Source organism: Protomyctophum parallelum (genome assembly GCF_964188405.1).
Source record: "Protomyctophum parallelum genome assembly, chromosome: 17".
Classification (NCBI taxonomy): Eukaryota; Metazoa; Chordata; class Actinopteri; order Myctophiformes; family Myctophidae; genus Protomyctophum; species Protomyctophum parallelum.
This window is the reverse complement of record NC_139719.1, coordinates 22173705-22317883: the sequence shown is the minus strand read 5'-3', so window position 1 is coordinate 22317883 and position 144179 is coordinate 22173705. Positions and strand designations below refer to the sequence as shown.

At 42.4% G+C, this 144179-nt stretch overlaps 6 protein-coding genes across 10 annotated transcripts in view; all 6 read left to right on the top strand.

Annotated features, from left to right (window-relative positions):
- Positions 1-6953, top strand: part of mettl9 (methyltransferase 9, His-X-His N1-histidine) — a 7892-nt gene extending 939 nt beyond the window's left edge. Inside the window, exons 1-6 of one of the 4 annotated variants that reach the window (XM_083787369.1) lie at positions 4013-4142; positions 4396-4557; positions 5002-5192; positions 5292-5501; positions 5931-6115; positions 6418-6953. In XM_083787369.1, coding sequence (XP_083643495.1) covers positions 4453-4557; positions 5002-5192; positions 5292-5501; positions 5931-6115; positions 6418-6632 — 906 coding nt within the window. In that variant the 5' untranslated portion in view covers positions 4013-4142; positions 4396-4452 and the 3' untranslated portion in view covers positions 6633-6953. Of the gene's footprint in view, positions 1-4012; positions 4558-5001; positions 5193-5291; positions 5502-5930; positions 6116-6417 lie in introns of those variants that run through there. The other 3 variants (XM_083787367.1, XM_083787366.1, XM_083787368.1) reach the window with 3 other exon arrangements.
- Positions 6954-7493: 540 nt separating this feature from the next.
- Positions 7494-12876, top strand: kdelr2b (KDEL endoplasmic reticulum protein retention receptor 2b). Its single transcript, XM_083787370.1, has 5 exons — positions 7494-7854; positions 9184-9284; positions 9709-9867; positions 10084-10336; positions 11395-12876. Exons 1-5 carry the CDS (start codon positions 7764-7766, stop codon positions 11427-11429), a joined length of 639 nt encoding a protein of 212 aa, XP_083643496.1. The 5' UTR covers positions 7494-7763; the 3' UTR covers positions 11430-12876.
- A 1937-nt stretch (positions 12877-14813) lies between these two features.
- Positions 14814-19350, top strand: LOC310874390 (uncharacterized protein). Its single transcript, XM_083787168.1, has 7 exons — positions 14814-14884; positions 15151-15353; positions 15892-15993; positions 16134-16229; positions 16337-16447; positions 16607-16730; positions 16851-19350. Exons 1-7 carry the CDS (start codon positions 14860-14862, stop codon positions 18893-18895), a joined length of 2706 nt encoding a protein of 901 aa, XP_083643294.1. The 5' UTR covers positions 14814-14859; the 3' UTR covers positions 18896-19350.
- A 513-nt stretch (positions 19351-19863) lies between these two features.
- Positions 19864-28202, top strand: LOC310874435 (uncharacterized protein). Its single transcript, XM_083787245.1, has 7 exons — positions 19864-19990; positions 21396-21592; positions 22807-22908; positions 23508-23603; positions 23782-23892; positions 24028-24151; positions 24734-28202. Exons 1-7 carry the CDS (start codon positions 19954-19956, stop codon positions 26836-26838), a joined length of 2772 nt encoding a protein of 923 aa, XP_083643371.1. The 5' UTR covers positions 19864-19953; the 3' UTR covers positions 26839-28202.
- Positions 28203-28894: 692 nt separating this feature from the next.
- On the top strand, positions 28895-43601 carry daglb (diacylglycerol lipase, beta). Its single transcript, XM_083787250.1, has 15 exons — positions 28895-29366; positions 30807-30958; positions 31493-31667; positions 31851-32118; positions 32523-32645; positions 32794-32921; positions 34293-34419; positions 35110-35193; positions 35884-35961; positions 38616-38696; positions 39424-39551; positions 39907-39975; positions 40184-40256; positions 40649-40902; positions 42365-43601. The coding sequence occupies exons 1-15, from the start codon at positions 29272-29274 to the stop codon at positions 42558-42560; spliced, it is 2031 nt and encodes a 676-aa protein (XP_083643376.1). The 5' UTR covers positions 28895-29271; the 3' UTR covers positions 42561-43601.
- A 34531-nt stretch (positions 43602-78132) lies between these two features.
- Positions 78133-141953, top strand: spag9b (sperm associated antigen 9b). 2 transcript variants are annotated; one of them, XM_083787199.1, is made up of 30 exons: positions 78133-78748; positions 93118-93238; positions 99303-99373; positions 101010-101104; positions 109896-110043; positions 115199-115285; positions 116378-116681; positions 117332-117425; positions 119309-119433; positions 120026-120083; positions 120782-120934; positions 121396-121453; positions 121711-121841; positions 123150-123206; positions 125125-125316; positions 127349-127475; positions 127824-127913; positions 128603-128764; positions 129141-129312; positions 130034-130273; positions 132588-132747; positions 132845-132973; positions 133377-133457; positions 134127-134194; positions 134717-134865; positions 135789-135960; positions 136381-136494; positions 136979-137161; positions 138173-138307; positions 138434-141953. In XM_083787199.1, exons 1-30 carry the CDS (start codon positions 78449-78451, stop codon positions 138550-138552), a joined length of 4095 nt encoding a protein of 1364 aa, XP_083643325.1. In that variant the 5' UTR covers positions 78133-78448; the 3' UTR covers positions 138553-141953. The 2 variants fall into 2 exon arrangements, with proteins under 2 accessions (XP_083643325.1, XP_083643326.1); XM_083787200.1 differs by lacking the exon at positions 115199-115285.
- The last annotated feature ends 2226 nt before the right edge of the window (positions 141954-144179 follow it).

The following is a 144179-nucleotide window of genomic DNA, read 5'->3' as shown; positions in this document are numbered from 1 at the left end:
CACCGTGCGGAACCGTGCGTCACGCACTTGTATAAGCAAGGTTCCTATCCAAACAATAAAGGTTCCTATTTCATCAAGAAATAATACACCTATTATAACAATTAGTATTATTATTACATTACAGTTATTGTAAAGACACACATTATGTTTCTGTGTAAAAATAAGTAATTAAATTACTAATAAGTAATTAAATAATAATAAAAGTTATCTAAATGGATAAATGCTATTCACTGGAGTGCATGGACTTTATAAAGTGGACACTGGACAAAAGAGGCCTCCGCGAGGCAACTATCTGGACATACCCACACGTTCGGGGAGATGTCCTCTACCACACTCCACTCTCCGCTAAGCGGGAGAGGTGTAAAATTCACAGCAGCAGACCGTCTACTGTGGTCAATGCTGAAAAAAGTACCGTTTCCGGACCCAGAATGGACACTGGACAAAAGACGGCTCCGCGAGGCAACTATCTGGACATACCCACGCGTTCGGGGAGATGTCCTCTACCACACCACACTCTCCGCTAAGCGGGAGAGGTGTAAAATTCACAGCAGCAGCCCTTCTACTGTGGTCAAGGCTGACAAAAAGTACCGTTTCCGGACCCAGAATGGACACTGGACAAAGAGGCCTCCGCGAGGCAACTATCTGGACATACCCACACGTTCGGGGAGATGTCCTCTACCACACCACACTCTCCGCTAAGCGGGAGAGGTGTAAAATTCACAGCAGCAGACCGTCTACTGTGGTCAATGCTGAAAAAAGTACCGTTTCCGGACCCAGAATGGACACTGGACAAAGAGGCCTCCGCGAGGCAACTATCTGGACATACCCACACGTTCGGGGAGATGTCCTCTACCACACCACACTCTCCGCTAAGCGGGAGAGGTGTAAAATTCACAGCAGCAGACCTTTTACTGTGGTCAAGGCTGACAAAAAGTACCGTTTCCGGACCCAGAATGGACACTGGACAAAAGACGGCTCCGCGAGGCAACTATCTGGACATACCCGCACGTTCGGGGAGATGTCCTCTACCACACTCCACTCTCCGCTAAGCGGGAGAGGTGTAAAATTCACAGCAGCAGACCTTTTACTGTGGTCAAGGCTGACAAAAAGTACCGTTTCCGGACCCAGAATGGACACTGGACAAAGAGGCCTCCGCGAGGCAACTATCTGGACATACCCACACGTTCGGGGAGATGTCCTCTACCACACCCCACTCTCCGCTAAGCGGGAGAGGTGTAAAATTCACAGCAGCAGCCCTTCTACTGTGGTCAAGGCTGACAAAAAGTACCGTTTCCGGACCCAGAATGGACACTGGACAAAGAGGCCTCCGCGAGGCAACTATCTGGACATACCCACACGTTCGGGGAGATGTCCTCTACCACACCCCACTCTCCGCTAAGCGGGAGAGGTGTAAAATTCACAGCAGCAGCCCTTCTACTGTGGTCAATGCTGAAAAAAGTACCGTTTCCGGACCCAGAATGGACACTGGACAAAGAGGCCTCCGCGAGGCAACTATCTGGACATACCCACACGTTCGGGGAGATGTCCTCTACCACACCACACTCTCCGCTAAGCGGGAGAGGTGTAAAATTCACAGCAGCAGACCTTCTACTGTGGTCAATGCTGAAAAAAGTACCGTTTCCGGACCCAGAATGGACACTGGACAAAGAGGCCTCCGCGAGGCAACTATCTGGACATACCCACACGTTCGGGGAGATGTCCTCTACCACACTCCACTCTCCGCTAAGCGGGAGAGGTGTAAAATTCACAGCAGCAGACCGTCTACTGTGGTCAATGCTGAAAAAAGTACCGTTTCCGGACCCAGAATGGACACTGGACAAAGAGGCCTCCGCGAGGCAACTATCTGGACATACCCACACGTTCGGGGAGATGTCCTCTACCACACTCCACTCTCCGCTAAGCGGGAGAGGTGTAAAATTCACAGCAGCAGACCGTCTACTGAGGTCAATGCTCAAAAAAGTGCTGTGCCTTGGGGCATTGACATGAATGGTAATTACTGGTGTTTGAACACTAATGTCTGCATCAATGACAATGGTAATGTCATTCACTATGTAGATGGGCCATTAACAGTAATAGTTTATTTTTACAGTGCTGTGTTTATACATTCCTCCAAACCCTCTTTCTGGCTGGGCGGTGCCCAGGTATAGATGAGGTGACAACGATCTTATTGATGTACACACACACACACACACACACACACACACACACACACACACACACACAACACACACAGTGCTAATTACTGGTGTTGGAACACTAATGGCTCTGCATGCGATTGTACAGTAATACTAATTACTTTGGTAATTACTGGTGTTTGAACACTAATGTCTGCATGAATGACAATGGTAATGTTATTCACTATGTAGATCGGCCATTAACAGTAATAGTTAAGTATTCTATTTTTACAGTGCTCTGTTTATACATTCCTGTGTCCTGTACTCCTAGTTTAGTTTAGTTAGAAAAGAAACCCAGGGAGGGCTTATATGTGGTTCTTAATATACAATTTAACAAATAGTAATATACAAATAGTAAGACAAAGTAATGAAACATATAGGTATGGAAAATAAAAACAAAAACAACAAGAAATACATTATTTACACTTGTGAAGTGTGTGTGTTTGTGTGTGTGACTGTGTGTGTGCATTACAGAGTGAAGAACCTCTGACTTTTATGGAGAACTGGCTAAGAGTGGTACGGCTCACATAAAAACATTTATCAAGAAACATGCGTAAGCTAGGAAAGTAACAGTGGAATATCTATATAATGAAGCTATACATATAAACCAGGGGTCTGCAACCTTTTCGACATGAAGTGCCGTGTCTTTATTTTCTCAATAGTGAGCGTGCCATATCGACATTACGTTTAATTATGACACCACATTCAAATTATATATTTCCATCCCATGATTGTTCATACACACATAGCAACCTTAAATGTTTCTCCTTCTTTAATTTTTTTTCTTTCACATCAGCATGTATGAGTTTTAGACTAAATGTGTATCTGTACCACTGTCTCCCCAGTCAGAGTTCAATGAATGTGAGTTTAAATGAATGTAGAATTATGTGCAGGATGTAATTTGTATACAGATGTGAGTGGACTTAATTTAACTTTAAACCTTTTTATATACTGTACATTTAAATTTAAAAGAAAAATCATCTCTCTCACACTTGTGCCAGCTAGTGTGCCAGTGACCACCCTCTGCTGTGCCAATGTTGGCACCCGTGCCTAAGGTTGCCTACCCCATAAACTATACATCTATACTACTATGCTATACATATGTACTATGACGTGTGGGTATGTCCAGATAGTTGCCTCGCGGAGGCCTCTTTGTCCAGTGTCCATTCTGGGTCCGGAAACGGTACTTTTTGTCAGCCTTGACCACAGTAGACGGTCTGCTGCTGTGAATTTTACACCTCTCCCGCTTAGCGGAGAGTGGGGTGTGGTAGAGGACATCTCCCCGAACGTGCGGGTATGTCCAGATAGTTGCCTCGCGGAGCCGTCTTTTGTCCAGTGTCCATTCTGGGTCCGGAAACGGTACTTTTTGTCAGCCTTGACCACAGTAAAAGGTCTGCTGCTGTGAATTTTACACCTCTCCCGCTTAGCGGAGAGTGTGGTGTGGTAGAGGACATCTCCCCGAACGCGTGGGTATGTCCAGATAGTTGCCTCGCGGAGCCGTCTTTTGTCCAGTGTCCACTTTATAAAGTCCATGCACTCCAGTGAATAGCATTTATCCATTTAGATAACTTTATTATTATTATTATAATGATTTAATTACTTATTTTTACACAGAAACATAATGTGTGTCTTATAGCATCATATAGCATCATTTAAATGCTTAATTTGTAGTTTTAATGTGCAAATTAAACTTTTTTTCAATACTCTAGAGGGTACTCTTATTTTGAAGAGATCGTCCACCGGAAGCCTTAAATCTGTTCATTAGATCTGTTCACTAGACGCTGCCTAAATATGCTTAGTGGGCAATGGGCGCTGTGTACTAGCATACACAGTGGTTTACACAGACCACCTGGGCAGCAGCAAAAAAATCCATTAACTCAGTTTACTCAGCAAATTAAGATGCAGAGTAAATAGCATGATGACTCCTAAAGCCCACCACACCCTCAGGTTTGTTTATTTGTCGCATTTGAAGCCGATGAAGGCATGCATTTCTTCGCGTGTTCTTTTACAATTGGATACCATTACCCGAATCATCTAAGCTTACATCTCCCCTCTCCTGGTATATCTCCACTCACTGCTGTGGTCAGTCTGTCATTCAATCAGTCTCACGGCCAACCGTCTCCACACACACCAGCTGTCTAGCTGTTCTGCTGCTGAGTTGTTGTCCATTATTATTATTATTATTATGTGTCATCTACAGCTGAGGACGTTGCTTTTTGCAGCGTGGGTGGCGTTCTACGTCTTCTTTATCTTCTCCATGAGAAAAATGTGGACGGGCAAGTATGTTCGCAGTCCCCTGGCTAGGTCACTCTTCCTGAACATGGTGACTGAAAGCGAAGATGCAGCACTGGAAACACAAGAGGTAACATTAGTATTCTTCAATAAATAAGCAGTCAGACTCTTGAGAGTGTACACATGTAACCAAATGGACCGGCAAGTGTTCATTAATTTGGTTAACATTTGTACACACTTTTGAACACTGAGAATTTTAACTGTGTAATGAAAGATTTGAGAATGCATTTATGGTGGAAACTATGTCTCTGAGTATGCTCTAAATGTCATCATTCTTCCTTGAAGTTTTTACTTTAAACTTTACCTAGATTAATAATTTAATATTTTTGTGTTGGCAAAATATACAATCCAACAATCCATCAATTCTAAGTGTAACAACACTTACACTGTTGCCCTCGAGTGCTGCGATGTAACATTACCCTTTACTGTATATTGTCTAGCATGGCTTAGCACAATTACACTAGATGTGAAGCATAAACATGTAATGCTATATTTTCCTCTCCTCTCTTCCTAGTGGTACCGATGTACTCCTGATCTGCTGGGGGAATCGGTACAGCCACTGTTCGTTCAGTGTCACCTGGATTCTGATACCAAGGTATTTCTCCAGCGGAGTGTAGAGAAGTCCAGCTGGTTGTTTACTCAGCTCTATCACTCTTTTGTATCGACCGTCCTTGGCTCTGTGGTCTCACGCACGTCCATCAATGGGTATAGTAACTTACACACGTTACTTTGTACTTTCCCGTTCCAAATTATGCCTCCCCCCACAATATAACCCAAGGTAACACGGTCTTCTATTTATGTCAGGTTTCTAGGCCGTGGCTCTATGTTCGTATTCTCTGGGGATCAGTTCCAGCGACTTCTTAGAATCACACCAGACTGGAAGTCAGAGAGACTTCTGGACCTGGGGGCTGGGGACGGAGGTGTCACAGATGTGATGGGAGCCCATTTTAGAGAGGTCTATGCTACTGAGGTGTCGCCACCCATGAAATGGCATCTCCAGAGAAGGAATTTCAAGTGAGTACTCCGTTTGGTTCTCAGAGAATAACTGAACTTTTGGACAATGATGAATAGCAGAATTGTAGGCAAACCCTAACCACCAGAGTATTTGGGGCCACAATGAAAAGGACTCACTGTTGTGATGTCAACACCACTACTTACTGTACTTACTGTAAATTCTTTTTTATTAGACACACACAGAAATATATACTATATATTGACTATGAACAGCGGATATATGATGGCACTAGCAGATATGGAAACAAGGATAAGAACAGAATTAACGGGAACAAAGCATGTGTCTCATTACTCTCATATTCTTGCAAACATACAGTCAGTCTCTCTGATACAGTAGTGGCTGGTCATCATATCTTACGCCACTGAGTGAAACAGATAAGGTCATAAACATAAATCATGACACTCACTAGTCTCTCCTCACCATTTCAGACTGCTGGCTATTGATGAGTGGCAGCACATGGGCTTCCAGTATGATCTGATCAGTTGTCTGAATCTGTTGGACCGCTGTGAGGATCCATTGGCCCTCCTTAGGAGCATGCGAAGTTCCCTTGTTCCTGGCACAGGACGAGTCATCCTGGCTGCTGTACTGCCCTTCCAGCCTTACGTGGAAATAGGTCAGTCAACACTCATTCAGTCATCTTGACCATAATTGTCATAATTTATTCTCTACATTTATTTTGCAATCAGATTATTGTGTATAATATGGATGGTTTAGAATGTGGACTACAGTATATTCACATCTGCAAAGTAAATTTAACTCTTGAAAGTGAACAAATGAAACCAAATGGACCCCTATTGGTTAAATTACCTTTCTTTTGTACAATGTTTTTACAGTGTAGGGACACAAAATATGTCACGAAAATAATAAAATATGTAATGAATCTAAACCAAAATATGCCATTTGTGTGTTTGATAGCAGGTGGTAAATGGGAGCGTCCGAAAGAGCGCCTGCCAGTGAAGGGGAAGACATGGGAGGAGCAGGTGGCCAGTCTGACCAATGAGGTGTTCCGAGGGGCTGGGTTTGAAGTGGAGGCTGTGACCCGGTTGCCATACCTCTGTGAAGGGGACATGTATAAAGATTACTATGTTCTTGATGATGCAGTATTTGTTCTCAAAGCTTTAGAGGACTGACATGGCTGGTTTGTTTACGACAAGAGCACATCTGTGAGCTGAGCACAGGCCAGGGTAACACAAATGTTTGTGTTTGGTCGCTGCTCCTGAAAGGCTCTGTGCAATTTTAAGTAATTCCACTCTCCATTGAACATTTTTACTGATGTAAAATGTACTGGTGAATCAGGTCTGAACTTAGCTCAGGTAGCGCCTACATTTACCAGCCACCATTATATGACAGTGATACCTCTTGTTTTCTAAAGCAAAAGAAGATTTTGAATGACGGTTGGCCATGAAATGGCACAAATGCAAAACCGTAAGGATCATATCTTCTTAGACATATCACTGGGATCATATCTTCTTAGACATATCACTGTGGAGTGATTCATTGTCTGTTCTGTATTCTCTGTAGTGTTTTTTGACAAGTGTTAAAATTTTGTTGGTTTAGTTCATTCCTTCAGCTTCGATACTGTACTAAAGAAGCTCATTTGTACAAGTTTGCATCATTTGTGTCTATGCCACTTTAATTCATGTCAATTATGTGACCAACTCTTAATACTTTATCAATGAGGATATGATAAATTAGTTATTTTAAGTGATCATTCATCTTGGGTGTTATTGTACAAAGGTTTTATTTAAAAAAAAAATGTATACAAAAGTGCCACATTTAATGTCATGTTTTTATTGAAAGGTAGGCCTACAATAATAAAAAAAGAGAAAAAACGTTTGCGCGGTTGTTTCATGTTAAAAAAAAAAAAGATGACGTGTAACCAGTTGAAAGGATCTAAGGATGCTTAACTATGAATCCCCATCATCAGCTGGAGGAGTAAGGAGTTGCCTGGAGTTATAGTTTTGATCATGACGGCCCCGCCTGTGACGGGCGGCTCTCATTCGCCAGACGGGGAGCGTTTCCCGGCTTGCATTGGGTGCCGCTATCGTTGTTGGCCACGTCCCCGGGCCACGTCGCGCAGCATTTCGCCATTTTCCCCATCATCTATACATAGAACTGGTGTCTGTTGACAGTCACCGTAGCACTATTATCACAAACTGGTACATCGGCGGCAGGGAGCCGAACATCTGGCGGCTTTTTGACGGAGTGAAATCGGTTTGCATTTGCAGTAGGTTTTGCGTTTGCATCCTGCAAGCAGCAACATGAACGTCTTCAGGCTAACCGGTGATCTGTCCCATCTAGCAGCCATCATCATCCTGCTGCTCAAGATATGGAAGACCAGATCCTGTGCTGGTAAGGTTCCACGAGATATTAAATTGGTATCTTGTTCACAGATACTGTTGTATATCATGAAACGGTATGGCTTGCCCTGATCCACTGTCTATCTATAGTCTCACTGGACCAGGGGTTATGATGCGGTACATACATGAGCACTGCTAACCAGTAGCTCTGCAGCTAGCTTCTCGGCTAGCAAGGCAAGCTAATAATGCTTGCCGGCAAGAGCCGATCTTCAAATTGGCAACGCATCGCGGTGCCACGCGTTGTGAGCTTGTAGATCGACCGACTCTTGTCGGCCTTACGAGAGTCTAATGTTGACTGTGACCCCAGCCCTAAGCCCCAGCCCCGGTTACCCATCCCGTTCGTCCCGGCGTGACCTTTGACGTGGCGCGTCCCCGGCCCATGTTCAACTATCTATTGAGGGGCTGTTGTTGCAATTGCATTAGCAAGTCTCTGGTTTCCCCTTTCGCCCTTCATTTATCATCCATGTGCCTTGTTTCATAAGGATGAAAGTTTTTGTGCACTGGAGTGTTAAAAGATGTAGGTGCAGTCTGGTCCATAGCCTTACGCCCTTACTGCTCTTGCTTCCGTTGAAGGCATTAGAGCTATGGACCAGAGCTAGGTTTAAGGTTACATTTTCTGTGAACTTGTGCAATGGGCACCTCCTTTTTATTTCTGGGTGTGTGAGGATTATTGTTTTCACTTGTCAGTGGTTGCAGATATAGTAATAAATGTGCCGTGTGTCTTATCGGCTCGAAATTGTATTAAACATTTGGAAGACAAAGTAACCACTATAGCTGCTGCAAATCTTACCATAGATCGCACGGCTATAATAATAATGATGTTGCGTTGGACTCACTCAGTCTCTGGCTTTGCCCTGATAATGGTATTTGGGGTGTGGGAACTGAATCAGGTGCTGTAGAATTAATACATGATGATGCAATCTGCCATTGAAATACTCATTTATCTAAAGCAGCGATACCCAACCTGTGGGCTGGGGCTGTGAGAATATTACAAGTGGGCCCTCAAAGAATACAAGAACACTCGCCCCCAAACACGTTTGTCCCGGGTCAAATTCTGCGACTTCAGAATGCTTGCACCAGGTATTCCTAAACGTAACCTCAGAAAAACTATGCCTAAACCTAACCTTATTCCTAAACTTAACCTCTGTAAAATGATGCCTAACCCTAAACATATTCCTAACCTTAACCTCAGTAAAACATGAGTTTTAAAACAAGGTTTAAAACTAGGTTTTACAGAGCATCGGGCCACCTATCTGACCACTTAACACATTAAGTGGGCAAAAGGACGCAAACGTAAACAGCCTTTCTATCTGTCGGACAGGTATTTCCGGGAAGAGTCAGATCCTGTTTGCTCTGGTGTTTACTACTCGCTACCTGGACCTGCTCACTTCCTTCATTTCCCTCTACAACACCAGCATGAAGGTGAGGGACACGTGCAGTCTTCTTCAGTCTCATCATCATATCCAGAAGTACCTGATTTTAAGAGCCCATGGCTCTTGTTTGCATTTGTACTACGCACACAATTTTAAGACAATGGAGGTGTGCCAGCTAAACACGCCTTTGTTTATCAAGGTGTAACGGGAGTAGTTAAAGGTACACTTCCCAGTTCACACATTTCAACTTTATCTTCCTATACCTGTTATTGGTCCTCACTAATGCTCATTTATGGCACCATTTCTGTGCACTCGCTCTGTGTGTCAGAGGTGGGTTGTGGACGTTCAGAAACCTTCCTACCAATGAAATCGGATCTTAACCAACAGAGCTGCTTTCTTGATATTTAGTTTGTCAGACCAGTAGAACATACACAGCATGAGCAGTTTTATGATATAACTTCTGTGTTACACAGATCATCTACATTGGATGTGCGTACGCCACCGTTTACCTGATTTATGCGAAGTTCAAGGCAACGTATGATGGCAACCATGACACATTCAGAGTGGAGTTCCTGGTTGTCCCAGTTGGAGGCCTGGCTTTCCTTGTTAACCATGACTTTTCTCCCCTTGAGGTAAGAAATCTAGCAGTGATTCAGGTGTCTTATCTCATAATATATTTTGCGAATGATGATGTTTGTATTAGTGTCCAACTCTGTTTCCATTTGCAGCTGCTTAAGCACTTAAGCTATTTTTAATAATACTTTTCAAAGATGTAACGACGTCTGAAACGGACTTGTCTCTTCCACCAAACAACTCCATCATTCCCTCTGTTTTCGTCGTCCCCTCAGATCCTGTGGACCTTCTCCATCTACCTTGAGTCGGTGGCCATCTTACCTCAGCTCTTCATGATCAGCAAGACCGGTGAGGCTGAGACCATCACCACCCACTACCTGTTCTTCCTTGGACTCTACAGAGCCCTTTACCTCATCAACTGGATATGGCGCTTCTACTTTGAGGGATTCTTCGACATGATTGCTATTGTTGCTGGGGTAGTGCAGACTATTCTCTACTGCGATTTCTTCTATTTGTATGTAACAAAAGGTGAGTCATTTCCTTTCCATTACAAGCACAAAGTAATGTTGTCTCTTGCCAATGGCAATCGCATTGTTCTGAGGTGAGGAGATCATAGTGTAAAAAATACCCTATAATTTCTATGTATTTATACAAATAGCCTGCATCTTGCATCCTTAATAGACTCACTACAATGAGAAAGGACGCAATCATGTCACCCTCCGGGGGTCCTGGGATGCAATGCTGTACTCAGTTCTATACGCATAGTCGTTGTACCGTAGTTAGTAGGACTAACTCAAATGTGTAGGACTCATAAAATGTCCCTGAGACCTATCTAAAAGACCACCCCTGGGTCCCGGGGCCCATTACATTGAAAACTTATTTTCATAAGTGAGGGTATATTTATCTCCTAACATTCAGAACAATGGGATTTTCAGGCAAATCTGAGACGTCTTCCTCTACCTGTATTTTTAAAGTATAAAGTATTTAATTCTAGGGCTACAATATCAACGGCCTATCATGTTTTTTTATTAGAACTGGGTACTTCCAAGAAGTTTTCATTTGTTCTTGAGCATTGTCTTTGAGTATCTTGAAAGGAGGTTTGATAAACTGTAGGGAAAATGTGTTTGTTCTGAGAGAGCATGGGAACTGAAGCTGTTGCTTCAGTTCACTGTCAGAGTGCCTTGCCTGTTTCTTCATACTTTCTTTCACCTTTTTAATAAGACCCACTTATTATATAGGCATCAGGGATGATTATTTATCAAAACTGTAAATATTGTGAAAGGACCAATGGTCTTCCCCCAATATTCCCTGACAATATTGATACTGAGGTAGCTGTTGTATATAGCTTTGACCTCTGACATAGCATACCAAAGTGCAGCTCCCAGCATACAGTTTAATGTTATCTCCAGATTATACCTACGGTATATTATTAGCCTGAAGCCTCACCAGGAACTTAACCCCTCCTCTGGGTTCATTATGTCTGTAAATCCTTAGGGCCTGTGTGCGTATTATTTGGTTGTTATTGTTATGAATATGATAGTGTTACTTTGGAAAGAGGTGTTAAACATGAGCGTCTTCATTTTCAGTACTGAAAGGAAAGAAGCTGAGCCTGCCAGCCTAAGTGCCAAAGAGAAGCGATTTGGCAGACTCGAAGAGGGGGGACCGGGGTTAGCACAGGACACTGTTGCCTCCCCGCGCCCCTACTCCACCAACCCCCCCTGCCAGTGTAAGATGCCTGAGACAGATAGCGAAAGGGAGCTGCTAGCAGTAGGTCCTAGACCTTCTTCTGATCAAACGTGTTGGAATCAGGACACAACTCCAGAGGCTACCCCATGGCTTTTGGATTTCTGTTTGATGCATCTTGCCTTAACTTTTTTTATTACTCTGTATAAAGGAAGAAAAAGTGAGAGGTTTTCTACGTTGAAAAGTGTGATTTGACACTCATTAGTGATTAAGAGCTGAAAATATAAAACAATTGCCTATGATTTGGCATTGTATGATATTGGAGCGGACTTCTTGTGGTGGGATATTACTGATTCAACTGTTTGTAATGGTATTTGCAATCTCAATAAATGCATTGTTTTCCTGAATCAAATAGAAGGGGATATGTTGATCCTCCCAGCATTGGCAGGCAAACTTATCATGTTTTGTCCCAGCCCATTCCCTGTATTCTGAAGTTATCTGAACCTGTGTACATTCCTGTGTAAAAGAGGCTATCTCCAGGATCTAGGATACTCTTGTCGGATAAATACATTTGACAAATCATGCCATTACTTCACTCTTTTTCTGTATATGGAAAAAAAGTTAAATGTTTTTGTGCTGTTGCCTCCAAAGAAATGCATTCATTCATTCATTAGTAACTATGAATTGGTTACAATTAACCAGATTTATACTTAGTAGTTGCACACCGGTGTCACTCACCACAAATAGCTCTTTTACAACCTTGATGCATTATTAACATAAATGTACAACTGTTTTGTTCAGTGCATGACATGACACGCATCTTAAGTATACAGGCATTAGGGTTTAAAAACACTTCATTTGAGAGGTGGTAAAAGTGAAATCAAAGGATTGAAAAGGTGGTCCATTCATCTTCAGTGCTGTAAAAAGAATGCTTTAATTTGAATACCCTGTGACTTTCATACTTCACACAGTGGAATTATCGTATTGCCATGGTTTGAAAGTGTACCATCGTGAGCAGTTATACTTTTCAAAAACCGACTCGTAATGTTTGGACTTTTCACTTACAGAATTGAAAGGAGGCATTAGTTTTGTTTTTTTCCTACAGAGTTGCAGATGTGATTTCTTTTGAATAAACAATGTCTATGAATTGTCTAAATGATGTTCATACTTTTTAAGCTAAAAATATACCCATGTTGGAACGAGAGTTGAGAAGGACCCTATGGACTTTGTTGTATTGGATTCAAGAATTGTTATCCAGACATATCTGCCTTTATTTGTTTTCATGCAGACCATTCCAGAATCCCCCCCCCCCCACACACACACACACTTTTTTTAAGCCAAGCTATTGCATGATATTGCCACCACAAATAAAGATTTTATGGAAATACTTGTCTCTAATTCAGTTGTTGCAATTAAGTTATGAAATCCTTCCAGCTTACAATAATGTGCAAAGTTAAGATAACATATTACTGACAACTGTTCATTAAACACTTTTATTCACAATGTCACATTCCTCTTTGTGACAAGTTGAACAACTCATCTGATCAAAGGTCCCAATTCTCTAACTTGCGTTTTGTGTCAGTGCATGCAGACATTATGGTCCATTGAACTGATGGCGGGTGTCATGGTAGTGTCTGAGGAAACATCATATTGAAAGTCTTGCTTCACATTGTGCATGTGACAAGCTTGTGTATGATGTGCATAGCTAACGTCCGAGTGTGGACATATTTTCCTGCACTATGCACAGTAGAGTGGGTTGTGGGTGAGTTTGTGTGCTAAAGAGTTGACCTTCGCCCAAATTCTTTGGCACATTCCATGCATTTGTGGCTTTGCGTCGGTTGCATGCCAGGCTTTGTGCTTTGCACCATGCAGGTTTGTGTTATGTGACACTTCAAGGCCTGTCTATCCTTAAATGCTGCACCACAGGGACAAGTGTAGTGTAACCCTGTAGTGTAGATGACATTACTTCAGCTTGTTCCTGTCCGCGGATGAGTCAGCACTGCTGGTCTCAGACAAACAAACTGCAGGTTGAAAAGGCCCTCAGCTCTGAACTCTGTAAAATCTGCACCTGGCTCGCTGATAAACTTATCATTACACCTGGGAAAAACTGACTCCATAGGCTGAACGGTCCAGGCACCTAGGCCGGTAATCGAGCCTGACGGGGTGCTTGCGGATTCGAATCCTGAGCCTGTCTGCCTTTGCCGCATGTCTTCCCCCCCATCTCTCTTCCCCTTTCCTGTCACATTACTGTACCCTATATATCCCTATATATATCCCTTAATATCTTTAAAAAAAAGAAAAACTGACTATTCTCCTTGGATCAAATAGTAATCCCAGCAAGGCCGACGGCTTCTCTGTTAAAGTGGGTGACAATATATTATCACACAGATTACTACCTAGGTTCCATCCTGGAGGTAAATCTTTCCTGTGATAAAATGGCCACCAATGTAATCAAAAAGGTCAACCAAAGAACAAGATTCCTTTACACCCATGTATGTACCTGTCAAAATGCTTTCTTTAATGTCAATTAAGTCCACAACCACATCAAAGGGAGTTCAACAAACCACGTGCAACCCAGATTCGGCTCAAACAAGGGTTTAAATTAATTTTGCTCCTATGCCACTAAAATGTGGAGACTAGACTCGACTAGACTCCTTCAAAACAGCGCTTGACCTACGGACGGCTATAATTTGAAACTGGCCCCTGTAAAAAATATGTTAAAGTCCCCCCCCACCTGCCCTTTTTTTAACTGTAGGCTATAGTGTAGGGCAGGCCTATATGATGATTTCCTTTTTTTCTGTACGTCATTAAATGTTCTGATACATTGAAAATGGAGGACTGTTATGAAAGAAAGATAGCCTATATACTTTACTAATCCTGAAGGAAATTTGCTTTGTCCAACAGAATACAGAATAAAAACAGAAGCATGATGAACATAAAAAATTAACATAAAAAATACATTACCGGTAGGCCTACAGTAGAAATAGAATGCAGTAAAAAAAAGACAATAGCTAGTTAAAAAGGCTTATAAAGTTAAACAACATAACTAAAACAAAACAAGTGAATTAATAAAAAATGAACTGACCAACCCCCTCCCTACAAGCTTTTCTTTGCAGTCAATATTTGGGAAATTGAGACAGAAGAACAAACATAACTTGTATGCTGAAAAATACCTTGTTAAAATATAAGAGCTATCGTCGGCCTGTGGAGGGCAGCATTACGCTTTAGCGTACAGCCCATACCAATAGAAACCAAAAGAAGAAATCTGTAGAACACCACGCCCACCACCATACAAGTAAACATTCACTCCAAATCTATTCATTTTTGACCAGTGAGTATGACCATATTGTAGCGCGTGGATTTACAGGATGGAGCCTATTTCAAATGCAAATTGTGAGTGAAAGTTGGTATTTCAATATATTGAATTCTCCTGTATTCTCCCAGTGGAAAAAACAGTAGGCCTATTTCAGGGCTAATATGATCGTAGCATAGAGTTTAAAATCAGAGAGATTGTAGATTGCGTGGTGGTGTAATTTACCATGACTAATCTGATACTACAATGACCTCTGATACTACATTTACCTGTAAAACAAGCTCACATCATTGAGACATCATGCTAACGTTGCCTTTTACTATTATGAAAATGATTTTGCCTGCAGGTTCCCCCCTTCCTCTCTCCTGTCTGCGTCTCTTGGTGTCTCCTCTGCGGCTGGTCTCGGCAGCCATCTGGCAGACTGTCCAGCACAAAGTGGTGTCTGATTATGGTGTCCTGGAAGAGTTTGTGTCCACGGTGACAGATATTGTCCCTGAACTGCTCTCCAGAAGACATAAGGCTCAACTTATTATGTGTCTCAGAGCACGGGTGAGTATTAAGAATCACAGAAAACAGTTGCATCATGCCATGATTGTTTGTTTTTTGTTGTTCTATTTTTGTCTATGATCTTAATAAGCCATGTTAAAAAACAACAGCAGAGCAATGCTCTGGCCTGCTTATATTAGGGTTCAAATAGATGGCAGTAGAGGAATCTCCCATTTCTGTAGCCCTGGGCATGACACTAGTATTTTTACAGGGCTTTTTATGTCTCTTTCCCTTCCATCTCTTTGCTATTCTTATTTTCTCTTTTATCGCTTCAATACATTTGTGTGCAGAGCAGAGACTCATTGAGTACACTTTCTTATAGTCTTCTTTACTAAGCATTAAACCAGCATTAAACCCCCAACCTCCAAATCTCAAGGCTGGCATTATAATCACAAGGCCACTGAGCAGGTTAAATAGGTGGCAGACCTGTTGTTATTATTTTATATATATTTTGAGAACTGAACTGAATGTCATGGTTACATTTTTACCTCATTGATAATGTTTTTTTAAGACGTATTAAAGAGCATTGTTCTGGTTTCAGGTTACCGTGGAGTTATGCCGGTCTGAGGCTACTGCTGACTTTGATATTATTCAGCCACACCTGGACAGAATGCACACCCTCACAGCAACATGGTTGTTAGATGTATGGGAAACACCACATATACCTATTAATTAGGGCTGCAATTATTTTCTTAGTGGGTATTCTATTTTCGTAGCGATTTTCTATTACGTTTTCCTTGCATTGATGGAAAACGTGTTAATGTTTTTGTTTTCTTCTTACAGCCAGGAGCTACAACTATGGAACAGGCACGCTCAAAATTCTCAGATCTCATTAAAACTTTGTTGGACAATCCAGAACAGAGAGAGCACTTTTTCCAGGTTAGAGTTGATTTGGTACTTTATATTTGTGGTTGTTTTAAACTGCATTTGCACTGAGCAATATACATAAAAGTGCACTGATGTCTTCTCATATTACTTTCCATCAGAATGTTTTCCCTGAGGAATTTGGTCCCAAGTTTGACAAGGAGCTGAATACCTTGATATGGCTGTTTCTATCCAGATTTGAGCATGTTCTTCCTCTTCAAACCCTCCAACAGGTTGACCAGCATGAAATAAAATCCTACCAACATAACTTATTTTAATATATTATTATTTTTTTAGCCACACAACTTATGAATCTAATATTTATTGTTATTGGTAACCTACTAACCTGAAGTTCATAATTATTCAGAGTCCCACTTTTCACCTTTCCTCAGATTGCATCCATGCTCGGCAATGTTCCATTTGTTCTGGAGGAATGCATGGAGACCATATCCCACTCTCAAGATCTTACAACTCTACTGGACTATCAGAAAGACCTCAGACAGCTAGAACACAGTAGTAAGCTAATAGATAATTAAATCCTTAGGAATTCATAGATTCATATTTAAATTGTGATCCCTTAATTTCAGATAATTCTTCCCATATATTTTTGCTAAAAAGTATGTTTTTTGTTTTTAGATTGTTCATATGATGGCTCCTGCGTCTTTTCAGCGCTTGATCTCTTCTCTGTGGAAAAAGGACCGATAGACGAAAAGGAAGAATCGGAACCCCATACTTTGTGTGATATGGGATCAGGGACAGAGAGGAAATCTCAAACCTCAAGTGTAGAGTGTACTGAAAACGATACCACTGTGGAGAGAAACCAAGAGGAAATAGTTGACGATCCTGGTGTTATTAATGGAAGTGATGAAAGAATGAGACCCCTGTATAATGAAGAAACGACACCAAATGAAGAAAGTGCTGACATTGTTGATACAGAAGCAAGGAAGAAGGTTCAACCTCCAAATAACTGCAGTGTCTTGCTGAAAGAAATTAAGAGAAACCAAGGGGAAATAGTTGACGATCCTGGTGTTATTAATGGAAGTGATGAAATAATGAGACCCCTGTATGATGAAGAAACAACACCAAATGGAAGGAAGAAGGTTCAACTGCCAAATAACTGCAGTGTCTTGCTGAAAGAACTTGACACATCACTGGCTTTTCATTCTAGAGCATTAAGACGGAACAGAGGTCTCAAGATGAAACTGATTTTGCTGCAAGAGAAAAGAGGACTTCATGGGGAGGAAAGTCCTGCTTGTAGTTCTTTATCTACATTCCAACCAGCTGCCTCAGAGTCATCAGTTAATGAAATCGTACCAAACAGCACGACTCCCTCTGAGGTATCTGATGATGAGGCTTCTGTCAGCTCTGACATAGACCCATCTTATTTTGCTCCTACTGAATGCTATGATGATGAGTCATCATCCAGGAGCTCAGATGAAGAACCTTCCACCATGGCAAATGTTGATGAGTCAGTTACGTGCAAAACGCAGGATGATCGACACCACAAACCTGCCACAAAAGCGTCCCACTTCCGAAGGTCAAGAGGCCGGTGTTTCATCTGCAGTGAGCATGTGAAGACTACCATAACGGCACACCTGAAAGTCCACTTCCCAAATAGTGATTACGCCTGTCCGCGTTGCAACACAAAGTTCAAGATTGTGTCGTCCTTTATGTTGCATATGAAAAGAACATGCTATGATCAGCAGCAGGTGAGCCCAGAGGAGGGCGAGGATGGCCGTTGTCTTTTCAAATGTGTCGACTGCGAGAAGGTATTTAGGTACAAACAATCCCTGGAGGAGCACAAGCGGACACATAATAAACTCTACTGCGAGGTGTGCAGGAAAGTGTTGCGGAACGAGGATGCATTGGCAAGGCACAAGGCTTCGCACACTCCATTTCAGTGTACACTGTGCAAGGAGAACTTCCGTCTTTATAAACCCTTGGCTCGGCATTATGAAAATGTACATCACATTAGCAGACCATTCAAATGTAACCACTGCCCCAAAAGTTTTTCCAAGTTAAGTTACTTCATCAGGCACGAGTGGAAACATACAGGTCAGCTGCCATTCCAGTGTGCTCAGTGCACAATGCGATTCAGAAATGATTCAGACCTTGTATCTCATTTGAGAGTGCACACACGAGAGAAACCATTCCTTTGTGCGGAATGTGGTAAGGCATTCTCCGTTAGGGCAAATCTGAAAAGGCACTTTGATTTCATTCATGGCCACCTACGAAATGAAAGACGATATTCTTGCTCGCAGTGTGAGCTGTCATTTAAAGAGAAAGGGTCCCTGAGGAAACATGAGAAGACTAAACATTTACACCAGTTATTCCGTTTTCCATGCCCAGACTGCGGGAAATTGTTTTCCTCTTCAGCATTAGTAAGACATAAACTTATCCATACAGGGGAGAAGCCTTTCAAGTGCAATATGCCTGACTGTGATAGATATTATAGGTCCAGAGGTGAAGTGAAGAGGCATATCATGCAGTCTCATACTGAAGAACGACCATTTAAATGTGATGTCTGTAAGAAGGGCTTCATCAGGGACTGTATACTCAATCGACATATGCGTCTACACTCAGGAGAAAAGCCTTATATTTGTTGCATCTGTGGTAAAGGGTTTCCACAGATTTATAGCATGAAGAGACACAAAAAACTTGTACATACATTCTCAACATAGTCCTTCAAATATGACCTTGTGAGCTTTGAAAGGATTAACACTAAATTGACCACTGGGTCATCATATTGTAGGAGATGTGGGCTTCAATCTGTCTTTTTAAACAAAAAACAATGCTGTGCCTGTAGACTTTAACAAGTAAATAACCTTAAGCTGTGGACATAACCATGATGACTTCGGATCTATGGGCAGTTCCTGTTTGGCCAGGGCTAGGCTAGAATAAAAGTAACATTTCTGTACTTTTAACTGCCTTTTTCCTGTGTGTCTGAGAGCTGGGCCTGGGGTGGTATCTTACCTATCATTCTCTATTCCTTACTCTGAATTATTGCTGATGGACAGTTATCTCTAGACTCATTAATTGGCCATATATGTGTTAATTTAATTATTCATTTTATAGATACATTTTTGTTGGTACATTGTCAGAACACAGTACTGACGGATCATGTTACAATAAAGAAACAGTGTTACACAACCCCTTCTTTTCTCAGTCAACATTACCGTACTTTGTTCAAGGTTATTATTCCATCCATGTCTGACTGCCCAAAATGTGGTTCTTTGGTGACATGACATGACATTATTATATTTTTAATACAGTATTAGATTTTGTTTATGGGCAGAGAGAAGACCATTAGCAGAGATCAAACTGCTTGTGACATTAATGTCTAGATATGATAGTGACTTGTCCAGCTTTTTTTCTTGGGTTTTCCCAGAGCCTTAGATATCCACACTTTTCCTGGGCTGTGTGTGCTCCAGTTCCTGTTGATTTCATTGTATATCATTGGTCATCTGACCAGTTTCATTGGCTTTCATTGGATCAAATCGACAGGAACTGGAGCACACACAGCCCAGGAAAAGTGTGGATAGACTATTCTATTACACGGCTCTGGAGTTTCCATGCCCGGAACTGATTGTAGATGAACTGTTTCGTAGGAGCATTAAACTGAACGGAACAGTCAACAAATGCCCTATCGATGAGAAGTACAGCTGCTATCCTATGGCAATATTTGCATGTAGTGTACTATTCTTATATATAACCATACCGGTAATTACAAATTTACTGAATGCAAAGGATGGAGGAATGTGTTTCGTATGTGAATGGTGAGTAAAAGTAACACATTGAACTTGGTGCTAAAGAAGGAGTTGATCAACTAGAATGACGCCATTATACCTCCGGATTCCGGAATGTGTTTTTCTTTTTGAGAACATTATTCGGCGGCGTTGTCTTTTTTTAACTCCTATTTTATATGAGAAATACTTGGACTGATTCTAATTTAGTTCATATAGACAGGCATACCACGTTACGTCTATTGGTTTGTACTCTATGCACAACACACTTAAGCCCGATTTCCACTGCCATGGCCTAACCTAACCTAATACCACTTAGCCCTGATCAGGGATAAACACCACTGGTAGTCTGGTACTAAATGAGTGCCTAAAAGTATCCAGTCCAGGGTGGGTCTGAGCTATAGCTCTAGACCTAGAATAGCTGTGATCATTTAATTAAATGATCACAGGCATTCTAGGTCTAGACTAGAGCTAGCCCCGCTCGGAACCCTACGTACAGTTTGTTTACACTACAATTTAGTGTAAACAAACTGTAAGTAGGGTTCCGAGCGGGGCTAGGGTCTGAGCTAGCCCTCCAAGCAGAACCCAAATGCTACTGAAGTTTCTGACATTTTGTTGACACAGATAGCAAAGCTTTATGTAGGGTCCCGAGAGGGGCTAGGTCTGAGCTAGGTTAAAGCGGGGCCAAACACTTCATAATGAGTCTGTCTGAGCTTTTTATTTAGACCAGTATTGTAATTGTAATTGATACTACAAGTATCATAGTTGTAATAATACTTTATATTGTATTTATAATCACGGTTATAATCCATTATAGGGTTTTATCATAGTTTTAATACATTATAATAATTTATATTGTATTATTATCACAGTTGCAATATATTATATTTTTTATTGTATTATAATTCTCACAGTTTTAATATATAATACTAATTTATATTGTATTACAATCACAGTTATAAGGGTACATTTGGTTCTCACCAATAGCTGGAGTACTTAACAACTCCTGCACTCGTCTACATTACATTGCTAGGCAAGAGGCAATGATCTCCACCTCCTTACATTACAAAGAGGGCTACCCATGTCTTATGGGAGCGCCCCAGGGTACAAGACTTTTGTATAGCAGTACATGATTGCATTGAGAGAATCATTGGTCAAGATATCCCTCTTGATATCTGCTTTTTCATACTAGGAGATCCCTCCATTCTTAAAGATATAACTCCTTCCACATACGTGGAATGGATCGAATTCAAAACAGCCATAATGTTGGGTAGGAGACTAGTCCAATTATGGAAATCAGCCCATACTGTGAGTGTAATGGTAGATATTTTGAGGCAGTGTGTTGTAGTGTCGTGTGCTGTGGTGCTAAAGCTGCAGTCGAAATCCAGCTATAGTGATGTGATTAGACATTCAAGATGTGTGTTTTCGATGTGTTCAGGTCTTCCTCTCTCCTGGCTGCGTCTCTTGGTGTCTCCACTGCGGCTGGTCTCGGCAGCCATCTGGCAGACTGTCCAGCACAAAGTGGTGTCCGATTATGGCGTCCTGGAAGAATTTGTGTCCACTGTGACGGATATTGTCCCTGAGCTGCTCTCCAGAAGACAGAGGGGACAACTCATCCTGGGTCTCAGAGCACGGGTGAGTTGTGACCTGAAAGTGAGGATGATTTGCACAGTTCCTTTTTTCAAAAGCATCAGAATGCTTGGTTCAGCGGCCATCGCCATGCTGGCTTGTGGTGGATAATTTAGCTAAAATTAAAAATTTGCCATGGACAAAACACATAAAGAGATAGACCTAAATAACCATTTCAGGTCTGTAACTCTGAGACTGAGTGTCTAAATGGACCCGTATGTTATGGGAGTCCTTGAAAATAAAATGTTTGAGAACGACTGCACCAGTGGACTCCTGATGTGCCATACATAGACATAGTAAACCTATGTGTAACGTCATACATATTCTGAGGAAAACCTGGAGTCTGACATTCAGTAATTTCGTATTATGATCAATATAAGAACATTATAAGAGTGTGTACAAAATCAAACCTTTGCCACGTACACATTGATGAGGTGACCTAGCCGCAATTTGCAACACTAGATTTTTGTTGAATCTAGAGTTGCAACCAACCAACCAATGGCAGCCCAACATCCAAACAGAAAGATCTGATTGTATTAAAGAACGTCAACCCATTTTGACCTGAGATCATATTCTAAAAATGTCTCCTAAATCCTGACAGTTTTCTGAAAAAGCTATGTTTCTATGTCAGTCGTTATTAGATTTTTTTTAAATAGCAGACCTACATAGCACGCCTCTCTGTGGCGCGCTATGAGCTTGTAGATCTGCTATTTTTCAATAAAGCATAACATAATGCTAACACCAAAAGTGGTTCCCGCCCCCAAAATGGGTTAAACTTACCGACATTGCAGCTGTACGGAAAGCTTGAATCATCCTCTTTCTATCTGCAAAGTTGATTTCATAAACGTCCACAGTAGACATGTTATGACTTATGAGCTACTCTCTGTCAAGTGGAGGAGTTTTGAAGCACAAACACAACCTCCTCCACATTATGTGCTGCAATGTGTTGAGTGATTTCCAACGAGCGATTCCAAACTCGAACAGAAAATGATCACCTGCACGGAATTTGACACAATGTAGCTCATAATAACTATGGTGGATTTTTAGGAAACAAAAGACTTTGCAGATAGAAAGGGGATAATTCAATCTGTCCGTACAGCTGCAATGTTGGTGAGTATTATATTGGTATTATATTGCAGAAGTTGCAGACTTGTAGTCACCAGTGCATTTCTGTTTCTAATACTTCATCCCTCATTAATTCCATTAACCTCTGGTTGTAGTTGATCCTGGAGTTGTGTAGCTCTGAGGCCAGTGCTGACCCTCAGATTATTCAACCACACCTGGACAGGCTGCACACCCTGAGATCACTGTGGAATATGGAGGTGAGTCTAATCCCAATTTCTAGTGATGTTCTTTTAAAAGTGTCTGCCCTTAAATTGGGAGGTTGTGAACTTGTGTTCAATACCAAAGACTATAACAACGTGACCCAATGCCACCCTGCTTGGCACTCGGCACCAAGGGTCCCTGCAACGTACTAGCGTCATGTACAGGGGGTGTACTACTTGTGGCTGGGAGGTACTTGTACGTAGCCGGCTAGCCGCCTTACGCTACAGAAACAGGAGATGGGCTCCTGCCTATGGGTCACATGGCTCGAGGCTACTTGCTTACTATTTGTTGACATCATACCGGGGGAATAGTGTTTTCTCATTTATTTTGCCTTTTCGTGTTGCAGTGAATCACATGTAGTTTAGTGTACCTATTTTTGCCATGTTGTAGCCAAACATTTGACCAAAATAGCTGAACATTTGGCTTGTAGATCGCTATTTTCAGCAAACAGATTTGGTGTAGAGGGAAAAAAGGAGGCGGGCGAGTATAGACCCCTGGGAGACCCTGGAGTTTCAAAGACATGCCATGTGACAAGGATGCTGTTATTACACAATCTTTGACATGGAATTGACCCTTTTGAACATGTTTTCTACAGGCTGATGATGTTGATCTAGAAATGTCGGATTCACATTTTCTGAGTCTTGTACAAAGTCTGCTGAAAGATCCTGAGGACAGAGAGAACTTCTTCCGGGTCAGTGGTTGTGGGTGGCTTCCAAATAATATGCATTGCATGAAATACAAAACATCGAATTTGCAGCTTATGTTGCTCATTGTTGCATTCAGATATGTTGTAAAAATTGTACATATGTTGTTTGCTTAATTTAAAATAAAATAAATTATTTGTGTGCGCATTTGTCTGTGCGTTTCAGGATGTTTTCCATGAAGACTTTGGCCCCATGTTTGATAAGTCAATACAGAAGCTGATGTGGCATTTTCTGTCCAGACTTGAACAGCTGCTTCCTTCCCAAAACTTTGAACAGGTAGAGGCAGGCAAAGATGTAAAACACCTGTACAGCATTTATCACTTGCTGCATCTACATATATCCATACAAAAGTGCTATTTAATTTTACATACTGTATGTATATCTAATTTATATCTTATTTATTTACTTTAGGTTGCTTCCCTGCTTAGAAATGCCTCGTCTCTTTTGAAAGACAACATGGCAACATTATTTCAACCTCAGGAGCTCAAATCCTTGCTGGAATATCAAAACAACCTCAGCCAGCTGGAAGAAGATGGTAGGGTTTTTTATTATCCTCACGAGTGGCAGGGCTCGACGTCCTTCCAGAACTTTGTTTTCAAACAAGATATCTTAAAACCTACTGACTGGACTGATAGGGAATTTGTTGACCATCTTTATGCACTGTCCTGTAATAGACTGCAATCCTTAGGCCAAGATTTCCACCTTGCACACAAGATATCTCCAAATCCACATGTAAACATCCCATTCATTTTCTCCATAGAGAATTATATTATGAATTATGTCATAACGACCTAATGTGAAATTTCAAATTACCACTAGGCTCCTGTTTGAAAAATGATTCTATACTGTATGTGCCTGTAGAAGCCACATGTTTTTCATTTTTCATTTTGATAATTTACAGTAGCTCCACTAGTGAGAGTGTGAAAACTTAAAACACTGAAAAGATTGCCATCCTTGTCATTTGATTCAATTCCACGTTTCTCCGGTTGGGATCTCTAGAGGTTATTTTTCTGTGCTTTTACATTCTTAATGTGTGATTCTAGTGTTTTTATATATTAATATGCAGCTTTAATTGCCATTTTAAGTACTTCTTGTAATTTCTTGTCCCTTTCCACAGACTCTTTCATTGAGGACAACTGCATTATGACGGCTCTATGTCTCCCCCCAGTGGAGAGGGTGGTGATTGTCAAACAGCAAGAAGATATGGATGGATTTGTGTATACAGGCTGCACAGCCACAGAGATTGTGGGATCTGAAGGAAATGAGATAAAACTTGGGGAAAGTGAGGCAGAAGACGAATGTGAGGATGATCAGCAGTGGTTCTGTGTTGAAGTGAAATCGGGTGATACAGAGTTTGTTTCAGATCAAATTAACATTGAGCCTGTTGAATGTCAAAACCAAGTGGCACAAAATGACAACAATTCTGAAATCATAGCGGTAACGGTGGAAGATGGGCCAGTGGACATGCTTGATGTGGCAACACAAAGCTCAAAAGATGGCATGGGGAAGAAAAATAAATCTATATGTGAAAACACAAATCATTCAAATGCTGTCTTTCCAATCCCAGACCAACAAAGGAGTCGGCTACAGGAAATGGACTGCCTTGTCAAGCTGGAAAGAGTTGAGAATGAGATCACCGTTCCTTCGAAATCCCGACCTGTCCGACAGAACCGGGGGCTCAAGATGAAGACTTTTCTATCCCAAATGGTCAAGTCAAGGGACAGTAGCAGCCCCGACAAGTTTTCCAACGACGCACATTCCTCCAAAAAGGATAACCTGGATCAGAGAACATGTACAATTTGTGGGAAGGTTTTGAGTCAAGCCAAATTCTTACAGCGACACATGAATCAGCACTCAACACAGCAGTCCCATTCGTGCTCTGAATGCAAAAGAAAGTATAAGAGCTTGCGATATTTGCAGGAGCACAAATGTCCAATTCAGAGTCTTAAAGATCTGTCAAAATGTAATGAAAGCGTTCAGGTGGATGAAAACGAGACGACTGCGAGTGTTCCAGAAACGGCTGGAGAACGATCAGAAGAGTTGTCGTCCTCAGAGAGTAATACCCAGGGCCGCTCTCACTCAACCTCCGTGGAAAGGAAGACCCACAAAAAGGTACGCCGTTGCAGCCCTGAACAGGACATTAGCACATCCAATGGTCCTTTCATCTGTCCTCATTGTAGTGTGGAGTTTAAGTGCCAGCAGACTTTAAGGTACCACCTAAGAAACATTTGCTATAATGAGCAGCAGGTCGATCCAGAAAGAGTTGATCACCCCAAGCAATGTTTCAAATGTGATGAATGCGACAAGGCGTTCAAGTACAAATCAACATTGGATTCCCACAAACACACACACAACCCGCTCTACTGTCAGGTGTGCATGAAATTGGTGCGTGACTCGGAAGCGCTGGCATTGCACAAGATATCTCACACACCGTTTCAGTGTAACCTGTGTGAAGGGAACTTCCCAGTTTTTAAGGCACTTTACAAGCATTACAATGATGCTCACAGTCCCAGTGCACCGTTTGTGTGTGCACACTGCCAGACAACTTTTGTCAGTTTAAAGCGCTTCATCAGACATGAGTGGAAACACACCGGTCACCAGCCATTCCAGTGCCCACATTGCCCCAAACGATTTAGATCATACTCTGACCTGTTGGAGCATCAGAAGAAACACACTAAAGAATACCCATTCCTTTGCTGGGAATGTGGGAAGAAATTCAGACACAGTATAACACTTACTAGGCATGTGCAGCGCGAACACAAACCGGGCCAGGCTGACCAGCCTGTCCCGGAGAAATCCACATCATCTTACTCCTGTGTTCCTTGTGGAAAGTCCTTCACTTCCAGGTGGTGCTATCTGAAACATGACAACTTTTATCACAAAGGAGTGCGTTACCCGTGTACACACTGTGGTAAGGGGTTTGTTGGCAAAGATGCCCTGGTGAGACACAATTTGATTCATACTGGAGAGAGGCCTTTTAAGTGTGACGACTGTGACAAGTCCTTCAGATCCGCCTCTGAACTTAAGGTTCACAGGCGATATCATACCGGTGAGCGACCGTTCAAGTGCAGTGTGTGTGAGAAGGGATTTGTACAGTCCTGTTTTCTCACCTTACACATGCGTACTCACACAGGGGAAAGACCATACATTTGTACTGTGTGTGGAAGGGGGTTTGCAAGCTTGCATGGCTTGAAGAGACACACAAAACTTGTACATGCATAGCTTTGTGTGGTGTTATTGTATATAGTGATTTATTAACCCATTAAGACCTGTGGCCGATTCTAAAAATGCTGTTGCTATATATCGTGACGTCTGTCGGGTGAAAACCTTGTATGTCCAAAATTAACTAAAATTCTAAAATAGCAGATCAACAAGCTTGAAGTGCGTCTGCGTCGCTTTGCACTGCGATTCGAACTGCACTTACAGCTTGTAGATCTGGTACTTTTAAAAATGTTTTCAATGCCTAACTTCAAGGCCATAAAGAAATCGAGCTGACATCACATCGCTTTTCCGATTGCTTAGCCTAAGGATCCATTTCTGCTAAGCCATCTCCGTGCATAGTTACTACAATATTACAATATACCGGTAGTCCTGTTCCTGAATGAATTCATGAATATCGTCCTGGCATTGGCATACATGAACAAAGTCACTCCCATCCATGGAGCTTCATCCATACCATAACATAACTGATAAGACTTTTGCCATTTCAATGTACACGCTGTTTGTACTGACAAGCATCTGCTACTGGCAGAATCAACCGTACTTCCATTTTCCCAAGCTCTGTCACATATCCTTTCCGCTTCTCCTGTTGCCAGAGCTACAGCCAAGGCTTTTGATGCTTTTGTATGATGATGCAGCGGCTGTAGTGTGATCACATACGTAGGGCATTCATTTACGAGAAAAACAAAGTTAGAATAAGCAGATAAGAGGTAACGTGATATATAGCAACAACTAAAATGACAGACTCATTGCCAGCTTGAAAGGTAGTCTAAATTGATTAATTTGTTCTGTGCTAAATGTAAGAGTGGGTTTTGAATCCTGTCCTATGATGTAACATTTAACTGCCACATCTCTGTCAGAAATTAGTTAGTTACATTTCGTAGGGATAAATCCATGGGGCTTTCACCTTAAAATGTTTGTGGTGTACTATGAATCATATAGCATATTCATAACTACTTGGTTGTACATAATTGATAATTGTACATAACTTCTTAACTTGCAAGCCATTTCTCCCTTCATCCCACTAAACTGAAATCTATTTGCATATCAATTGTTCCACAGGCAGGAAGCCTTGTAGGCTTCACCCTTTGACTTCTCAAGATAATTCATGGGGAGTGATCTTTGATCTGATATTATCTTTAGAGTCTCAAATCGACCACCTGGGGTTTTGACCTTCCTGTTTTAGCTGATAAGTGCCATTATTTAGGGTTACAGGAGGCTACTAACTGGCTCTCTGCATTTTATGACACCCACACACACGTTTTGGGGGACTTGGGAGTTACCTGATGTAACATGGAAGATGCCTTATTGATTGAATAAAAGAAGGACTTTGCCTGGGAATCGGAGCTCATTTCTTGATACATTAGGAAAATATGGTTCATACTGTTCATAATGTTCATACTCGCCAAGAATAACTTCAAAATTACCCACTATTTTATTTCACAATAGACCAGTTTCCATAGGCTAACACTATGCTATATGCTGGTCAAATGGGGGTATTGCAGTCAAATATATGTGAATACTTTAGCTTGAATTTCTGTGTGAACTGAAAATCTGAAATAGTCCTCTGATCTCCTTAATGTGTTCTACAAATAAAGACTGATTAGCTGACTTTGGTTGTTTTATTGACTGATTTGTTGACAGCTTCTGTTATCTGTTGCAAATTCAGTTTGAAGATAGTTATTTATCGTGAGGGTGAGGCAGAGGTTTAGATCTCGACGTAGATGGATTAGATCTCTAGATGGATTATCGATTTTGACATCTACGAGAGTAATCTAAGACTAGGGTGAGGCAAATGTGAGTGACTGTTTTAAACAAACTTATTTTATTATTAGGCGAAAAACACAAGAACAAAGAAGTAATTAGTGTGTCATCATTCACGTGGTAATTTGCAAGCAACAAATGCAAACTCGTTGTGTTGCTTCGTTTTCGGTTCACATAACATGCTAGGGTCAAATAAGGTTACTCAACAGCACTCGCTCTGATTTCTTTTCTATTCTTTTCTATTCTTGGCCGAAGCGGAACTAATCTCCATCTTGTTTCCCACGTGCATGTTGACTGCCCGGACAACACTGCGAGCAAAACAAAACAACAGCTGGGGTTTTGTTTATGTTTGTATAATTTCCGATGTAGTAGTAGACGGATAATAATAGCAGAATAACCAGCCGTCAGACTCGGCAGCCCGAATCATACCATGTATTTCTTAATAATGATGTAATTTACTTTAGTGTTAGACAGTAGCTATTAGTTTAGATTAGCCGATGAAGCTACACGAGGCAACCAGACAACGCCTGAAGATGTAAATGTTGTCTTGTCAAGTCATGCGTGTTGTTAGCTGGCTTGCTGTGTGGTCTAATTTGCTCAAGACATTTTGACGGCCTGTAGCCGCTAACGGTCAAGTTTGGACCATAGAGTGTTGGACAGTTCAATCTCAACATGCCTGGGATGGTGGCGTTCGGTCGGCGATGGGGAATCGCCAGTGACGATCTTGTGTTCCCCGGTGCATTTGAACTGTTTTTCCGTATACTTTGGTGGGTATTCTTTTATTATTTAACCCAAGATTTAATATACGTGTTAATGTAATGAATCAAGGCCTGAGGCTCAATAATAACACTATGTATTATATCATTATTTATGGTTTATAAGCCTTCCGGAGGGAGAGGTTCCATATGGAGCTATCAAAATACCCGTAACCCCCTGGAAGTCCCTTGTGAAGATATTAAGAGATTGATTGATAATTGTATTCATTTAACAGTTTGTAGAATGCGTACAGTTCAAGGAAAGTCAAAGTACAGGTCAATACAATATCTGCTAGGAGGATAAAACCAGAAAAAGCACTATGACTTGTTTACATAAGGGTCCTCCATTTTCAATTCATCAGAACATAAACACATACAAATATACACTTCTAAGCAAAAAATAAATAATAAAACACTGAAGGATGCAAGGAAGGAATTGATCTTAGCATGTTTACAAAAAAGGTATACACTATACACCCTGTATACCCCATGCATACACTGAGACCCCTTTTCCACCGGTTGGTTACCAATGGGAACCGGTTCAGTTCTTTTTGGTTTTTAGTCCATGAGCCAGAGCTCCAAAATTGGTGGGCAAACTATACCCTATATTAAATTGTTTATAGGATCAATACAAGTAAATTAATACATGATCCTTCCACAGTAGTAGCTTTTTCATGTTTTTGATTATTTTGCATATTTTCCTACATACTGCCTCATTTGCATATTTAAAAATGTAAAATTTGTAATACAATAAATCATTGTCTTCGTGTAAGTACTCAATTGGGGGAGTTTAATGGTGATAACAATCTAATATAGGTATGGTTTTGCACACTCAATTCATAATTCACGTTTCAATTTTGGAGCTCTGGCTCATGGACTAAAAACCAAAAAGAACTGAACCGGTTCCCACTGGGAACCAACCGGTGGAAAAGGGGCCTCAGGGTTCCGGGGCTAGTGGTTATTAAACATTAATAAGCCCTGTTCCTTTCGGAACCAGGCATGTATACCTTTTTTGTGAATAGATATAGATACTCTTGGAACAGGAACATCAAAGAAAACCTGTGTACAATGTCTCAGTTGATGCCTTTTTTTTAATCCACTTTTCACTTAAAGGGACAGCAAAAACCACTACAAAAAATGATCAGAACACATAAAACAAAAGACAAAAACTTTCAGTTGATGTTTAGAATGATTCGTATAGTGTTTTAGATACTGTGGATAATAAATGAATAGATTTAAAATTGTAAAAAAAAAAAAAAAAAAGTAACCAGTGCTGCAGCGCTGCTGTCGTCACGGTCTTGCTCTGTGGGAGATGGAAAGTCAAGACTTTCATGTAATGTTGGGTCATATATCGGATAGCCAAGATGTCAAGAAAGATACAATAAAGAATACAACATAATCAAAGTCAATGATCAGCACAGACTTGATTGTTCTTTCTCTGCCCTTCTTCAGGTGGATTGGAACCTTCATCCTGTACACTATTCATAAGGGCAAATTTGGTTGTCCTGGTGGGGGAGTTCTTCACAGCTATCTGGTTGTCCTGTTGGTCTTGTTGGCGCTCATCATCCTGTCATTATGTGCTATTATGTATGTCAGTGCTCAAGGTACGCGTTTTGATATTGATATTTAAATTTAAGTTATCAATCGTTGACAATTTATTCAAATAATTACAATCAGAATATATGAGCTGAGAAATAAATATGAGCTCTATGCCAGTGGTTCTCAATGTGGGTACCGTTCAGGGTTCCAGCCAGGGTCTCCAGCAAAATGGGTTAATGCAGCATCACAATCATTTTAAACTTTATCCATATTTTATAGGTTGGCTAGTCAAAAATAGCAGATATACAAGCTCACAACACTTCATCGCTGCAACACTTCGCGCTGCAAGCTTGTACATCTGCTTTATTTTTTTTTGTGTTTGTAATTTAGCCTTTTTTTCCTTCCTTTTTTTTGTTAGTCCATTCAGGACGGAACCCCTGTTGGGGTTCTTGTTGCTATGTACAATATATTAGCAGCATAACATTTTTGTAATTTTTTTAATTAATATTTGAAACATTTCAGAAAAGTTAGTTCAGTATTTAGAAGTTTTAGAATTGGCCTCAGTCCTTAACTCAAATATTCTCTTCTGGGTTTCCCAGGTACCATAACGAACCCTGGCCCACGGCGCTCCATCCCTGCACTGGTGTATGTTCGAGCTCTGCTGTATGTCCCTGAGCTGGTGTGGGCCTGTCTGGGGGCCATCTGGGTGTCTGATGACAGCCAGGGCTGTGAGCCTGCTGCAGTGGGTGCCATCATTGCAGCAGTGGTTGCTAGGTGGGCTGATGATCTGTGTGATATTCCTATGTTTTATAAATGAAAATATAATAATAATGTGTCATTATTTCCTGCTTTGTGTTCTCTGTGATATGGACAATAATGTATAGTGTGTTGTAGTTTTTTTCTTTCGTGGTACATTTTGCATTGATCATGTGCTTTTATTTTTGCGCCACCCTCCAGCTGGATCCTGCTGCTCTTCACAGGTCTGGGCGTGGTGTTTGTGTTCGACCCGATGGGGAGTCCCCGTCGGCAGCCTGCTGCCGCGGAGCAGCTTGGCGTGCGAGACCTGGAGAGCAGCGAAGGCTCCCAGTTCCTGTCGACAGCCCGTTCATTGGCGATCAAAGTGTGGGAGAGCAGACTGCGCTTGCTGTGCTGCTGCCTGCCGCAAGACGAAAGTCACAGAGCTGCATTTAACAGCATCGCGCAGCTTGTCAGCGGGTTTTTCTCTGTGAGGGCGTATTTCTTTGTATTTTACCTGCCTTTTACATGATTAAAGTCGAATAACCCATTAACTGGTCTGTTAAGAACACTGTTAAGAACTTAGTTACTTAACTCATTTACTGCTGACCGGCGATTAAGTCAAATGTCCCTCATTGCCGGCCATAGAAAAGGTGCAAAAAGACGGCAAAGACGTCATCGGCAGTATCATGAACCTGAAAAGGCTGCCCGAGTTGTTGGTTAATTGCTAGGACTATTAGTCGACTATGAATGTATTTAGTTGAGGAGAGTCCCACTAATCAGTCATTATGCTTTGTTAGTTACTGCGGCACTACGGCAGGGTTTACTGGTGAAATATCAAGACTCATTCTAAAGTGTGTGTGCGTGTGTGCGACGTGCATGCGCGTTTTGCAGGACACAGACCTGGTTCCCAGTGACATAGCAGCTGGGTTGGCTCTACTCCACCAGGAGCAGGATAAGGTGGAGCAGTGCAGAGATCCAGACAACCTTCTTGCTCACAGCCCTTCCTCTCCCATCGTGAGTATTCGAGCCAGTGTTTAGGCAGGCAGACAGATATTCAAGGCAAGCATGGACAATAAGAGACTAGGGACCAAGATGAGCAAAAGGATTTAAATAATTGATGCATCTTTCTATTTGACTAATGCCTAACTTTAACTGTTTATAGGAGGAAGATTTGGAGATGGAGTTAGAGAAGGCAGCCCACTGTATGAAGTTTGCTGTAGCAGCCTACGGTTGGCCCATGTACATCTACTCCAACCCTCTCACTGGACCCTGCAAACTCACTAGAGACTGGTATGCTTCCCCTGAAGACATTCTGTTGAGGATCTCACAAATTACACAGGACTGGATTATTTTGTACTTTCAAACAGTTGGATGGATAATATGCAGGGGTCCACAACCTGCGAACCATTCGCTTGTGGTCCACGATGCCGGTCTGGTCTGCAATGAAAAAAATAATACGTTTTATTTGTTTATTATATACAATGTTCACAATCATGTAGGCCAGTGGTTCCCAAATCTTTTAACCCGTGACCCAAAACAGAAATTAGATATTCGCCTGGGACCCAAACTAGTGAAAATAGTGATCTACAAGCTCACAACACGTCGCTTCGTGCCACGTTGTGAGCTTGTAGATCAGCTATTTTCACTACTTTTTAAATATTTGTTCTAATTTATGGAATTTCTTAGATTATTATTATTTTTCCTTCATTAAATGTAAACATAATGTAAACATAATATAGGAATCATAATATAGGAAACCCATACCCAAACAGTGATGTATGCCCTCCTACTGTAGGACTGCCAAACCCTTACAGAACTCACTGCTATCTTCCAGCTACTGCTTTGATTGTAGGTACCTAAGAAAACAATACACAACACTTTGTCTAGCATGGACAGAACAATGTCCTAGGTCTCGCATTCAACAAACATGAAAGAAACCCTTGCTGGATAGAGCTTCGTGGACTGCCTTGACAATGACACCGTGTGATGAGTGCCAAATGTCTTGTGCACGCCTACTGGCAGCAGACTACTGAATATTTTGTGGATTTTGTGTGTGACTATTTCTCACATTTCTTTTAATTCATAATCTCAGATCCACCATCCTATTTATTATATCCTTATTTGGGCGAGACAGGGCAACATTATTAAACACCTTTCTTTATATGCAAACTAAGTGAATGCCATGCATTTACCTCAACTCCCACCCCAAGTTATTCATTGTCAATAGCCTATTTGGGGCGGCTCGTGGGTCCGACCGACTCGACACCGGGCACTAACTAACTAACATTTATAGTTAGATTGTGCAGCCCCAGCCCACAACCAAAAGAGTAGACTATTTTTCATTACAAAAACAAAAAAAGTTTTTTTTGTGCTTAAATTGATTTAATCTAGGAAAACACATTCATAGCAACTGACTAGCTTCTTTATTTGTTTCAGTACTAGGAAATCACTACATACTGCATAGTTATTTTTTATTTTTTTTATTTTATTTTTAATTGTTTTTGCTGGTTAATTTTGTGAAAGTGTACATGCATGCAGACTCAAAGTAAATACTCTGAGCCTTGGTCTTGATCCACCCCATTGTGTGTGTGTGTGTGTGTGTGTGTGCGTGTGTGCGTGTGTGCGTGTGTGTGTGTGTGCGTGCGTGCGTGCGCATGCCAGCTGTAGGACTCGAGCAGCCGAGTATGATATTGTAGGCGGGGACCACCTTGGCTGCCACTTCTCTTCCATGCTGCACAGCACTGGTCTGCAATACAGAGACTTCATCTATGTCAGCTTTCACAACCAGGTAGGTAGTAGAGGTCTCCCTGCTTCCCCCAACAGCCAGCAGCATCTTCTTTCTTTCCACTACTTACACTAATTACACTAATTCCAGGCCAACGGCCTGGAATAAACTACCATTTAATACAGCTCAGACACGCACCCTCTGTAGATATTTTTAAAGCTCAACTCAAGACTCTTCACTCTTGCTTTTAGTTGAGTCTTAATCTGTGTTCCTACTCTGTCCTGACTGATTTGCTGCATGTTATGTTTTATTTTCTTCTTTATTTTTTATGTTCTTTGTCATTGTTTTATCATTTTAACTATTTGCTTGTGTTTTATTGCTATTTTTATGTTCTGCCCTGTGAAGCACTTTGAGGCTGCATTTATGTATGAAAGGTGCTATATAAATAAAGTTTATTATTATTATTACTGATCAAGTTTATTATTATTATTATTATTATTATTATTATTACTGGCAACAGCCTGATTGAGACTAAATGGACAGACTGTCAAATCGCTGAGATTGAAGATTGAGATTGACAGTTTATTTCGTTTAACATTCTGTGTGTTGTTTGTCATGGTCCGCCACAAGTCTGTACTTCTATTTTCACAGAATGTTCGGCTATTATGACATTACATACCCATACACTGACTAGGATTCATATGGTTGATGCTGATTTACTGAATGAAAAAATAAAAAGAACATTTGTCGTAGATCTACGAGATCCCGTTCTTTGTGGCCCTGGATCATAAGAGAGAAGCCATACTGGTTGCTGTTAGAGGAACGCTGTCACTCAGGGTGAGTTACACAGCAAGGTTAATATAGTTTGGCCTTTTTCATAGTTTTTTAAATATTTGTTTCATTGTCGGGGACAGACACTCAGGGATAAAATTGTGTTTAATAGTCTTTCAAAAAGCACATTTATGTGGAACGGTTGTGAAAAATAAACTATTTAAATATTACCGGTATATGAAAAATAGCTTAAGTAACAAAGTATGACTTAAACTCATGTTACTGTCTCTCATTACAAACACAGTGAACTCTGGTCCAGTGGATCCTAACCTTTTTAGCCTGTGACCCAAAAGAGAAACTAGATGTCTCCCTGGTACCCAAACTAGTGGAAATAGCCGATCTACAAGCGCACAACGCGTCGCGCCACGTTGTGAGCTTGTACATCAGTTATTTTCACTACTTAAACATAAGATACACATAAATGATATAATTATTATTTATTTTTGATTTCTTCATGAAATTACAAAAAAAAGAAAATCATTGAATTTGTTTTTAATTTAATTCATGAAAAAGTTATCTTTTTCTGGGAACACTTTTTGAAAATGTTTGAAATAATAATAATTAAAAACAAAACAAAAACAAACAAAGGAACCCATGAAAATGTGTTCGCGACCCACAAAGGGTGTCCCCGACTCCCGACCCTGTGTTTGGGGGAACCAGTGCTCTCTGGTCAACGTATTGCTGTGTGTGATGCAGGACGTCCTGACGGACCTGTCTGCTGAATGTGAGAACCTGCCGGTGGACGGCGTGTCGGGAACCTGCTACGCTCACAAGGTGAGCCGACGGACCTGCTGCCATCTGTGTGTTTACTGACATGCTGCTGCCTTTTATTTTGTATTCTGTGTTTCGTAAGACTCGTTACTTAGTTTGTAGATTTAGATCTGCTATTTTCTAACGATTTGTATACATTTGAAAACGTGCAAAATGGGACATTCTGCACATTGAGTCCTTTTGGTGCTTTAAAAGGAGTAGTTCGCCCCCAAAATGACACAATTACACACCCCATGGAGAGGTTTTTGTTTTTGTCGCATTCCGAAGCCAATAATTTGATGACTTATTGATATAAAATTAGTATTTCTTTGATTGAAGTATCCCTTTTACCAGCTCATTGGCCTTGTGGCCCTGAGACTGGGAGGTTGTAGTTCGATCCCTGGCCGGGTCATAACAAAGACTCACCCAGTGCCTCCCTGCTTGGCATTTAGCATCAAGGATTGCATCATGTCCAGAGGTAGCCCCATATGTGCCCTCAGTCCCTACGCTCATTCTGTAGCTCCCAGATGAGGTCACACACTGTTACCATTCCACTGCTTTTCAGAACCGGCGCATGGTTTCCATTAGGAACGTTGCTTGCCCTTTTCTGCACATCGTATCCAAAAAGTAAAGGTCCGATAATGAGCTAAACAAACTTTCCTTTTTCTTTTTTTTTTACTTAGTTTTTATTTGCAGTTAGACATAAAAATAAAAAAACATAAAATGAAAGTTACCGTGCAAGGGTTCAGATACATCACCAGTATACAACACATAACATACAACATACAGTACATTTATGAATGTCCATCATTATTAACATTGGTATCGTTTTGTTGTCTCCACCAGGCCGAAGGCATGGGGGGAGAGTATGTTTTGCACTCCGTCCGTCCGTCCGTGTGTGTGTGTGTGTCCGTCCGTCCGTCCGTCCGTCCGTGTGTGTGTGTGTGTGTGTGTGTGTGTCCGTGAGCAGCTAATCTCGGCCACCGTTAACCCGGTCGATGCCAAATTTTGCACACACACTCCCTGGATGCCAACGATGAACCTCTGCCCCAAACTTTCCAGAACGGCCTGTTATAGCGCCACCAGGAGGCCGCTTTGTGTACACAGTCTCTCTAGAGCCATTCAACGAAACGGGTCTTTCAGATTTCACTCCATCCTGATTGGTTAAGATTGGCTTCCAAAGTTCACAGGAGTGCTCAGTTTCAAACAAAATGCTGCAAATCATGAACACATCGCGTGATTTCCGTGAAATTGTGCACCCACATTCCCACTAGGCCGAGGACGAAATGCCACATGAACAATTTCAACTCAGCCTCAAGGTGGCGCTATAACTGGCCGAAAAGTGTTTTTACCTCTAACTGCACGGATCTGTGGATAACTTTGTATGCCAACTCCCTAGTTTACTTTTGTTGCCCTTTTATCCAACCACCAGATGAAGGCAAGCTGCAATGTCCTACATTCCTATCCTGGTGGAGACCTGTGCCCAGAAGGGCACTTTTTCTAGTTGATCTCTATAATCAGTCCATTTCTCCAATTTTTCAATGAACAGTTCCTCTTGTAGCCTCAATACATGTGTTAGTTTCTCCATTACAAATATCTCCTCCACAATGCTCAGCCACATCTCACAAGCTGGGGGTTCTGTTTTGTACCATAGTCTTGTAATTGCTTTTTTACTAGCCGCCAATAACACTTTGACCAGGTAAATATCTTCTCCCTGTGTATTATCCTGTGACAAATTACCCAGATACAGCACAACCCCAGTCTTAGGTATCTCATAGCCTAGTATCTTCTTTATCTCTGACCATACATTGTCCCAATATGTACTTATTTTAGGACAATTCCAAAATATGTGTTCGTGGTCAACGTTTATACTTCCACATAACCTCCAGCATGATTGTTAGACTGCATTCTTGCTGTAATCTTTGGAGTTATGAAATATCTGGTAATATTCTTCCACAGAATTCCCTCCATGTTCTAGAGCTTGTGGCCGTGCACTGTGTTATTACATATATTACATATATTGTACCAGTCCTCATCAGCAATCTGCACCTCCAACCCTGCCTCCCATTTCTCCTTAATATATAGGGTAGATGTTCCTTTACTTGCCATCAAACCTTGATACAGAGCCGAGATTACTCTTCCCTTTTTCTTTTTATATGCCTGAATCAAAACAAATTTTACTTTAGTTCGCTTGTTTAGTCTGCTACTTCCATGTTTTTCAAGGAAGTTGTGCGCACATATGGGGCTAGTCCAGGGGGTGTACTTGTACATCAAGCTGCCTCACGCTCCAGAAACAGGAGATAAGCTCTTGCCCTATGGGCTACTATTCCTTTAAGTATGTTGTGATGCCAATACCTTTGTACTTTTACTTTTGAATTCCGTACTTTTACTTGTTTATTATTTTATTTCTGCATTGTAGTATTGATACTTTTACTTAAGTAAAAAATGTGAGTACTTTTTCCACCACCTGTCATATCGTTGCTGTCGGGCAGAAACCTCATATCTGTGTCACGCAAACTATTTGTAGGCTATTCTCAAATGTTTTTAAAATAATGACATTACATTTCAAACACAGTTAAAAGGAAGTTGTTTTTGGACATACAATGTTTCCATCCGACAGCAACAATATGAAACAGCAGATCCCCAGGCAGAGAGTAATGTTGTCTCTACTCTCTCAGGGCATGTCTCAGGCAGCGACGTATATCTACAAAAAGCTGGTCAATGATGGCATCCTGAACCAAGCTTTCTCCATTGCACCGGTAAGCCTTGACTACACCATGAAATCCTCTGTGTTGATTTATTCATTTGCAACTCTGAGAGTGTACAAAGATTAGTGGTTGATGGTTAGATTTTTTAACAAACTCAGAAATAACCACTTTAATCGTGGCATCACTTTAACCGTGGCAGCATTTTGGCCATGTTATAGGCTTAAATGCCATAAGGGCATGGTCATACCAAAGTTTAATTCAACCTATGAGGGTGGGTTCCTCAACTTTTTCCAATGTAACGGAGCGTTTTCTTTTGTAGAAATTGGCAAAAAGAAACCACTCCATTCCCATTGAAAAGCATTGGCAGAATCACCCTCATAGGTAGAATTAAACGGTGCCCTAAGATCTGCTAATTTCAGCAAAGAGATTTGGTGTAGAGAGAAAATAGGAGGGGACCAACAGAAGTGTTTAAGTGGTTAACAAACTGACAGTGAAACAGTTGAGTCTGTCTCTATGGACGTTTTGTTTATCTTCTGTGTAGTTGTAGTCTCATGTTTTTATTTTTATTTGTTTTTTGGGAGGGGGGGGATTTTATAACAATATAATAAAATCAGACCAAAATATGATGCTATTCAGCCTTCATCATTGTTGTAGCCTAAAATCATCATCACGATTATTGAACAAGGAAATATAAACAAAAGCTAAGAAACAATTGGTCAGAAATTGATTGATATGGATTGCATGAGTGTGTGTTGATATTGTGTACCCGTGTTTCTAGGAATATAAGCTGGTCATCACTGGCCACAGTCTGGGCGGAGGTACAGCTTCCCTGCTGGCCATCCTGTTGCGCAATTCTTTCCCCATGCTGCGGTGCTACTCCTTCTCTCCACCAGGTGGCCTTATGAGGTAAAATGGGGAATAAGCATTCATACATTCATACATAGACCAGTTTTCAGTGAAGAGGTTGACCACTGAAAACTACAACATGACGTCACGCCGCAGTGGTCACCGTTCACACAACATCTCTCTGTTTTTACTAACCTTTCGGTGGTCACCTCTTCACCGAAAACTGGATTATGAATTGGCCTTTAAAGGGACATTTCAATTACACACCCCATGAAGGGGTGGTATAACAATAATGCTTTTGCAGGAGAATATTACTGTGAAGTGTACATTTGTTAAGTCTCAAAATGGATACATTAAAGTTGGACTGCACTGAAATGCATGGCGTTTCTTTTCTTTCTTTTTGATCTGTCTTCAGTAAAGCCCTCGCTGACTACTCCAAGGACTTTGTGATCTCTGTCGTGCTAGGAAAAGACCTGGTGCCGAGGTACGATATGCTTCTGTTCCTAAAATGTATATGCCTCCCTGTGTGTGTGTGTGTGTGTGTGTGTGTGTGTGTGTGTGTGTGTGTGTGTGTGTGTGTGTGTGTGTGTGCGTGTGCGTGTGCGTGCGTGCATGCATGCATGCTCATAGTTGTACCTTGGCTTTTTTTTTGTTGTTGCAACATTCTCTCCCATTGTACTCACTTTAACCAGGCTGAGCATTCCCAATGTGGAGGACTTGAAGAGAAGGATACTTAAAATGGTTTCTAATTGCAATAAGCCAAAGGTAAGGTTGAATAGCTATTCAACACTTTAACTGATAATAAAAATAACAAGCATCAGTAATGTAACAACTGCAGTGTCATACTTTGTCACTCGACAGAAATGATGTATTTTCAACTGAAAAAAGTGTCAACGTGACTCTTGTCAACAAGTTTCTGTTGAAAATGCATAATCTTTGTCAAACGACAAAGTAAATTCAGCCTTAATGGCAGTGATCCTAGAAGATAAAGGCTAGAGTCAATTCCACTTGTTTATGTCCTATCCATGGCATATAGTACGCTACTAAATATAGTACTGCACATTGTCCAAAAGTTGACCTAACAGTGTTCCATTGAACGAATCTAATCTCTTAATTCTGTTGCTGTCGTCTCGACTTTGCCCTCTTCTGCGTCCCAGTATCGCATCCTACTGCAAGGCTGCTGGTACGAGCTGTTTGGCGGAGACCCAGATGACTTCCCCACTGAGATGGACAATAGAAGGGAGGATGAGCTTAGTCAACCACTGCTGGGGGAAGAGTCACTGATGATACGCCGCTCAACCTCCTATCAGAGCCTGGGTTCAGAAGATTCGCCTGTGCACACGGCTGCTCACCTACCGCTCTACCTGCCTGGTCGCATTTTGCACATCACAGAGGACGGACCGCCACGGAGGTTTGTCTGCCACTAAATTGCCCCCTTCTCTCTCTCTCTCTCTCTCTCCCTCTCTCTAGCCAAATTCCAATACCTAACTTTCACACTCGCTCACTCTCCTCGCGGCCTCCACTCGCACCTTAGCCCCGGCCACAGGGAGGAGGAGAGGATTCGATGCGAGGACAGAGTGGTGGAGTGAATTTGCCTCTAGAATCGGAATGTACTACGCTGTCATTTCAAAGCGATTCCTGAAATAGTGAATTAGCGCCAGGATGCGCAAACGTATAGTTATTTATATGATTATGAAGGAAAATTCCTGACCTGTCCGCGTTCCTTTTTGTTCATATAAATCCTCGTATAAATCCCCCCCGTCACCGTCATAACATTCATAGCAGTCAGGCATGCACAGAGAAATTAACTATCTTTTGAGGCAGATGAAGTGTGCACAATATCTTTATATTATCTATTTTATTATTGTTAATGTCACACGCAATAAAGCCAGTGGTTTGTTGTGTAGCTTTCAATTTCACATATTATGTAGGCTATAGATAGGCTAATTTATCATTCTGAAGCTCTATTAATTCAGCAAAAGTGTGTCTCTTCAACAAACAGTAACGCATTTTACAGCCTGCAAGGTGTACTTGCCTGTGAGGGTGTGGTATTAACCAATTAATTAAGACCTGAGAGCCTAATAAACAAGCTCCAGGTGTTTGTTAACAAATGCCTGTGTTACATCTTCAAGCTATGGTGGCCCATCAAAACCACAAATGAGGAGTTATGGAGGATCACAAAACAGGACAGTATAGCTAGTACCATCAAAAGGAGAAAGTGGAACTGGATAGGCCACACCCTTAGAAAGGACACAGATAACACCACCAGACAGGCCCTGGACTACAACCCACAGGGGAAGAAGAAACGGGGTAGGCAGAGAAACACCTGGAGACGTTCCACTCTCCAGGACCTAAAGAACCTTGGAATGAGCTGGCAGGAAGCAAAAGCGCACCCCTCGACGGGGTAAAGAGGATTAAGTCAAGTAAGACCTGAGACCAGATTCTACAAAATGTCTTCTAAATCCTGACAGTTTTCTGAAAAACTTATCAGTGGTGCTCAAACCTTTTCATGTCAAGGACCCCCAGAATTATCTGTATTTGGACGCCAACCCCCATCTGAAAATATATAGTTCCAGGGACCCCCGGGAAGCAAATATTTGAGTTAAAAATGTTCGCTGTGAAAGTATACATTCAAATATTTGCAAACATTGTCACGATTTTCTAAAAAATAGCAGACCTACAAGCTCGCAGTGCGGTACTCTGTGACGTGCTATGAGCTTGTATATATCTGCTATTTTTCAATAGCTAATGTTTAAAATAATAGTTAAAGTGGTTAAAAGCTGAGGTGACACAGACACATTCCAGGTCTTAATGGGTTAACGAGCAGGACATTCTTTTCCATTCTACTGTTCCTCTTTTCTCCTTCCTGCCAGATCCTGTTTTTCCCAGGTGAGGTACCGTGCCGAGTGGTCCAGTGAGATGGCGTTCCGGAGTGTTTTGATAAGTCCCAGGATGCTTGCGGACCACATGCCCGATGCTGTGCTCCATGCACTCAGCAGTCTGACCAGCGACAGGCCCTTTTCCCTCTGCCCGTCATCATTAAGCAGCAGCCACCCTAATACAACATAGGCCACCCTAATGTCATCTAAAGACATACAACATAGGCCACCCTAATGTCATCTAAAGACATACAGCATAGGCCAACTCCTCATGGCCTCTCCTCTGTTTCCTATGGTACCCCCTTTCCTATTTCAAGCCTCTCTCTCTCTCTGTGACTGAGACAATCTGCTGAATTATTCTTCCATGCCTGGGTCAAGATTTTATTAAGGAGGCACAATAAACCAGGCCTCTATTCCAAGCACCTGATCTTTACATTTGGCTTTGGTCTATCAGCTGTCTTTCACCATACACATTCACAAATGATGATTGTCAGTGGAAATTTATGATGACAGAGTTGCGTTCATCTGTGAATGAATCTGTGTCAACAAAAGATGATATTCAAGGACTCTAAAGTTGAGTTGCACTAATAGTTTTATTTAATTTATATATTATAATCTATTGTCATTTGTATTGCTTATTGTTTTTAAAGTGATTGCATAAACCATCCTCAATGCCCCCATGATTGTACTCTGTGTTAGAGTGAGAGTTAGATTGTGAAGAGTGTGAAGTTCAGTGTTCTACGTGTTCTACGTGCTGGATTGCTGGTAGAAGCTTCCCTCGGTCACTGATAACAGTGGCCATTCTTTGTTCCTCATCTGTGCAAAGGACTTTAGATACGTCTGCTCCAACATCTGAGGATAAGGGTATCTTCTACCTCATAATATTGTCTTTGTCTCATGTTGAATGTAAGAGACGCCAAGAGAAATCAGGGTGAATAGTGCCTATGCATCACAAAAGGAGGAAGAAATTGTTTCAAATGTGCTCTGTATAAAGACATTGTTTTGCAGTTTTTGTAATGCCAATTACAAATGCATGATATTTTTTTATTATTTGTTTTGCATGAAGACATTGGGTCAAAGATTACTTAAATATTACAAGGTGATTTGTGAGAAAATGTTTACCTGTAATATAATTTTATCAAGTTTGAGTGGTATACAAATGTCTGTATAATTTTCACATCCTGAAATGAGTATGAGACCTCTTAATGTAAATAATACATGGTGGATTGCATGCTTCCTCTTTGCTTTGGTTTAAATGATAGTAACAGAATATTTGAGATATTCCATGTATGTAACCTACTGAGTTGAACACCAACACAGAGCGACAGTGGATCAGGCGGCAGAGTGGTCACTTCCTGTTTGACCCCCTCTGACACAGAGCAAGACATTTTGACCCAGTGGTTCCCAAACTGTGGTGCGTGCACCCCTTGTGGTGCGCGGGCGACTTCTAGGGGTTGCGCGACATGAAAAGGCTAATGGTGGTGCTATGGTTTTATTTTAAATATATTAACATTTTATGCCAATATATGGCAAGTATATGCCGAATATAGCCTAGCTATGCTGCATACATATGCCATATTCAGGTTCATTTATGTGCATATGTGGATAAATGGGAAATGTATGTCTATATGGCTTATGCGATTTATATTTCCATGTGGGCGGGTGTGTCAGCTAGGTCAGGAAGTAATGGGGTGCATGGCCAAAAAGGTTTGGGAACTGCTGCGTCTAACTGCTCCAATGAGCAAGTCGGTGCGTTGCATGGTTTCCTCTGCCACACAATGTAAAGGGCTTTGGATAAAAGTGCTATACTGTATAAAGAATGTATATAACACTAATTTGGGGAGTAAAATATTGGAAAATATGTTTCAACTTACCGTAATCTGAGTTCCCAGAACTTCTCGCCAGCTTTTGCATACTTTCAAACTAAACGCTTTCAACCTGCATTACTTTGCAATGTTATGCGTGAGCTTGTAGATCAGCTATTTTTGAATAAGTATATGGCTTATGGGCCAGTCAATCTAAGATTTGACCCAAAAGAAATTACAATAGTAATCATTCAAGGTTTTTTATGATCCTTAGGGTCACCAAATAACATAAAAAATTTATTATGTAAATGTTGGATCATGGTAAATTCAGGGTTTGAATGTTGGGGTACCATTTGTAGCCGGTCAGATCTGAGCCTCAAGGGCCACCATAGGGATGGCTGCACTATCCTCTTCCTGGTTTTCAATCAGTGTTACTATTTAAAGGCCTTGTAGTCTACCAAACAATAGTCTGCTTGGTGGTTACATGGCTGTGGGTCCTGAGACCTGAGTCGTACACTTATGCTGGTTTAATGCTGTTGCCAGGGTGAGTAAGGTGTTTCATGCCTATTGGTTTAATGATGTTTATACTATCTGATAATTGTAAATAACTCTGCTGTTATAATTCAGGTTGATCATACCAAACCATTGCTGTGGCGAGAGGGAGTGTTAAGTACAGACAACTGAAGGTACGCAAACAGACATTGTTGTTTAAGCCTACTTTGTGTTTGTTGGTGTAACTTAAAGTGTTTGTTTTGATTTCATCCTGTAGATTGCCACTGCTGCTTTGTTTAGTTGGAGTTCATACATTGATTTTATTGCTTTTAGTGTTTTGAGCCATTTCTGTTTTCTGTTTTCTTTGAGCTGTTTCATTTGTTTGACTTGTTGTTTCCCCCCCCACATGGTGGCGAGTGTTTCATCTGGATGCCGAGGAGAGCTAAATTGGTGAATTAGCTGACTGGCCGTATGGGTTGCTACCAGTAGGATCTCACGTTTAGCCCACGACTAAGGTTTGGCTGTGACTGCACCTCTTTTCACGGTGTCGTTTCGTGTTTTTTCATGCATGCTGTGTGCTGTGCTGTGCTATGCGTGTGGTTAGTTAATTTATTAGTTTCTTAGTCTTTAATCGGTTATTGTGTTTTCTAGCTGTTTAGCTCCCACTTATTAGCTTTTTAACTATTTTGCCTATTGGCCCCACTGGCTCCAAATGTGACATCGTTTCCCCTTTTTACCAATAGTGTTGGACCTGTTTATTGGTTTTAGTATGCCTGGTTTTAAAAGATTGTTCGCCTTATATTTCTGATATGATAATAAATGTTTTGTATTCATCTTCTTAAATGTTTAATAAATTTCCGTTTTGTGGAACAAGTCTCAAGTCCTTATAAACAAACTTGCATTTTGTGGGGAACCCAGTTTACTGGTCTAGTTTAGTGCTGAGGAATAACCTGCCTGTATTGACTGTCTTTTGCAATGGCTAGTGAGCTCCAGGACTTGGCGCAGCAGCTACTGGTCGAAAAGGAGCAACTACGGAGCGAACAGGCTCGCCCTTCCCAGCCAGCTCTTTGTCCAACGTGTAATGGCAACGATATGGACTCATTACCTCCTGCATATCACTTGTATGTACCTAGAGAGAGGAAGTGTCCTGTCTTTAGAGGGACCTCTGGGATCCCAGTAGAGGATTGGGTGGAGGAAGTAAGGGCTACGATTAGGGCTAGGCATCTGGGGCCCATTGATCAGGCATATGTCGTCTATGATCATTTGGCTGGACAGGCACAAGATGAGATCCGGTATAGGCCCAGAGCAGACCGAGAAGACCCAGAACGTATAATTGCAATTCTCCAGGATTTGTATGGCTGTGATAAAACTTATGTCTCTCTTCAACATAGTTTCCTTTCCAGGAGGCAGCTGGAGGGAGAGTCATTGCATCAGTTTTCCCATGCCCTGTGTGCTTTAATGGAGCGAGTTGAACGTTCTGCCCCAGAGATGCCTACTTATGCCACCCTGCTGCGTGACCAGTTTGTGGAGAGTGTCCGTGACTCTAACTTACACAGGGAACTGAAGCGAGTGATACGGGAACATCCTAACTACTCTCTCCTACAGGTCAGGGCTGAGGCTATCCGTTGGGAGCGGGAGGGGTGGACAGATGAACATAGGGGTAAGAGTTACCCTGTCCCTGCTTTATGTGCCACCCAGCGTGTGGCTAATGTGCCACTTAGTAGCCCAGCCACTGCAGAGCTTGTGGAACTTAAACAATTGTTGCAGCAGCAGCAAGAACAGATTAACAAACTTTTGCAGGCCTGTACCAGAACCCCGCTACCGGTGGCTGTCCAGCGAACTGCACATGTGAGGCAGTTGGCAGCCACTTCTGCCATTCCAGAATGTTCAAATTCTGAACTGGCTGCACTACAGGCTACTGATCTCTCTATAGGGGCCTTAATTCCATTTTGGAAAGAACAACGGATGCCAGGGCGCATGGAGAAGCAGGGCCTCCCTTCCGAAACCCTGGGGCTACTGAAACAGTGGCATCGTCTCACCCTGCATGACGGGATTCTGCACAGGGTGTATAGACGGTCAGATGGAGGCGGTAAAGTCTATCAACTGCTACTGCCAGAGTGTCTGAGGGAGGAGGTCTTCAACCGGTTACACCACCACAACCATGGACGCAAGGGTGCCGAGCGAACAACTGAGCTGATACGGCAGAGGTGTTACTGGCCAGGTATGGGGCAGACGATCCAGCACTGGTGCCAGCTGTGCCAACGATGTACCTTCTTGAGAGACACTCAGCCATCGGAAAGGACACCTACACTCCATCAGGTCACCCGGACCCCTAGGTTAGGAGGCGGTATCTACAAGGCTGTGGCACAGGAAGACTCGTCTCATCTATGCCATGTACGACGTCCCATGCCAAAGCCAGTACCATGTGGCTATGCAGTTTCACCACCAAAAGGTTCTAACAGTCCGGGAGATACAGATGTGGAGGAAGAGAGCGGTGAGCTCTACATCTTGGTGGACCCTAGGCACCCTGCTGCCTCCACAAGGTCCCATCCAGATGCCCTGGTAGCCTCAGTCATTTACACACCCTCCGCTGACCCATCAGGGTCGATGAGCCCTCCACCAGCCCCTCCCTGTGAAGTGGTAAGAAGGTCTGCCCGTGAGACAGCTGGCAGACATTCAAATCCCCATCATCTACCAGTGAAGATGGGGGGAGGGGTGTCAAGTGTCGGCAGCTCCACATCAGCACGATTTAGGCGTTGGTGGTAGGCTAGGTTATTGTCGGGACGCCAATAAAAAAGAAAATGGGGGTAGATGTAGCCGGTCAGATCTGAGCCTCAAGGGCCACCATAGGGATGGCTGCACTATCCTCTTCCTGGTTTTCAATCAGTGTTACTATTTAAAGGCCTTGTAGTCTACCAAACAATAGTCTGCTTGGTGGTTACATGGCTGTGGGTCCTGAGACCTGAGTCGTACACTTATGCTGGTTTAATGCTGTTGCCAGGGTGAGTAAGGTGTTTCATGCCTATTGGTTTAATGATGTTTATACTATCTGATAATTGTAAATAACTCTGCTGTTATAATTCAGGTTGATCATACCAAACCATTGCTGTGGCGAGAGGGAGTGTTAAGTACAGACAACTGAAGGTACGCAAACAGACATTGTTGTTTAAGCCTACTTTGTGTTTGTTGGTGTAACTTAAAGTGTTTGTTTTGATTTCATCCTGTAGATTGCCACTGCTGCTTTGTTTAGTTGGAGTTCATACATTGATTTTATTGCTTTTAGTGTTTTGAGCCATTTCTGTTTTCTGTTTTCTTTGAGCTGTTTCATTTGTTTGACTTGTTGTTTCCCCCCCCACATGGTGGCGAGTGTTTCATCTGGATGCCGAGGAGAGCTAAATTGGTGAATTAGCTGACTGGCCGTATGGGTTGCTACCAGTAGGATCTCACGTTTAGCCCACGACTAAGGTTTGGCTGTGACTGCACCTCTTTTCACGGTGTCGTTTCGTGTTTTTTCATGCATGCTGTGTGCTGTGCTGTGCTATGCGTGTGGTTAGTTAATTTATTAGTTTCTTAGTCTTTAATCGGTTATTGTGTTTTCTAGCTGTTTAGCTCCCACTTATTAGCTTTTTAACTATTTTGCCTATTGGCCCCACTGGCTCCAAATGTGACATCGTTTCCCCTTTTTACCAATAGTGTTGGACCTGTTTATTGGTTTTAGTATGCCTGGTTTTAAAAGATTGTTCGCCTTATATTTCTGATATGATAATAAATGTTTTGTATTCATCTTCTTAAATGTTTAATAAATTTCCGTTTTGTGGAACAAGTCTCAAGTCCTTATAAACAAACTTGCATTTTGTGGGGAACCCAGTTTACTGGTCTAGTTTAAGTCCTTGAACTATTTCAAGGTGGCGTAGTCATACAAAGTAAATCCTTTGGTACACTTGGTTACACATTGAAAACCTATAGGCTATAAGGCAAACATTTCAAATTTGAATTATGCTTAAAGTAGCATGTGACATGTCAAACTAGGGGTTATTCATGATTCTGAACCCCTTCCAATCATTCGTTTTGCACAAAAAACACTCCTTGGTCAAAAAACAGACATAGCCGTCTTCACACATGTCAGAATCATGTATTTTCAATAAAGTTGTACTTTATTTTTGGAGGAGGTACCATTAATATTTAGGGCAGTTAGTGACTTCCTCTTAACATTCCTTTTTTCAAGAGTAAAATGATAACTTGTGGTGTTCTCTCCTTCTTCAAGCCATTTAGCTCTAGACCTGATAAACGTTCCTTTTGCCATGTTTAAGTAAATCTGATCCACCTGAATCTGAATGGCTTTCAGTTCAATATCCTCTTCCGGAGTAATGTTTTCTTTGTATAACGAGTAAGCTTATCCATCAAATCACCTTCCAGCTTATTTTCCTCTCTTTTTATTTATTTAGATCTTTTAATGGCAAACTCAATCAAGTCTGATCCTGTATTCCCAATCTTTTTTATATTCAGTATTTAAGCCATCCTTGAAAATATATTTTACTATGCTTTTAACAGAGGCATTGAAAGTCTCATCACTCAGTGGAGAGTTATTGAGTTTCCAATATCCTCGTATACCAGAAGGCTCTTTGGTATCTCCCAATTTCAAAACAATTTGTGATCCGATAAAGGAGCATAATTATGCTTAACTTCTTTAACATATTGAAGAGAGGATGAGGAAATAAAAAAAAGTTCTATCCTTGATTTCAGAGTTTATCTATAATTACACCATGTGAAATATTTTATGCCAGGGTTTAAGAAACGCCAAGCATCAGTCAATGAGAGGTCTGAGCAGATAGAAGAAATAAGGTTACTTACTGAGGAACGATTTAGCCTGGGGGGATATCTATCCTCTATCTCATCAGGACATTCATTAAAATCCCCCCCCCCCCCCATTTATGACGTTAATCTTTGAAGAGAAGTCGTTCACATGCTGTAAAGGGCCAGGGCAATGTTACTTCCAAATAAGACACTTATCTGTCTGTAGTAAGAGGAATTCTAGATGTGGTTGTGTGCTTTGTACACCAGGTGGGGCTATCAAACAGAACGCTGTGTGGTCTGTTGAGGCGTTCCCACCTGTTTATGACGTAATTTCCCTTTCCCCTATGCCATGTCACGTGCATTATATTCATACTAGTATGGATGCATCGTGCAGGTCGACGAGAGGTGGTGGAACAAACAAGAAAGAAAGCTGGTATATTTCCACCGAGGGACATAGGTGACTCTTAAGGATTACAAGCTTACTTTTTCCATTGCTGTTAAAGCAGGATAGCTTTGAATTAAACTTTGCTATCACGCTAGCGCTGTGGACCAGAGCTACTACCACACTGAGCTGGGCTAGCATTAGCCCCTCAGTCCAATACATACTGGGGCTAGGCTAGCATCAGTGCTGGATGTTCTCGGATAACTACTAGCATTAGCTTTGGCGATTGAGGAACTCGGGCCTGGTGGTCGCATAGCTATTATAATTAGTTGTAGTAATTGCTCAATGCTGGCATGGTCTCGTCCACAACACAGCTGCAGGACGAGACAAAAGGATGGAGCTTAAAGCTCCATCCTTTTGTCCTGCGTCCTGCAGCTGGGGGAGCCGAGCCGACCGGCGACCACAGCGAGGCCTTTGAGTGGGGCTGCTGTGGAGAGACCGACCGCTGCCTGGAACTTTGTCTGTTACCCCGGATAAAGTCCACTCGGTGAGCCAATAACTGTCTGACCAATGACTAGTCTATAAAGCATGTACCCCGATGGGCCTTGGATATGGAATCGGTGAGGAGGACCCTTTTATTTTTAAACGTGTGTGCTCTCCCTCCTGTCCCCGAAGTTTCATACCGCTAACTACAGTAGTTAATTAGTGTAGTGTGGTGTAGGATACTGTTTTATCGAATGTTCGATGTTTATGCTGTTTCTGTTATGTCTGGAAACCTTTCTGTTATCAGACGATAAAGTCCACTCGATGAGCCTTGGATTTGGATATGTAATCGGTGAGAGGACCGTTTTTTAAAAACGTGTGCGCTCTCCTTGATGAGCCAGCCTGTCAACGGCGACGGCGTCCAGTCCAGACTCGACGCGTCTACGGTACGGTCTACCATCCACCTGCTCGGCTGACTGTCACTGTCTGCCCTGACTGAGCGGCTGGAGTGTGCTCAACGGCCGCTAACCACACAGCACTGCAGCAGTAGTTACTAGTTAGTGTAGTGTAGGATAGGAATCATAGAATACTCTTTTTATTGAACAGATGGTGGCCCTTAGAAGGACCGTTGTGGTGGGAGATGAACTCCAAGGTCACTGCAGTGACTCCAGTATCATGGCGAGGTATCGCTGGATTTCGAGCAAAGTTTGCTCGGCCTCCCGGCTAGCCTCCCGGAGTTGCTCTCTCTCCTGAGAGAGTCTCCTCTCTCTCCTGCTCCGCTTCCTCAACCTCCTCTCCTGGTGGCGTTTCCTCCTCCGACTTTGCAGCCAGAGGTGGTCACGCAACCATTCGGGGTAGGTCTCATCAAGCTCCCGGTGACCGCGAACTAAATCGACCAATATGCCAGCCATCTCTTATCAATCCAGCGATGATCAGGAACGATATGAAAATACAGCGAAAAAGGTAAGCGTTTATAGCATAAATATGCAAATCTGGTGTGCCGCTCCCAAAAGATGATTGGCCGGCCCTCTCCCGGCTGAGGAACGATTTAGCCTGGGGGGATATCTATCCTCTATCTCATCAGGACATTCATTAAAATCCCCCCCCCCCCCATTTATGACGTTAATCTTTGAAGAGAAGTCGTTCACATGCTGTAAAGGGCCAGGGCAATGTTACTTCCAAATAAGACACTTATCTGTCTGTAGTAAGAGGAATTCTAGATGTGGTTGTGTGCTTTGTACACCAGGTGGGGCTATCAAACAGAACGCTGTGTGGTCTGTTGAGGCGTTCCCACCTGTTTATGACGTAATTTCCCTTTCCCCTATGCCATGTCACGTGCATTATATTCATACTAGTATGGATGCATCGTGCAGGTCGACGAGAGGTGGTGGAACAAACAAGAAAGAAAGCTGGTATATTTCCACCGAGGGACATAGGTGACTCTTAAGGATTACAAGCTTACTTTTTCCATTGCTGTTAAAGCAGGATAGCTTTGAATTAAACTTTGCTATCACGCTAGCGCTGTGGACCAGAGCTACTACCACACTGAGCTGGGCTAGCATTAGCCCCTCAGTCCAATACATATTGGGGCTAGGCTAGCATCAGTGCTGGATGTTCTCGGATAACTACTAGCATTAGCTTTGGCGATTGAGGAACTCGGGCCTGGTGGTCGCATAGCTATTATAATTAGTTGTAGTAATTGCTCAATGCTGGCATGGTCTCGTCCACAACACAGCTGCAGGACGAGACAAAAGGATGGAGCTTAAAGCTCCATCCTTTTGTCCTGCGTCCTGCAGCTGGGGGAGCCGAGCCGACCGGCGACCACAGCGAGGCCTTTGAGTGGGGCTGCTGTGGAGAGACCGACCGCTGCCTGGAACTTTGTCTGTTACCCCGGATAAAGTCCACTCGGTGAGCCAATAACTGTCTGACCAATGACTAGTCTATAAAGCATGTACCCCGATGGGCCTTGGATATGGAATCGGTGAGGAGGACCCTTTTATTTTTAAACGTGTGTGCTCTCCCTCCTGTCCCCGAAGTTTCATACCGCTAACTACAGTAGTTAATTAGTGTAGTGTGGTGTAGGATACTGTTTTATCGAATGTTCGATGTTTATGCTGTTTCTGTTATGTCTGGAAACCTTTCTGTTATCAGACGATAAAGTCCACTCGATGAGCCTTGGATTTGGATATGTAATCGGTGAGAGGACCGTTTTTTAAAAACGTGTGCGCTCTCCTTGATGAGCCAGCCTGTCAACGGCGACGGCGTCCAGTCCAGACTCGACGCGTCTACGGTACGGTCTACCATCCACCTGCTCGGCTGACTGTCACTGTCTGCCCTGACTGAGCGGCTGGAGTGTGCTCAACGGCCGCTAACCACACAGCACTGCAGCAGTAGTTACTAGTTAGTGTAGTGTAGGATAGGAATCATAGAATACTCTTTTTATTGAACAGATGGTGGCCCTTAGAAGGACCGTTGTGGTGGGAGATGAACTCCAAGGTCACTGCAGTGACTCCAGTATCATGGCGAGGTATCGCTGGATTTCGAGCAAAGTTTGCTCGGCCTCCCGGCTAGCCTCCCGGAGTTGCTCTCTCTCCTGAGAGAGTCTCCTCTCTCTCCTGCTCCGCTTCCTCAACCTCCTCTCCTGGTGGCGTTTCCTCCTCCGACTTTGCAGCCAGAGGTGGTCACGCAACCATTCGGGGTAGGTCTCATCAAGCTCCCGGTGACCGCGAACTAAATCGACCAATATGCCAGCCATCTCTTATCAATCCAGCGATGATCAGGAACGATATGAAAATACAGCGAAAAAGGTAAGCGTTTTATAGCATAAATATGCAAATCTGGTGTGCCGCTCCCAAAAGATGATTGGCCGGCCCTCTCCCGACAGGTAACGCGCGAATTCGTAATTTTTCTTAATGCAGTCAGCCAACCAGGATACGACGCCGACTGGCTGTCGACTGGTAAACATAAGCAACGTCTTCACTGAAACGCGTTTCTCGTTTTGTTAACAATGCTTAACTTAGAGTTGGTTGAAGACATCTTTCCAAATGGATTGGATTCCCAGATTCCACCATTGATTCAGTTGCTAATGCTAACATTCTAATGGATTCAGTTTTAAACAGAACTTTAATATAGAAAATGTTTCTTGTTTGTAAACATTAGTGGACATTTTTGCATCCCTGGGTTATTTCACCATAATATTGCCATGCCCACAGAAGAAGATGTTTACAGCTTTTCAGTGTGTTGCAGTTGGGCAATATGTTCCAGTCATAAATAGGCTAGTGACATTGGCCCCAAAACTTGGAGATACCCCTACCGGAGGTAGAACCAGACAACATAGTTTTTCCTCATCTCTAAGGCCTCCCACACATGAAATGGATTGTAGTGATAAAATATTTTACTGCAAAAGTGGTGAAATTGATATATAAAGTTATACACCCCAAACTAAAAATAAAGCCTGTCCGTCTGGGGGTTGAGGCACTTAAAGTCATGTAGATTCACAATGGAAGCTCTGACAGGTTAAAAACTTGGCATACTTGAAGCCAAGACATACCTCTACATTCTAGAAAAGACTGAATGTCAATATCTGAATGTTAATATGAGAGTCATAATGCAAAAATAATCGCAAAAATGTGATTGGGACATCCCTAGTATCAATATATCCATATCATGATATTAGACTGGATATTGTCCGTGATTTGCGATATTATACTATTGTGATATTGCATAGGAGTTGCATAATAATATAATTTGCGGATGGGGAAAAATCGGTATCGGCAGATACTCAAAATTAAAATGAGCAAAAAAGTGTGATTGGGACATCCCTATCCATAATTTTGAAAAGCCCAAGGCAGAAGACCTTCAACTCTTACTAAATCTTGCTCAACGGAGAGATGATGATGTTCATAAAACCGTGGCTCTATATACAGACAATATGCTGCAGTAATGAGCAAGTTGCAAATGTTGAGTGAGAGCATGCCTGCACCAGTCTCATCAAGAAGACTGAATAGGGTTGATACAACATTGTTTAACATACAAAGAGATTGTTTCATTTGTGTGAAGGCCAGTACAAGACCAGAACATCTGACAGCCATTATGGCTGGTACTGGTATGTGTACCAGAGACTTAAGGTCCTTCATGCAGCATCAGAAAGGTTGATGAAGTTGTACATCATCTAAATTTCAGTGTGAACTAACAATATACCGGTAGTACTATATCATATACCATATTCTCAGTTCGATCCAGGGCTCCCCCAGAGTTAGACTCTGTCTGAACCCCTAATTGATCCCGATGTGCGGTTTCCTTGTATGGTTTCCTCTGCCATCGGTGTGTGACTGAATGTGTGAATGTAATGCACAATCTATGTAAAGTGCTTTGGATAAAAGCTCTATATACTGTAAATGCACCAATTTCCATTTATATAAACTCCTTGACTGTTATAATAATAATAATGATGACATACTGAAGACACTGACTCTGAGGAAGAAGATGATATTGTCTAAATACAAACCCTGGAAACATACAGCATTACAATTTGTAGAACATGGAAAGTCTGATGTTGCATGCTCTAAAAGTGAGAGTATTCAATGAGAGAAGATGCAAATCTCCAAGAAAATCCAGAACTACTACATAGACCTGCAGATATATCGATGGACCAGTGTCTTCAGTATGTCATAAGTAACTCTTATTTATTGAAAGTGATGACTTGTCATCACTTTCATTTATTTAAAGAAAAATGTTAACTACTTCAGTGAGATTAATAAAACACTAAAGAGATTTTGTGTTTTAGGTAGCATTTATGATATGTGTCATCGTATGCAAAGAGATCTGGGTACGAGAGCAGCCAATGTACCACTTCATCAATCTTTCTGATGCTGCATGTGAAGGCCCTGTCTCTGGTACTCTGACCAGTAGTCCTGGTTTTGTCTATGAACTGATTGCAACAAGAACGCAAGGACTTTTTTGTGCTATCCCTTTTGGACTGATTGTATGACTACTCTGTTGCTGTTTTTACATTTATGTAAATCCATCAATCAATCAATTGTGCTGGCCTTCTCACAAATTAAACAATATATTTGTATGTTAAACAGTGTTGTATCCTATTCAACAATGTTGTACCCTATTCAGTCTTCTTGACGAGACTGCATGCTCTCACTCTTGTCTTACTGGAGTAGTTTTCTCAACATGATATATGATGAGGAGAGTATATTGAATTTGGGTTTGCCAGGGTTTTATGAACATCTCTCTGTTGAACAACAGTTAGTATGTGTTGAAGGTTTTCTGCCGTGGGCTTTATACATTATGGGTCTTGTTTCGTGCCTTTTTCTCACTGTTTAGCAAAGATGATACAAAGATTTGGATCCAATATTCCATTTTGGTAAAATTTTAAAGATACACTTCAGAATTTGTACAGTATCTACCGTATGTTGTTGTTAGGCTATAGTATATGTGCAGTAACCATATTAAAAGTGGTACTAATTAAGTCTATTTTCCATTCTGGTGAAATAGTTTCAGGGCAGGGTTCTGCTATTGTCAGTGTAGACTACTGGACAGGCAGTAGGCTCTGTTACACTAAAGAGAACTAAATGCTAGGTCACTCTCCACTCCAGTCAGCTAAATAGCTACTTGATTTGACAAGGTTCATCTCATCTTTTCACATTCTAAAATATGTGAAATGATTTTACCTGAATACTGTAGGCAATAAGATGAAGTACTGAAGTAATACTGTAGTATAACTTTACTTTAACCAAATGGCTGTAACCAAATAACTACAGAAATGAATAACTTGCTGTTATGAGGATAATATTGAGATTTGAGCTTGATGAGGGAACATCCAGGTCATGTGCTATAACATAATAATAGTTAGAAATATAGGTTCCTACAGTGGAACTACTCTGTACTATTGTTGAAGCGGCATACATTTTTACCACACATTCTCATTTCTCAAGTTTGAGACATTTCATACATTGTAATGTAGGGACTTATACTCAAGTGAATTTGTTATAATTTTTCCACCCTTGATAAGTGAAGCCAAAACGAATCTGTGTGATACTGTAGATTTCATTAGGAGTTGGGACTGTTATTTCTCCCCTTTTGGCACACCATATACGTTAGTGGCATAACTCGTATGTACGAGTATGCAAGCTACAGTTATACAATTGGTATTGCTGGATTCAGTAGAACCACACCTTTTTCCATTTCAGAGTCACTACAAAGTAAAGACATTCTACATAGATTTACAATTCCGCCTACTGTAGGTATGTGTTCAAATGACTATCTCATATTGACATATGTCAATATGTCCTGGCTTCAAGTATGCCAAGTTTTGAACCTCTCAGAGCTTCCATCTACATGACTTTAACCCATTCTGAACGGGCACCCATTTTGGTGTCAGCATCATGTTATGCTTTAGCTATTGAAAAATAGCAGATCTACAAGCTCATATCGCGCCACCGAGTGGCGCGATACGAGCTTGTAGGTCTGCTATTTTTGAAAAATCAAAGAACGACTGACATTTTTAGAATCTGATCTCAGGTCAGAATGGGTTCAACAGACCAGTGTGTGTCCAGTGGAAACCTCGTATGAATCTGATCTCAGGTCAGAATGGGTTAAGTGCCTCAACCCCCAGACAGGCTTTAATTTTAGTTTGGGGTGTATAACTTTATATATCAATTTCACCACTTTTGCAGTAAAATATTTTTTCACTACAATCCATTTCATGTGTGGGAGGCCTTAGAGATGAGGAAAAACTATGTTGGTTCTACCTCCGGTAGGGGTATCTCGAAAACTAAAGCACTTTTTAGCTGTTCGTCACAGGACTAAAAGTTCCAAACCCCAAAATTGACTTGGACAAGATGTATTATGAGTAGTAGCTTAATGCTTGCTTTATTGAAAACTGTATTCACATAGTACTAGATTTAGCTCCTATGCCACTAAAATGTATAATGCCCTACCAAGAGCCATTAAGAAATGTGAATCCCTATATACTCCTTCAAAACCACTCTCAAAGAGCACCTATGGACGACTCTCCAAAAAGTCAATGTCCCACCCCTTTTCCCATACTGCACTGTCTGTACATGTTTTTCCCTTTTTTGAGGGGTGCTAGGCCCTCCTATATACATGTTTGTTTTTAGTTCAATGTTTGTTTTAAAAATGAATTGAACAATGAAGACAATTTAATGTTTGTTTTGACAGTTTGTTTTACATCATTACATCACCTATACCGAATTCCCTCCTCGATGTTGTAAGATGATAAGAGCGCCCCTCACTTCATACAGGGGGTGATTTTTACTTTCTTTAACTGTGTATATGATGATTTGTATGTATTTGTATATGACGTTTGTACGTCTTTAAATGTTCTAATGAATTCAATTGAAAATGGAGGACCTTAGTCTTAGTGCTTTTTCTGGTTTCATCCTCGTAGCAGTTTTGTATTGACCTGTACCTTCGTTTGAACTGTAGTACTGTACCCATTCTAACTGAATACAAATTTCAATCACAGCACATGACCTAAAATTCAGCTAAAATACTGCATTTTAGCATTTAGAAAAATGGTCCACTGTTTGAAGGCACAGGGTACACTTTTTGAGGGGCGCAGGACAGGTTTAATGTTTCTTTAGTTCAATGTTCGTTTTGTAAACGCCATTGACAATGAAGGGAAACTTTACGTCATAAATGTGACATTTACGTCATATTGTCTCTTTAATATATTAGCGCCCCTCACTTCACACGGGTGTGATTTATTTATTTTCTCTTTTTTTAAGTAAACAAGTTTTCAAATAGAGGCAACACTAATGTGACCCAGGATTTGGTCATGTCACGTGGTTATTTTTTAAAGCAGTTCAAAGTCTTAGAAGTTCATTAATGGGAATGCAAGGATGGACCACTGAGAAGACAGATGTAAGAGGCAGACAGAACCTAAAATAATTAATGCAGATCTAAACATCTCACATTAGAATTTAAAACACACTGAAGCACACTGTTTAAAGTGATCAATGAATGTAGCCAACCATTAAGTCAAGACGTGTTACAGGACAGTCTGGACAAGTGGACAGAATTACTGGGACGGACACAGACATGAGTCTGAGAGAGAAAGAGAGAGCATCGCTGTCCATGGTGGAAATCGATGCTTAGGCCAGAAAATGGATGTATGCAGTTGATATAACGGTTTATTTTGCCTGTCGTCCCAACATTTAACTTTTTTGAGTGGTGCAACAACTCCTATAGCGAGCTTTGTGTGTCTCTGGCTGGGTCCCTGGCTTGCTGTGTCAGAGCACAAAAATAGAGTTTGGTTGGTTTTCATCACCAAGTGGCAGACACACACACACACACACACACACATGATGATTTCGGGTGTGGCAGTACAGTACAGTACAGTAGTGGGACCCCCACATGGTAACTCTGTCATTTCTCAACCGTTTCGGGCGCGGGGCGGCTCGCCGGAACCGGCCAGGCCCCCTGGGCGCGTTCCTGGGGGTCTGGATGTGACCCCCACATGGTAATTATGTCATTCCAATTAAAAAATGGCAGCAGAAAGTAGTGTATTTTGTGAGCTTCATTATTCAAGAATGAGGTGTTGCATAGCACAAAGTAGTATGGCTAGGTGGACAAGTGGTCAATGAGACTACAATGTGAATGAGAAATAATGCTTTGTAATGCTTTGTAGTTGGCTCTATCCATGTGCTCTATTTCTCTTTTTTTTTTTTTTTAACTTTGTTTTTATTTCAGTTTAGGCAACTTCACAGAATTACAGGTATACGTTTTTCTTACAACTGTTTTTTTTTTTTTTTTTTCACAACCTCAGCTGTTTCATACTTTCACATTACATTATACATTCATATACACAAACAACTTCACATGAATTTACAAGTATTCACACCAAAAAAACAAAACAACAAGGAAACAAAATAAATTAAAAGTATATGGCGAGGAAAACAACACTGGGAAATGAAAAAGATTGAGGACAGAAATGACTGGAGATGGAGGAAAGTGTATGAGTACACCGGAAGGTCTGGGGAGAAGTGTATTTGGTGAATTGTTACTCGGGATTCCGAAACTTGCTACCTCATTAGTAGAGGCAGCACAGGACTCCACCTTTTACTAAATATGTTTGGTTGAAGCCTCAGGGCATATGTAATTTGTTCCATCTGGTAAATGTCCCATATTTTTTCCACCCACATACTATATGTAGGTGGGGCTGGTTTTAGCCATTTAATTGTAATGCATTTGATGGCCGCTGTAAGCAGCACATGCAATAAATATATTTTGGCTCTGCCCTCCAGACCTTCCGGCAACATTCCTAACAACATTACTATGGGATCCTCTGGGATGTTTTGACCGAAAACTTCTGTTAGTGCTTCAGAAACCTCTCTCCAGAATAGTCTCAATTTGGGGCATGTCCAAAATATATGAGTATGATTCCCAATATGTGCGCCGCAGCCCCTCCAGCATCTATTCGAGTGATGTCCTGAAAAATCTAGATATTACTTTCCATTTAAATTCTCTCCAAGTATTCGAGTTGGTTACCAGGTGCGCTTCACTACATACCTCTTCCCATGTATCCGTTGTTACTTCTATAACTAATTCAGCCTCCCATTTCTCTTTTATATACAGGGTATTATTTGGGCAAAGGTCCAAGAAGACTTGGTAGAATTCCTTGATTACCTTGCCAGCACCAAATTCAAATTTGAGCAACAGCTCCTCCAATAGGAGTGGGTTTCATGGCCCTCTCCCAGTCCTTATGTTTTGTTAGAAAGTCTCAGTTGCAAATATCTGAAAATATTCGTCCTTGGGAGCCCGAATTCAGTCTGTATCTGAATGATTTAAGACCATCCTTATTAACTAATTGGTGTATGCTGGTTAGGCTGAATTCTGTCCAATTCCTGAATCCTACATCCAATTGGGCTGGTATGAACTCCCTTATGTACCCAATATGTGTTAGCGAGGAGATCTGTTTAGGTAGTCCAAATGAACTTTTTATTTTTCTCCATATTTTTAAAGTAACTCTAGTCCACTCGCTCATTTGAATCTCTTTCAGTGAGGTATCTAGGAAGGGCACAACGTGAAGTGGTTGCAAACAGAGGCTTTTTTCAATATTTAACCATCTAGTATCCTCAGTTTCCTGGAGACAAATTGTTAATGGTTTCAGCTGTGCCGCCCAAAAATAGTGTCTCAGATTTGGGAGTTTCAGTCCTCCATCCTCCTTAGATAACTAATGTTTTTAGCCTCACTCTCGGTCGTTTTATTTCTTTGTTTTGACAGAGCAATCCATTCCAGCCCATGAGGGGAAAAATACATGGTCCATGTTTCTGCTTTACATCTCTGGAGCATCGTTCTCAAATCTTGAAGGTATTATTCCTATAAATATAATTCATCAGTCGTTGAATATACTTTGCCATTCTTTTTGCTTTTGCCTTCTCTTGAAATTGCACTTATGAAATGTGTTCAAATGTGCGTTTTCAGTTCACAGGTCTTCAATGCAATGAACTACATTCTTACAACGCCTTCCTACGACATGCAAAAGCTTTCATTGAACCAGCCATAATCCATACATAGAACAGCTCACAGATGGAGATGCTGGCGCAGCCACAGCCAGAGACTGCTGTCGGCAAAGACATGAGAGCTGACAGCCCCTGTAATATTTTTTTGTCAGGTTAGAATATTCACTAATGTATATGTTTTCTCTCAAGCGGATAGAGATGGATCATTAAAATGTGTACTAATATTACAATTTACTTTCAAAGGCCACTCTGAAAAATATGGAAGTTACACAATGATGGACTTGGGGGGAAAATGTAATTGATCTACAATAGATTCTGGTGAGTGTTACTGTGGATATTTTTGTTTGTGTATATAATATAGATTCCTTTTCTAAACTAACAGTATTTTATTTTTGACAGAGTAACCAAGTTGGTGGCAGTTACCACATGGAGAAGGTCTGGAGAAAAGTCTTGAGTTCTTGAAAGCCAACAATGTCACTATCGACTGCATTGTGACCAAACCATTTGCTTTGGAATGCTTTGCAGGTAATTAATTTAGAGTAAAGCAAAATTCAGAAAACAACATATTTATATTCTTTCTTATGTTTAGTTTGTATGTTTAATCTACTGTTAGACTACCTGGCTGCAATTCATGACAATGAAAGTTTTGGGCAACTACAAAAGACAGGTCGGGATACACATGTAATAGTATTGCACTCCAGTCTAGCAGCACTTGAGAAAATAAAATAGTAAAAAGTTTATTGTGCTTACAGCCAAAAGTGATCACAATAAAGTGACCTAAAAAGTGGCATTGGAAATCTAACAAAACTTCTTCTGACTGTATTTCACAGCTTGTTTCCAACCTGATGGAGCACATTGGTATCCGGGCCATCGAGATTCCAGAAGACCTGGTTTCACATTCACAGTATGAGCACCCAGAGGAGGAACAAGATGCATAACCATCGAAAAGGAGAAAACGGTAGAGGAAATCAAGGTCATATGTGAGAATCTGTTCTTCCCAAATGGCTTTTCCAAAAAAAGAAATTTATCTTATTGCAGTACTGAAATATTTGAGTTTAGTGGAGAATCTGACAGGGAGACGGCATACTGGGGAGGTGCAGGTCAGGAGAAGGTTCTGGCAGGATTAGATGCCAGGCATGGAGAAAGCAGAGAAAGCAGCACTGGCCAAAGATTGTTTACTTTTGGAAAACATCCCAATATGTTGTCATTACATTTTGAATAGCAACACTTGACCTCCTGCCCTTTGCCTGCAGGCCATGTTGGAGTCCAGATGTTTGCTGCCTGCTTTTTCCAGCCCAGCCCAGAGATACTGATTCCAATTACCACACCATCAGTGAAGTTGGTACCAAAAAACGCACCGCCCACACACACACACACACTGGTTAGTTTGTGTTCTCTTTGTGGATTCAAATTTTTATATTGATATGTGATTTTGGCAATTTTGGGAGGCAGACTTGACTAAAATAAAATCAACCTTTATTTATATATCACATTTAACAACCAAAAGTGCTTCACAAGAAAATATAAAAATTCAAGCAAATCACATCAAGGGCACAAGGAAATATGGCAGATATGAACAAACGTGATACTGTACATGGACAACAGGAATACATAAATTAAAATCGGATGACATTAAATCCAGGGAGAAAATAAGTTGTATTTTAAGTAGGGACATAAAAATCTCAATGGATTGAGCAGCTCTAATATGGGGGGAGGTTGTTCCATAGCTCTTGGGCTGCCACCGCAAAGCGAACCTCTTGTTCTGAGGGTTAGGGTTGTTGGCACAATTCAACTGGAGTTAACCCAGTGAGCTGAATTGCCCCAGTCCCCAAGCAACAAATGGTTATTTCTATGGATGTGAGTCAGACACATTCCGGTGGTGTGCATTAGATTTATTTTTTAAGTAAGATTACTGTCCTTTTTCTAAAACACTACTAAGTAGATATTTTCTACTCCCTAACTATGTCGATGTGAATTTTAAAACCTTGTTAATTTTACTGATTACAACCTTTTACAAAGAAGAAAACTTTTAGATTGTTTTGTTTAAATGTTTTTTTAAAGGAAGAACTAAGGTTTCGGGGAAACATTGTTTTTTTCTGAAAGTTATTTTCAAGGCCATATATATATTTTGTTTTGTTTTTTGTCCTCTGGCTGTGTTATTTTTGTTTAACCCATTCTGAACGGGAACCCATTTTGGTGTTGGCATCATGTTATGCTTTAGCTATTGAAAAATAGCAGATCTACAAGCTCATAGCGCGCCACCAAGTGGCGTGCTACGAGCTTGTAGGTCTGCTATTTTTGAAAAATCGAAGAACGACTGACATTTTTTTAATCTGATCTCATGTCAGAATGGGTTAATCAGACCAGTGTGTTTCCAGTGGAAACCTCGTATGAATCTGATCTCAGGTCAGAATGGGTAAGAAAGAATGCAACATAACTAGCAATAATTTGACTGGTTAAAACAACCACACTGTTTTGTTTTCTCCTTAATTAATTAGGTTCATTTTTGAACAGAAGTCGTTGTAAACTTTACAACGACTTCTGTTCAAAAATGAACCTAATTGTAAAGGGTCATGATACATGGGCAATGTTACTAACAAAGGCGATGTATATTAACAGTTAATAGACACTAGTCCATAAACTTGGAAATCTTTGTATTCCTTTGTTATATTGTTTATGCCAGCAATGTAAATTGTACTTAAATGGTTTCATGGTATGTTATTGGAAGGATATTGTTTCATCAAACTGTCTTTGGAGTGTCCACAAGATGGCAGACTTTAGCAAATAAAAAGTGGCTGAGGAAAAATGTTTACAACTGCATCAATGTGTTTTGCTAGGGGTTATGGGTTAAAATGGCTAATAATAGAATTGGACTTAATGACCATAGCGATGCTGTGTGTACAGAGTTGTGTTATGCTTGGACAAAATGTAGGGGTAATCTAAAATGTTTTATGCGAAAAATTGCCTCATAGTGGCAGAGGTTCTGCCCTGGCATGGTGTGTGTGTGTGTGTACACACACCTACTGTTAGCTCTGGTCCATACCTCTAATCCCGTTGCGGCATTGGAGCTAAGCTAGTGTAGGTACAAGGATACTCTTTTATTAACAATTGGTGGCCCTCAAAAGGACCGTTTTGTGGGTGGACCAGGCTGGTGGCTCACATCGCTCTCTGACTGAGCATAAGCTCGGTCAAGTCGTGCAACTGAGTTCTCTGGCGGTTGTATATTGCCCGGCTGCCTCTCCCTCTACGACGACGACGCCGCCTCTGACCCTGGGAGCTACAGGAGTCTGTGGAGTTGGAGACGGTGATGGCGTTACTGAACGTCTTCTTCCTCCTCCACCTCCTCTTCCTCCTGTTGGAGGAGCTAGACGGCGCCTCCGTGCGGTCAGAATGGTGGTGGGTAACCTGACGGTCAAGCTGGCTTTCAGGAACTTTTCCCATCGTTGGCAGGAAAACTCAGAATGTAGCCTCTTCAGTAGGTTGAAAAGGAACAATGAGAAAGTTATGATAATGTCTGGGGAATTGTACTGTAACGTATGCAAATCAGGTGTACCACTCCTAGCAGATGATTGGTTGAGTGCAATCAGTGCATCCATAAACACCTGAACACTCCGCGGTGAAGTCAACATTGGGCGAATGAAAAATATGATTAATTAGAACGAGAATTAAGGCCGGATATCCAATCTCGGATGAAAATGCCTAAACTGAATCTCAAACACATTTTCAAATGGATTCTCAAATTGTAGCATTGCTAAAAGTTCAAGTTTCAACATGGAATCGCAAGTTTTATTGTTCGTAAACAAGAGGACTGTGGGGGAGATCGCCCCACCAATCAATGGACAGGTTTGGACTAGGAGGCGGGGCCAATGGTTGAGTTACTGTAATGTAAAATCTGTCGCTGGTGCTTATATTCCTGCCTATCTGTTATGCGTATCTCCTTCTCCTGTCTATGGCTTATCATTTCTCAAGGGTGCGCAGGAATGAATCTGTGGGTAATCACTAACCTCAGCCTGAGGTCCTCAGGTAAATCACTAGCGTTCACAAAACGCGTCGGTCACATGGACCATAAGTTGTCAATATGGCGGCTAGGGCTATGTTGACATCAGCGACCCTCCTTGCAGACAGGACGTGGTTACTGTTTATATGGATGGACAGCAGTCATCCGCTCACCGCCTTCAAAGCTCACTAATAACTTTATTAGGCTTAGTATAACCTGTTCGACAATGTCTTAATATAATCATGTAGACTACTATATATGGCAGCCTTATGTGTTCTTAATTTCTGATTGAATATGAAGGACCCCAATGGAAACAATTGAGGCTGTCTTTAATCCTCCTAGTTACTAGTTCTGCAAACTTTTAATAACGTAATACATTTAACATTGCATTTTCATGCACAGCTTGGCTGTGTAGAGAACAATGTGCTACAGTAAATGTACCGTTAGGTGTTCATGAATTATTGTCTATAACCTTGTTATATCATATGGTTATAGAGTTAACTGCACACATTGGGTTCAAATTGGGATTCCTGTTGCCTGATTGCATATTCTCTGCTTGTGTCAAACATTGATGCAGCCTCAACAGCTTCAATGAACACCAGCTCCTTCACCGTGACTGCAGACATTAAGTAAAAGGAATTCAGCTTCTTGGACATCAAGATAACTTGAACTCCAGCAGCAAGAAACGACTTAGGTATGTCGTGATTTCCACGTTCAGTGTGGATATACTCTTGACACAAACAGCTGTTTAGATTAATGCAAATTAATGTTGAAGAAAATTAAATACGGGAGCGTATGTGAGACTCACGGCGCAGCACTCACCCGCCAGATAAGTCCCTACTAAGTATTCATTTGTGGGTTTTGTTTTCGTATTTTTTGCTGTATGTGTAATCTATATTGTCGCTCTTGTGTTTAGACGGACTCACGGAAGCTCTTATGAACCAACTGGACAACGCGGATGATAGCGGAGTTGGCCTTGCTATGGGAGAGCATGGAGTGTGCAAGACAGAAGAAAAAGTAAAGAAACACAACGCTTAATTCAGTTGATTCTGTACGCACACACTGCCCTAGGCTCTGGCTGAACCAAAGAAGTGAAGATGGTGGTTTTGATTATTCAGAGGATCATGGATACCTCATGTAAATGATGTAATATTGGTTTCATGTTGGGTGGAAAGTTGTTTCATAGACTTATAAATCACTGTGGTTTTAAACATCTGTTATCTGGTTTAGTGTTTCCCTTTTGGAAATCATCAAAGGGGGAATATTCTTTAGCAGCACTTTACTCCCCCTAGTGTCACAATAGTAGAAGGCATTGTGACCAACTTTGAGGAGGATGGATGTGTGAAACTGGAGTCATTAAAGTTAGGGGAGGAAAGTTGTAGCATGGGAAATAAATAATGCTCTCATTACATCGCCAAAATACTAGTGTAAAATATAATATAAACCGTACTCTCAAAATGTAATCTGTTTTTGTGGCCGCAGAGGTCCAGAGTGGAAATGGGAAAGGGGTTGATCTCTGCATTTAACCTACCATAGCCCAACTATTAGGAGCAGTGGCTGCTATTAATTCGGCGCCAGAGGAGCAGTAAGGGTTTAACAGGTTAGCTCGCAGGACACATAGCCTACTGTAGTGTAGACCAGGGGTTGGCAACCTTTTTGACATGGAGTGCCGTGTTTTCATTTTCTTGATAATCAGTGTGCGGTATCAAGATAAAGTTTAATTATGTCACCACATAAAAAATTAATATTTCCATCTGATTTTGATGTCCATAGTACATAACCTTTTTATGTGGCCTATCTTTCACACAGACTCAGAGCCCACCCATCTCAGACTCCCTCCCCACTCCCCAGTCAGAGCCCAGAGTTTGAGTGAATGTAGAATTATGTGCAGGGAGTAATTTGTTTTGGCATGTGACAGTTGAGAATCTGATTCCTCTGAAACTTTTCCACACTTTAGCCAGCATGGTGTGCTTTGCAAACGTCTACAAGCCATATACATGTTATGATATATATTTTATAGTGTTTATTTTGTGGCATTTTATCTTTTGGTAGCTTTAAGTCCTTGTAAGTTAAAGATGTTCGCCAATAGACCTTTTTTCACAGTAGCCATATTTATATTACACTATTATTATATGTACTTAGTTTTGATGCTGACTGATGTTTAACCCATTCTGACCGGGCACCCATTTTGGTGTCAGCATCATGTTATGCTTTAGCTATTGAAAAATAGCAGATCTACAAGCTCATAGCGCGCCACTCGGTGGCACGCTATGAGCTTGTAGATCTGCTATTTTTTTAAAATCGAAGAACGACTGACATTTTTAGAATCTGATCTCAGTTCAGAATGGGTTAATAAAACTGTTAACTGGTTTGTTAAAATTACACCATATTAGTCAATGTTGAAATACACCACAATGTATTGTGCTCAACAAGTTGCAAATAATAAATTGTGAATGAGAAATAAGTCAATAAGTTGTTGATTTATTTGATCAACATGTTGATTTCCAACATGTTGTAACCATTTTCTTTTTCCTTTTTTGCAGTTCTAGACTAATTTATGTAAACAGATGTGCATTAAATAGAAATATTATTTCAAATCTAGCTTAACAACCATAACTACATCTATTATTTGAATAGTGCTGTAGTCAATTTTATGCTTTTAATGTGGCTGAGGCTTTGGGTAGAACAAGCCTCTTTCACAGTAGCTGAAACCTTCTGAGACAAACTGTGGCTGGTTATTTAGTACAACACTACAGCAGTGGTGGAAAGTAACTATGCACATTTAGTAGTGTACTTCAGTACAATGTTTAGGTACTTTTACTTATCCAGAGTATTTCAATTTTTTGACACTTTACTATTCTAGTACATCTCAGAGGCAAATATTGTACCCTTTTTTAACGCCACTACAATTATTTTAAACGGCTTTACTAGTTTCTCTGAAGATTTAAATTATAAAGACAAAACACTCAATTTAAGCCCTTTAAAAAAATAGCTGATCTAGAAGTTCACAGCACCTTGCATCACGATGTTACACCCTTGTAGAGATGCTATTGATTGATGCCAAGTCAAATTATGAGTACAGGACTTTTACCAGTAACAGAGTACCTCAACATTACTACTTTAAATCCAATAAAGAATCTGAGTGCTTCTTCCACTACAGAAATGATAACCCATATGATTGCTTTAGCTACATGTAACAGGACCCTCTGGGTCATACACATGCAAATGTATACCCCTATAGGTTGAGTTCAATTAAGATTCAGGATTTTAGGGTGTAGTCTGGCAAATTCACTGAACTTGGTTTATTTACTGGTACCACAACTATATACAATACAATACAATACAATACAATTGATTACAGGATAATAACATTAATAAACTATTATATATATAATATATATATATATATATATATATAATATTCACATGTCACAGAAGTAATAAGAGCATAGGCATAATACAATAATAAGGTAATAATATATACAATAATATGACAATATTCAGGATAAGTCATTGTAAATGCGGCTACTGCGGCTGGTCAGCCATTTCCACAGTATGTTTCCATAAAGTTTCTGACCTGGATGGCTGGGTATATTGTCTATCTGTCCTGTACTGTTGCTGGGGGGTTGGGACAGTGCTGGTGTTTCTTCTGCCAATAGCCATCCTGACAAGTGAAGTGGTGACACCTCCCTGATGGTCTTCATCCACTTCTGTTTGGCCTTCACACTGGATGCCTGAAGTACAGTCTTGTGAAAGGGGCGCTTTCCTGCCCACAGAAGAAACGTACCGGGGCCCCCATCAATGTTCTCTGTCACCCATAGGTCCGATGTCAGTACTTTATTTGTGTACTGGTATGTGGTTCTGCCAGCAGAGTCTTTGATCTCCTTGCTGAAGACCAGCAACTTCTCAAACAAGAACAGGTGGTGGTACTGAGCCTTCCAGTTGAGAGACATGCGAGCTTTGTGGATGATAGACTTTGGTTTCCACACCTGGAAACGGTCGTGAAGTATCAAGTCCCCCTGGACATCCAGGTCCTCATCACAACCCACCAACATTGCAATGTCCATGGCATCATTTGCCTTCTTGGGAAAACTCAGCATCACCTCCAAAGCAGCCTTAATGTCTCCTCCCTCTCCCTTCCCACAGCAAGAGAGTAAGTCCTTCAGCAGGAGCTGGTACTTGGTGATTCTCTGTACTGGCTTAATGAGGTAGGAGTCAATAGAACTGGCTGCGCCCAGGCCATGTTTCTGCTGGATGTGGTCAAAGTAGCTTCCAGCGTGTTCCAGAATAAGATCACTGGAGGCAGGCTTGTTCTTGCAGTAACTCACATACATGCTGAACCTTTCAGCCCATGTCACAAAGCACTGTCCCACATCTTCTGGTAGCTGACAGTTGACCAACTCTTCCACGAAAATGTTGCTGTGAAAGTCACAGATCTCCTTGATGTTGCCGAAGACAATGTGTTCCTTGTTGAGGATGCCAGCAGGTATGTCCTCCTCTCCACCGCAGGTCATCTCCAACATGTATGTCTCCAGGCACTCACGCAGGTCTCTGATGTAGGCTCTCTCCGTTTGTAACAGTTCACCCATGATGAACGTTACCTTCCCGGCTGACTTCTTCTCCTCGTTGACCTTGTGGTTGTGCTCAGGCTGACGACCAAAAGACGACCGTTGCTGCCCCCTCTGACTCGGCAGAAACCGTCCCTTGTGAAGCACACGCCTGATCTCTTCACTGTAGGCAACGGCTGATTCCGGCGATTCCTCTGGCTGCTGCTGGAAGTTCTCAGCGTCCAACAACTCGAATGAATCCAGCTTCAGCGCGGCAAACTTGAAGTACTCAAACTCCCGCAGGTCTAACTGGAAGAATTGATCCCTGTTGAAGAACTGCTCAACGTCTCCAGAGGAGAGCTGCTTTCGTGTGTTGCACTCCATCATCACCATCTCTGGCGCAAAGGAATTCATCTTCAGCGATGTGGACATCAGGAACGATATGACGCTCTACAATAACTGCTTCGTGATTTATGACCAAAATATGCAAATTAGGCGCGGCCACTCCCAACAGATGAATGGTCGACATGCGACGCGTTTGAGTTGCGTTGTACCTGCTTCACCTTGGCTGACTGTAAACGAGACGAGCGGGAACTTTAATTTAGAAGTTTTGTTTTAATATTACAATTTCTTTGAGTTGGTTGCAATAAGACATTTTTACAAATGGAATCCCAGATTGTAGCATTAATCTGCTAAATGCTAACATTCAATGGATTCAGTTTTTAAATGAACCTAAAAAGGTCTCTTGTTTGTAAACATTGGTGGCGCTTTGGGGTAAAGTTCATAATTGTTTGAAGTGGGAATTTCGGGACAACTCCCGAACGGCCGGTCCAGTCCAGGCCGGTCTGGGCCAGCCGTTTATAAAAATAAATAAATCATATATTTTATTTTTTATTTTGAAGATACACAATTATGCTTCGTAGTACTGTGGTGTCGGCCGTGTCGCGCAACTTTAACATGCACTTGCAGAGAGACAGCGGCAGCGCGCTGGACTGGCCTTCCTGGGGGTGGAATCTGATTGGCTCTTGGTGGTGTCATTTCTCTTTGCATCCCTAATGATCCCTCCCAGCCACTGCAGCCAGGCAGGCATCATCAGCTGTTTTTTGTGATGATTTGATTGAGAGAGAGAAGAACTAGTGACGGGGAAAATGTCAAAAAGAAAGAGTGGTGAGAAGATAAGACTAAAAAAAGAAAACAGCTACAGGCAGATGCATCTAAATATGCAAAGATAACAGACCTATTTAAGGGTGCAGGTCCCAGCACCTCAGCAGCCGAGTCGACCGACAACACAACAGGTGGGCAGTTGGAAGCACGTTCAAAATGGCTAAATAGCAGGCGATGCATTTGGCAACACAGTCCAACACTTTATGAATGAGGACAAATACTTTGTAGTCCAACTCCTTATAATGCATGCTCAATGCACAATGATTCTTGTATTGTTGCTTGTAAATTGTTCATCAGCAAATTATCAATATCAAGTCACTATATGATAAATAATACATTTATAATATATAATAATAATATAATAAATACATTTAATCATTATTATTTAATATATTATTTAACTGCTAATATTAGCAGCTCAAAAAGGTGGTGGTGAGGAGGTGGTTGACTTGGAGGTTATAATGAGGACAAATACTTTGTAGTCCAACTCATATAATGCATGGTTGAATGCACAATGATTATTGTATTGTTGCTTGTAAATTGTTCAGCAAATTATCAATATCAAGTCACTATATGATAAATAATAATATAATAAATACATTTTATCATTATTATTTAATATTAGCAGCAGCTCAAAAAGGTGGTGGTGAGGAGGTGGTTGACTTGGAGGAGGAGGAGGAGGTGGTGGTAGAGGAGGAGGAGGAGGTGGTCTTGGACTTGGATGAGGAGAACAGTGCAGCAAAAACCAACACACAACTGACAGGTACAGAAAATACTGGTGTTACTTTGCGTATGCATATGTATCGTAGCAGCATATGACGTCAGGGTATAACTGGTATAACTAGCTCTCAATGATGACGTAATAAAGATGTGGATTAAAGTACCCAATGCCAGGGTGTAATTGTTTTTCGATGGTGACGTAATGACGATATGTTTTAGTGTCGGGAGGATTAAAGGTAATGCCCCTATGTATACATGTATATAATCTGACACCACTGTCATATCAAGCACAAGTAGTCATTACATCATACGCTGGCACGACGCATCAAACATCGCCCTGTACGACAACTATTACTTGTGCGCTCTGCTTGCGCAAGTAATGACTGTACTATATAGTCTAGTACACCAGTAACTAGACCCTGAGGGTGAGAACCGACCTCGCCCTAAAGGCTGAGGTTGCGTGCACGCATCCGCCTCGGTGACAGGCTGACAGCAGACTGCTGGGTGAGCGCTGGTGCTTTGGCCTAGTGGGGAAGATCAACATATGGAATTAATTCTGTACTGGTCATATATGGAGCGTGTCTTGAGTGTACAGGGTTTGATGAGGTCAGATCAACATGGAATGTCAGAACAGGTCAGCTCCGTATATGAAGAGCTAAGCGTGGCAGCAGGGGCAGTGTCTTGAGTATACAGGGTTTGATGAGGGCCCAGGTAGGGCCAGGCCTTAATTTTCGGGCCTTGAGAACTAGTTTTCTCCGGTTGCCGGGCGCACTAATGACTTTGAGGCGGGCCCTTTGAATGGACAGGTAAAAGGGAGACATCGAAGAGGAAGGATGGGTGGGGAACATATGGAATGTCAGAACAGGTCATATATGAAGATCTAAGGGTTTGAGGTCAGATGTAGAGTTGCTGGCCGGCTCCATATATGCAGATCTAGGTGTTGATCCTGTCTTCTCCATGAGTCCATGTGATAGACACACAGGGACTACAAATTTCCGCGACCCCACTTCAGGTCCGTTAGAACGGTGTAGTGCAGACCAACAATAGTTAACTGTGGTTGGCCTACTGATGTCAGTGTCGTGATCTTCATATTCCATATATTATTTGGAGATGGCCATATATGGAGCATTTCACGAGGCTTGACGGACGGACGGACGGACGGACGGACTGAGGATGGACCACTTGGAAGACTGAGAGCTGTAGGAGGCAGACAGAACATGAAATAATGCACATCTAAACCTCTCAAATTAGAATTTAAAACACATTTGAAGCACACTGTTTAAATTGACCAATGGATGTAGCCAAACATTAAGTTCAAAATGTTACAGGACAGTCTAGAATTCCTGGGATTTCCAAGAGACGGACAGACAGACATGAGTCAGAGAGAAAGACAGAGCGTCGCTGTCCATGGTGGTAATCGATGCTTAAGCCAGCAAATGGGTGTATGCAGTTAATATAATCGTTTATTTTGCGTGGCATCCAAAAGTTTTGTTTATAAACTTCAAGATGCGAAGCTTTGTGAACTTGCTGTTTTTTAATTGCATGATTAGCTGAAGTAAAACGCTAAGTGGTAGTGGTTGATTTGCTTTTCGTGATGTCATGTTGCCCGAGGTGAAGCAGTAGCTTGGGGCTGACTACTGTCACCACAGGAGGTAATACAAGCTTACACTAGGTGTCTAATTGTATGTGGCAAAATAAATGTTAAAGGTAAGACTGTCATAACAGTTGCAGAAAAGGCGTTCCCTAGCCTAGATTCACTCATAATTAAACAGAAGGTTTACGTTGAAAAAAAAACGTCATTATGATTGGACAGATGATTGGTTCATAGTCATACCAGGAGTCTGACGTTGCAGTACTAGAGGAGGGACTACTTTATTTTACTTTGTCTTAACAGCTGAAAGCATTTATATACACATATTTTGTTTCCAGGAATTTGACATATTGGCATTTGAAAATAGGATTGTTGACTTGTTGACAACAATGTTGTGTAATGTAAAATATGAATGTAAATGTTAAATGCCTACATATTTCTATGTCGACATCAATGTTTTCTGAAGGAACATTGTTTGTGATTCTCTTGTTTCCTCTTGTTTCCTTTAGGTTAAGTGGAGTGTCTGGATAACCTAGTGAACAGCTGTGTGACCATGCAGAGCAGCACTTCAGGAGGACAAACGTAGCACATCCAGTGTGTACAGATCTTCCATCACAGACACGCTTCATCATGAGGCTGAGCAGAGCTGCTGTAGCTTAACCAACGTAAACTGAAGGTGATGATGATTCGAAGATATGTGTCATTTAATGATGCATACAGTATCTGTTTCCCTTTGGTAGCAATTTCCTTCTCCAGTATTATTAAGTTTAGTGTTTTACTGCCTCCAAGTGGCACAGTAGTAGAATAAATAATAATAATAATTTGGTCCACATTCCTCCTCGCTGCGTTTTTTTGTCACTGCATGGTATGGTTGTGACTATGGCTCGGGCAGATGTAATGACAATCCTCTACTCTCATTACATCGCTCTTACATCTAAAATATTAAATATAATTTAACTGTTTAACTCTCAAAATGTAATATTGTATTGTGATACGGGTCTTATTTTGCAGTAGCAATAACTCACGATGGACCTCTCCAGGCAAGAAGCACACACACAGGATGTTCAGAATGTAGTTTACAAATGTAGGTATGTACACTGTACAGTACATTAGAGTCTTTTCAGTACATTCAGAGTCATTAGACCGCACAGAGGAGAGGGACAGGAAGGCTGTAAACGGTAAAATAATCAGTCCATTTGGTTCAACTTTGTTCTCAGTTAAATTTACACTTAAGATTTTGCTTTTAGAAGATGGGATGAAATTCAGCACAGGCCATGGTGGGTCAGATTCAAACACAACTGTTTTTTTTTTAGATGACTACTGTAGAGTAATGGGATGTAACTTCATCATGCTGCTCTGCTATTGACCATATGCAGACCGCTGCCATCTTGCCAGAAAGGTGGTAACTAGGTGCAGTTTCCCATTGACAGCGTATACATCTAAGCAGAAAAGTCCTATCTGGTTGTATTAAACAACGTCAAACTCACCAACATTGTAGCTCTACGAAAAGCTTTAAGTATCCTCTTTCTATCTGCAAAGTATGCGTTTCATAAAAATCCATTCCTTGGAGTTTGGAAGTGCTTGTTTTCAGTAAACTAAAGCAACCTCCTGCTGCCTCCTGCATTATGTGAAAATTCTAAACAGGTGGTACGCAGGGCCGGTGAGTGATATCCAACGAGTTTGACAGGAAGTAGCTCATAACATATCTATACTTTGCAGATAGAGGATGATTAAAGTTTTTCGTACAGCTGAAATGTTGGTGAGTTTGATGTTGTTTATTGCAATCAGATAGGACTTTTCTGTTTGGATGTATAGGCTGTCAATAGGAAACTGCATCTAGTTACCACCTTGCTGGCAAGATGCGGTCTACATAATGGTCAATAGTGTACAGGCTGTGTCTGGAAGTCATTGAATATTTGCTGGAGCAACGTTCAACTGATGATTATCCTAGCACTAATTGTATCTTGGAACTGACCACTTTGCTGACGGTCCTACAAAATAACGACTTCATTTTCAAAGACGATTTTTATATACAGAGGGTGGGAAGTGCGATGGGTAGTAACATTGCCCCACAGTTATCTAATGTATACCACTACCTGTATATATGGGTACATTTTAACCATATGGGGAGAATTTAATTGAGTATTGTGCCAAGAAAATCCATTCCATAAGCATGTCAAATTCTATAAAGGATTTATAGATAATTTTTGTATATTCTTCTCAGGCACTCGGCAAGACCTACACACGTTCCATGAATACCTCAACAGCTGCAATGAACACCTCCGCTTCACCATTACTGCAAACATTGACGAAATCTGCTCCTTGGACATCAAGGTAGTCAAGGAATGGCTACATCATAATAACCACTGTTAGTGTTCCGTTAGCCTGGCCCAGCCAGCATGCTGTATGGTGGTGGTTATTGTGCCAAAACTACTAGTAACTGGTGTACTGACCATGGTATTACTGTGCTTAACTGACCAGCCAACTGGCCTGACCTGAACCCCACAGAGAATCTATGTTGTATTGTGAGACATGAGACTCGACAATACAAATTTACGGCTGTTATCAAAGCAAACCTCGGCTTCCATAAGTCAACAGTGACAAAGGCTGATAACCTCCATGCCACGCCACATTGATGAAATAATTTGTTCAAAAGTAGACCAGGCCAAGTGTTGACTGCATACATTAATATACTTTTCAGATGGTCGACATTTCTCTTTACATTTTTTTTTTTTAGTTGTCTTCTAATTGAGATAAAATGTTTTGATTTTCATGAGCTGTCCGGCATAATCATTAAGATTAAAACAAAAAAAAAGGTTTTACATAATTCACTTTATGCACAATGAATGGTTTCACTAGTTTCACTTTTTGAATTTTATTAGGGAAAAAAATGAACTTTTACACAATATTCTAATTAATTGAGATGGACCTGTATATGCACCTTGAACAATGTTGCACCTTGAATAATGTCCTACACTACAGTATCTAGCACAGTACACAGCGGCTGCTATGCTCACGCACCATATATTATCTCGGGTACTATGTGTAATTTTCTTTGTGGAATAAGAGACCCCTTGGTTGTACGACTGTACAGCCTGTAAATAAGCTAAGAGAGACCCTACGGTTGTGCCATTTGTGGAACAAGCTTATACATTTTCATTCCTGTCTTGATCTCCTAACCACCCCCCTCCTCCTTCCCTTTCTGTTTTCTTGGAAAAATAACACGATGGGAACTATGCATAAAAACGAATTTCACCCACGTTTTTACTTAACTGATGTGACAATAAAGATGATTTTCTCAAGCTTTCATGAAACTTGCAAAGGAATCAGTTGATTCCGTTTGTTTTCAAGCTAATTTTGCCTCATTACCTCATTTTACAGTTTTTGTTTTAGTAGTACTAGTGTCCTATGCCCAGCTTTGTGTGTACCCCAGTGGTATAGTATGAGAGTGATGACACTAGCGTTGACTCCCAGTGTAACAATGGAATGCGGAAATGCTCATTCTATCTCAATGGGATAGTTCCAATGTTTGGAACTATAGCCCATAGGCACCCGCTTTGTGGCGAGATCAAAGTGTGTTGCCACTCTTACTATTCCACTTGGGTGTGTAGTGTACCCCATAGTGATGATTTGATTGGCTGAGCACAGAATGTGATGTGTGATAAGAGTGCCCCTCACTGCTGCTTGGAACAAAGATTTTTGTATTTGGGGTCTGCACATGCACAAGACTACTTCAGTGTCAAACGACGGCTTCTTCCAAGAGGACGCGCTGGTCGTTCAGCCTTTGCTTACAATGGAGGGCTGTACATTGTAGACTTCAGTCCTTGTTTGAAGACATTATGCAAGGTAGCAGTTATTTTGTACGGCCTGAAGAAGTCGGAACTCCCACACATCAGGCTGGGTTGGCAGCCATGAAAAGTAAAAAAAAATCTTTCCACTACAAATCGTGTTCAAAAACTGGCACAGATGGATTTATAAACCAAGGATCGCTTTAGCACAGTGCATAATGATTATTCTGTATTTACAGTGGAACCTAATGAGAATGCTTTTTGTTTGTTACCGGCACCAAATTATTATAATTTGAGGGGTGCTATGCTCAACTTTGTGTTTTGTGTGTACCCCACAGCGATGATTGGATTGGCTGAGCACGGAATGTGAGGATAAAAAGTGAGGATGCCAAAAGTGATTGGCCGGAATGAGATGATGTATGCTGATAAAAAGCGCCCCTCACTTGACACTAATGTGATTTTTCTTCCCTCCCAACAACGTTTATTGATATTTTCAAGTTTACAAAAAGGAAAAGGTGAAAGTGATCAAAACAGAAGCATCAAAGAATTAAGACTAACAAAATGTAGACATAACATTTAAATAAAATCAAAAAGAGAAGGACAAGACAAAACAAAATAAGGGAAACAACCTAGTGGGATGAAAAATTTGACAGATTAAAAAAATTATAATATAATAAATCGTAAATACTACTGGTAAAAGTCAAACGGATACTAGTCGATCTGACATGCCACAGTTCTACAATTAGTCAGAAATATCAGGGAGTCTAAGACTCGGCTCATGAAAATATATATTTTCCATCTTTTAGTGTGTAAACATAAACAAACATTAAATGCCATTGACAATGAATAGACAATTTTTAGTGTTTGTGTAAACGCAAACACTCAAAATTGACTGAGGGACGCAAATTCTGATTGATTGTTTGAACATGACTGTTGGTAGGGCGTTCCACATTTTGGTGGCATAGGAGCGAAATTAATTTTGTGCCGAATCTGGGTTGCACATGGTTATTGATTGATTGATTGATTGATTAACAGTTTGCAGAATTACAGTACATTTCAAGTACAACTCAATACAAAAACTGTTAACTGTGAGTGGCCGACACTATAGCATTACACTTGTTTACAATAGGGCCCACCATTTTCAATTCATCAAGGTTTGTTGAACTCCCTCTGGTGTTGTGGGTGTGGACTTCGTTGACATTAAGGAAGTATTTAGACAGGTACATGGCCATGGGCCAGAATGAGATGATGTACGACGGTAAGAGCGGCAAGAGCGCCCCTCACTTCACACGAGTGTGATTTTTTAAGGGTCCCACATCATCTTATGGCACTGGACGGTGTTACAGCACATCACAGGGGGAATGATTTAGCTCCATCTGATCCGTGTCCCTCCCCGCTCTCTTTAGTCCGTGATGACGTCACGGTGACCCGTCAACAACACAGGAGCTCATCTGTTGGGAGTGTGTGTGTGTGTGTGTGTGTGTGAGAGAGAGAGACCAGACAGAAAGGAAAGGAGGACAAACTGTATTCCAAGACCAAGCGGAGTGACACACACACTTTACAACGAACGGCGGCGAGAGACATTAAAAACTCAGCCGTCTCCCGTCTGGGAACTAAACAAAGTTGTTTTAACAACAACTCCAGCGGCTGGACGGGTACGCTTTATAGAACCATGTTTTAGAAAGAGTATATAGTTGTGGTTGGTGGATAGAAACAAGGAGGCGGGCTTGGGACTGGAGCTTTGCAGCGGCTAGCTGGTTAGCTGGGGGAAGATATAAGTAAGAACGAAAGAAAGAACTTGGAATAAGAGCAAAGAAGAATGGAGCTAGACGACGTCGTCCTGTACCAGGACGACTCGGGGTCCGCGGCGATGATGTCCGAGCGGGTGTCCGGCCTGGCCAGCTCCATATACCGCGAGTTCGAGAGGCTTATCGGCCAATACGACGAGGACGTGGTGAAGGAACTTATGCCACTTGTGGTCGCCGTGCTGGAGAACTTGGACTCGGTGTTCGCCGTCAACCAGGAGCACGAAGTGGAGCTGGAGCTCCTAAAGGAGGACAACGAGCAACTTGTCACCCAGTACGAGCGAGAGAAGGCGCTGAGGAAACATGCAGAGGAGGTGGGTGTTCGTTCTGCGCTTTGTTTTTGTGCACAAAAAAGTGTTGTTGTTGTTGGTGCACTTCACGGAGACGATGACCAGATCATCCGCTTTGCTACAACAAGGCCACACGACTTGTGTTGGAGAGCACAGATTTGTGCTCCAACAACACACTGTCAAGAAGTAACACATTATTTAATTATGCTTGTATTGAATGTGGGTTAGGTTCTAAATGTTTGGGCTAGGTTAGGGTCAGGCCACCCATTTCATAGGTCAGGACCTCTGCTTTTTATTAAATATCTGAGACTACTCTCCATAGTAAAATAGTGTTGATTTAACTCTGAGAGTTACAGACTGGTCAATTTTCTTCCTAATCAATCATTTATCTGTGGGGGCACCCTCCCTGTGCTGGAACCCCTAGAAAGGAGTACCCTAGAAGTCTACTCTGGACCCCTCTCCCCAGGTTGCTAGAGAGAGGCCCACCCACCCACCTGCCCCACCCACCCACCTGCCCCACTACCACCTTCAGCAGGGTGGAATAAATAACTTTTCCACCAATCTTGTAGTTTAGTGTGTAATGCCATCACTGATTTGATTTCCAGTTCTGCATCAGCGGCATGCGTTTCAAACCACAATGTGGTTTGTATGCTTTTTGCTGATTCAAATGCATGCTCTGCAGACTAGATGCAGTGTGAAAGTCCTAGCACTGACAGCTTTCAATTCAGCCTGCTCCCAATTATAATATTAGTCATAGATGCAAAACATGATGTGCCCCCATTGTTTTGGATTCAGTCAAAGGACACTCTTGTTCGCAAATACCCCTTAGCATTAATAAGCTAGTACTTATGTTCTTTCAGTTGTATTTACCATTACTTTTCAGACTTGTCAGTCTACTCATCTTTAAATGTGCATTAATGATACATTGCCTTGTTTTTCAAACTTCTTCTTTATTTCCCTGTTGTTCGCTTTCTCATTTCCCTTTCCCCTCACTCACTCACTAGTATGACACTGCCTATCTATACTATTCTCGTAGCACTAGCAACCCATGATGAACCAATTTAGCCCTAGCCTTCACAGTAATGTGCACCTGGATGTGATAGTTTAGCACTCTCATCTTGCTGCATCGTGTGCAACCTTAAGTTGTAGCATGTTGTTATATGTTATCTAGTTGATACAGACTACACTAACATGTAGTTGCTAAGTTGCTATGCAACTATATAGTGCAGGGGCTTTCAACTGATTGTGAACGAGGGACCACCACCCTGACTTAGAATGAACCTGGGGACCACCGTTGTTGTGTTAGGTGGGGTAAAATTAGTGCTTTTGTAACACTTGCATCCCATGTGTATACAACATCCCACTGTTTCTCACCCATTGGTCCATTGACTAGTAATAATGGGCTATTAATGACTCAACCAGACAATCTGGTGCACTTCCCCCTCTTGAGATTCTAGTAACTACCTTGTTCTGTTGAATTTCTCGACCTCCAACTTGTCAGTAAATGACTACATGGACGGTCAGGTCACCAGGTCATTCACTTCACGGTTTCTCAACTAGTGGAAAGTAAAATAATACAAAATAAATCAACAAATCCTACATTATTAAATGCATGGTCAGGGACCACATGTGATACCTCCACGGACCACCTGTTGAAATTTAAACCTGCCATAGTGCATAACACTGCATAATTAGGTTATAAGAATTCATGCATCATCATAATGCTTTAGAACTATTATTACACAAAGGGAATTGTATAATCATCATTATATTGTCAAGTATCATTGTTAGAGTAATTTATAATTGCTATAATTATGTGCTTAGTAATTAAGTAATTACATTCCTGAAAGTGTAGGCAGAAATGTTTTGTTTTCTTGCATGAATTGAATGCTATTTATTTTACTTTGACACTTAATGGACACAAAAATTACAATCACACCATAGTGTGTGATTGACAATATGATATAATGTGACATAATGACTGTGATTATAATACATTATACAGCCTAATTATTTTATTGTATTACAACTATGATAATTATAATTACTAGACCGGTGCCCGGCTGTAGAGCACCGAGTCGGAGGCCAGCTCCATACATGGACCCTGGGCATGGGCCCTGTCCAGGGCCCGGGCAGAGGCCTTTTGTGGCGGTTCTGGACAACCGTGGGTCCGACCGACAAGACACCGGGCACAGCACTCCCTGTGGGGGTGTGGAACGCGTGTGTCGACTCGATGTTGAAGTCGGTGGGGCCAACGGTTCTTGAGTTACATGGATTACAGCCGTGCAGACGTACAGAGAGAGAAGTGGTGCATTTATAGATAGATGAGTATTTATGAGTTGAGTTTTTATAACTAGTCTATAATTATACAGTGTTAGAAGTAGATTATAATGCATATTAAAGTATGTTTATAATACGTTATGGGATCATGGCATGTGTTACCGACTGCAAAAACTTGATACTACATACTACATATAATGTTCAGGAGCGTTATATAATCGTAGAAACACAGCATGTAGACAGCAATAACATGTTGAACATGTTCAGCCATTCATGTACGTTGTAGTGCTGCTGCATACACAAAAGTGGAGCACTTTTTCATTTTGTTTATGTGATACTAGAGGTTCAGACTTACCCATCCCACTGACATACACATATACGGAGATCTCTGTATCCGTCAGTCCATTTGTGGCCATATAATGGAGCTGACTGATTTGTTTGGTCAGACAACAACACAAAAATATCAAAATAAAGTATGTAAAAGGGGGAAAAAAAGATTGGCAGATTGCTTTTGCTAGTGGGTTTCTCTTCTTGGTAGAAGACTCATGACTGTAGTGTTAATAATGTTTTAGTAATAGACTAGTATCATTGCATCTGATCATTTAGGCATACATGGCCGAAATGTCTCCAAGTTAAATTGGAAAAAAGGCAGAAAAGTCAAGTTGTTAAAAGTCAAAAGACTTATTATAGAAACAATTAGAGGCACGCATTTGGCATGTTCTGATTTGTCAAATTGTGTGTGTGTGGGTGTGTCCTTGCTCTGCTGTTGATATTAAACTTGGCAAGGATAGCATTAGCTTGAGTAACAGGCATAACAGGTTTCAAAGCAAGTCAGCCTACGCCTAATTCTATCAATTTTATAATTGATTACCTGAGAGACCTGTACATATGGGAATTCAGTTGTCCCATTTGGTTTACTTGTCAAAAAGCATTTTTCGGGCACGGTGGCACAGTTGGTAGTGCTGTCGCCTCACAGCTAGAAGGTCCTGGGTTCGATTCCCGCTCGGGACGCTGTGGGTACTGGCAGCATGTTTCCTCCTCCGCGGCATCAGTGCCCATACCCAAGGTGGCGTTGGCGAAAGGGCCTTTCTGTGTGGAGTTTGTATGTTCTCCCCGTGTACCCTCACAAAAAAACATGCAGTAATCTTGGTCTCTAAACTGCCTCCCCCTGGCCAGCCCCTGATGGAGGGGAAAGGAACTGGTTGGAATAACGTGTTCCTTCCACGCGCTACGTCCAAACAGGGAAACTCCCCCCTGTCGGGTGTAAAGGAGCAACTTGGACAGGACACTCAAGCATGAAGGCTTGAAGGAAGCATGAGTTCAAGTCCGTTGCTCTCCCCATGTCCCCCATATATGGGGACTAGGTTGGCGGAGGGTGTGTAGAGCCCAGGATCACATTAGATAATTGACACAGGGGTGAAAAATGGGTTACAAAATCGTGGGATAAAAATGATTAAAAATAATTTTTCACACTCACAACGTTTTGACTTTACACAGACTTAGTACACACATACATACAGTACTGCTTGTAGTTTCACGTTACATTTTTTTAAGGGGCGGGAACCCCTTTTGGTGTTATAATTTAGCTATCGAAAAATAGCAGATCTACAAGCTCATAGCGTGCCACCGAGTGGCGTGCTATGAGCTTGTAGGTCTGCTATTTTTGAAAAATCGTGAAAATGTGGCACAAATCTTTGAATATATATATATACTGTGTGTATATATATATATATATATATATACGTTTTTAACTAACATTTTTGGGGGGTCCCTGGAACAATATATTTTCCGATGGGGGTCGGCGGCCAAATACATATATTTTTGGGGGTCCCTGACCTGAAACAGTTTGAGAAGTTGAACCACTGACATAGAAACATGAGGTTTTTCAGATAATATGTCAGCATTAGAATCGTCCTCGGGTCTAAATGGGTTCATTAGTTGTACCTTTTTTGTTGTATCATTTCAGTTTTACAAATCTCTTCAAGCCTACTGTCTATTTGTGTACCGTCCAGTTCACACACTCAATACAATGGATGACATGACAATTAAATGTACTGGTCTCCTCCTGGAAAGGCAAGTCGGTTGAACGACGCATAAGCAACACTGATGTCTTGCTGATGTCTTGCATAGCACATTTTGACCGGGAACGCCTTTTGGTGTTTTAAGTTTACGTTCTACTTTAGCTATTGAAAAATAGCAGAACACTTTGAATATATATATATATATTCTTTCAGAGCCAACGTTTTTAACTCAAATCTTTGCTTCTGAGAGGTTCCTGGAATAACATATTTTCAGATGGGGGTCGGCGGCCAATTACATAGGCTATAATCTTGGGGGGTCCTTGACTTGAAAATGTTTGAGAACGACTGACATAGAAACATAGGTTTTTCAGAAAACTATCATGATTTAGAAGACATTTGTAGAATCGTCCTCTGGTCTAAATGGGATAAGGAAGACATCAGTCTTGCTTATCCCATCTTGCGTATGCGTATCCTAGTATGATTGTGTCATAGGCATAATCCTGTACCGTGACTACTACATAATAGAAGGTTAACGTCTGCCTTCTGGACACACCAGTGTAGCTGCCGGAGTTGACTTTCATGACTCAGGAATCACAGGGCATGGCCATAGGAAGTTATAGGCTAATTATACCAGTCTGAGGTCATTTGGACTGACTGACTGCTCTGCTGGACGCACCACAGGTACACACACACACACACACACACACACACACACACACACACACACACACACACACACACACACACACAGATTAAAATAGGGTGCATTTGGTTTTTTATTATAGTTTATTTTGCTAGCTTTAGTTATAATAATAATTTATTCTTCTGTTTTCTACATACAATATAACCATATAATATGAAATGGGTGTTAAATGCTGCAATTTGTAAAAATGGCAAAATATGACTCCTAAAGTCGTTGAAGTGGGAGGGACACGTACTCACACACACATCATAGTTACATACCTAATTTTAGGGCTTGGAAAAGCTATGACATGCTAATGACAGGCTTAAACTACTTCAATTGATATAGTTGTGTTGGCATGCAAGTTTGTTGAGGAAGATAAGACTGTCCTTGACAAAAGTGCCATTCACACGAGCAGTCAAGCAGCACTATAACAGTATAACTATAAATGTAGTTTAAAAAATCGTTCCAAGTCAAGTGGATGGCAGAATTCACACACCACAACTATAACAAACGCAATGGTGAACGATAAAGTTAATTATGGTGCTCACGGTGTAAATGGTGCTTAAGAATTGCCCTAGTATTTGCTGTCTGTGGTTCTCCACTCATAAAGCATGGATGCTTTTATTTCAGATAGGTACAGTGAGTGAACAGAGACAGGAATGACGGGAAAACGAGGGGCAATAGCAGGCATTAAAGGGCCTGACCTCAGTGGACTTTATCTGGGGTCAGCTGCAAGGAGGTCTACAGCAAACGGCCTCATTTATATAGGCTCTCTTACTCGGTGAAACACAGGGGCACCCCAAATGGTTAATCTTGAATATTGTTTCTATCAAAGTGAGCTTTTTTGTCCTGTGTGGAGTTTGCATGTTTGTTCTCCCCGTATCCCCTAGGGTAGGTACCCTCACAAAAAAACCTGCATTAATCGTGGTCTCTATACTTTTCTTTTAAATTCAGTATAGCTTTTTCTGCCTTTATGGAGAAAGTTGGTATTGAGAGAGAGACAGGAGAATCCTCATGCATAGAAGGAGGCATGAGGTCAGTCTGCTGCCCCTAGGTTGGCAGAGGAAGTGTAGCGGCCAGGATGTAGCGCCAGCCACCCCCCCAGCACCCCTACTTCCCTCAGCCATGTCTGCGCTCTAGTACTTATTACCAGAAAGGCTCACCTGATGTGAGCAACTGGAGCGCCCCGAGTTCATCTGTACTGAGGATCTCCATTAAATGTAACCTGCGTCAGGTCTACTGACAACATGCCTGCTTAGTGCTTTGTTTGTCCCTGCCTTCCGCTGTGCTCCTCACATGTATGCATGTGTGGACATGAGCCACAAGATTGTTCTCTCCTCAGTCAATAGTCTGTTTTACGGATTTCTTCCTACTGCAAATGACATGGATACCTGTTGATTCTGTTGACACACTAGCACCAGACTACCACAACCACACCTACTGGCTTGGATATTATGACTAGGGATGCACCGATCCGGCTTTTTGGCATTCGATACTGATTTCGATACATGGGGGTCCAGTATCTGCCGATACAGAGTACCGATCCGATACCCCCCACAAAGAAACGTAATAACCTATTAAGCTGTATGCCTCACTGTGTGGAGTCTGGAATCATTATTTTGTGTAAGGCAACATCAAGGCTTGACTTAAACATTACTTTCCCAACTTTGTAAAACGAAATGTAACAAACACAGATATAAATGCACTGAATTATTTAATAAATAACTGTGCAACAATTAGACCAGGTTAATGTGTGCGCAGGCTAGCCTGGCTGCATTCCACATGTTATACTGTCAATACTACACTGCTGTGTCACAGAGGAGGTAGAGTTGTTTTCATACTGTAATTACACATAATTATCGGATCGGATCGGATAATGGATAGGCCACCGATCCGATACCCGATCTAGAATTTTAGCCTGGATCGGCGCCGATCTCCGATACGAGTATCGGATCGGTGCATCCCTAATTATGACGTTGAGGTACTCGACCACTGACTGAACTCCATCGTCTCCCATCTGTTTGCAGCGCCTCTGATACGTTATGAGCTTATCGTGACCTAAGAATTGTTCGTAAGACTTAAATGGGACATTTCTTTCCCTTTTAACTACCGCACTGTGCAGGAAAATAGAAAAACAGGATGATTCACTTCAGCTAACACAACCTAGTCAACGAAGAGCCCAATGACATGGATATCAGTCCTAGTTATAGATTAACATTTCTGTTATGACGGTAGTACTTTTATAGGCAAATATACTGACTTTTGTCTGTGGTTCGGTTGTTCATGCCTTAGCAAAAGTTGAGCCCCGTGATTTACTTTAGGTCAGAGGACACGCACACACGCAGTCACTCACGCATACACGTACGCACACATAATCACTGAGATTCTCTTCATATCTCACCACCCTGTTTGACTGCATAGTAACATGGCCACAGTAACGTGTGACCTGCTGACCGGCTGCTATGACTATAGTGATAGTTGTCTTTCCTTGGTGGCATTTCACGCTGGAACGTCACAAGTATCGCAACACCAGAAATATTGTTGCAGGCTGATGGATTGCAAAGTTTGCAGTCAACAAAACAATTGCCTCTTTATTATGTGGAAGAGTGGAAATCCTTAGCATGCTCTCGGTTACTCGAGCAAAGTGACAGATTAATTTCACCGGACAAACAAATTTAATTAGCGAAGTTCCATTTTCCCACACTACAAACCCAATGGAATTCCTCTGTCCTTTTTCAGTACGTCTCACCAGAAAAGGAAAGGAAACGGGCAGGGCAGGAAATTGTTCAGCCCTCCCCTTAGTTCCTTTTGGCTCCTTCTGGACCAAAGTGTCCTCGCCTCATTGCGCGCGGCAGAATGATCTCACACAATGTTATGATGTAACGGATCTCTCTTAGAAAAGGCACCTGCTACTGATCCTGGTCATAAATAATACAAGGAGATCAACTAAGGTGGCGTCTAAATGGAGTGAAAGCGAGAATGGCAGATGGTTAATATAAGGTTTGTTTTTGGCTTTTCTGCCTTTTATTGATAGTATCAAGTGAAGAATGACCGGAGAGAGAGAGAGAGAGAGAGAGAGAGAGAGAGAGAGATAGAGAGAGAGAGAAGGGGAGAGACTTGCAGCAAAGGTCGTCATGAACGGGACTCGAACACGCAACGCGCTGTCAGGGCAGAGCCTATGTGGCATGCGCCTGGACCACTTGGCCAGTGGGCGCCCGACCATCTGATCTTTTTTTTCCTCCCATACACGTCTTTCATAATGACCAAAGATGTGTAAACGTGTTTTGTCCCAACAGGGCTCCTGTAACTGAGCCGAACACCCAGCGTACATGCTCTGAGTTGTGCTCAGAGCGCAAGAGTTGCACATAGCTGGACACTAAATATTGTGTGAATATTTGACAGGGTCTGAAAAAAGTTTAATTAATTTGACCGGCATAAATACATCATTCCTACTACACATCGTGTGTGTGTGTGTGTGTTAATGGTCTAGATTAACTTTTTGAAAACCAATTGTAATATCGCAAGTCCAACATGAATGACTGCACTAAAGTCTTGGTTAGTGCGACGAGGTTGTTTTTAAAATGTCCAAATTGTTTGCACCCAGTAGAGTTGTATCCCATTCATTGAATTTTAGATGTCACCAGACGTAGCAGTAGGCAGAGGCCTCCTATCGTCTGGCTACACAAGACTACATTCATACTAATTACTAACCATGTCACATGTCAACTGGATTGATGAATTACCCACCCGCCAAAATGAATACATGAATACATACACACAACAACCGAAAGTTGTTGTGTGTATGTATTCATGTATTCAAGTGTGTGTTAGTTAGTATGAATATTCCTTTGTTTCTTTCATAACAATTAACCTGACGCTGGATAGAGTTTGGATCTGGAACCGGAGGACTCAGACCCAATATTGAAGAACTGTAATCGGTTCTATCATATTTGGAACCGGTTTATCACACTATCGGAGCTGGTATGTTGTGGAGTGGACGTCTGCTAGACAATTACAATACCTGTCCTAATTTCAAGGACCACCATAACGGGTCCATTTTGGTTCCAATTTGGTCCATTTGGGGAACGTGTTAAGGAATCGGACGAAGAGGATCCCAACCCCGCTGCTTGACAGGTCGTCCACTCCAGAGTCCAGACAACAGTTTCCAGATGTCTCGGTAATATCCAGCCAGCCTACTGAAGACTGAGCACAGTTCATCAGGCTCTCTGTCAATTGAGTGTCCATACAGTGCATCCCACAGTATGTATGTATGTGTGTGTGTGGGTGCACATGCGCTTGTGCTGCAGCCACATGCGGCATGTGTGTCTGTGTGCATGTGCTTAGCGAGGGACAAAGGGAGCATTATACATTGGGGAGCTGGGGGAAGAAGATCGCAAAGAGAGAGAACGCGGAAAAAAACCCCGGAGTAACACTTTGTCTGGAGCGCTGTCATATGCACAACCTCAACCCTGCGTCATATGATAAGCAGCTGTGTGTGTGCCTTTGTGTCAGATGTTAAGGTTTAGGCTATAGAGGGCTAACACATGATTTATACTCGCTAGCAGCTCTAAAAGCTCACAATGTGTCTCAGCATGACACCTTGTGAACTTGTAGATTGACTATTTGCTATTTTTGGAGCACGACAGAACGCCCAACCAAGTCTAACACATGCTTTGCGCCACATTTTTACGATTTTTCAAAAATAGCAGACCTACAAGCTCATAGCGCGCCACTCGGTGGCACGCTATGAGCTTGTAGATCTGCTATCTTTCAATAGCTAAATTATAACATAATTTTTAAAACACCAAAGGGGTTCCCGACCATAATGGGTTAATAATCTTTAGGTTTATGTGCACATGTATATGGGAAACGAGTCTTGGGCTGAGTCACTCATAGAATAAAAACCTTCATAATCTCATGTCTGTCTGTCAATCCGTCCGTCTGTGAACAGCTAATCTCCAGCACCGTTTGACCATCAACGTTGAGATTTGCACACTCTGTCCCAGTAGGCCAAAACCATCACCCCCACATTTTTTAAATGAGCCTCATGTTGCCGCTATAACAAGACTCTTCATCGTTTTGACCTATAACCTTTTAAATACTCTAATTGCAATTAATTCATGGTTCATTTCAGTCTACAATATTTACATAGTCTTGCAATTGTTTTAATTTTCTTTTCATGTACACCCAACAGTGATACAAATTAGTTAAATTAGAACAAAATACTTTGCCACTACTATTGATTCTGTCCGTAACTCTCACAAATCAGTACACATTATCGGCCAGTCATGGGATCAAGATGTATCAGTCAGAGTTTTCTGACATCAAAGATGTAGCTTGTGTAAATATTAAAAATTTAAGTGGCCTGTCGTTTGTTTAAACCTATACTATGCTGCTTTTTGTATACTATGCTGTTTCGTGCATTCAGTACGTTGCAATGTACAGATTATGGCGGTGTTGTTGTAGCCCCCCTACAAACACAGCCTACTGTCGTCTAGTCGCCAGTGCTATGTTAATGCTCTTAGTAGATTTACGGGGAGCAGGGCCACGGCTAGGATGTCAGTCTTCCACACCCAACCAAACCCTGCTTAAGTCTGTCAACACAGTCTGTCAACACACACAATGCCATAACATTTGCATTGCTACAGCAACAAATCTTTACCCCGCATTCTGACTTGTAGGACCATACCATCAGTAGTACAGTCCATAGGGGGCACGGTGGCACAGTCGGTAGTGCTGTCTCCTCACAGCTAGAAGGTCCTGGGTTCGATTCCCGCTGGGGACGCTGTGGGCACTGGGGGCGTGTTCTCTCCTCCGCGTCATCAGTGCCCATACCTGAGGCGGGGTTGGCGAAAGGGCCTTTCTGTGTGGAGTTTGCATGTTCTCCCCGTGTCCCCTAGGGTAGGTACCCTCACAAAAACCATGCAGTAATCCTGGTCTCTAAACTGCCTCCCCCTGGCCAGCCGGGACGCCTGATGGAGGGGAAAGGAACTGGTTGGAATAACGTGTTCCTAATCCACGCACTACGTCCAACCAGGGAAACTCCCCCCTGTCGGGTGTAAAGGAGCAACTTGGACACTCATGCATGAAGGAAGCATGAGTTCAAGTCCGTTGCTCTCCCCAGGTTGGCGGAGGGTGTGTAGAGCCCAGGATCACATTAGATAATTGACACGGGTGAAAAATGGGTTACAAAATCGTGGGATAAAAATTATAATAAGAAAAAAAAAAAGACTTTCATTTCATCCCCCCCTACCTGTGGGCTGCCATCAGATCACAAGACCTTATGCCGAAAGTGAGACCATGTCATACTGCCTTTGTTAAGACACCTGACTTTACTTAAGTCTGAATATGGATGGTTGAAGGGGGGGGGGGGGGGGGGGATCTATCCATCGTCTCTCTGCAAGGGTCAACCATGTTTATATCATTCAGAATCCCACTGATTCATAAAGTGACCCGTCCCGTATACAAGCGACACCGCTGTACGGCCAGCTATACCTGGTCGTACAGCTGTGTCGCTTAATCGCTTGTATAGTAGGGACGGTTCACTCTATTCCATTTATCAGTTATCCGTTTGCCGTATTGCCTAAATCAGCACTTTTTTTTATTTTCCTTTCCAGCTCGATTTGGCACCTGCCCACAGAGCCAAAACTACTAGTAACTGGTGTACTGACCATGGTATTACTTTGCTTAACTGACCAGCCAACTGGCCTGACCTGAACCCCACAGAGAATCTAGGTCAGGGGTATTCAATTAGATTAGGCCGGGGGCCACAACTGTAGAATTATTGTGTGTGGGGGGCTGCACAGTGTGCGCGCGAAGCGCGGAAATTTGTGGGTTCTCAAAATGCTTTTTGTGCTCAAACACGAAGATTTATGTATATTTCCGCACAGTAATGAGCAGGATAATATGTCTATACAGGTATATGCCACCTTAGAATAGATGTAGGCCTAGACCTATTTGACAGTGCATAAACAGCATTGCTTTGACATTAACGACTGGACGGACACACACACACACACACAAACACACACACTCACTCTGCTGTGGGCAGTTCAGAAACCCGTCCACGACCACCAGTGACATCATCGTTAGGCAGATTGTTTTTTAAACAAGATTTATTTACGTGAGAATAGTTTATCAGACTATAAAGATCAGATTACATAGAGCAGTGATTCCCAAAGTGGGGTTCGGGGTCTGGGGACCCCCAGGGTCCTGGAGGCAGTTCCAGGGGGTCCCCAGGGAAATGATGGTTTGGAACCAAATGGACCCTTATGCCTTATGGGTCTGTAACTCTGAGAGAGTACAAATGGAACCAAATGGACCCTAACAGGGTTTATTATTGTGAGAATGATGGCTTCCATTTTCGCATTGCAACTTTTCAGGACTAGAAAGCCTGCAGTTTCTATTAGCTTGGATCCTCCATTGATGTCACTGTTGGGTGGGTTTCTGAACTGCCCACAGCCTATGTGACACAGACAGAGTAGAAAAAAACGTGTCATTTTATCATGATTATTAGTGAGGACCTATTATATGAAGATAGGTTGAAAAGTGGTCCTTTAATGATTACCGTCATTATGGTAATCAAACAATTAATATCGCACACACCATACCTGTAACTTTTATTATCCCTCTTAGTCTTATTATTCTCAAAAAAAAAAAAACGTTTTTCTTTTTTTTTTTCAAAAATTCTTCCAGGGCCGCATGTGGCCCGCGGGCCGCCAATTGAATATCCCTGATCTAGGTTGTATATTGTCAAGAGGAAGGTGTGAGACATAAGACTGAACAATACAAATTAATTTACGGCTGTTATCAAAGCAAACCTGGGCTTCCATAACACCTCAACAGTGCTACAGGCTGATCACCTCCATCACTCCATGCCATGCCCCATTGATGAAATAATTTCTTAGCCCAGACTGGTCGACATTTCTCATTGTGTGTGTGTGTGTGTGTGTGTGTGTGTGTGTGTGTGTGTGTGTGTGTGTGTGTGTGTGTGTGTGTGTGTGTGTGTGTGTGTGTGTGTGTGTGTGTGTGTGTGTGTGTGTGTGTGTGTAGTCAGGACAACTCAAGAATGGATGGAATATATATTTATTGAATATAAGATGAGCAATATATTTATTATGGTTTGGCAATGTATTGGATCTGCTTTTTAGGTACTCAGATCAAGCGCATCAGTCCCAATCATAGGGACTCTGAATCCCCCGTACCTAAACAGCAGATCCAAAACGACAGGTGTTAGCTGGGGTGGAGGTGGGTGAGCAGCAGGTTGTATACAGCAGCACGCTGATACAGCAGCAGCAAGAAAGGAAGCAGGAGGAGAAATGCAAACCTCCGGTTAAAGTAGCCGGTATGAAGATGGAGTGAGTGTGTGATTGGCTGAGTGAATCATGTGAATGAGAGCGTGATGCTGAGGCGGCCCAATTAACGGCCGGCAGCAACTGCACTGAGGTTCCCTGACTGAACTTGCTCTGCGCATGTCTACGACAGGTACAAATGCTCATATATATATATATATATATATATATATATATATATATATATATATATATATTTATATATTTTTTTAGGTTTTCACATAAAGATGTGTCCTAAATGTATGCAAATAAAGTACAAGTTGTACTTTCTACTAACACACACCAACCAACCAGTCATACAGTTCCCAGATATGGTGTGAACTTGTAAGTGGACATGAAGCCACGATAATCAAATGGAACCGTGTGTTTCTGCGCGTGCGTGCGGTACATACAGTAGAGAGAATGGAACCGTGTGTTTCTGTGCGTGCGGTACATACAGTAGAGAGAATGGAATCGTTCACTGTGGTTGTTGCTCCAGCAGGCTCTGAAAGATGCACAGTCTGTCTCCCACAGACGGAGAAAGACACACACAGAGCATGGCTTTTCATGTGAGGGTGCCAAGATACTGCCACTGTGCACCTGTTGTATAGGGAGCTTAAATTACACTGTACAATGGAGCCGAGGACAGATGCCATGTCACTTTTCCAGTGGCGTCAATACTGGGTCTCTCTCTCTCTCTCACTCATTCTCACGCACGCACGCACGCACGCACGCTCGCACGCACACACACGCACACACATATTCACAGTAGTCCGAGTGGGTGGATGCTGTGTAAATAACCACTGAAAGCAAGGCCGGTGTCAGACCGGTGTTGGCTAACAGGTGCCAGGAGTCAAAGAGGACACATCTGACCCAAAATGAACCTGTCTCATTCATGTTTCAGATTCTTCTCGTTTCTGTCACCAACAAATCATCAATTCGTCAATCTCTCTCTCTCTCTTTCTCTCTCTCTCTGTCTCTCTCTCTCTCGGCACCAATGACAGGCGCCTGAATAAAGTGCATTAACAAATAAGAGTTGGTATTGATTCTGGTGTGTTTCATCTCGCTCCTCTGCAGAGGTATATGGAGTTTGAGGACTCCCAAGAGGGGGAGAAGAAGGAGCTCCAGTGTCGACTGGTGGTGCTGGAGTCTCACACGCGCCAGCTGGAGCTGAAAACCAAGAACTCCCTAGACCAGAGTAAGTCCCACCACTCGCAAAACATACTCTCCCCCACCCTGGCTCTGTGATGAACCTACATATAATATAGGCAGTAGGATTATCTTCATCACTGGCTTTATCCTCTCCAACAGTCTTGATCTACACTATTATCTTCACCTTGCGTTGACCTCTGTATTGTTGACATGTTGTGAATCTTTTGTGTTGTGTCACTGTGTGCGTGTGGGTCCTGGGTGGGTGGGTTGCAGATGAATTGCCTCTCTTGGGATCAATAAAATAGTCTGAATCTCTCTTACTCTCATGCGCACACACACACACACACACACACACACACACACACACACACACCAGCGACACCCTGGCCGTTTGCAGGTCTTGTGACTGTTGCTAGCCCTGATGTGCCTCAGGACAGATGGACTTGGCCGTTGCTAATGAATAAGGACCATTATTAACATTATGTAAAAGACCGGCTTCTCTTGTTTACTCCAACTGTTCCCCAACTAAGCCGAGGCCTGCATGTAAGCTATAATGACATACAGTACAGTACATGGATATTCCAGCCCAAGGCCAGGTATTAAACCCTTCTCACAGTGAGGTCTGTGACTCGAATAAATAATATAATAATTCAGATTATTATTTTGTATTAATCATGTTTATCTAATTGTGCAGCCAGGTTTTGCACAAAAAACTATTAGAATAAAATGTCTTTTTGAATGTCAAGTAAAGAATTCAAGTAAAGTCCTGGTTAAATGCTGGCGTTTGAAGCAACTTGCTTTTATGAAACAAAAAATATCCCACGATTTTTGTAACTCATTTTCTTCTTTAATTGTCAATTGTCTACACTACACTCCCTCTGCTAACCTGCGGAGATCAATGAACTGACCTCATACTTCTTTCAATGCATGAGCAGTCCAAGCCGCTCCTTTTCACCTGACAGGGGGGAGTTGGCCCGGTTGGACGTAGCGCGTGGAAGGAACACGTTATTCCAAACAATTCCTTTTCCCCTCTATCAGGCATGAAGCAACATGCTTTTGATTGGAAATGTGAGAAATTCACTGTTATGGCATGTTTTTTTTTTTAAAGCGACTCGAACCCTAATGATTGACTGAGTCTGAGTACAGACCTGCCAACCTGTATGTCTTTAGCACTTTTTGAAAGTAGAGGCTGTTACGATAACTAAAGTATGCAAAAAGCTTGTGATCAGGATTTGTGGGCCGATACTAATAACCCTAACCGAATCCTTTCCTCAGGATTGGTCGATTATTGACCTACTCTAAATGGTTCCGTTTTTATTCATTAGGGACACTCAAACAAATAAATGTTTTACCCCCTTTTATCTCCCCAATATAGTCGTTATGCCAATTGATTCCTCCCCACAGACATTTCTGTGTTGACACTGCTTGTTGTATCCTACTGACTCACCTACCAGTGAGGAGCCCCCACCAGGATGACCTTTGCCCTCCTACTCTTCCCGCCCCAACACTTTCCGCTGACAGGTGCCAACCCCAACCCATAGGAGTTTGTGTAGTTACAATTATCACGCTCCCCGCCGGGCTCCCCTCCCCCGAACACAGGCCAATTGTGTTGGTGCAGACGCCCGACAAAGCCTGTTGCACCACGGTGGATTCAAAACCTCCACCTCCGTGCTGGTGGGCTGGGACTTTACCACTGCATCACCTGGGCACCTCAAATTTTAGATTTCTGACATGGCCTAGCCCCTTAGATAGCACTTTAAGTAGACTTAGACTTTAAACAGACTTATAGCTTGTTTGCGTAGACAGCACTAGAATTGCATTTTATGTAGTAGTCATAGCACTTTATAGTACACATGTATAATATATAATATAGTATAGTACCGGTATGTATAGTTTACATAGATACTCCACTGTTACGTTCTTAGCTTGTTTTCGGCAACACTTTTTGCAAGGTTCTTATAGGTTCAAGGTTCACTTTATTTGTCATTTCACATGTTTGCACATATAAAACGAAAACCGTACTCTCAGGACCAGCAGTGCATATTTAAAACAAAAACAAACAATAAATAAGCATAAAATCCCCCAAAGTGCAGTGCATTAAAACAGAGCAGCATATAAAAAAATAGGTCTGACAAATATGGTATTCTGCCTAAAGTCTTGAGCAATTATGACACAGAGGATGACTTGTGTTTCTCACAGGACGTCAGTAAGCAAACCCCACATGATGTTCACACTGCACAGGACTCATCTTCCTATTATTAATCTATCCCGCCAGCAGTTTGGTTTATATAAGTTTCCTGCTATGCTCCTGCATGCCAGAATCAGAACCCACACTCGTCATGAACAGCCAGTGTGCTTAATCTATAATGCCATGCCGGGTTGTTAAAAATGTGTTGAGTATTGGGGAAACATTATTTGTTGCTATTGCAACTATTGGAGCAGCGGTGGCCGAACGGTTTGCGGAGCGGTCTTGATACCGGAAGGTCGCCAGTTCGCATCCCCGGACCGGCACGTTAAAATTACCACCGCTGAAGTGCAAGGCATTGAACCCCTACCACAAGTCCTTGGGTAAACAAAGAACTTTGCTTTGCTTTGCAAAGCGATAAAAGTGTCACAAACTCAAGTGTGAACTTATTTAGCAGTTATTTTCCTACCCAGTAACTCAAATATTAATTAAAGGAACACTTATTCCAGAATTATGTTGATATTTCTTTAGCATCGTACTTTCACTTCCCTGTAAAACCCCACACATCTGTTTATCTGCTGTAGGTTATTTCTGTCTATTCTTTAATCTCTAGTTCCTCTATCAGTCTTCTCATAATGACACGGATCACACCTCACTCTGAAGCGATTGCTCTGAATTCCCCATATCTCCAGCTTCTCAGCTTGTTTCGTGTTAATCCCAGCGAAAGGAACTGTTGTGTACAGTGCAACAAGGTAAATTTACAGACCAGGAGGGCAAAGTGTTAACTTTAGAAGGTGGGGTAACTCTGTTTGCTGTGTGAACTCTTGACTGGGGCTTGGTGCATAGCCATCGTAACTGAGCAGATGGGACATTTTACTGCTTCAATCTCCGCCTTTGTGCGATCATGACATTGTTTGGCTGCCAGTTGAGCGCTGCACACACACGCGCAAAGATTGTCGGCGTGTTTTGACTACAAACGGTCAATGTCAGCCAACAGCCACAATGGAATAGCTAAGCTGTGGGCTGCATATTACTGAGACAGACGGTTACTCCATGGATTAGTTTGTGGTTGTTTTATTTAGGATCTGCACATGTGTGTATAAAATGGGAATTCAGGGGTAACTGTGTGTCACTTTCCAAAAGCAGGACACTGTTACATCCAGGTAACTTCTTCGTACTCTACATTCAGGGAATGTATTGGTGTCTGGGGCACACACGGGTTATGGCAGGGGTGTCCAAAGTGCGGCACGCAGGCCAAATGCGGCCCGGGGAAGAATCTTATGCGGCCTGCAGCTTTTACATGAATTGTATTATGAATGGCTCGCCCAACAGTATGGGAAATTTTGACATTGAATTTTTGTATAATTTGTCAGGATTCCTTGTTGTCTCATTCTGAAGTGGTCAAAGAAAAGCTATTATTTCATTTTTTACCCTGCACGTCTGATTATATTTGGTAATGTAGTTGGCCCTTGGGTGTTAATATTAAATATTTTCTAATATGGCCCCCTTTGTAAAATGTTTGGTCACACCTGGGTTATGGGAACCGAAATATAGTATGGGAACGTTTGTTTTTGGAAAAAAACTAAAACAAAGAGAACATGAATGATGACATCATTGTACTTCTTACTTATGGTGGTATAAATGCTCTTAACCCATTTTGGGCAGGAACCCCTTTTGGTGTTTCAAGCACTCTGTTATACTTTAGCTATTGGAAATTAGCAGATCTACAAGCTCATAGCGCGCCACCGAGTGGCACGCTATGAACTTGTAGGTCTGCTATTTTTGAAAAATCGTAAATATGCGGCACATATCTTTGAATAGGTATATATTCTTTCAGAGTGAACGTTTGTTTTATTTCGACGTCAGGCCTAATAGGTCCTTTTAGACGGGGAGCGGTGACGTCTGTATCAACGACGGGTCTGCTCATGAGGGGACGCGTAGCGTAAAAGAAAAAGCTCACCACAATCCACATCTAGTCACCCGGTGTAGTTGCGTGTGCGCGAAACGAGCGTGCGTGTGCGACAATTTCACGGGACCGCGGCCATGAAAATACGCTTTGCTTAACCCATTTAGACCTTCTTCTTCTTTCGTGTGTCCTCATCAGATGTCCAGCTCAGTAGCGTGCGCCGTGCAGCCACGCCCTCGTCTCAGGTCCCACGTCGAATAGGCTGGCCTCCGAGGGTGGTTTATACAGGGGACAGGTGGGGACATTTAGACCTGAGGGAAAAAAAAGGCTTCTAAATCCTCAGTTTTCTGAATAACCCATGTTTCTATGTCAGTGGTGCTCAACCATTTTCATGTCAAGGACCCCCAGAGTTATCTGTATTGGGCTGCGGACCCCCATCTGAAAATGTGTTTTTCCTCCCCAGAAGCAAAGATTTGAGTTAAAAACGTTCGCTCTGAAAGAATATATATTCAAAGATTTGTGCCACATTTTCAAGATTTAAAAGAAAATAGCAGATCTACAAGCTTGTAGCGCGGCACCGAGCGTGTAGATCTGCTATTTTTCAATAGCTAAAGTATGACATTATCCTTAAAACACCAAAAGGGGTTCCCGTCCAGAATTGGGTTAATTGCCCCTCAACTTTTCCGTGCATCCTCTCATTGAAAATTAATTGCTAAGCGCGTCAGTCGCTGCCCATCTGAAAGGACCTTTACACAATGCAATGACTTATTTATTGAGGGTAGTGTGCAACTTGACAAACTAAAACTGTACTAATCTATTGAGGGTAGTGTGCAACTTGACAAACTAAAACTATACTAATTTATTGAGGGTAGTGTGCAACTTGACAAACTAAAACTATACTAATTTATTGAGGGTAGTGTGCAACTTGACAAACTAAAACTATACTAATTTATTGAGGGTAGTGTGCAACTTGACAAACTAAAACTATACTAATTTATTGAGGGTAGTGTGCAACTTGACAAACTAAAACTATACTAATTTATTGAGGGTAGTGTGCAACTTGACAAACTATACTTATTTATTGAGGGTAGTGTGCAACTTGACAAACTATACTAATTTATTGAGGGTAGTGTGCAACTTGACAAAGTATACTTATTTATTGAGGGTAGTGTGCAACTTCACAAACTAAAACTACATGCACTATAATTGCACTATGATCGTTCTTCTTTTATGCAATATATTTTCCCTCTATTTTATGTATTCATTTATATTTAAATGCCTTTCTAAGCCTCATGTAAATGCACTTGCTTGTGCTATACAAATACACTAAGACATACTTGCCTGGCTTTTCCTTTTTTATAACATAAAACACTGGATTGTTGGTATAAATGTGTGATTTTTAACTGTTCTACTGTAAACTATTATGCATAGTTGTTAAAGGAGAGTAGTACAGTATATATATCGCATGTATTTTGCTGGGAGAGTTTGGACATGCACATCTAATACATTTTGCAGAACTAGATGACCACAGTAGATGGTCAGTGTGGTGCATGACCGCAGAGGATGACGACCAGGAAGGCAGCTTATGCTGAAGAATTCAGTCGAGTGGTTGTGGTATTTGGCCTCAGCAGCTTAAACCTTATCACTGGACTATAGTAGGCTTGTGATTTAATGGATGCACTATAACTGACAAAAAGGATCTGTCTGTCTTCCAAACAAATCTGCCTTTCTGGGGAAAGATGGGGAGAGCTTTCCTGCTCCACTGAGGACCCCTTGTGGCACTGACATGTTGGTACAAACTGAACTGAACTGATTTGTCAGCATGCTTTGATCCAGTCTTGCAAAAAAAAAAAAAAAAAAAAACTTGAAATATTACTGCAGTCTATTCTTGTTGAAAGAGAACTTTACTTTGAAGCACGATAATGTGTTATTTTGGCACAGAACCTTTTTTTTTATTCAGCAATCTTACTGTTTGAAGACATTGAAATTCCTTAATTTCCCTTTCTCTCCCATTTACAGTTAGCAGACTGGACGAGAGGGAAGCGGAGCTCAAGAAGGAATACAATGCTCTTTATCAAAGGCACACGGAGGTATGCTGGACCACGATCAAAGTGTGGGTGTGTGTTGGTGCTGTGGTGTGTGTTGGTGCTGTGGTGTGTGTGCATTCTTGTATGCATACTAAGTAAAGATGATCACCTGATATTCCTGAATCGATGTACAACACAGGACATGCTGGTGTTTGCATCTCTTAGCAACAAATTACAATGAGTCAAAGCACTAGACAAGAGTTACAAGAGACATACAGATAAGCAACGACTATGGTGATTGATTAAAAGTGGGCGTGGCAGCAGGTGTAATGTTACATCACTTTCAGCCAAATACTGTTGAAACTTCACGCTCAAAATGCACTTGTCAAAAATGGTCTATGAATCCTGGTCAGCTAGATCGCCTGATGGAGGGGAAAGGAACTGGTTGGAATAGTGAGTCTTCCACGCGCTACGTCCTACTGGGGGAAACTCCCCCCTGTCAGGTGATAAGAAGCACCCTGCTCACTCCTCGTGCATTGAAGGAAGCATGAGCTCGGTTCAGGGCTCTCCCCAGGTTGGCAGAGGAGAGTAGATCCCAGGATTACAGTTTAGGCAATTGGCACTGGGTGAATGATCGTGGGATAAAAAAATTAAGAGAAAAAGTCTATGGTGCCCCTGGAATCACTACCAGAGCGGCATTTTAACGTGTCGAGTATTTGGCCTTGCTGAAGTTCCTGCCTGTCTGTCATCTACAGTATAATGCATCACAAACGGATGCCAGAACAAACTGTTCAGGCCTCTATAGACAACAGCTGATCTATATACAGTACAAATTACAATTTTGGCATTTTGTAGACTCTTAATCCAGAGCGTTTTATAGTAAGCAAGAACAACACATGGTAACACATCAAATACGTAAGCTACGAACCTAACATCGGTCTAACAGTGGAATATCACCATACAATGAAACTATGCGTATATACTATAGAGTGCTATGTCTACATAAAATGCTATCTAAATTACATAAATTGAGCTTTTGCATATGCCTGGAAGGTCGTGGAGGCTAGGGCAAGTGCTACGGGCTAAGATGGGTTCCGAAGAGGTGGGTTTTCAGACTACGGCAGGAGATTGGGAGTGAGTCTGCAGTTCTGATTGCAATGGGAATTGAATTCCATAGTTTTGGAGCCAGAACGGAGAAGAGTTTGGGACTTATGGAGCACCCGGCCTGGCATTTTTAGTGAATGTTCTTCCAGCTTCCCTGCATTGGCTAATCTGAGCGTGCTGGAGGGTTTGTAAGGTCCATTTTGGATCAATTGGAGAGGCTTAAGTGTGCATGCCGGTAGGCCAGTAAGAAAAGGGTTACAATAGTCATGTTTTGATATGACTGATGTCTGGTTAAGGAGCTGGGCTGACTCCTGGGTGAGGAACGGTATAATTCGTCGAAGAGGCCTTAATTAAAAACCTGCCACCTACAGTATACACTGTCAGCTAAAATACTTCCCATATTTTGGGCATGGATGGGCTCACGGGAGAGTCAAATTCAGCCTTAAATTAAATATTGTAGATATATTACATGCACAAGGGGCCTTTGCCTGTGAACAGTCTACCGCTCGGTGCAATCCATTTTCTATTGGTAGTGTATGCACCAGCAAGCTAATTGCTTAATGCTTTCATGTATTGTGTTTTATGTGCGGTCCAGATGATCCACAGCTACATGGAACACCTGGAACGAACCAAACACCAACACGCGCTAGCAGCAGAGACCTTGGACACCAACGCACCCAGTAAAGCACGGTGAGTTAGCCCGAGCCCGAAGCTCTGCTTTCAGTCATGCTGTGTTTTCTCATATTGTGGCTCAGCAAATCAGAGCATCATGGTAGAAATCTATTTCCTATACGTTGTTTATACCTTTGAATCCGGGAGCCACCTCTGTGTCTCATTAGTTGTTGCTATATATTTAGCAACATAATTATTGTTTCATATTTCTGAATAAGAATTGGAAGGTTTTCAGAAAACTTAGGTTAGGTTTTTTTCGAAGGTGTTTTTTTTGTAATCAGCCTCCGGTCTAAATGCCCTGCGATCTGCTTGGGAAAAGATGATATCTTACTCTTAGCCCATTAAAACCGGAAAAGAATCTGTCATTTTCGATTTTAACAGATTGGCTATTCAAAAGTTAACCAGCTCAGTGGCCTTGTGGTTAGTGTCCACCCTGAGACTTGGTTTCGATTCCTGGCCGGGTCATACCAAAGACAAAGAAAATGGGACCCAGTGCCTCCCTGCTTGGCACTCTGCATCAAGGGTTGGATTGGGGGTAAGTCCCTGCGACATACTAGCGTCATGTCCAGGGGGTGTATATCTGTACATCATGTCCAGGGGGTGTATATCTGTACATCATGTCCAGGGGGTGTATATCTGTACATCATGTCCAGGGGGTGTATATCTGTACATCATGTCCAGGGGGTGTATATCTGTACATCATGTCCAGGGGGTGTATATCTGTACATCATGTCCAGGGCGTGTATATCTGTACATCATGTCCAGGGGGTGTATATCTGTACATCATGTCCAGGGGGTGTATATCTGTACATCATGTCCAGGGGGTGTATATCTGTACATCATGTCCAGGGGGTGTATATCTGTACATCATGTCCAGGGGGTGTATATCTGTACATCATGTCCAGGGGGTGTATATCTGTACATCATGTCCAGGGGGTGTATATCTGTACATCATGTCCAGGGCGTGTATATCTGTACATCATGTCCAGGGGGTGTATATCTTTACGTCATGTCCAGGGGGTGTATATCTTTACATCATGTCCAGGGGGTGTATATCTGTACATCATGTCCAGGGGGTGTATATCTGTACATCATGTCCAGGGCGTGTACCTGTCTTGTACATCAAGTTGCATCACGCTACAGAAACAGGAGATAGGCTCCTGCCCTATGCGCCTCATGGCTCGGCAAGGCTTACTTCTATTAAAAAAATAAAGCAGCATGGCACTAAAGCTTGTACATCTGCTATTTCTGAGAATTTGTATCAGATCTAGTATCAGAGAATTTGTATCGGATCTAGACGCTCGCAGCATGGCACTAAAGCTTGTACACCTGCTATTTCTGAGAATCTGTAAAGAATCTAGAACAAATCTTCTCTTCTGGAATTCCCTGGCACAACAAATTGTGAGAACTACTGGTTTAGAAGCTTAATCCGTTAAATGATGTCTCATGTCTCAAATCACGTGACCCCATCCATGAGGTGGTTGCACTGTGAGTTTCTGGCTTGGGGATGAAATTACTGCATCATAATTGTTAGTCTGTGCGTATCAGTGCATGCAGGTTGCTGGGCAGTAAAATCCTCAGTGTTAATGAATCCACTTGTAACTCAGAGTGTACAATTGTAACCAAATGGACCACTCACTCCCACACATACTCTCCTCCCTACAGGCGAGCTCTGCAGAAGTAGGTCAGAGAACCAGTCTGTCAGATAAAATGTAGAGTGGTGGGGAGGATGCAAGAGAGGAAGTTAAAAACAACACACATAGCTTTATATCTACAGGTATACGTAAACTAACTATCAGGTGATGTTGGCAGGAATAGGACATGGATAGGGCATGTTTACAGTGAGAAGGGAGTACTTTATGAGAATAGAAAGGGTTTGTACTGCAACAGAAGACTCAAACCTGATTTATGTATAACTCTGGGTTTACAGGTTAATTTGACCCTGGATGCTGGGATGCAGTGAGAGTCTGGGACAGATATTATGGTGTGGACTAGGGCATTCACTTCTAGTCATTTTTACTAGTTGACTAGTTGCCTAGTTTACTAGTCGACTAGTTGTTTAACTACCTAATATGTAAAAAATAAATTAAAAAAAAGAGAAGAAGAAGAAAAATATATACTGTATATATATTTTTTTAGTTTTGGGATATTTGGATATTTAGTATTTACTTGTTCACATTTCAACCAACCCAATAATGCTGCAGGCAGGACAATGAGCCAGACTCCAAACCTCTTACCTTTCAGAGTGGCTGCTGCGTCAGATGCAGGGTGCTCCTATAAGCAGTCAAAATGCAGATAATGATGGAAACTATTCCACTCCTGGGTATAATATGTGTGCACTGCACCCAAACAATGTGCAGACTTGAGACTGCAACTGCAGCTCTAGATCCCATAACCCATGGAGAAAAGGCTTATATAAAAAGCATGCATTTGGGGAAAGTGTAAAATCTTCAATCACTTTCAGATGGATATACTGTACTATGGAGACCGAGTGTTTTATCTTCCATTGTATGCAACAAATATATACTCGGTCAATACTATACTCTATACTGTATATAACCTTATATAGCCTTTTCATTGTATCCCAAATGTATTCATTATGTGCCTTTTATGAACTCAAAACTATACTCAAACAGTTACCGTATGTGCCTTAAATATAAATGTATAACCAATACGTTCTTATTATATCTACATAAATCCATATTGGACTACTATCTAAGGAGACACTAAAGTACACTCAGGTATCCTCATGATCCCAATGCATGCTGAGTGAGTCTTGCTGACTGTCTAAACTTAGCATATGCTGGGGGTCAGATGAGGTACAGTAGGGTGGTCCTCCCCCTACTCTGTGCTGTATAGAATACCATAGAGGAAGTTATGGTCTGTGGCATGTTATTCTAAGTGTGTTAAAGTTCATGTATTCACCCACAGACACGCCTGTCCTGAGGAGACATAGACATGGCAGGTTAGGACAAAGAGGGTCAGCAGAATACCATCTCCACCCAAGGCAGCGAAACATTTATAGGATGCCTAGTGTGTTGCCCATATCAGGAAGTTAAACAGACAGTCAAGGCTGAATATGATCTGTATTGACACAGACAGATATTAATGGTGGAGTACAATACATGTACCCCAGAGCCTTGCTGGGTCTTCTGCTTGCTATGCGTAAAGAAAAAATAAGTCCATTATAACTTTGCACCATTGAGCCAGCTCTCTCTCTCTCTCTCTCTCTCTCTCTCTCTCTCTGTCTCTGTCTCTCTCTCTCTCTCTCTCTCTCTCTCTCTCTCTCTCTCTCTCTCTCTCTCTCTTTCTCTCTCTCTCTCTCTCTCTCACAGAATCCAACATGTACAGCGTGTTACTACAGTATAAAGAGGAGAGCACAATTAGACTGTTCCTTCGGTTTAATGACGACTCGCTGCCAGTTCTCGCCGTTCTTGTCCCCTACTCATTCACAGCCAATAAGCTACAGGCTGAGAGGAGGCATATGGAACAAGCTGCCTCAGCATCCGAGAGAGAGGAGGGAGGGAGGGTGGGTGTGTGAGTGTTAGGAGAGTTTTGTGGGGGGGGGGTGTTGACGACAGAGAGGATTCTAGACTAGTCTGTGGCGGAGTGAGATCGCAGCTCAGCCGAGGAAGACGGAAATATGAAAAGGATCACCCGCTGAAAGAAAGATACTAGGAGAGGGGAGGAGAGGACAGGGCAGCCAGTGACAGTGCATAGCCGGTAGCTCTTCTCCAATATCTCTCTCTCTCTCTCTCTCTCTCTCTCTCTCTCTCTCTCTCTCTCTCTCTCCTCTGATGTCAGAGTGAGGTCTAGCAGTGTTGGTGAAGCTCACCAGCCTGTGTTTGTGCTACTGTACAAGCTGCCCCCCCCCCCCCCTTCCGTTGGTTACAGTAAACTGTGCCTCTGCCGTCCCTATCGAGGGGTCGATGGGGAGGGGAGGGGGTGGGGTTGGAGTGGGGATTACCGTTATTGTGGTTGCTGCGTGGTGGTGTGAGGTGACTTTTGTGCCGCCTCCTGCCCCTGTGCCACTCGCTGTCTCTCTCTTTCCGCCTGAGCTGTTTTTTGCACAGTAGTGCTGCTGCCTGGCCGGTGCACTGCTGCTGCTCGGCTGCGTTGCGTATACTTTGGACTCTCCCTGACGGATATACAGGGCTCTGCGGTCGGACTCCCTGTGGACGGCAGCACGCGTCTGCCGAGGTGATATCTGTCTCTCCGCCCATGACCAGGAAGTTATTTTTGTTTTGAGCGACCTGACCGGGAGACCTGTCCGCCTATTCTTCTTTCCCCTGCCCCCCCCCCTGCCCCCTCCCCCCCCCTGCCCCTGGTCCCTGGCGGGGTGCTGGGCCGTGATCCGGGGTGGGGGCCATGAGCCCCGGGTGTATGCTCCTGTTTGTTTTCGGCTTTGTGGGGGGAGCGGTGGTCATCAACTCCGCTGTGCTGGTCTCTCTTTCCGTGCTGCTGCTAGTTCACTACTCTGTCTCCACCGGAGGCTTACCTGCCCTGCCCTCCCTGCCTGCTCTACCAAGACCCAGCAGGTACAACAGCCGTTTCTGACATTTCTCTCGTGTCATGACATTTGAGGTTTTAAGCCACGTTTGAAAGTGCTTAAACCAGTTGCATCATCTCCGTCACACACACACACACACACCCTCACACACACACCCTCACACACACACACACACACACACACACACACACACACACACACACACACACACACACACACACACACACAATGCATTCGATTTCATCGTTCTGTTCGTCACATGTCTGCATTCTCCATGTCCATTGTGCCATGCAGTCACTGTTCTGACCATTCAGAGACTGGGTGGTCAGACATCGTGTGAGTCTGCAGGCTGATATGTGGGTCAGTGGAGAGAGACAGACGATGTTAAGAGAGGCAGAGAGACTAGACAACTTAAGGTAACTGTCATGCACTAGAGCTGGGGTGCAGTACTTAGTTTAGACAGTTTAGTCCTACAACTACAACCTATCTCAAACCCTCAACCCCTAAACCTAACCTCCCACGGGGCAGTACACCTAAACCTAACCTTAACCCATGTCTAGCCAATGACTAGTCTAAACTAAGTATGCACCCCCTAAACCTAACCTCCCACGGGGCAGCACACCTAAACCTAACCTTAACCCGTGTCTAACCAATGACTAGTCTAAACTAAGTATGCACCCCCTAGAGCTGCACATGCATGACATTCAACACAATAAATGTAATAAATATTACAAATTGTAATATTTATCGGGTGTACATCACAATAAAAATGTGTGCAAGAGTAAATCGAGAGTACATATCGACATATTGTAATTTACAATATGTCGATATGTACTCTCGATTTACTCTTGCCTTTACATATATCTCTGCTTTTAGAAAGTTCTCAGATACAATGAGCTGTTATTGGTAAACATGGCCTCAGCGGTAGTCTCGCGTAGCCACAGGCAATCGGAGATCTCCGTGCACACCTAAATTCGTTGAATGGGCTTCGGCCGCAGAGAAAACCAGCAGCGCTCATAAGCCCACGCCTTAAAAAACAGTCCTGTTACCATCCCAATATCAAGGACCGCCCTGACTTCTTTGCATTGGTTCTACGGTTCTGTTATTCTCCGAATAGTTTGTACCGACCCAGGCGGCTGGCGTAGCCGTCTGAGCACCTAGGCTGCTAATGCTGCCTGACAGCGTGTCGCGGCTTCGAAATCTTTCATGAATTCAAAACAAATTAAATTCGTGTTTTTTCAGTAATTTCATGAAGAAATCAAAGCAAAATGTAAAATTCTATAAATTAGAAAACAAATGATTAAGAAATAGTGAAAATAGCCGATCTACAAGCACACAACGCGGCGCAAAGCGACGCGTTGTGAGCTTGTAGATCTGCTGATTTCACTAGTTTGGGTCTTGAGCTAAAATGTTCGGCAACCTGACTTCATTAGACTACTGCCTTTGCTGTCTGTGAAGCGTCTCTCCTTTCAAGAAACCGTTTCCCCTGAGGACTCCCCTCTGAATTATTATTTAGATGTAGTATATGGTTGTACATTTAGTTTGTTAGAAGTAGGCCTAATGTATCCCCTCCCTGAGCATGGGGAACCGTCAATTAATGTGTGATTTTTTTTGAGGGGTGCTAGCCCCTCCTATATACAGCTTTAATGTTTGTGTTGTCTGAACAAATTAATGGAGAATTTACGTCATATGTGTCTGAGAAAATCGGCATATTTATGTCGTAGGAACCCTTGGCCAATAAGGGACCACCAATCGTGATGATTATGTACGATGATTAGAGCGCCCCTCTTTTTTCTTTTTTTACCCTGCCACCCTCCAGTTTAGAACAAAGGACAGCCGTGGTCATCATCATCACTGGCCGGCATGTGACCTCTGCCTCTCTCAATATGGTGGCGTGTCTATTGTTTACTGGGTCCAGGGTTTCAATAGTGCCTGCTGCGCGCTCCTTTCATGGTGGCAGCCATTGTTCTCATCCACACTGTACTGTACCCTTGACTCTGTTGGCTCACTGTGACAGTGAAGCTGTGTTTGAAATTGGCTCATGGTTTACCTGTTCACTGTTTTGGTTTCTTTCACTTGTGTGTGTGCGCGCGACTCGAGACAAGAGCGATAGCTCGGCCCGTCCTTCGATCTTATTGAATATCATTGCAATATTGTAATAGCTATACCATTTAAATAAAACAAAATACTATGATATTGTATATCTTGATACTGTATTTATTTTATTGGAAAAATAGGTTTCAAGGATGAAAAAAGACAAGAAATATTTCAGTGGAACTAGCTTATATTGCAGTCTGAATTTTTGGAGCCTAGGAGAGAGAAAGTTAGCTTTGTTTTGTTCTCAGAAGTCGTGCGTGCGTGCGTGCGTGCGTGCGTGCGTGCGTGTGCGTGTGTGTGTGCGTGTGTGAGAGAGAAAGGGAGACGGGGAGAGAGAAAGAGAGACTGTCCTACCTGGATGAAGCCAACAGGTGCTGTTGATTGATTCATCCCGGAAGTCCAGTCATTCAGCTGACCTTAAAAAAAGAAATAATCACATAGATATCACAGTATAAATCTCTATACAGTATTCTCCTGTGTTAATTTATCCATTTGTACTCTTGAGAGTGTACAAATGGAACACTGGAAGTTAAAGGAGGATTTTACTTTGTAGAAGCAGTGGTGTAAACTAAAATGTCATATTTTCAGTACTTCTACTCCACTACATTTTAGTCAGAGGCAAAACTCCACTACAATTATTTGTAAACTTCAGTTACTAGTTACTTTGTGGATATTGATTATGATTACAAAACATATATTAACCACTCCAACTCCATATACATTTCGACCATTTGAAAATAGCCGATCTACAACCCCACAATGTGTCTGCTATTTTTAAAAGATTTTTGAAATGGGATGGAATTGCAACTGTTCAGCTGTCCGCCATAACCGGAAGTCGGATATTCTGTACTTTTACTGTTGCTACTTTAAGTACATTATAAATGGTAAATGGTAAATGGTGCATTTATATAGCGCCTTTATCCAAGGCGCTTTACAGAGATTGTGCATTACATTCACCCATTCATACACCGATGGCAGCGGAAACCATGCAAGGCACCAACTAGCACATCGGGAGCAATTAGGGGTTCAGTGTCTTGCTCAAGGACACTTCGACAGTAACTCTGGGGGAGCCCGGGTTTGAACTGGCAACCTTACGGTTACCATCCAGGCACTCTACCCCTGAGCCACCGCCGCCCCCCCATTATGATGCCAATACTTTTGTACTTTTACTCAAGCACATTTTGAACTCAGGAGTTCTCATTCTCTATATTGCAGTATTGATACTTTTACCTAACCCATTTGTTAACCCATTATGTCATAATTTAGCTATTGAAAAATAGCAGATCTACAAGCTCATAGCTACGAGCTTGTAGGTCTGCTATTTTTGAAAAATCAACTGAGTTTACTTTGTAGAAGCAGATACCAATGGCCCTGCGGCTCCGTGTTGTGTGTTTTTGGCACAGCTGACGGAGTAGAGGTAATGGAGCTTATGAGGCATCCGGTTGGACACCACACGAGTGCTAAAGCTCCCTCCAAATGACACCATGCCAGAACACGTCTTCGTGAGGTCTCAACTCAATTACATCTAGCCATTTGTCCCGTTGCACCTGCGCAACATGTAACTGGCTGTTACTACGGCACTAGTACTGCAGCCAGTGGAAAAAATAGACAAATTAACCCATTCTGACCTAAAAATGTCTTCTAGATCCTGACAGTTTTCTGAAAAAGTCAGTCGTTCTTCGATTTAAAAAAAATAGCAGACCTACAAGCTCGTAGCGCGCCACTCGGTGGCACGCTATGAGCTTGTAGATCTGCTATTTTTCAATAGCTAAAGCATAACATAATGCTAACACCAAAAGGGGTTCCCGCCCAGAATAGGTTAAAATGGGGGGACTGTGCACTCCAATTCGCAAGCCCATGATAGCGCATCGCATTCGCGACGCGATGTGAGCTTGCAGCTTTCGGCACTTGACGCGTGAGTTAGGCAAGAAGCTGCCACATCCGCACTATAATGAACAGAAAGGACGACAAAATATTCCTTAGTTTTGGGTCTGAGACACTGAATCTCATCAGATGGTGGTCCGTGGCTCAAATGCCGAATAAATAACGGCCTGCTATAAATCATAGATTCTTTTTGTTAGTTGTGCATTGTGCCAGTCCTGTAATTTGAGGCTCCGGTCAATTCTCTTAACAGACATACATTTCTCTTCCGGCGCAGTCAGTCAGTCAGTCATTGTTGTCTTTCGGTCTCTCTTCCTCCAGGAAGGATCGACCCATCTCCATTGGTCTGTTCCCACTTCCTGGAGGTGATGGCATGACACCTGACCTCCGGAGGGAACCTGTTGAGTCACCGTCAGAACCCTGGAGATACAACGACCTGAGTCACTCGCGCTCTAACATAAGCCTCAAGGTAACACACACACACATGCACACTAGGACTCTGTTTCCCAAACAGTGGGACCCATTTGTGGCTCACGGACACATTGTTATGGGTCCCCTTAGTTTTCGTTTCCTACATTTTGGCTTTTAATTATTATTTAAAAAAATGTCTGAAAAAAGCGAAACCTTTCATGAATTAATAACAAAATCAGATGATTTTTTTCAGTAATGTCATGAAGAAATTAAAGGAAAAATCTAAGAAATTCCATAAATAAGGAACAGATATTTAAGAAGTAGTGAAAATAGCCGATCTACAAGCTCACAAACGTGGCACGAAGCAACACGTTGTGAGCTTGTAGATCTGCTATTGTCACTAGTTTGGGTCCCGGGCAAATTATCCAATTTCCTTTTTGGGTCACGGGCTGAAAAGTTTGGTAACCACTGCACTAGGAGACCTGACTTGAAGTCAGATTCCCTTTTCTTTTTTTTTTTTTTTTTTTTTGAAAGATAGCCGTAAAAATTGCCTGTAAAGTTGGAAACGTCCGTTTGGATAAAGGAAGAATGTATTCACACACACACACGCGCGCATTTTCCCAGGGATCTGAGTCGGTGATATCACCGGTTTCATTTCAAACGGCGTCTCTGGAAAACATACGCTCAGCAGCGCCAGAGCGAGAGGGCAGAGGAAAAGTGTACAATTCTATTCACTACACAGAGCGAGGGAGACGGATTGATTGGCGTGGCCAGAATTGCTAAGCAGTCTCTGTGTGTGTGTGCGCGCGTGTGGCTTAGATCCGAGAGAGGAGAGGAAGTGGTACCATTCGGGGGGCGGGGGTGCCTTTTAGTCGCGTCGGGGGGAGAGAGACGAGAGCAGCGTGTGAGGACAGAGTGTCTTCACATTGTTGCCGTTGGAAACCATGCTGTGCACATTAAGGTCCCATCGTGAATGTAAATCACTGGTTCCCAAACGGTGTACTGTGGGTCGGGACACATTTGTGTGTCACGGACACGTTTTTATGGGTCCCTTTAGGTTTTTTTGCTCCCTACATTTAGTTTTTAATTATTATAATGTTGTTTTCAAAAAACAATCACACTCGTGTGAAGTGAGGGGCGCCATACATCATCGTACATCATCACATTCCGGCCAATCGCAATCGGCAATCGCAATTTTGCCGACAGTTTTCTGAAAAACCTTATGTTTCTGTATCAGTGGTTCTCAATATTTCATGTCAAGGACCCCAAAGATTATATGTAATATGCCTCCGCCCCCCCCCATCTGAAATTATGTTGTTCCAGGGACCCCCAGAAGCAAAGATTTGAGTTAAAATGTTCACTCTGTAATAATATATATTCAAAGATTTGAGGCACATTTTCACGATAAAAAAATAAATAGCAGACCTAGAAGCTCGTAGCGCGGCACTCGGTGCTTTTTAGTTCAATGTTTGTTTTAAAAAACGCCATTGAAAATGAAGGGAAAATGTATGTCATCTTGTCCCTAACACAAACATTAAATGCCATTAACAATACAGAGAATTTAATATTTGTTTTGACACCGTTTTGGTTTACATCACCATTACATCACCTAATCAACATGAGTTAGACTTTAATAGATTAGCGCCCCTCACTTCACACAGGTGTGACTTTTATCCTCGATACATACATTGCTCAGCCAATCAAATCATCGCTATAGTCTAATTTCTCTTTTGGGTCTCGACCCTAAAACATTTGGGAACCACTGATGATAAATGACTGCTGATTGGGCCGTTCGTCAGTCTGTGATCACGTGACCAGGTGATCAGAAGACTGGGAAAGTGAGTCTGAACTCTGGTAACCCAAATGTCACCCAGGGTAACAGTGTGGCTCTGTCTAAATGTGCCTGGCGTCACATTTTTGGGCAGGTCATCTTAGGCAAGAGATGTTCCAAAACAGCTGATGTACATGAGCTCATTGCATTGTTGAACCGCGATGTATTGTGAACTTGAAGATTGGCTATTTTCGCTATTCTCCGTGCGACAAAGTTACATGCTGTAGTGCTTAAGGGGTTATGGTGACAGGCTTGAGTACTGGGGGAAAAAGGATGCTACGCACACCAATCCTTGTAGTGGTGCCGGTCCATGGCACAATAATCTAAAAGGTAGTCTTTGAAAGACAAAAATCCTGTGTGAACTGAATGGTGCAACTCCCCTCTCCCCCCACCCCCTCCTCTCTCTCTTTCTCTCTCTCTCTCTCTCTCTCTCTCATATTAGCAGGCAACAGTGCAGCACGTGCAGCACTATCTCTCTCTCTCTGTTTCTGGCACAACAGCGCCCCTACTGGTACTAATAGTCATACTGGTGCTCTGCTCATTAACGTACTCATAGGTGAACCAACACATAGCACATACTGTAGGTAGGTGAACACGGACATTGCTGTTCCTTGGAGTGGTTGCCCTCCTACACACTGAATTCATTATAGGACGCAGAGAATAAATAAACCAACGTTTCGGCAGACAACTGCCTTCTTCAGGGTATAGAGCCTGGTATAGAGCCTTCTAATGAGAGCAATCGGGATCAGCTGTCTCCCATTCGTGGGTCATTAGGGAGGAGTTGTACCTCATAAATGACCCATTTTACGCAGGAACCCCTTTTGGTGTTTTAAGCATTATGTTACACTTTATAGCTATTGAAAAATAGAAGATCTACAAGCTCATAGCGCGGCACCGAGTGCCGCGCTACGAGCTTGTAGGTCTGCTATTTTTGAAAAATCGTGAAAATGTGGCGCAAATCTTTGAATATATATTCTTTCAGAGCGAGCATTTTTAACTCAAATCTTTGCTCCCTGAACTACATATAGAAACATGAGGTTTTTCAGAAGATTGTCATGATTTAGAAGACTTTCTTTTTTAATTTCGACGTCAGGCCAAAATGGGATTAACCAGACCAGTCTATGCAAATGAAATGACTCTGGAAGGTTAATTCCTTGTCGCTATGACAAATAAACATATCTGAGGTTTTGCACAAATACATTTCAAAATTAAATATGAAATGGAACCACACAGTGACTTACAGTTCATGATTCATGACCGCACAGTGAAGACTCAAGAGTAATTAGTAATACAATAATAATAATACATTTCAATGCAGAGAATAATACGATCAAATATATATATAGAGAGAACAGAGAATTAAGCTGCATGTCCTGGGTTGAATACCGGAGAACTCGCCAGTTTACCATATCGCCGCGGCGAAAATTCTTCATCAAGGTCTTCATCGTTATGCTAACATGCTGTCTTCATCAGTGTAGTACGTCAAACCCACAGATGTTATAGTTAATTTCCAAATCAAATTATTTTGTGCAATTAAATGGTCAGCTAAATGATGATAAAAAGGTGAGTATGATAAGTAGGCCTACCATTTCAGGAATTGTTTACCAATGAATTACATTGATTCTGTACTTTGATGTTTAAACTTTTAGCATTCCTATACTTCCTCTAGTGTAGACTCAAACAACTCTCTCTCTCTCTCTCTCTCAATTCAATGCAATTTAAATGAAGGTGCAGTTAAACTAAAATGTACTCAATCACGGCGAGTTGGTAAACTGGCGAGTTCTCCGGATACCCCTGGGTTTATCCTGAGTCCCCTAGCACAATGGAGGTGCAAAGTGAATCACACACACACACACACACACACACACACACACACACACACACACACACACACACACACACACACACAGAGAGCATGGTTTGACTGGTCTCCTGCAATCAATGGAGACACACAGGGATACCATTGTGTTGCATCCTCTGACTTGACATTCTTCAAAGAGTTACAGTCACCATCTTTCACCTCGTGTGTGTGTGTGTGTGTGTGTGTGTTTGTGTCCTGTCTCACACTTTGCAGCCTCCTCTCACTCTCTGGTGGTTATGTTGGTGCTAGAGTGTGTGTGACTGTGTGTATAGGGGGGGGGAAACAGCAGAGTAGAAAACGTCACCTCTTATTGGCTGGTCAGCGCTACTATAGCAACAACAGAGGCTTGATGCCAGCATAGGAAGAAAGGGTATGAGGAGGAATACTCCCATCAGGAGAGAAAGAGAGGGAGGGAGAGAGAGAGAGAGAAAGAGAGGAGGTTGAAAGGTTCAACCACTCCAAGTTGTCTGAGGTCCCCCAGGGGTCTACACTTGTCACCTCCTTTTTTTCCCCCCCTCGACACCAAAATCTCTTCTATTTTCTATTTTTCTATTCTCTGAAAATAGCCAATCTACAAGCTCACAATCTACAAGCCCTTTTTTATTATTATTATTATTATTATTATTTGGTCAAATGTTCACCCCAGAATAGAGACACACTATTGTTGTATGTGCTTAACCCATTCTGGACGTGAACCCCTTTTGGTGTTTTAACTAAGCATTATGTTATACTTCAGCTATTGAAAAATAGCAGACCTACTGTAGGTCTGCTATTTTTGAAATATCGTGAAAATGAGGCACAAATCTTTGAATATATATTCTTTCAGAATGCTTTTTTTTCCTTCTCGATGTCATATCTGGCCTATTAACTGAGGGACCCATCGTGACCTTTAATGATATACATTCTACCACTATTTATAGAATTTGAAGTCCCTCCCTGGTATTAGCGGATCAAAACAAACGGCGCTGGAAAGTTGACCGTGCCGTCCCATCGACTAGGGCTTTGGTCAAATCCTTCACGGTAATCCTATTGTGTGTCTCGGGCGGTTCCACGTGCGAAGGCTCTGCACAGCATGCCACGGCCATTAGCTGATGAAACCTTAGACTAGAGTGTGTGGCCGTTGCTAGTTCATCATTCAGTGGCCACTCTCCAACATGGTCACCTTCACTGTCGAAGGACGACAGAAATTCTGCTGGCTACTCAATACGGTGTTTCATGGTTTTATATGTATTGACTTCTATTTGGGCATTAATCATTAGTTGTAATTATTATTAATATTATAATTGTAATTATTGTAAATGTTACACACAACTCCCATTAACTCTGAATTATTTACCTCAATCATTTCAAGTGTGACATAAATACTAGCAATATATATATATATAATATATATAATATGACTCGAGTCAACTTTGTTTGCTTTCTTTTGAAAAAAAAAAAAAGATACTGCCTCCATGCTAATCGCCGACCTTCGCTGTGAAGTCAGGGCTTAATTGTCATTGTCACACCTCTTTTAATCAGTCGGAGCCTGCATCAGCTTCTCCGGGAAACGCGGAGGGTCAAAGTTCACTGGAGACTTTGGCCAGTCGGCAGGCTGACCAGCAGCAGGTAGCAGACGTGAAACCATAACCCTGGCATCCAGATCCTAATCTACAGTCATTCGTACTGTATTCTTGCATTTGGCACAGTGTGTGCTAGTTGTGTTGTTGATCGCATGACATTGCAGTGCAGTCTCTGGTATCTGGTATTCACCCGTGTGAACTGAGTGGTGCAACTCCCTATTAGCAGGCAACAGTGCAGCACTATCCCTCTCTCTGTTTCTGGCACAACAGCGCCCCTACTGGTACTCATAGTCATATACTGGTGCTCATTAACGTCACATAGTTAGGTGAACACTGTTCTTTGGAGTGGTTGCACCACTCAAAAATAACAGATGTGGTTTACTGTACATCTCCCTGACAGCCGCATGCTAGTGCTGCACTGCCACCTCCTGTATTACTCGTGTATTGCACACTTGTGTTTGGCTTCCATTTCTGTGTAATCCTGTCTAAAGGTATTGCCCATCTACATCTACCTCCCCAGCACAGCACTGGTTTATGAACTCATTATTTCTCATATCTCCAAGTCAAAATCTACAGTCATACTGTATTCTTGCATTGGGCACTGTGTGCTAACCTACTTGGTTCTGCTGTCAAAGCTTGATTTTGAGGAAGACACATTTCTACATTCGAGGCTCTGGTTTATACTGGCCTTTTTCTTATTTTTTTTCTTCTTTTATTTAGTAGCCAATTATTGTGACCCCTTTTTTCTCACAAGTGTTATGCCATTGAAGTCCCCCTCCCTCACATTTCTGTGTTGCCACATGCTGTTGTACCCTCCCGGCTCAGTGAGGAGACCCCACCGGGAGGATGCAGTGCCTCCGTCCCATTCAACCCCTCCCCCACTGACAGCCCACCCCAGTCCGTAGGCTTTCCTTCCCCGGTTGTGTTGGCCAAACCGGATGTACAGCACCACGCTGGATTCGAACCCGTTTGGTTGCATGTAGTATTGTAGTGTTGTGTTTTCGGAACCTCTCACAGTGTCTTGTTGTTTCTGGGTGGAGCACATCTCGCACGATATTGACGCAATAATCGTCCAACTTCGTAGCTGGCCAAACTTGTAACCGTTCTGCTGCTGTCGTCTTTTCTCACCCAACCCAAGGATGAAATGTCCGGCACAAGCCGAGGAGGCAACCGGTCCAGTCGGGGAAGCGTCTCGCGGAGTGGGACCCCCATGTCCTCCTCACAGGGCGGAGGGTCCAAGTCCAACAACGCGCGCAGTGGCAGCACCTCGTTGTCGGAGGAGGACACGACGACCTCCCTGGAACGGCAAGCGGGGGACGGACTGAACAGGAACCTGGACCGTAGCAACGGGAAGCCAGAGAACAGCAAGGACATCTCGGGGGTGCAAGATGGCCGGGAGTGGCAGCAGGGCGGCCGCGGCCAGGACTCCACAGCCCTTACAGGTGACACTCGGTGCTAGTACTGTAATTGCAATAATGTGGTGCCTGTGACGCGGTGTTGATTTCCTCGACTAAAACTATGAATAAAAATGTTCGTCGACTACCTTTTTTCACTGACGGAAACTAAATTAAAACTAAGCTATGATGACTAAAACTAAGACTAAATTTCTTGACAATTTCTTTCAACAAATAAAAACTAGGCTAAAATGTTAGGAATGGACTAGTGGACAAGAGATCCAAGAAGTAATTTTACACTCTGTTCCATCATGCTGAAAATAGCTGATCTACAAGCTCACAACACGTCGCAGCATGACACGTTGTGAGCTTGTAGATCAGCTATTTTAAAAATCAGCCATTACGACTGCATCAAGGCCCACCAAAATACATTTTAGTTGACTAAATCAACTGTAGAGTTAGTCGACTAAAATCTTATGATATTTAGTTGACTGAATAGACTAGACTAACACTAAAACATTCCAGGTGGCTAAAATGTAACTTAAAACGAAATGAAAACTATCAAAAGACTATGACTAAAACTAACATCAAAATTTGCTGTCAAAAGACTTTTTTATTTTATTTCGACGTCAGGCCTAAATGGGTATAAAGAATTTTGAGAATCTGACAGTGTGTTGTCTCTTCATCGGTCTCGCCAGATGGAACGGACAACCTGGAGAAGTCGGAGGTACAGGCCATCATCGAGTCAACGCCTGAGCTGGACATGGACCTCAGTAGCTGCCAAGGAACCAGGTAGGGACTGATCGTTGACCTTTACCTATTCATTGTCATTTGCATTGTCTTTTATATTAGTCCTTAATTTATTTATTTTATTTCACACGGTACACATAATAGTACACATAAAAGTCGGTACACATAATGGTCAAGTGATCAAGACGGATCTGTCTGATTTCCCCTGTCCATCTTTCCGTCCATCCCTGTGTCTGTATGTCTGTGATCAGCTAGTTTCTAACAGACGTTGGCTTACATCACATTCCATGCTACAAACACACAAACAAAGCTGCTCAAAAAGGGTTGTTGTGGGGGCACGGTGGCACAGTTGGTAGTGCTGTCGCCTCACAGCTAGAAGGTCCTGGGTTCGATTCCCGCTCGGGGCGCTGTGGGTGCTGGCGGCGTGTTTCCTCCTCCACGTCATCAGTGCCCATACCCGAAGGTGGGGTTGGCGAAAGGGCCTTTCTGTGTGGAGTTTGCATGTTCTTCCCGTGTCCCCTAGGGTAGTAATCCTGGTCTCTAAACTGCCTCCCCCTGGCCAGCCGGGGCGCCTGATGGAGGGGAAAGGAACTGGTTGGAATAACGTGTTCCTTCCAAGCGCTACGTCCAACCAGGGAAACTCCCACCTGTCAGGTGTAAAGGAGCAACTTGGACACTTAAGCATGAAGGAAGCATGAGTTAAGTCCGTTGCTCTCCCCAGGTTGGCGGAGGGTGTGTAGAGCCCAGGATCACATTAGAAGATTGACACAGGGGTGAAAAATGGGTTACAAAATCGTGGGATAAAAAATATATATATTTAAAAAAAAGAAGGGTTGTTGTAGATGTTTGACCACTTTTTCTTAATCATTGTTTCACTGCTTTTTAGTGTGTACACACACAGACACGTGCACAGACACCCGGACTCACGCGCGCGCGGCCGCGCACGCGCACACACACACACACACACACACACACACACACACTTGTGAACTGACTATGACCTCTAGCTTTTGCACTCAATAATATGACCTCCATTAAAGTGTCGACAAGCCCTGCTCTTTTTGAGTTTTCTGGAGCATCTACTCTACATAACAAAGGACACTGTTTGCAGCTGTTCTCATAAAGCCTGACTGAAGTCATTGACCTGTTGTAGTCAAACCAGCATGTTTACTCAGGTAAAACTTTGTAGAAAATGTCGAGCTTAATACACAACATTGCATTGCAACATGTTGTATCTTTTAGATCAAGTATTGTCATAACAGATATTCAATGCAACGTAAACACACAAATGGTAAATGGTACATTTATACAGCGCCTTTATCCAAGGCACATTACAATGATTGTGCATTACATTCACCCGTTCACATACACATTCATACACGGATGGCGGCGGAAAACATGCAACATTATGTTAATAATAATAATAATGATAGACACACACACAGGTCAGGGAGCAGGGCTAATAAGACACCCCCCAAGACATACAAGAAAGGGAAGCGAGGGGGTGCAGGGGGGGGGGATCATCAAGGCAGGAAAGAAGAAAGTGTGAGCGCTTTTAGCACAGAAAGTACAAGTACAGCGTTCAGACAATTTTCGAAGCTTGTTGGGTTTCACTTATCTTATTTACTGGCTGTACAGCTGTACAACCAAAGGGTATCTCAGAGGTACACATAGTACCTGAGATAATATATATGATCCGTGAGCATAGCAGCCGCTGTGTGCTGTGCATTATACAGTATATACACAAGGACATTATTCAAGGTGCAACGTTATTCACGGTATAACATGATTCAAGGTGCACACTGTATAGTCCGCAGGTGGTTCAAGGAAGAACTAAAGTCCAAGTCATGTAGTCCTGGTGTGATCCACAGTATTACCCTGTAATACATCTCTTTGTTTTGTATTCCTTCCTTTCATTCCGCCAGCACACCAACTAAAGGAGGTTTGGAGAACGTGGTGTTTGACCGGAACACCGAGTCCCTGTTTGAGGAGCTGTCCTCGCAAGGAAATGACCTCATAACAGACATGGACGAAGGCGCCGACCTTTTGGGTAGGAATCCCTCCCTCTTTACATGTTTCGGTGTAAAAAGTAGTAAACTTAAACAGTCAAGCTTTTGACCACTCTAGTACTTTGTTGCGCGGAAATATGTTCAGAAATACTCTCAATAGCCACGTTGAAAGTGGTTAAACACAATTATTTCCACCAGAATCCAATGCAGTTTTACTCAACATAGAGATGACTGTTGTTTCTCTTATTTCTAACCGATGGATACACCTTACAGATGTGTTCAAGTAGATTAGCAGGGTTTCAGATGTGCTGCAAAGGTTGTTGCATTGTATGAAATTAGTGACGTTGCCAGTGAAACTATTAGTTTATATAAACATTATATTCTAATGTCATCAATCAGTCTTATAAACCCTCTCTAATTTGCATCGTCTCTCATGCATGACTATCAGACTACAGCTTACTAGGTAAGAACAGAAATGACTGCTGACTGACACAAGTTTCACTTTACCCCTGTGTTTATTCTTTTCTGTTTTCTGTACATGCAACTGTATAAGATTTCCATATGTTTATTCTGTTTTCTGTACATGCAACAGTGATGATAAGATTTCTATGTGTATTTCTAATATCATTTTAGGCATGGGCCGTGAGGTGGAACACCTCATCCAGGAGAATGCGCAGCTTCTCGAGACCAAGTATGTACAACAACAAATGCACATGTAAATGTGTTGTCAACAGTCCCACTGTTGTCGCACACATTATGATTGGGTTCCAATCATAATTTGTGAAGCTTGATTATCAAGTCTAAAAAAAAGGATAAACTGCAGTGCCAACACTCACAGCACTAATACGAGTAGCAGCTAGTGCTTAACCACACTAGCATACACACAGCATGTACAGTATTTTGTGCAATCATTTAGCATCTATTTAAACTGTTTGTTTAATTAATGAGTGCATCCACACAATATTATGTGGTGAATGGCAATAAAGCAACGTAATTATTTTTAAAAATGAGGTTGATTTTTACAGCGAAAAGCATCAGCCTTTTAAACTGTTTGTTTAATTAATGAGTGCATCCACACAATATTATGTGGTGAATGGCAATGCAACGTAATTATTTTTCAAAATGAGGTTGATTTTTACGGCAAAAAGCATCAACCTTTTAATATGAATGAAGCATCACCTGATCTCTCCCAGAGATGGGCATTGAAAACTAGTGCTCATTCCATAGTGTTCATCAGAGTACTGGAGGAAACATTATGGTGGTTGGTTTCATTCAGTACAATAAAAGCAGTTGTGTAACAACACCGCCACCTTCTGTTCAGAGAAGACATTCAGAACGGTTCTCTCTTGTCATTGGTTTCTTCTTGTGCATCTTCCTCCTTGTGTCCAGAAACGCGCTGAACGTGGTGAAGAACGACCTGATCGCGCGGGTCGACGAGCTGACCTGCGAGGCGGAGGTCCTCCGAGGGGAGCTGGAGGCCGTCACTCAGGCCAAGACCAGACTGGAGGAGAAGACCAAAGAGATGGAGGACGAACTGAAGAAGTGAGTCAGTCGTCTTAATTCATTGTTTCCCCAAACAGTTTATCGGGACCCATTTGTGGGTCGCGGACCAATGTTTATGGGTCGCGAGAATTTTTTGGTTCTTGGATTATAGTTATTTCAAAACATTTTGAAAAAATATTCCCAAAAACCTACAAAAAAACTAAAATCAAAATTCTCTTTTTTTTCATGAAGAAATCAATCATACATTAGAAAACAAATGTTTAAGAAGTAGTGAAAATAGCAGATCTACAAGCTCACAGGTGCAAAGCGGTGTGTTATGAACTTGTAGATCTGCTATTTTCACTAGTTTGGGTCCTGGGAGAATGTACAATTTCTGTTTTGAGTCGCAGGCTAAAATGTTTGGGAACCAAGTTGACACCCAGTAGAATGTCACCAGACAGTAGTTACACGTGAATGCTCACTGCGTACGACTCTGAATCCCTGTTGCTTTTCCACAACAGGCTGCGAGCAGAACTGGAAGAGACTAAACACAAAGTCAAGACCGACGGTGAAGACGATGTAAGTTTGTGATCATGTGCAGACATACGCCATGACTGTCGTGGACTGTGCTTTTCAAACCAAAACACACACACACACACACAACCAAAAATAGCCCATCAACAAGCTATTTTTGGCGAAAGGTCGCCTATTTTTGCCAAATATTCACGTATTGTGACATGCCCAGAAGCCCCAGAATATGGACGGAAGGGTTCAAGTGGTTAACCAGCCCAGTCAGTGGGTCACACTGACCGTGTCCTCACTTGCTCCACCTCCAGAGTGACGTGCCCACCGCCCAGAGGAAGCGCTTCACCAGGGTGGAGATGGCCCGCGTGCTGATGGAGAGGAACCAGTACAAGGAGCGCCTGATGGAGCTGCAGGAAGCCGTGCGGTGGACAGAGATGATACGGTGAGGATTGTTTTGTTTTTGTATATGTTTATTTGACAGGGACAATACAAAAAAACAATGTATCAAGTTGTAAAAAACATGAAACCGTTGCAATGTATAATGGGTTTGTAGCCAAGGCTAATTTGCAACCCCAGTCCCTGGTTAGGCCTTTCTAAAATTCTATACCTCGACCTAAAACAATCCTTTACATCATACCTATACTAAAACGATCCTTTACATAAAAATACTAATACATCCAATACATAAGTACAATAACAGTTTTAAACACATTAGTGTTCGCACCTCTGGCCCGATTTCAACCAGAGTTTGACTTCATCATTAAACATCAGTTTGTTTTATTTCAGTTGTTAGGGCATTCCACGGGTGTATCCCTTGTACTGAGTAAGAAGACTGACCAAATGTGGTGTTACGCTTTGATACCTTGAGGTTGCCGGCTGCTGTCTTTAGATAGCATTTTATGTAGACATAGTACTCTATAGTCTATAGCAGTGGTTATGGGTCTGTGTAACTCAGAGAGTGTACAAATGTACACTCTCAGAGTTAAATTAGCATTGATTTTACAATATAAATTGGGGGTCCCAGAGATAAAAAGGCCATTAAATGGGGGTCCGTAGACTAATGCATGTCAAACTGGGGGTCCTTAAAAATCACTGCTAGAGCCGTAAAAATCTTCTCTTATGGGGTCCCTGGCATGTCTTTTCAGCGGGGCTAATTCGTGTCAATTTGGGGATCCTTGAGATTAAAAAGTTTGGGAACCACTGGTCTATATAGTATATATACTCATAGTTTCAGATATTCTACTGTTAGACAGATGTTAGGTTCTTAGCTTATTTCTTGATGACTATTTTTCATGTATTTGATGTGTTATCATGTTCTTGCTTACTGTAAATCGCTCTGGATTAAGAGTGTCTGCTAAATGCCTAAATTGTAAATTGTGGTCAAGTCCAGATTCACCTTTACAAATTCAACTTGACTATTAATTGTCACACAGATAATTGTGATTAACGATATAATTGTGTTTTTTGCATTGAACATTTTAGACATTTTAGATTACTGTTTTCCGACGCAATTAATCATTTTTATAATTTACAAAATAATTTACAAAATATTGGAAATAATTGATCTACAAGCTATTTCTGCTATTTTTTTTTAATGTTTGAAAATGTATGGACATTTTTCAACATGGAAATGATTGACGATTATGCAAAGATAATTGTGATTATCTAGATTCGCCACCACTGTTTGTTCTTTGCCGAGTTTTCTCTCTCTAGAGTTTAGAGGATAATGTGGTTGTCATCCCTCTATCAGGGCGTCAAAGGAGAACCCAGCTCTCAGCGATAAGAAGAAATCCAGCCTCTGGCAATTGTAAGCTCCATAACCCCTTTCTTTAATTAATTTGACATCATTTCTGTACTACAGTCAACCATTTACTGCGTGTGGTTAATATTTTTATTTTGTATTTCTACCTTTCTCTTTTATTTCATGTGTGTTCTGTTTGATTTCTCCAGGATGTAGGTACATTTTTGACATGCTAGTGGTGTCTGCCTTGACTGGCTTCTCATCTCATCTTGACAGCAAACTCGTAACAAAGGAGAGCCAGCCAGAGAATGGCTTTCTTCTTGCATGTGTCAAATTTAGTTTTTGTTCCTTTTTGTTGAGTTTGCCGAGTTCAAAGACATCAAGCATAGTCAAAGATCGCAAATTCGCAATGGGGGAAACCCTGAATGCAATTCATCAAAGGCAAAGTCTTTATGGTGATTATGCCGACGGTGAAAAATCATGAATCTCAGCCATTCCCTGCTGTTGGCTCTTCTCTTGTCGAGTTTCTTCATGAGTGACTTTGGCGTGGGTTGAACAATTGACAACATTTGGTGCAGGTTTATATGCAAAGTGATTTGCTGCGTGTGGGGTATACGTTGGAGAGAAGATAAGTGATTTAAAATCTTTGTTCTCTCCTGCCTGTTTTTTTTCTGTGTCCCCCTATATTTTTGCCTGGTGTTGTGATGTCTTGTGTGCAGAAGGTATGTCATGTTGCAAGAGCCGGTAGAAGGGGAGGGAAGAGAGAGATGGGCGGGGGAAAAAATAGGGACCTTAAATTGTCAGTCATTATGCATAATAATACATGAAAACTACTGAAAGATGACAGAAATTTACGCGAACACTGCTAAATATACCGTATGTGTTTTTGAGGTGAAACAACAAGACGGATATGTATGAAACTGAATGAGCCTTTTTGAGAAGCGTGCTAAAGCACAGTTCTGTTTCTACAGTATCTGCAGCTTGCTGTAGAGATGTAACACCTGGGATTTGAACTCTGGTCTCCCACGTGAAAGTCCAATATCTTAACCACTAGACCAAAGGGATAGACCCTATGGACCGGGGAGATGTTAGTCTTTTCAGGCAGAGGCTCTGAGCCACTCTGCTACAGAGACGTGGGTGGGGAAATGACGTGCCGTAGTCAGGCCAGCCTGTTTATGTTCCATGTTGTTAACTAACAGCCCGATCAGTGTACTCCATTAACCCTGCACATCCTGCTCTCCACCACTCACTGGCTGAGTGGAGGAGACGCGCTCTCAAACCGTGGGTTGGCTTCAGTTGGCCTGATGCATTAAGGAGCATTTTTGGATGGGATCGCCGCCTTCCGTCTGGGGAAAATGGACTATTATGCACACACGCCATTTCGGAAAGAACTTTAGTGCCCCTTCCCTACTTCTTTCACAGCTGTTACCGGCGCTGATACTAATGAAGGATCTGTTCCATTCTGGTCAAACAGAGTCTGGGTGCTGCTATTGTGCAATATTGGCTCACTGGAAACACTGCAACCCCAGTGGGTCTCCGAAAGGGTTCCAAATGGCCCCGTGTAACTCCTGAGATTCCATTTGGTTCCATTTGTGCACTCTCAGAGTTATGGGGGGTCCTTGAAATTAAAACGTTTGAGAACCCACCACACACTAAATGGAACAGAACCGTAATTGGCATCATCGGTAACACCTGTGAAAGGAGTAGGGAATCGGCCTGGAAGTAGGGACGAGTTATTCTGTCACTGACAAGACCAGACAAGACTGTGTGCATATTTATTATAGTCCATTCAGACTTGGCATGGTGTGTCTCGGAGGGAGTCCTGACCCATCACGTCCGTTACCCCCTTGACTGTAAACCCAACCTCTGCTGCTACTGTACTGCTTTGTGTGTCCACCCTTCTATACGTGTCTCTGTGTGTGTGTGCTCTTTTCCCTCTACCCCGTCCCTCCTCTGCTGCCGCCCTCCATCCTCACATCTCCAGTTTCAGCCGTCTGTTCAGCTCGTCGGGTGGCGTGGCCAAGAGGCCGGGGGCGTCGGGGTCTGAAAGCCCCGGCGTCAACGTCAAGTACAACGCGCCCACCTCCCAGATCCAGCCGTCGGTGAAGAGGAGGAGCAGCGCTCTGCAGCAGCTGCCCAGCGACAAGAGCAGGGCCTTCGAATTCCTCAACGAGGAGTACGTTCGTATGAATGAATGAATGTCCTTTGCGTGAGGTTTTTAACCTCTTTGGCCCAATCGCGGAGCAATTTGTATAGGTCGCGAGTAAATTCCAACAATTCCAACGTTTTTTCAAAGTCTTTCATAAATAAATAAAAATCGAATAATTTCCATAAATACATTAAAAAAATAGGTTTTAGAAATCAAAATGGCAGATCTACAAGCTCACAACACGTCACTTCGCGCCACGTTGTGAGCTTGTAGATCTGCTATTGTCACTAAGTTTGGGTCATGGGTAAATGTCTAATTTCCTGTTTTTGGTCTTGAGCCTAAAACGTTTGGGAACCACTGCTTTAGCCTGTAAGTTTAGTTAGTAGTGAACTAGCTATGTGTAATAATCGGAGCAATGGTTTTAAAGCTGTGCCATTTAATATCATTAATATTCAATCTAAATCACGCAAGGGCTTGAAAACTTACAAGATCAGCTCATTGCCCCTGATTACAAATGCTGTACATTTTCCACAATCGGCTTCAGTGGTTTGCTCAGTGTGTATCAAAACACTTACCTCTTGCTGCCACTCGAGGGCGCCTATGTATGTTTGAAGTGTGAACAGTACATTGCAGCAATGATGTTGCTTTCCCCCCAGTGGTCAAATGTAAGGCCAATCATCTCCCTACAGTACTGTCTGACACTTGACAGTAACATTTACATTTGGTATATAATTTGCACAACCACATTCAATCCATAACAAGAAAATAGTATGTAAAGCTTAAATCTATTACTTTTATGGCCCACCCACCATTAACCCCTTTTGGTGCTTCAAGCATTATGTTATACTTTAGCTATTGAAAAATAGCAGATCTACAAGCTCATAGCTTGTAGGTCTGCTATTTTTGAAAAATCTTGAAAATGTGGCTTTGAATATATTCTTTCAGAGCGAACGTTTTGAACTCAAATCTTTGCTTTTTTTTTTTTTTTTTTGCTTCTGGGGGAGGGGGAGGGGGGGGGGGGGAGTCCCTGGAACAACATATTTTCAGATGGGGGTCGGCGACCAAATTTTTGAGGTCCTTGACATGAAATCTTGAGAACCACTGATATAGAAACATGAGGTATTTCAGAAAACTCAGGATTTAGAAGATTTTTTTTTAATTTCAACTTCAGGCCTAAAAACACAGGGTTAAAACACAAAGGGGTTCCCGTCGTGAATGAATGAATATGCATTAACATTACTCTACCATGCAGATTGGTCAAAATATCATTTAAATTCACACAAAAACGGTATTTTCTGATCTGCTGGCTGTAGTACAGTAAGATGTCCGTCCGTCCGTCCGTCCGTCCGTCCAACCATTGGCCCAGGCCAGCTATGGGCATATAGCATGGTTGGATGGAGCTCAGCCATGAATAACTAACGACCCATCTAGATGACACGCCAACATAACCACGTAAATCTATACTAAGGCCTTACGACGAATGGAGATCGGAGCAAAGGGCAAATGGGGCTGAGAGGAGTTGCGTCCCACAGCCCTCACACGGCATTGTAAAGCTTAACGGTGGAGAATCCCGGTTGGGGAATTCCCTGGCGGTAAAGCTGACAACCCAGAGGGTTTTTAGCTGTCTATTAAATCATTCAGAACGGGAACCCCTTTTGGTGTTTTAAGCATTATGTTATACTTTAGCTATTGAAAAATAGCAGATCTACAAGCTCATAGCACGCCACCGAGTGCTGCACTAAAAATCATTCAAATGTGCCTCAAATCTTTGAATATATATTCTTTCAGAGCGAAAGTTTTTAACTCAAATCTTTGCTGCTTATGGGGGGGGGGGGGGGGGGCTCGGTAGCATATTACATATATTTTTTGGGGTCCTTGACATCAATGAAAGGAATAGAATACACCCGCAACCTGTGTATTTGCTTGGCACATGAGTATTTTGTTTTGAATGCAAACGTTTCGGTCCCTCCGGACCTTCTTCAGTCCTTGTCATGATTCAGTAGAATATTAAAAAAAACAAATCCGACATCTAAACCCAAGCATCTGTTCCTCCTCCCAGGGCGGCGGAGAGTCCGGTGTCCAGGAGGGAGCAGAAGAGGGTGCAGTACCAGCAGGTCAAAGCCCATGTCCAGAAGGAGGACGGCAGGGTGCAGGCCTACGGCTGGAGCCTGCCCAAGAAGTATAAAGTACGGAGACATGAGACACCACACCACAGCATCTATGACACCCACACTAGGGCTTTAACCCATTCTGACCTGAGATCAGATTCATACAAGGTTTCCACTGGACACACACTGGTCTGATTAACCCATTCTGACCTGAGATCAGATTCTAAAAATGTCAGTCGTTCTTCGATTTTTCAAAAATAGCAGACCTACAAGCTCGTAGCGCGCCGCTCGTAGCGCGCCACTCGGTGGCGCGCTATGAGCTTGTAGATCTGCTTTTTTTCAATAGCTAAAGCACGACATGATGCTAACACGATGCTAACACAGCATCATAAGGTTAAGAACACATGTCTTTTAATGATTTGCCAGGTGCCCAACGGACCGTCAGAGAACAAGATGAAGAATCTGCCAGTTCCTGTGTTCCTCCGACCGCTGGATGAGAAAGATGCTTCTATGAAGGTATCTGTGCTTTTGTTTTTAATTGCACATAGTGGTCTATAACAGTGAATAGTGTATGGTAGTGTATTGTGGCTCTCGTCATCTTGCGTGTTGTGTGTTACTGTATTGCAAACCTAATGTGTTGTGTCGTGTGTGCAGCTTGTTGTATCCAACTTCTCAGTGTTGTTCTGTAGTACAGCTGTTGGTACCGTACCATGTGAACATATTTTTACATTGTATTGTGGTCTTTGATATTTATGCATTTGTAACTCTGAAAGCGTACCAGCTCAGTGGCCTTGTGGTTAGAGTGTCCGCCCTGAGACTGGGACGTCGGGGGTTCGATCCCCGGCTGGGTCATACCAAAGACTCTGTTGAAATGGGACCCAGTGCCTCCCTGCACTCAGCATCAAGGGTTGGATTGGGTGTTAAGTCCCTGCGACATACTAGCGTCATGTCCAGGGGGTGTACTTGTACATCAAGCTGCCTCACGCCAAAGAAACGGGAGATTGGCTCTTGCCTTATGGGCCTCATGGCTCGGCAAGGCTTACTTACTCTGAAAGTGTACAAATGTTAACCGAATGGACCCTTCCAGGTCCATTTCGGTTACATTTGTACACTCTCAGAGTTAAATGAACACTCCGGAGTATACATTGTGGCTTTGAGTTCGATGTGTGTGTGTGTGTGTGTGTGTCTGTGTCTGTGTGTCTCAGCTTTGGTGTGCGGCGGGTGTGAACCTCTCGGGAGGTAAGACCAGAGACGGAGGCTCCATCGTGGGAGCCAGCGTGTTCTACAGTGACGTGGCCGGGCCAGAGAGCCCCAGGTGGAGGACTGGGTCCCAGAGCAGTCTGGACAAACTGGACCAGGAACTGACGGTATGCACGGCCAGCGCACATTCACTCACTCAGACACACACACACACACACACACACACACACAATGAAAGTGTCTGCAAAACAGTAGTATTTAAAAATCGTGAAAATGTAGCGCAAATCCTTGAATATATATATATTCTTTCAGAGCGAACATTTTTAACTCAAATCCTTGCTTCTGGGGGGTCCCTGGAACAACATATTTTCAAATGGGGGTTTCGGCAGCCAAATACATATATTTTTTGGGGGTCCTTGACATGAACACGTTTGAGAACGACTGATTTTTCAGAAAACTGTCGTGATTTTTGAAGACATTTGTAGAATCATCGTCGGGTCTAAATGGGTTCAATAAATCATAATATTATGTGTACGTGTTCAGGAGCAGCAGAAAGAGCTGCGTCAGCAGGACGAGCTGTCGTCCCTGGTGTGGATCTGCACCAGCACCAAGGCCACCACTAAAGTCGTCGTCATCGACGCCAACCAGCCCGGAAACATGCTGGAGAATTTCTTTGTGTGCAACGCCCACATACTGTGCATCGCCACTGTACCAGGTCAGCACACACACACACACACACACACACTGTATTGTGTATAGCGATATAGTAACGGCATCGAAAAATCGTTTCCAATTTCAAGAATCGGAAGTATATCAAAATGCAAACGGCAACATATCGTATAGTATATAGTATAGTATTGTATCGTATCTTTTTGCAATACAAATAAACGGTATAAATAAAGTATAAGTAAAAATATGAATTAAGCCCCATTTGATTGCCAAAATAGTGGATCTACAAGCTCACGACATGTTGCGATGTGTTGTGAGCTTGTACAGTAAATCCACTAAAAGAGAAAATTCACTTATAATGAGTAAACCAGCGGCTGTGGCTCAGGAGGTTGAGCAGGTCGTCCAATGATCCCTGGGTCGGCGGTTCGAATCCCGGCTCCTCCTGTCCACATGTCGAAGTGTCCTTGGGCAAGACACTGAACCCTACATTGCCTCCAATGAGTTGGTCGGTGTGAGCTTGCCACCATTGGTGTGAATGTGGCAAGTGAGGACGCTGGCGTCGACTGTTCACCGCTTCACCTCCAAATGTATGAATGAATGAACCATTCAAAAGCTCAATAAATGTTTAATTAATTATAAAACAAATATTTGTTGTGGAAAGAACTGAATTTGAGGTTAAAAATGTAAACACCTCGAATGGCGCCCTATGTATTCCAGTCACACTGCTAATGAACTGGCATGTTGTCTGTCTGTCTGTCGTCATTCAGGTGCCAGAGAGACGGACTACCCGGCCGGTGAGGAGGTGTCTCAGCCGGAGGAGGAGGCCGGAGGACCGGTGGGAGTGGGAGACGACGGCGGCTCGCCAGAGCCCCCCGGCTCGGCCAATGGCAGCCCAGCGAGCGGCGAGGGGCTGCTCATGGGAATCACCGTGGTTGGCTGTACCGCCGAGGGGCTGGCGGCCGCTCCTCAGAGAGAGGGCAGTCCGGTCGGAACGGACGCACTAACAGGTAACGCCTGATTTATACTCGCAAGAGACGAGGGGCGGCGGTGGTTCAGGGGAGTGGCTGGATGGAAACCGCAAGGTTGCCAGTTCGAACCCGGGCTCCCCCAGAGTTAGTGTCGAAGTGTCCTTGAGCAAGACACTAGGCAACAACTGTTTCAGGACGGCGACGCTATGCGGAAGTACGGCTTCTCTGACGTCGTCGCAGTCAAAATCGTTAAGCAAACAGCCGTCGGCGACATTGGTTGCCATGGTGACGCGCGTCCATGCAGCATGTGTCAAACATAAACACATTATTATTATTATACACCCCGTCGTGCGCCAGCTAACTTGCCGATATTGGTTAATTCTTACATGCGCTGGACATGATCAGCAGTGGAAAGAGGAAGGTGCTGGAGCAATCTGTGTTATTCTAAAACCGTTTTAATAAACATGGTTAATATGACATATGATGGTATTAGTGTTATTTCTTCATTCAGAGCATGCCAACACAATACACAGCATAAGAGAGGTGATGGAGCAATCTGTGTAAATGTATGACAGCTATAATTTCAATGAACATGGTTATGACATGGCGTTGTAGACACTACGTGTAAGTGTAGGTTCTCCCGTAGTAGAAAGGGCTGCGACGGAGAGCAGGTTTATGTATCGAGCACTGATCCATTTCCGGTTGCCGTATCCGACAGCCGTAGCCATCGTTGCTTAAAGTCGCTATTGAATTGCATGGTTTCCTCCGCCATCGGTGTATGAATGTGTGTGTGAATGGGTGAATGTAATGCACAACCTATGTAAAGCGCCTTGGATAAAAGCGCTATATAAATGCACCATTTACCAAGAGAAGGTTACGGCTTACATTCCTAAAAAAATTGCAGATCTACGAGCTCACAACAAATCTCCTGTGAACATGTACAGTACATGGTTATTTTATTTTAAACACCAGTGTGCAACCAAATATGGGGATAAGAAATGTAGATTCATTCTACCTCAGGAAATTACTTTGATACAGTTTCCAAGAAATGCAGTTGGGGAAATAGAAAGCACAAAAAAGAGAAGAAAATATAGCTCTATAGTATGCTCTAAAACATAAAAAATACAAATCACAAGAATCATTCTTTTTTTATTGTTTTTCTCTGGCGTCTTCCATAGATTGAATAGTCTTTGATCATAATGCAATTTACTTCTGTTCTGTTTCTCCCTACCATAAGCCCTCAATGAATTGAATTGAATGGGGCATTGGGTTTTAATGCTAATACGCTTATTTCCATCGCTCAAAAATCTTTTTTATATATCCTCTCTTCATAATGTAAATAGTAGCCCAAGTGGCACACTTTACTACTTATTTAGATGGAAATAAGCGAATTAGCACTAAAACCCAACCCCCCAAAATTAGGGCTTTTATAGTAGGGGAAATAGCCAATAATGTGCTTTTGCACAAAATAACACCTGGACCTCTTTGTAACGTAACGACTACAAATAAAGCTAAGAAAGCCTTCTAGTCCGAAGTTCTCCTTCAAACCACTGCACTTAGTTTACCCTAGGGCTCTGTACTTGTACTTGCTCTGTACCTCTATTGTAATTACCATTATTATAATTATACATTTTTATCAAAATAGTATCAAAATAGCCAATATCTGCGATTTGCAACGTGATGCGCTGTGAGCTTGTAGATCTGCTATTTCCGCCAAATGTTGGCCGCCAGAATAGGGACGCTGCAGCCAGGGTTCATGTGCGTCATGTCATTCCAAGCATTGTGTGACCTGTCCCACAGCAGAGTCCAGAGCTGTAGGGTTCATGTGGTGACCTGTCCCGCAGCAGAGTCCAGAGCTGTAGGGTTTATGTGGTGACCTGTCCCGCAGCAGAGTCCAGAGCTGTAGGGTTTATGTGGTGACCTGTCCCACAGCAGAGTCCAGAGCTGTAGGGTTCATGTGGTGACCTGTCCCACAGCAGAGTCCAGAGCTGTAGGGTTCATGTGGTGACCTGTCCCACAGCAGAGTCCAGAGCTGTAGGGTTCATGTGGTGACCTGTCCCACAGCAGAGTCCAGAGCTGTAGGGTTCATGTGGTGACCTGTCCCGCAGCAGAGTCCAGAGCTGTAGGGTTCATGTGGTGACCTGTCCCACAGCAGAGTCCAGAGCTGTAGGGTTCATGTGGTGACCTGTCCCACAGCAGAGTCCAGAGCTGTAGGGTTCATGTGGTGACCTGTCCCACAGCAGAGTCCAGAGCTGTAGGGTTCATGTGGTGACCTGTCCCACAGCAGAGTCCAGAGCTGTATAGGGTTCACGTGCGTCATGTGATTCCAAGCATTGTGTGACCTGTCCCGCAGCGGAGTCCAGGCCGGCGGAGCAGGCGACCGAAGCAACCGAGGCCAGTGGCGGACCCGCTGTCGACCACAGAGGAGGTCAGAGGGGCGCCTACACTGAGCACGTGTTCACCGACCCGCTGGGGGCCCAGCCTGCCGAGAACTCGGGCAACTACACGCAGAGGTACACTCACACACACACACACAATTAGAGATGTCCGATATTGACATTTTTTTGCCGATATGGTCAAACTCCTCATTTCCAATGTTTTGCTGGTCAGGGAGTGTGACCTGTTAAAGGATGGGGTCAGTTCCAGCCCCGTCCCAGAGGAACAGGACCTGATGAGAGAAGAGGCTCAGAAGATGAGCAGCGTGCTGCCCACCATGTGGTTGGGGGCACAGAACGGATGGTAAGAAGCTCTTTTGTTTGTAATCGCCCTGTTCTCGTCCACTGCCTGGGAACGGCCTCTCTCCGCTCACTCGGTGCTCCTTGTAGTGTAAATCTACAGTTGATTTTGTCGACAAAAATATATATTTTGGCAGGTTGCATGCTGGAAATAGCTGATCTACAAGCTTACAAAATGTGAGCATGTACTGTAGATCCTCTATTTTAAGAGTGCAACACCCTATAGTGCAACCAAACTCTTCTCCCTTAGTCCCTCCCTAACATTTCAGTCTAGTTTTTAGTTGTTGGTGAAATTGTCAATGTATCAAGTCTCAGTTGTTGTAGTCCCCATAGCTTAGTTTTTATTAGGTTTTCATCGGTGGAAAAAGGTAGTCGAGTTTAATGGACGAAGTCTGTCTCATTTCCAGTGTGTACGTGCACTCCTCTGTGGCTCAGTGGAAGAAGTGTCTCCATTCTATTAAGCTGAAGGACTCCGTTCTCGGCATAGTGTAAGTACAGTCTCCATTCTATTAAGCTGAAGGACTCCGTTCTCGGCATAGTGTAAGTACAGTTCGACAGGTCCCATTCCCAGGTAGACTTTTATTCCCTGCAACAACCTACGCTATTCTAAGTTCCACACTTGCTTGCTACATATTGTTGCCAATGGGCAGAAAGCTTGCGTCTTCATATTTCAACTCTTTGATTTAGATTATTCATACCCATTTAGGCCTGACGTCGAAATTAAAAAAAATTCTCCTAAATCCTGACAGTTTTCTGAAATACCTCATGTTTCTCTATCAGTGGTGCTCAATATTTCATGTCAAGGACCCCTAGAATTATGTGTATTTGGCTGCCGACCCCCATCTGAAAATATGTACTGTAGTTCCAGGGACCCCTCAGAAGCAAAGATTTGAGTTTAAAAAACTCGCTCTGAAAGAATATATATTCAATGATTTCGGGCACATTTTCACGATCTTTCAAAAATAGCAGACCTACAAGTTCAAGCTGTGGCTTTACAAATATTGAACCAATGGAACGTATTAACAAGAAGAGCTGTGTGACTAAATAATAACTGAATTGCATCCATTAGACATCAAGGTTTCTGCCTAACGGAGACGATGTGATAATATCTCCCTCTTTGTGCAGAGTAGACATTCAGCTATTCTCTCTCCCAACAGGCATGTGAAAGGCCGGGTGCTGGTGGCTCTTTCTGATGGCACGTTAGCCATCTTCCACAGAGGAGTAGGTGAGGCTGCACACTGACCATGACTCACTTTTGTTATTATGTGCTTTCATCCTTCCAATTGACCGCTTAATAATAAGCCCTATTTTCTTTACTTGGGCTTTAAAACGAATAGCCAATTTACAACGCTTTCACATCTCGCAGTATGTCATGAATGATGAGACATCTTTTAACCTTGTATTTTGGCTATTTGTTTGAAAAGAAAAGTAAAAAGAACCACCGCTCATCTGCTGAAAAAACTTAAGAGAGGTGCTGGAGCCACAAAGGGAACGTGAGAAAAATAAAGGGAAGCTCCGCACACTCAGATCTGCGCACAATCAATGTATTTATTTAGCAAGCTTTCGGTCTACTGACCTTCCTCAGGCTATTTGTTTGAAGAAATGGGAAAACACTGAATCTGACATACCCCAAATTAGAGTGCCCAGGTTCAAATGGTTAAAGTAGGCTGTTGCTAGCATGGGCGTCGAATTGTCGATGCAGGAAAAATGGGGTCAAACAGTTTTTCTCTTATTTATTTGATTTCAGACGGTCAGTGGGACCTGACCAACTACCACCTGTTAGACTTGGGTCGACCCCATCACTCCATCCGCTGCATCACGGTAGTGCATGATAAAGTGTGGTGTGGCTACAGGAACAAGATCTATGTGGTGCAGCCCAAAGCCATGAAAATAGAGGTACGTACTGTATGTACACTCATATGATGTCTCCCAGTGAAGGGACATGATACCGCCTGGGAAGTGTTGTAATCACTTTAACTCTGTGTTGTAATCACTTAAATGGACCCTTATGGGTCTGTAACTCTGAGAGTGTACAAATGTTCCATTGGTACCCTCTCAGAGTTAAATTAACACATTGTGTACCAACACAACACTTTCAAAATAGTAACCCAGGGTACCCACTTTTTACATTTTTTTTATTTTTTTGCTAAAAAAAAAGACGTCTTGGGCACTACATAGCGGGATTTCCCAGGACGTCGGAAGTTTTGGGCACACAACCTGTTAACATTGATTTTACAATAAAAAAGTCTTCTCTTATGGGGGGTCCCTGGCAAACCTTTCCAAATGGGGGTCCGCGGGGCTAATTAGTGTCAACTTGGGGGTCCTTGACATGAAAAGGTTTGGGAACCACTGCTCCATGTGACTCCCGTTCCCCACCAGAGACGGGCACACATAGACATCAAAGGGGGCTTCAGCCCCTGCCCCTTTTACCCGTCTGTAAAACAACTGCCCTCTCCAGACCACGTATGTCAGCATTTACTATAGTGGAAGAAATGCAAATGCCGCTCCTTTCCACGCCAAACCGGAAGGCAGCATTCAGGAGAATCATTTGTAGTCTCCTGAACTTGGGATGCACCATTTTGCGTTGAACAAATTTGTTTCAAAATCCACATCTCCACTAGCGAAAGACTGCTGGATTGCGCCCCTAAAAGAGCTGATCAACAAGCTCTCAACGCGTCGCAGCGCGACACGTTGTGAGCTTGTAGATCTGCTATTTTAGCTATTTCTGTTCAAAAGTGCCCTCTTAACGGGATTTCAGCCCCTGCCTCTCCAACACTCTCTGCACTTTCCCCGTTCCCCACTCTGTCCTCCGTCCGCAGAAGTCTTTTGACGCCCACCCCCGCAAGGAGAGCCAGGTCCGGCAGCTGGCCTGGGACGGAGACGGCATCTGGGTGTCCATCCGACTGGACTCCACGCTCCGGCTGTTCCACGCCCACACCCACCAGCACCTCCAGGACGTAGACATTGAGCCCTACGTCAGCAAGATGCTGGGTGAGTTGAGTGGAGGTTCTTGCCAGATCAGTGGGAAATGAGATCGATCTTAACTTTTGCTATCAAAAGTCAAATTCTAATTGATTTTGTTGTCAATATACTGTATATACCACTTAAGCCCTGTTTTATACTTCATCATGGGGTTGTGTGCATTTTTTGCTATAATTTAACATTTTTGTTGTCTATTATTACAAGAATATATATCATCAATTTCATTCAAATTGATTCAATCTAATTTGTTCCATTAACTATTGCACCCCTACCTTTAATAATTGTCTCCGTCTTCTGTGAATGAAACACAAAAGAATAATTGTTATTGAAGAAGATGGCTGTGAATAACTGTGGGGAATTCTTGACAAAGAACATTTCTGCCAACAGTTGTGATAGTAATATACATTATACGGGTATCATGTATTTCAGGTACGGGGAAGCTGGGCTTCTCGTTCGTGCGGATCACGGCTCTCATGGTGTCCTGTAAACGCCTGTGGGTCGGCACCGGGAACGGAGTCATCATCTCTATTCCCCTGACAGACAGTGAGTACCGTCATGGCATGAACTCACTGATTGCTGCACGTTGAACATTACAGTAGGGAACAGCTCAACATTCTGGGGCTCTCGAAATTCGCCTTGACATCTTATAGTTTGCTGTAGAGAGTTCTTAGATCATTGCTTTATTTAGTCTTTTTCTTTTCTTGCTGCTGCTGTACATCATTTTTTCTACTGATAAAATGTGCCCTAGTGTATTTTTTTAGTGTGCTGTTTGATGCCCAGATCTCTGCTTCTCTATCTAAGGTCTTTCTTTAGTCTCTATTCGTGTAGTGCACTAAAACTTTTGTTGCATTTAGATTATTTGCACTGTGACTCAAAGGTTCTCATTTGCACCTATCATTGAATATTAAATTAATACTTGCTATTCATTTATTTATGTTTGTGTGTATTGCATGCCGGAGCCCTTCACATTAACAACCTCTGTACCTTTTCTGTCTCCCCTCTTTCTGCTTTTGTCTGTGATTTCCAGCAACCAACAAGGTAACCACGGGGACGGGAGGAAACAGACCAGGAAGTGTAGTGCGAGTCTACGGCGATGAGAACAGCGACAAAGTGACGGCCGGAACCTTTGTTCCTTTCTGCTCGATGGCTCACGCACAGCTCTGTTTCCATGGTCACCGTGATGCTGTGAAGTTCTTCACCTCTGTCCCTGGTAAACAAACACAGTGGTGGAAATAAATGCTCAAATGCTTTACTTAAGTAAAAGTATGAATACTGTAATGTAGAAGAAGTACTCCGTTTAAGTGAAAGTCCCGAATTCAAAATGCACTTGAGTTAAAAGTACTATAGTGTTGCCATCAAAATTTACTTCCAAAAGTAGAAAGTACTCATTGTGCAGAATTTCACGTTTTCAAATGTCTAGTAAAAATCTTTTGACAATAGCTGATCTACAAGCTCACAATGCATCGCATCGCATTGTGAGCTTGCAGATCGGCTATTTTCAAATGGTCGAAATGTATAGATCTGAAGTGGTTAACAAAAGCTACAAAGTAATTAGTAACTAAAGTTTTCAAATATATGTAGTGGAGTAAAAGTACAATATTTGCCTCTGAGATGTATTGGAGTAGCAGTAAAAGTAGTGGAAATTTGAAATGCTATATAATAAGTAAAGTACAAATACCTCCAAATTGTACTTACAGTAAGTACAGTACTTAAGTAATTGTACTTTACACCACTGGTGTTAGATCGTCACACTCTTATGTTGTCAACTGTTTGTTTATGTTGTACGGATGACATGTATTTAAAAAGATAATAATAATCCTACAGTTTGACTACATTTAAGAACAGAGGTTTTCAGTGTCAGGTGGACACGGGTAAAACTACAATTGCCAAGACTGATTAAAGATGCAACCTTAACATCATTGGCCAGGGGTCGGTCAAACAGCCCAGCTACTGTCCTCCCTTCGTTATTAGTCAGAGTTTGCTGAAGGTCATGTCAAGAAGCATAATGTGTGGATGATTGGTGTTGTTGGAATAACATGTTTTTGTTTCCTGTGTCTGTGATGACTCTTCAATAGGTGTGATGCTCTGTTAAATGTGTGAAATGTGCAATCTCCGTTCCATATGGACATAATGGATAAAATAAAAGTAAAGTGCAAAAAAAAAAACAACACCGCCAATAACAATAACCCTGTCCATGTGCGTGACTGTGCGTTGCATAAAGGCCATGCAGTCCCACCCGCATCGAGTGGAGGTGAAGCAGCAGGTGACAACAAGGCCATGGATGCTCATTCTCAGGACGGGACCAGGTCTATGTTGGTGATGAGTGGAGGAGAAGGCTACATTGACTTCAGGATGGGTGAGTGAGTTGTAGGGCTACCACTATTTGCGATCTGCGTCCTGCGTTTTGTTGAATAAAAAAAACATTTATATATCAACAAATCGACGTGTAAAACATTGTGTTTGTGTGCGTGCGTGTGTGTAGGTGACGAGGCTGGTGAGCCAGAGGACGTGGATGAACCCACGATGAAGCTGCAGCCCTTCTTGGCCAAAGCTGAGCGCAGCCACCTTATTGTCTGGCAGGTTCTGTGTAATGACGACTGAATTTGGACCTCTCTTACCCATGAAACACTACCCCCCCACCCCCCCTGCACCTGAACACACGCTGCCACGGAAAAGGAGCTCGGGGTGGAGGACCTGCCGCACACAAGACACCAGGTCTAAGATTAGCACTTTGTCCCTCGGTCACAGCAAAACTGTTAGCTCTTCTTCGCGTTATCAGCGGTAAACTTCAGCGGTAAACTTTAGGAGTGTGGCGGCTTTCTGCCCATCACCGGGAGCAGTTCAAACTGACACGAAACGCATGTTTATTTTGTTTTTATTTACTTACTTTACCTTTCCCACTACTTTTTTTTAATCTGTTTTGTTCAAAATTATTTTACTTTTTTTATTCCATTGCAATTACCGTAATAGTAAAAGTTACACAAATACTGAATACAAAACCATGCCCTTTTTTATTTTTTTTACTTTATTTGATTATTATTATTTGTTTCATGTGCTCAGAAAAAAGAATGCATCCAATTTTCCAACTTGACACATTCAGGTTACACTCCCTGTACTGTGTGGTGATACGTGCAGACTCAGCAGAGAGTAGAACACTTTCAGCAGTTACAATTACTGGTGTCCTAATGTTTGATGATGTAAGTCAAGTCTGGTTCTCAACCAGTGGTCCTTGAGGGGGTTCCAGGTGGTCCCCAGCTAAATGATGGAGAGTTGGTAACCAAATGGACCCTTATAAATCTTTAACTCCCGAGAGCGTAAAATGAAACCAAATGGCTCCGTAACGGTCCATTTGGTTTAATTTGACGCTTTAAGAGTTAAATTATTGTTAAACGTCTGCATTACTTAATTTACAAGAACTCTAACACAATTTTGAGAATGTAAAAGAATTGTTTGCCTAATTATCACTCCTATGGTACCACATCAATACAACATGGAATTGTGGACAAACTCTCATCCAACGACAACGAAATATTCTACGTCTTGGGTCTGAGAGGCTAAATCTCATCAAATGGTGGTCCGTGGCTCAAATGCCAAATAAATAATGGACCTTGATGTGAAAAGGGTTCGAAACCACTGATGTAAGGGACAATCAGAATAGATAAGGAGTCTATTCCTGTGCAGTTGGTTATAAACAAAGCAGACATATTCCACTTTCCCCATCCTGTAAAGTTTTCTTTCCTACTCTCTCTTCCTCACTCTCGCTTCTCGCTTTATCTTACTTCCTTGTGAACTTGGCATTTGATTGTATGCAAGACAGTTTAAATCAATTGCCTGTTTTCACTGGATCTTGTTTCGTGTCGAGACAAATGCAATACACAGATGAATCATGTTATGGGCTGCTGGAGCAGAGGATTGCCCCGTTCAAAGCCTTCTTATCATCTCCTGAGTCTTGACCCATCCGTGCGATGCTGGGTAACAGTTTAGAGACTTGACTTTGCAAGATTAAAAATGCAACGGTTACCTCCACTTCTGCTACTCTCGTACGCGGATGTCCTTCCTTCCTTGACATTAGTGGCAGGTCTGTTTTTAGTTGGACCGGTTGATAATTGTTGATTTAGATTCTATTGAATTAGCTATTGCCTGAGGAGGGCAGAAAGGAAGGGAGGCAGGGTGTGACATAGAAGTATTTGAACAGGGCTCCAGAGACGTTATTGCATCTCTGCTCCGTCGACCCTTCCCACCAGCTTAGAGCAAGTAGACACTTTACAAATATCTACGACTGCCTTAGGTATCGAGGTTTGAAAGAACTAAGTTATATAGACTTTTTCAAGTATTTATTCTTCTGTGAAAGAATGTTTGCTACCAAAGGAAAATGATTTAAAAAAAAAAGTTTAAAATAAGATTAATTGAGAATGATGTTAAAATAACAAACAGTGACTCCTCTTCATAACATGACGCCTTTTAGCAGCATCTTTGGTCTTGCCTCCCTGTAGATTCGATGTAACACAAACCCTGGTGTATAGATAGATATATTTTTAGACCTTCATATTTCGCTTAAGTGAAAGTAATTGGGTTTAACAGGAGAGACCATGCTGGACCTACTGCTGTTTTTATAAACATGCTATGGGAGTGTATATTGAGTGTTATCTGAACATTATCTCATATACAAATCTCCACTGTCAAGTGTTTATTAGCCACTTGAGCCCTACTTAAAAAAAATAGCCATTCACAACACGTCGCAACCGTGACGAGATGTGAGCTTGCTCTGCTATTGGAAATCTTTTTTGAAAGCTTCTGCCTGTGATTCCATGCCCAAGAGAGGGACACCAGGGTTAAAGTGGTTAAAAAATCCTTGACTGACATTTATATTTTTGCAGTGCCGCTCTCCGCCCCTGCGCCTTTTTTGTTACATGATGTTCAGTAGCTGAGGCTACTGAAGTGAAATTCCCTCCTGATGTGTCTGGCAGACATCGATTCTTTCAGTCAATATTTTAGGACTATTTTTATTAGCCTTTTGTATGTTTTTGGATTCTTTTTTTTTAGACTGCTCTCTCTCTGAAATGGCAACCTATCCCCCCCACTACTGTCCACTATAATCTGGCCCGGATGCAGGGCGCACGTGTGCGGGATGTCGGATAGGGTGCAATTCGAGGCGAGCCCTGTCTCTGGCCTGTGTGTGTGTGTGTACTATCAGAATTTTGCTGTTATGTTATGTTTTGTTTTTTGTTTTCTGTTTCCTCTGTATTGAGTATGAGATATGAGGCCCGTCCTCATGTGAGTGTGTGCGCATGAATGTCTCTTCCCTCCACGAGAGGAGAGGATTGCTATCGTATTGCAGTTTAGCCATTTCAGTATTTATTTCCATGAATGAGCCTTTGCAATTCAGAATGTATCTTTGTACATTGAATAGGAATATATATATATGATTATATATGTCTTTGAAACATGAAAATGGCTTGGGTTTATTTTCATGACAATGTTTTTTCTTTTGCTATTGAAATGATATATTGTTGTAATACTTGGTTGATTTTTTGGAGAGGGTAACTCACTGAGCTATGCACTATCTCTGCAGGAAGTGGCGGTGGTCAAGGCAGGGTTTGTCTGAGGCCTGCGTATTAGTAGTATTAACACAGTGCCCTGGGTAGAGGTCACCCTCAGACATAGACAGGATCAGTTTACCCTCCCAAAGCTCTGATATTAAGACTACTGGAGGCTATTGGATCAGTCAATGGTGGGGCAACTCTATTGTACCAGAGCTTGTTTCACAAAACCTGCTCCCTCCATCCTCCTCCTCAACTTAAAGGATGTACCCCCCCCCCCCCCCCCCCCCCCCCCCTGTCAGGGGGGCTACAGTCCTCCCAACATACTGGCTTGTCATTGATATCGACCCCCCATCTGTTCTAGTACATGAATCTACCTGTGTACTTCTACAGCATCTCTAGCCTTACTATTTTTAACAATTAAATAAACCTTTCTGGGGAAAGTCTTATTTATCCATTGTTTGTTGTTTTTGTTTTTTATTTCGTTGTTACCAGCCAAGTCTGCTCTCGCGTCTGCCGTCATAGATTAAATCCAGAGGCTTTGGAAGGTGAAAGTCAAGGGCAGTTTATCTCCCAAATCAACCACCTCCCCTCCCTCCGTTGGTCCTTTGCTCTGCCACTTTATTGATTTCCTCTATCTGGCAGAAACTCAAACTTTAGCTGAAGAAGTCTCATATTTCTATGTAATTGTGCCTTTCCAGCTGCAATGATGTGTGTGCTTGCACTGCTTGGTACACTGTTAAATCCTAAGTGTTAATTTAGGTCTTTAGCGTGTTCAAAATGATTATTTAGGATTTGTGAAAGACAATGAAATGTCTATATTATCCGTAATGTGAGTTTTCAGGTCTTCCACAAGAAATCGGCCCAGTTAAAGCATACATTTATGCTTTGCTTTAAACAAAAACAACTTTTGAGTATGTGGGGCCATTCCAAACATCCCCATTCTCCGCCACTAGGAGGTGTGGTTCAGCTAGTCAAGTCTACTCTGCCCAGTGACTTTTATTAAAAGGACAGAAGCACCCCTCCCCCGTCTGTGATTGGTTCACAAGTGTTCTATTCAAGGCCTTGGTTCCATCCCATTGAATCACGCTGAAGCGGAGCTTAGCCCAGTGAAAGACAGATAGAGGAGAAGCTTTCATCGCTCCCAGGCTCTAGTAGAATGCCCAGCTGTCATGGATAACTGTGATGATACTCCAGTAGTATGGACTGAATATACATTATAGCTGCTGATGTCCAGACTCCTGACTGAGACGAAGAAAGCATGCACGCTTTCCTCCTCTTGTCCTCCGTTTTCTAACAGGGAACATGATTATGTTTACATTTCCTGTCTTGACCTCTCCAGACAAACGCACATACACTCACTCAACTAATTATGTTTTTGTTGCTTGCCAAAAAGATCAGAACTGTTGGGCAAGCAACGCCTCACAATGGAGTATAAAGTAGAAAGGGGCGCTCTGCCAGGCCGCGTACGTTGTGGGGGATGTGTAAGTCGTGGGTTGCATCCGTAACGAACTGAGGAAGTTCCTGGTGGAAATAGAATTTCCATTACATGTGGTTAAACCTTCTCAATATATGATTCAAATTTGGTCTCAATTGGAGGATGTGCTTTTGGCATTTCTTGTAAATTAGGCCCCGATCTCCCACAAACGTTGGAAGACAATTATAGCTAATTGGTTTGAAATATGAAAAAATTGATATCTGTAGAAGACTAGGGGTAGTCGGGGGGGGGGGGGGGGGGATAGTTTTTTTTTAAGATGATGTACAGAAATCTAGTTAAGCGGAAATGGGTGCGGCATGTATAGGGAGTTGTGTAATAATGACTCATAATCCAAGGAATCCAGCACAAAATCTCCAGATACACACACACACGGGGGCAAAAACATAATCTCCCCATCATCCCTGGCCTTCAACCTGGCGTAGATAATTATGGCATCAATCATGTGTTGTTTATTTGCAAGCTTGTGTGCAGATATGTCCGGGAGACAGCTGGTGGCTCCAGGTGGGGTTAGGCAGGTCTCTGTCCCATGACCTCTTGCTGCTGTTGGGCGAACAGTATGCAAGGGTGATCAAGCCCCCACACACAACAATCTCCTCTGTCCTAAATAATACAATACAGCTGAATAACCATGCACGCATATCAACACTGTGCGTGCGTAAGAACGAGATGTCTTTTTTTGTGAGCCACAGACAGTTCTTTTGCAGGCACTGTGTGTGTGTGTGTGTGGTCTCATATGTTCTTCCACAGAGGTCCAGATGGGTGTAATGAGGTGAGTGCTGACTGTGCTCAACGTTACCTTTTCACCACCACCAGGAGGGAAACGCAGTAAGTATAAATCATTATGTCATGTGCCCTCTTATCGCATGCACGCGCACACACTTTCTCCCTCTCTCACACACACACAAATGATAAATGCCTTTGAATCTAGGTATAGATTTCTGTGAATCATACATGTCTGTCAGTCAACACTCACATGCACACACACACCGAGGATAGAGAGAGTAGTGTGTGTGTGTGTTTTCACAGAAATCATCATCTGCACTGTCATCTCCTCTGGTTGTGTCACCCTCTCCCGTGGTGCAGGATAAACACACAGCTGGAGCCCTCCGCCCACGCCTAACGCCCAACACACACCATTATCCCTGTCTCTTCTTTCCTCTCATCCCTGTCCACATCAAGGACTGTCTAAA

Bases quoted from the DNA above. Each gene is read 5' to 3' on its own strand.
- spag9b (XM_083787199.1), top strand. From the start codon at position 78,449: ATGGAGCTAGACGACGTCGTCCTGTACCAGGACGACTCGGGGTCCGCG. The intron at 128,765-129,140 runs GTATGCACGGCC...GTACGTGTTCAG, and splicing joins AACTGGACCAGGAACTGACG to GAGCAGCAGAAAGAGCTGCG. The intron at 134,195-134,716 runs GTGAGGCTGCAC...ATTTGATTTCAG, and splicing joins CATCTTCCACAGAGGAGTAG to ACGGTCAGTGGGACCTGACC.
- LOC310874390 (XM_083787168.1), top strand. From the start codon at position 14,860: ATGGAGCCTATTTCAAATGCAAATT. The intron at 15,354-15,891 runs GTGAGTATTAAG...TTCTGGTTTCAG, and splicing joins TTATGTGTCTCAGAGCACGG to GTTACCGTGGAGTTATGCCG. The intron at 16,230-16,336 runs GTTAGAGTTGAT...ACTTTCCATCAG, and splicing joins AGAGAGAGCACTTTTTCCAG to AATGTTTTCCCTGAGGAATT.
- LOC310874435 (XM_083787245.1), top strand. From the start codon at position 19,954: ATGCAAAGGATGGAGGAATGTGTTTCGTATGTGAATG. The intron at 19,991-21,395 runs GTGAGTAAAAGT...CGATGTGTTCAG, and splicing joins ATGTGTTTCGTATGTGAATG to GTCTTCCTCTCTCCTGGCTG. The intron at 21,593-22,806 runs GTGAGTTGTGAC...CTCTGGTTGTAG, and splicing joins TCCTGGGTCTCAGAGCACGG to TTGATCCTGGAGTTGTGTAG.
- kdelr2b (XM_083787370.1), top strand. From the start codon at position 7,764: ATGAACGTCTTCAGGCTAACCGGTGATCTGTCCCATCTAGCAGCCATC. The intron at 9,285-9,708 runs GTGAGGGACACG...TGTGTTACACAG, and splicing joins TCTACAACACCAGCATGAAG to ATCATCTACATTGGATGTGC. The intron at 10,337-11,394 runs GTGAGTCATTTC...CTTCATTTTCAG, and splicing joins CTATTTGTATGTAACAAAAG to TACTGAAAGGAAAGAAGCTG.
- daglb (XM_083787250.1), top strand. From the start codon at position 29,272: ATGCCTGGGATGGTGGCGTTCGGTCGGCGATGGGGAATCGCCAGTGAC. The intron at 38,697-39,423 runs GTAAGCCTTGAC...CCGTGTTTCTAG, and splicing joins AAGCTTTCTCCATTGCACCG to GAATATAAGCTGGTCATCAC. The intron at 39,552-39,906 runs GTAAAATGGGGA...ATCTGTCTTCAG, and splicing joins CCACCAGGTGGCCTTATGAG to TAAAGCCCTCGCTGACTACT.